The 124,027-nt window shown below is 55.6% G+C and overlaps 4 protein-coding genes and 1 long non-coding RNA gene across 10 annotated transcripts; 4 read left to right on the top strand and 1 right to left on the bottom strand.

Moving 5' to 3' along the window:
• The first annotated feature begins 13,389 nt into the window (after window positions 1–13,389).
• LOC125283478 (SLAM family member 9-like) lies at window positions 13,390–25,812 on the top strand. 6 transcript variants are annotated; one of them, XM_048225297.2, is made up of 6 exons: window positions 13,427–13,547; window positions 15,672–16,033; window positions 16,449–16,838; window positions 18,406–18,702; window positions 20,218–20,325; window positions 20,966–25,812. In XM_048225297.2, exons 3-5 carry the CDS (start codon window positions 16,529–16,531, stop codon window positions 20,310–20,312), a joined length of 702 nt encoding a protein of 233 aa, XP_048081254.1. In that variant the 5' UTR covers window positions 13,427–13,547; window positions 15,672–16,033; window positions 16,449–16,528; the 3' UTR covers window positions 20,313–20,325; window positions 20,966–25,812. The 6 variants fall into 6 exon arrangements, with proteins under 6 accessions (XP_048081251.1, XP_048081248.1, XP_048081250.1 ...); XM_048225294.2 differs by lacking the exon at window positions 15,672–16,033 and having other exon boundaries at window positions 13,390–13,547; window positions 21,256–25,812; XM_048225291.1 differs by lacking the exon at window positions 15,672–16,033 and having other exon boundaries at window positions 13,398–13,547.
• Window positions 25,813–34,085: 8,273 nt separating this feature from the next.
• On the top strand, window positions 34,086–43,198 carry LOC130544231 (uncharacterized). Its single transcript, XM_057315105.1, has 7 exons — window positions 34,086–34,363; window positions 36,753–36,829; window positions 37,283–37,675; window positions 39,228–39,563; window positions 41,071–41,211; window positions 41,299–41,498; window positions 43,010–43,198. The coding sequence occupies exons 1-7, from the start codon at window positions 34,086–34,088 to the stop codon at window positions 43,196–43,198; spliced, it is 1,614 nt and encodes a 537-aa protein (XP_057171088.1).
• Window positions 43,199–48,515: 5,317 nt separating this feature from the next.
• Window positions 48,516–69,617, top strand: LOC113245202 (CD48 antigen-like). Its single transcript, XM_048225408.2, has 6 exons — window positions 48,516–48,615; window positions 58,753–59,115; window positions 63,446–63,745; window positions 65,289–65,396; window positions 65,705–65,835; window positions 67,989–69,617. Exons 1-6 carry the CDS (start codon window positions 48,549–48,551, stop codon window positions 68,097–68,099), a joined length of 1,080 nt encoding a protein of 359 aa, XP_048081365.1. The 5' UTR covers window positions 48,516–48,548; the 3' UTR covers window positions 68,100–69,617.
• A 14,195-nt stretch (window positions 69,618–83,812) lies between these two features.
• LOC130544313 (uncharacterized) lies at window positions 83,813–97,622 on the top strand. The gene is made up of 5 exons (XR_008960500.1): window positions 83,813–85,035; window positions 87,345–90,174; window positions 90,726–90,838; window positions 91,046–91,086; window positions 93,379–97,622. It is a non-coding gene; the product is annotated as an uncharacterized LOC130544313 (long non-coding RNA).
• On the bottom strand, window positions 90,268–102,344 carry LOC125283465 (SLAM family member 9-like). Its single transcript, XM_057315488.1, has 6 exons — window positions 102,145–102,344; window positions 97,164–97,556; window positions 95,308–95,604; window positions 93,645–93,770; window positions 93,359–93,450; window positions 90,268–93,093 (listed from the first exon to the last, which is right to left on the bottom strand). The coding sequence occupies exons 1-6, from the start codon at window positions 102,215–102,217 to the stop codon at window positions 93,001–93,003; spliced, it is 1,074 nt and encodes a 357-aa protein (XP_057171471.1). The 5' UTR covers window positions 102,218–102,344; the 3' UTR covers window positions 90,268–93,000.
• Between the last annotated feature and the right edge of the window lie 21,683 nt (window positions 102,345–124,027).

Raw genomic sequence — 124,027 nt, 5'->3', positions numbered from 1 at the left:
GGTGGGGGGCAAAGGTCAGGAGATACGGAAATGCTGCAGAGCAGATCCCTTCTGAGATGTTCACGGCCCTGCTCCAGGGGCACATCACGTAAATGCTGTAATCTGATTGTCACAATATGTAGGACCACCGATTCACGCTCCTGCTTTCCTCTTTGGAGCAAAGGCTCTTTGGAGCTCCTGCTAAGTTAGGGTCTGAATCATCACCTGCTCTGGGAAATGTCCACCTAGAAGACGAAGCTGAACTCCGAGCCCAGCTCCCAGGACTGTGGGGTCCCTGCCAGCCTGCGGCGGGTTCTGGGCCTGGGCCTGCTTGGGCAGGGGTGAAGCAGGGGCTCACTGGGTTAGGTCAGGGGCGGTGGGAGCAGGCAGCCTTCTCTGGCAGGACCTCTGGGAACTGGGCGGGGGGAGGCCGAGGAGCAGAGTTCAAGCAGACAGGGCTCTGAGCTGGGGCTGGAGTCTAGAACACCGTCCAGGGAAAAGTCCGGGCAGAGCCTAAGGCTCTTTGTCCTTGGTGACGCCTGCGGAGGAATCCTACGTTGTTTCAGGCGCGGTGAGTTACCCACATCCGAGCTTAGTGTCCAGAGGAGAATTGCCCCAATTCCACCCCAAAGCTTCGGGAAGTAGAGTCGTCCTCACATCCAGCGAACGTGCGTTCTGCTCCCGCTACCTGAAGGGCCCGTGTGACGTCTGAGGACACGAGATGGAAGGTCTGTCCTTGGCCTCAGGGGCCTCGATTTCCTAGGGAGGCCCGGAGCGCCCCTCCCCCCCCCCCCCCCCCCCCCCCGGTCTGGGGCCCACAGTCGGGAGGAGGGAGGTGTTGGTCCTGGCTGCTCTGCATGTTCATGATGCTCTCGTGGCCTGGGACACGGATCTGCTCACGCTCCTGGCATCCCTTGGCCGAGCTCTCCTGCCCTAACCCCGTTCAGCGTGGCCTGGCTCTGTCTCCCTCATGTGGGCTGTGCTGGCTTCTCCCCTCCTGGCTCTGGGCTTGTTCTCGGTGGATGGCGGACCAGGACCTGGCTGCTGCCGAGTCCTGCTGTCATCCAGGTCTTCGGGCCCCTGTCCTCAGAGGACATCCTCTTAGGGCTTGGCCGTGTCACCCGCCATCCCTCCACGCACAGGGACCCTGTGGCTTGAATCAGAGAGCTGGACGGGGGCAAGAGGGACTGGGCTCTCCCCCCTCTGCCCTGTTTGTACCCCTCCCCCATGCCAAGGTCCCCCCCCTTCCCTGATCCCCTGGAGGCGTGTGAGGAGAGACCTGGACAGAACAACGACCGGTGGGCTCTCTCCCTCCCCTTCCGTCCTTCCCCCCAGGCTGTCACTACTGTAAACTTTCATGCACGAGGAGCCTGTTTTCTCACTGAAGCAAATGTCAAGGCCATTGCTGGCCAGCTGCTGACCCTGCTCAGAGCTCGCTCCTGCAGACTGCGGGCAGGACGCCCACAGCACCGGGAGCAGCGTCCTCTAGTTACAGCTGCGGGGCCTCCGTCAGGAGCAGAGACCCGGCCACGGGGCCTGAGCCACCTGTCTGCCCCTGCCTGCAGCTCCTTCCCTTCCTGGTGGCCGCGTGCCCCCAGCCGCCCCCCGATGGGCCGTCCTGCACGCCTGCTCCGAGCCCCATTCCTGGGGTCTTTCCCTGTCTCCTGTGCTGCTCTTGTTCCCTGGATGAAAGAAAATGCCCAGGAGCCTCTGCGTGGAGGCTCCTCCCCCTTCCCTGAAGGATCTGTGCTTCTGTCTTCGTCCAGCCTGTGGGCTCCCCTAGGACAACGACTTAGCTTCCTGTCTCTGCTTCCCCCTGCTGCACACTGTAGGTGCTCATGACCTGTGTGTGCAGGTGATCTGAGGTGGGAAGGCTTCTTGCCCCGGGTGTCTCCAGCATCCGTTTGGTCCTCGGCCACCAGGTGGCGCTGGTGCATGCGTTCGGGACCTGGAGGGAGGCTGCTCAGGGAGGCTTGGAGGCACAGGTGCTGCCCAGGGTGGGCGGGGCTACGGAACCTCTCCCTTTGCTCCCAGACCCACCATAGGGCAGGCAAACTGGGAGGGGCTGGCAAGTCGACATGGGGTGAAGGTACAGACGTGAAGGTGCAGCCGGGAGTCAGGGATTAGGAGCCCAGCCTGGAAGGTAAGAGCCCAGGTGAGTGATCTGGGGCAAGGTCCTGATGTAGGAGGGGTGCAGACTCGGGGTTAGGGAGGGGGATCTGGTGGTCCAGATTGTAACTGGGCCTGGGGCGGGATACCGTTGGGAATGGGGGAACCCTTGAGGGTCGTGAGTCTGAGATCCGAGCTTGTGATCCAGGTGTCTGGGGTAGAACAGCCTCAGGAGGAGAGAGGGACCCCGCCCCACCCCTTGAGACAGACCCTGAGACGTGAAGGCAGATTGCCCAGGGAGGTGAGATGGGACAGGGTTTCCTGGGGTGACAGGTCATCTGGGGGACACACCTGGCACTGAGAGAATGTTTCGATCCCTGGAAGTGGAGCCTGCCTCGAAGGACAGAGAAAAGTCAGAGCACACCAGCTCCCCAGTGAGGTGTCTGTCACCCTGTCACTGCCTCCTCACCTCTCTGGGCGGCGTTCTTTTCTCGGGAGTGGACGGTCACCGTGTGAGGCAGGTGGAGACACTCTGAGGGGAAGGTGGGGTGCAGGGGACCCTGAGGCACTTCCCGCCTGGTACCCACCTGGAGCGATCACAGCTGCGGCTCCTGCCTGATTCCCCCTCCAGGCTGTGTGACCCAGGCCAAGTCTCCCAGCCTCTCTGTGCCTCTGATTTCTCTTGAAGTCGGTGAGGATGCTGAGGGGACTGACCTCAGTAAGCTGTTCACAGGATTAAATGAAAAACCAATGAATCGGTGATTAGCGTTATGTACTCACAGATAATACCTAATATAAAAGGTAGTCTAGGGCCTGGCTGGCTCAGTCAGAAGAATGGGCAATTCTAGATCTGGGGGTGGTGAGTTCGAGCCCCCATTGGGCGTAGAGTCTACTTCAGAAAAAGTAGTCTGAAGTTTGTTAGCTTAAATATTAAAAAATTAATGACACAGAGGAAATAAATTGTTCCGTGTTCTCTCTGTCAGGGAGCTCCTCATGACGGAGCTCACATTTACACGTAGGATTGAAAATTGGAGCAGATGTTTCCAGAAAAAAAGTCTCCCTTCCACCTGTGTGTCCCACGGCCCCTCTGCTCCAGGGAAGCCCGTCCTACTTTCTCACGGTTCACAGTGGCTACTGGGTTTCATCGGAGCTACACTGTATGGGTGACGTTGATACATCAGTCCTTTATGGACCGCTAGGCAACGTCAGTGCAAACGTGTGTCCCGACCTCAGAAATGTCCACAGAGAGGACACCCGAGCCCAAGGAATCCTGACGAGCAGGAGCCAAGACTCCTCTCCCGTGAGGCCCCGCGGCAGCTGCTGGACCTCAGCCTCCTTCCCAGTCATGCCTGCGATCTCTCCAGGTCTCAGTTCAAGCGGCCCCCCACCTCACCCTCAGCCCTGTGGCCTTTGTCCCCCTCCCCCTCCTGCCCCTGGTTTAAGGTCTAACTTAAGTCCTTACTTGCCTCTCAGATTTCCCAGACTGCTCCCTTGTCCACTCCCTAGTTAACGGTGTCAGTCCCCGGAAGGTTCCCTGTCCCGTCATTCCCCCTGCTGGGAGATAGCCCCAGAGGGAAGAGCTCTGATTACCTCAGCAGTGACCCCCCATGGGGCCTCAGACCATAGCAGGGAGTAGGCACTGAGCTGCTCGTGACCTTGGGACTCCTGGCTGGCCTGGTTAGGGTCTTGACACCTCCCGTTGGGGCCATGGACGCTCTGGAGAATCTGAGGAAAGCTGGAGAACACCTTCCTAGAGAAAGACTCACAGTTGCCAACAACACAGGAAAGAAGCCCATGAAAATGAGGCCATTCCCTTAGAAAAGGGGGTAAGGACTCAAAGCAGTAATGACACATCGTGGACAGGCCATGCGGGATCAGACGGTCAAGGTCAACATCCATGGGGACAGGTGGTTCTCTGCCCGGGACAAGTGTCGGGTTCCTGTGAAGAGGCCCCTGAAGATGGGTCCCATCGGCTGCCTCCTCTCAGAGTTTTTTGATGTTGTTCCAGAAGCTGGGACATTGTCGGGGTGCAATGGTGGGTACCGACCAGCATCTTCTCCATGACCTGGGGACGTTGCACTTGAAACAAGCCTCCTGGGACGCGGTCGGCCCTCTCGTCTGGGGACCTCCGAGGTCTGCTAGGTGGGGCACCAACATTGTCCGGATTTTCCCAGTTTTCACAGGCTGGTGACACTTTCCAGGTCATGAGAGCCAAGCCCCTTCCTTAGGCACGAGGCCCACAGACAGGCGCCGGGGGAGATGGCAGGAAAACGCCGAGCCTCCGGGACGGCCCCGCAACACGCTGCCAATTCCCTAAGATCACCCGGAAGGGTCGCCTTGCAGAAACTGAGACGACCAGAGCCACAGATGGATCTGGACTCCGGGGGTCCCCGGATTGCCGAGCAGGAGCTGACCTGCAGCTTGGGGTGCTCCTTGGGGAGCACAGGGCACAGGCTTGGTTTTTTTAATTTTGGTTTTTGTGGCAAAAATGCCACAGAGGCCCAACACCATGTCCTTGCCAAACTGCGGTGCCCATCGTCCATCATGAGCTCGCTAGACGCGGCCCGGAAGGGACCTGGTTTCTTCTGACAGTGGGGTCAGTGGGGCCCATGGCCTCCTCCTGCCTGTCAGGTTCTCAGCGTTTGCCTGCTCCGGGGTTTGGAACAAGCTCCCAGTTCTCTATAAAGATCCAGCTTCTTCCTGAGAGCGTGTGCTCCCGTCCAGGCTGCCCTGGCCCCGTGGGCTGCAGGCTGGGCTGGCTGGGACTGGCCTGGGGAGCGGTGTGCACGCAGGGGCGCCTGCGTTTGGGGAAGGCCTGACTCTGGCCGGAGCTGCGCGGCCATTGGAGGCTCCCGAGAGCTGTGTGGTCAGACCTGCGGTGCCAGACTATGGAGCCACCTCTTCTGGAAGTCGCCACGGAGCCCTCTCCCTGTGGGCCTGCAGACCCCCTGCCTCACCTGCACGGATTCCCTCCCCACCACTCCCTGCAGAGCCAGGCCTTCCCCGAAGTCACGGCTCCCCTCCCGACCTTTCTTCTGCACAGTGGAGCACCCCAGAAACCACACGGACCACTAGTAACCTGGGGCTGCTTGAAACGGTGACTCTCTCCTACCAGGTGGACATCCTTCCTGGAAACCCTGACCCCGGATCCCTGTCCTCAACTCAGACGACTTGTGAGCCACGCAAGGCCCGGAGGGGTGACTGGGGAGGGAACAAACAAGGAAAAGGGACATATTGAAGAACTGTATTCGTACACGCGGAGTAGACGGACTGCTGATGTCCACAGTGCAGCTAGAGCTCTTCCACAAGTGAGCAAATGACCCGCAGCCCAATGGAAGATTCTAGAGAGAACAGGAGGCGTCAGGGAAGAGACACAAGAGGCCACTTAACAAATCAGAGGATTTCTAGATTTGCTAATATTACAGGCATGGAAATAAAACAGCCTGTTAGTGTCACACAGATTTGCCAAGTTTAAAGACGTTAATAACCCTGAGGGGCCACGAGGGTCTCAGAGACGGGCGCTCTCATACACGCTGACGAGCTTCGGTTCCTCCAATCCGGGGAAAACGTGACGGTCCCTGTGAAGATACAGAAGGACACGTCCTGTGCCCCCGCAACGTATCCTTCTGGAAAACACACAAAGGCAAACAGGGATATCTACACAAGTAAGTTCGGTGCGACAGGTTTTGAGGTCGGAAACCCTCCAAATGAGCACTGATTGGGAACTGGTTACAGGAGGAAGGACGTCATCTTCACACCGATGAGGAAACCTCGGTGTGTCCTCAGCTGAGCACGGGCAGCAGACACCCGCGGACCTCCGCGCTCTCTGAGCTCCGTGCTGCCAAAACATCACACGGACAGATGTGAGCGCGGGAACAATCTAGACTGCACTGCGTACGCGTCAGGGCTTGCTGTCTGCATGTGGATCGGGAACCGTCCGCATCGGACGGTTCTACGTCACGTAAATCTCCCACAGGCCCAGGTCCTTCCTTTACGGAACAGGCTTTATTTTCGAGGAGCAGTTTTCATTCTCAGCAGCACGAGACAGAAGGTACAGGGATCGCCCACACGGCCAGTGCCGCACGCACGCGCGGCCTCCCAGTGACGAACGTCCGCAGCGGCCTGGTGCTTTTGTCACGGGGGACGCACCTCCATCCGCGTCGTCACACCAGAGCCTGGAGTTCACCTCAGGGCTCCCTCTAGGACCGACGTCTACCCTATGGAAGCAGGCAGAATATTTCCTCTGCCCTCACATCCCGCCATCCACCTACACTGGACTGGCTCCCACCCCTGCAAACAAGGCGGTTTTTACTGTTTCCATCATGTTGCCTTTTCCAGAAGGTGATGTAGTTGGCATCACACTGCGCGTAACCTTCTCAGGCTGGCTTCTTTCATGGGCTCACAGGCATTTAAGTTTCCTGTGGGTCTTTCCAGGTTTGCTTGCTCGTTTCCTTTTCGTACTGAGGGTTCGTCCGTCGTCTGCATGGACCTGTCTACTGATTTATTCTTCCAGTGCAGGACATCTTGGCTGCTTCCAGATTTTGGCGATTACGGATGAAGTCGCTAAAAACACCGGCATGTAGGTTTCAGAATGAGCTGAGTTTTCAGCCCTTTGGGTAATTAGCAAGGAGCACGACACTGGATCGTACGGCAGGAGTACGTGTAGTTGTGTAAGACGCCGCAGAACCGTCTTCCGAAGTGGCTGCCGCATCCCGCGTTCCCACAGCCGTGACTGGGAGCTCCCGGTGCTGCCCTTCCTCGTCAGCGTCCGGTGTTGTCAGGGTCCAGATTTCGGTCATTCTAACAGGTGTGCAGTGGAAGCTTGTTGCTTTCATTTGCATTTCCCTGATGACATGTGGTGGGGAGCATCTTTCCAGATGCTTAGTTCCCATGTGTGTGTCTTCGGGGAGGTGTCTGTGAGTGCCTTTGGCCTACTTATAATTGGGTTGTTTGTTTTCTTACTGTTGAATCTTCAGAGTTCTTTATATATGTTGAATAACAGTTTTTTATCAGACTGGTCTTTTGCACACATTTCCCCCCAGTCTGTGGCCTGTCTTTTTCTTCTTGTGACGTTGTCTTTTGCAGAACAGGTATTTCATTTTACTGAAGTCCAGCTCATCTCATCTTTCTTCCATGAATTGTGCCTTTGGTGTCTTTTCTGAACATCATCACCAAACCCAAGGAAACCTAGATTCTTCTATGTTATCTTGTGGGAGTTCCATAATTTTTCTGGGAGGTCATTGATCCATCAGTTAATTTTTGTGAAGGCTATAATGTCTCGGTTCCTTTTCCTTTCTTTCCATTCCATTCCTTCCCTTCCCTTTCTCTCTTTCTCTCTTTCTCTCTTTCTCTCTTTCTCTCTTTCTTTCTTTCTCATGTAGATGTCTGGTTGTCCCAGCACCATTTGTTGGAGAGATGGTCTTTCTTCCATGGTGATGCCTTTGCTCCTTTTCAAAGATCAGTTGACTGTCTCTATGTGGGTCCATGCCTGGGCTCCCATTCTGTTCCATTGCTCTATTTGGCTCTTCTCTCACCGATACCAGACTGTCTTGATTGCTGGAGGTTTAGAGTAGGTCTTGAAGTTCGGTGGTGTCAATCATCCATCTTTGTTCTTCTGCAATACGGTGTTGGCTACTCTGAGCCTTTTTCTCTCCATACATACTTTAGAATCACTTTATCCACATCTACAAAATAACTTGCTGGATTAAGATGGTGATTGCACTGAATCTCTGGATCAAGTTATGAAGAACTGATATCTGGACAATATTGAGTCTTATTATCCATGAACATGGACTATCTCTCAGTGTATTTAGCTCTCCTCTGGTTTTCTTTACCAGAGTCTTGCAGTTTTCCTCATAAAGTTCTTGTGCATATTTTGTTAGATTTATACTTACATAGTTCATTTTTGGTGTGTCAGTGTAAACAGTTTTGTTTTCATTTTGAAATTCCATTTCTTTCTTGCTGGTGTATAAGTGGGCAGATGGGTTTGGTGCAGTGACCTCCTGGGTTCTGAAACAGTGCTATCATCACTCATCAGATCTAAGACTTCTCCTTTGTCCTCGTCTTCCTCCTCCTCCTTCTTCTTCTTCCTCTTCCTCTTCCCCCACCTCCTCCTCCCCTTCTTCTTCTTCCTCTTTTTTTTTGTCGATTCTTTTGGATTTTCTAAATAGAAAACCAGGTTACCTGTGCTCAAAGATAGTTTTAATTCGGGGCACCTGGGTGGCTCAGTCATTAAGCATCTGCCTTCGGCTCAAGGCGTTATCCCGGAGTCCTGGGATCGAGCCCCACATCAGGCTCCTCTGCTGGGAGCCTGCTTCTTCCTCTCCCGCTCCCCCTGCCTGTGTTCCCTTTCTCTCTGGCTGTCTCTATCTCTGTCAAATAAATAAATAAAATCTTAAAAAAAATGGTAGTTTTAATTCTTCCTCCCCAGTCTGTATGCTTCTTATTTAATTGTCTTGTCTGACCTTATTAGCTGGGACTTCCAGTCCAACCCTGAAAGGAGGGTGATAGGGGCCATCCTGCCTCATTCCTTGTCTTAGAAGGAGCACTTCCCATCTCTCACCATTGAGTGTGCTGGTAGCCGAGGTGTTTTTGGAGATGATCGTTATCAAGTTGATGGAGTCGATAAACTAGTCCTAGTTTACTGCGAGTTTATGATCATGAGCAGGTCTTGGGGCTCAGTCACTTTTGGAGTCAAAGAAAACAGTGACGAAATGAATTTGGCAGAGGACACCCCTCAGGCAGGTACCACTCATCTGAGCAGGGGACCCAGTGTCCCCTGCTCCCTGGGACACACACTCTACTCCACCCGCACAAATACCGTATCTACCCTCCAAGCCGCCAAGAACAATTTAGAACAAATGAGCTTCAAGCAAATGCATTCGGATCTCTTTTCTACACATACGGGAGACAGAGCTGCTCCAGCGAAGACCATCTCTCACTACAGCACAGGCAGAGCTTCCTCTAGGACAAGCCACAGGGTTTCAGGGGGAAACGTGGTTGTTCAGCTGAAATGAGTGCTTGGCTTGTCCGAGAACACTGGCTAGTTACCCAGAGCCCAGCGTGAGCCACGGCTGAGCCCCAGGCACCTCTGTGAGGCCAGACAGCCGTGCTCTCCTTCTCCACCAGGCTGTCGGTGTTCGTGCTCTTGTTTCTGCTTGTCACCAATTCCTGGGGCTGCAGATGCTCTGGTTCCCTGTCAGGCCCCGACCCCTCCCAGCATCCCCCCCACCCCGACCCAGTCCCCAGCAGCAGGCACATCTCCAGCCTCAGGGAAAACTTCCTCTATGAGCCCAGGAACCTGTTGTCCACACGCCCCTCTGCACCTTGGTTCCACTGTACCCTGTTTCTGGAAAACACTCCCCCTTCTCTCCATTTTGAAATTAGGGGACAGTTAGATCATGTCATTTCTCCTAATAGACATCCGAAGAAGCTTTTGTGTCTTTTTTTCATTTTCAGCGTGTAATTGTTGCATGAAAAGAACGAGTAAAATGATGCAAAACAGTCATCCCCTGTCCCACCCTCCCCGTCATCCTGACCCCTCTGCAAAGACAGTCACTTCCAGTTCTGAGCGATTTCTTATGGCATTTACCTCTGTGTTTCTAAAAAACGTTCTTTTTAAAAAATAATGTTCTTGTAATATTATTCTCAGATCAATTTCAGGCCCCACGTACTTTCCATCATGAAAGATGAGGATTTTCCTCTCTTCCATGGCTTTCCCCCAATTTCCTCCCTCCAACTAACATATATATGGCATTTAACATATATATTGGTTAAATCAATTGTATTTATAATCTATAATTCTATAGATAGCTCAACTATTCAGCATTTATTATGAACTAGTCACCGTTCTTAGGTGTGAAGATATAACTACTAATTTATCCACTAGATACTATGTTTATCTCAATTTCACGGATGATGAAGGCAAATACCTCTTGCGAAGATTGTGAGACCATGAAGCCAGTAGGGGCAGAGCTGGGATTTGAGGCCCGATAGCAGGTCAGCCTCTAGACTCCGAGCTTTAACCACTAGGCGATCCCACCAACATAGCCTGTTTATGGATTGCTTACCATTGTGCTCAGTGCTGGGGGTACACAGTGAACAAAATTAATCCCCGGCCTTCGAGATCTTGTATTTTAGGGGGGACACTGGAAATAAGCCAGTGACTGAGTAGATAGGAGGTCAGTGGCCAGTGGAAGGAACACACGAAGCAGAGTCAGGCAGGGGAGCTGCTGTTCTAGATGGGTCGTCTGGGGAGGTGGCATGAGGCTGAGTAGGGGTGAGTGGGAACCGTGCAGGTCCGTCGAAGGACGTTGCAGGCAGAGGTGACGTGAGCCAAGGCCCCGAGCTGGGAGCCTGCCCACAGTGCTGGAGAAGCTGCCCTGGGTTCAGGGCTGCAGGGCAGTGAGGGGAGCAGCAGGGAGAGGGATGGGGGAGGCGGCCTGAGCCCCCGGGAGCACCGGGTTCATCTAGGAGGGATGGGGGTCCGCAGAGCATGCTGAGCGGGGCAGGGGCAGGGCGTGAGGCTGGCGGAGAGGCCCAGGTGGCCGTGTGTGGAGGACACAGGGCAGGGCTGGGCGGAGAGGGTGCAGCCTGGGAGAGGACCCGGCGGAGGGGCTGCTGGTGGCTCGGCCTCGACTCAGAAGCCTGCGATCTGGAGCCAAAGCGCTGGGCTTCGAATGCGGCCCTGCCCCCTCCTACCTCACGGGCCTGGACAGTGTAGCCAGAGGAGCTCCAGGTTCTCCATGGGCAGAATGGAGACATGGAGGAGGGGTTGGAACGAGGTGATCGTGAAATACCTTGGAGTCGATAGGCCTTGCTGATGGGTCAGATTTGGGTACGCGAGGAGGGGAGGTCGAGGTGGACTCTAGGACCTGGGCTTGGGACCCGGTCAGAGTAATGGTGTTACAAGTGTGTTCTGGAGCCAACAGAGGTCTCCTGGGGCTGGGTGACCTCACCGGCCCCGCACAGGCCCAGGACTCACCCAGCGACTCCTGCAGCAACTCCACATCCCCGCTCTGCTGAAAGCTCGGGTGCGGGGACGTCCAGCCCTGTGTCCAGGGACACACAGGGAAGGGGGGGAAGAGGAGAGTCAGCCTCACGGTGTCTGGTCCAAGAGCCCGCGCTCCCCTGGCTGCGGACTGAGTCCCTGAACCTCTAGGAGGGTTTCCAGCCTGAAGCCCGCTGTCCGCACAGAAGCCACGCTACCCAGCACGAGTCCTCGGGCTCAGAGTCATGAGCTCTCTGCCCACCAGGGAGCTGTGTGTAGGAGGGTTAGGAAGTTTTCAGAAGTACCCGAGTGTGGGAGAAGCCACCCCCACCCTGAGCTGGGCTGGAGGAGCTGGCCTGAGTGTGACTCAGCCAGTGCAGGGGGGTGGCTGTGGACCTCAGAGACTGCAGCGCTGTAACCATAGGCCTCGTGTCCTCTGCCTGGGGTGTGAGAAAGGAGAGAGGCTGTCCAGGGTCAGGCCTGGCCTCCCTCCCCCTCATGTGCTTCTCAAGGTCTGGGAGGACTTGGTTCTGGAAAGACCATTGGCCTAGGAGGCCTGAGACCTGGGCCTGGCTCTGTCCCATCCTGGTGTCCAGACTGTGGGGTCATCATATCACCTAAATGGCCCTGACTGTGGTCATCTGTAACATGGACGGTAATGCTGAGCCCCTGCTGGCCCTCACAGGGGCGGAGCTTGTGACCCACAGAGACCTAGACACACGGAGGCCCGGTGACCTTAGCTCTCTTGCTGCACAGGACGGCGGGAGGGGACAGAGAGTAGTATCAGCAGGTGTAACAAGTCCCAGGGGCTGCCCCAGCATGGAACGTGTGCTGGGTGACCCTCCGGGGTTCCCGGCCTGCAGCTGCTGGGGGCTCCCTCCTGGGCCCTGAGCCCCACCCCAAGCTGTGGTTTCCACAAGGAAATAGTCCTCACCCTGAGAGGACTCGCCCAGGGTTGTAGGGACGGGGACAGGGGCACAGTTGACGTGGTCCCCATCACCCTGAAGGGACCAGGGGAGGAGCTGCCCAGATCAGGACTCTGTCCGAGGACTTTGTACCGACAGGCTCTGGGATGGCCCGTGGAAGGGATCTCCCATCACTGGCTGGGAGCGGGGGAACAGGGCAGTGCTGAGTGCTCTCCGGTTCGAGGGGTGCAGAGCAGGTCGGGGGAGCCCAGACGAGATGTGGTGACTTGCTGGAGGGCGCACAGTGGGACGGGACAGCGGCGGTGAGGCGGGATTTCTCAGAGCTCCTTGTTAGGAGTCCAGACCCTGACTCTGACTCTGCTGTGTGACCTCTGCGGGTGGTCCAAACCCTTAGGACTCGGTCTCACATCCAGAAAGTGGGTTTAACGGCCACCAGGCTGGCCACCTTGAGTGCAGGGCCCCGTGCCAGTCCTGGGGTCCAGCCTTGGCATCTGAGGGTCTGAGCAGCTGAGGGGGAGCCCAGGGGGCGGGGAACGGGGCACCGGCCGGGGGTGAGTGATGGAGCTGCTCCCCTCGGGTCCCCAGGAGGACAGGGTTCTCAGAGGTTGTGGGAACCCATCTGGGAAGAAGAGGCTGGGCCTGAGCCTCTGTAGGCGGCCTTGAGTCTGAGGCCGCTGAGCCTGGGGCCAGAGGTGCGCGTCCCTCTCCACCCCTGCCTGTGTGTGAGCGCGGGCCCAGGGCTGGCAGAGCCTCACAGGGAAGGGGGGCTGTGGCGCTGGTCCGGTGGGGGTGGGCTCAGTCGTGAGTGTGAGGGCAGGGCCGGCCTAGGCCGCAGACAGAGCCCTGGGGCAATAGCACTAGGGACATGGCCTCATGTGCATTGGGGGGTGTGTGTGGGGGAGACACTTCCCAGGAGTGCTGTGTTCTCGAGTTCCTAGCTTCTCACATGGACACTGACAGGGAAGTTCCTAGAAAATCAGAAAGGAAACGTGACTCGTGAAATGGTGTAGGGACAGAGGACAGGCCCAAAGCAGGAGAGGCCTTGTGTCCTTGGCTCTAGGACGTGACTCTGTGCTGTCCATCGGCTGGCGCTGGTGAGCAGGGCGGCCTGGGCTGAGTGGGACCCAGGGACCCAGGTCAGGGGTCCTAGGGGTGCAGGCTGGGGAGGGGAGACCACCCAGCTGGTTGTGAGCACTGGGATGGGGTCTCTCCAGCTCCGGGCCTCCTAGAGGGGGGCTGTTCCTACATTTATTCTGCAATTATTTCCTGAGGCCTCTGCACGAGCGAGGTAACAGGAGAGATGGGAATGGCTTGCTCTAGACTGGACAGTGAGTCCAGGAACTAACAGTCAGCCCCCCCCCCCCCCGTGGGTGGAGCTAAGAGCTCTTCTGAGTGATGCTTTTCCTCTTTTCTAGATGTTTCCTGTGCAACCTCATAGGCCCAGGCAGAGCCAGCAGAGAGGCCGCCGGCCATGGGCGCCTGCTCAGAAGACCCCCACCTGGGTGGGGCCTCCTGGCTCCTGGGATTCACCAGCCTTCTCCTCAGTGAGTGGCCGGGCTCCCTGGGAGGGAGGGCTGCTGGGTGGGCGGGAGGCAGGAGCCGTTCGGCCATCTGAGCACTTTGCTGAAGAACCAGAGAACCAGCTCTGTGATGACCAAGCACACGCCGTGCATTTGGTTCAGAGCCCGGGGTGAACGGAGGGAACAAAGGGAGCTGGTGGCTGAGGCCGGACTGGGAACCCTGAGCCCTGGCTGCCTGGCTGCATGAAGGGAACCCCTACCAGGGGGGAGGGCAGGAGAGCCCGGAGCCTCCTGGGGAGAGGGATGGAGGAGACAAGTTAGCGGCTGGGGGGACTCAGGGGTGCGGATGGGCACCCTGCCGGCAGTGCGCAGGGGACCCGGCAGCCTCTGCAGCTGCTGTGTGCAGGAGGGGCCGGCCCAGAGCCCCTGTCTGAGCTGGAGGAAGCCGCTCTAGTCCGGCTCCTTGGGCAGGATGAGGGCCCTGAGTCCAATGACAATCTGTGCAAAGGAAGGGAAGGAGCCCCCAGAATTCAAGGGTCTGTGCCCACCCGCTGTGTGTAGGGCGAGCCCAGAACAGGAGACTGCTGACCTGGGCTCCGGGTGGGGGTGACCGGGGGGCGGGTAGGAGGGAAGCAGAGGGGGCCCCAGAAAGGGAACTGAAAGAAAGCCTGTCCTAACCAATGCCGGATTTCTGGTTTTTTACTTCATCAGGGTTGATCTGCTTTGTGTAAGAAATGGAATGAGAACTAAGGCGAAAGCTGTTTTTGTGTGTAACGTTTCGTGTGAGCGCAGCAGCCCCTCACTGAGCTGCCGGGATTCTAAGACATTTCCAGAATCCCAGGATCTATAAACAGGGCAATGAGTCATCACAAAATGAGCTTTGCAAGGCAGGAAGACCCTTTCAAGGAGGAAACTTCCTGTCAGCAACATGTGGCCTTTCTCTTCCTTTCTGTTTTATTGAAATTGAGACATAGGGGACATTACATAGTTTCCTCTATAAATGTCAGGGTTGGATGATTGAGAAAGAAAGCAAGGAAGGAAGAAAGAGAGAGAAATGGACAAAGCGTTATGTTGATGGTTGAATGTTAAATTTCTTCTTATTTAAATAACTCAGACTCTTGCTCACAGCCGCCCGCCCCTGCCCTTGTGTCCCTCTCTGGGTTCAGCACCTTCTGCAGACCTGAGCGCTCTCCTGCCTTCCCCCGTCTTGAGTGGCCTTCCCGCTTGCTCAGGCTGAGGCTCACCGTGCAGCTTCTGGGCAGCTCCTCCCTTGCAGCCTGAGGGCTGAGCCTCCTCTCTCCTGGGTTCCCCCCTTTCCAGCTAGTGCTGGTTGACCCTCAGCTCACCCCACGTCTCTGCCAAAGCCTGCTGAGTACTTGAGTCCCCTCTCCCGGGACAATAGCTGGAGGTGAGACCCCAGAACTGCTTGGACCCCGCTGACCAGACAGCGGTGCTGGGAGGGAGAAGCCCTGAGCAGGGCAGAGCAGAGCAGGGCAGGGCAGGAGGAGTGCAAGGGGAGAGCTGTAGGGCAGCTCCCTGCAGGGGAGGCACTGGGCTGGGGGAGAAGGAAGCTGGCTCCAGGTCTGGCTCTGCACGGTGTGACCCGGGACAAGTTCCCCCCTTAGGGACCCTCTCATCTTCGAAAGGTCCTTAGAAGTCCCTCCAGCTGTGACATCCTGGGATTGGGTGTCTCCTGTACTGCCCTGAACTTTGCATATTTCCACATGAGATGAGCCTTGGGTGTGTTGACCTAGGGTGGGAACCAGTTCGTACAGGACAGTGTTCTTCTGTCCATTAATTCATAAGGGAGCCACCAGGCTCATTTACAAGAGAAATGCTCATTCAAATATGATGTGATATAATTTTCCCTTATCAGTTTGGCAAAGGGCAACAAGTTCGGTCACCGTGTGCTGGTGGGAACTCAGCATTATTGGGAGGAGAGCAGCTGGGGTCACTGTCAGGGGGGCGGTGAGCGAGGTCTGTCGAAGCTGAGATGGACCTGCCTTTGGTCTGTTAGACCCACCCAGTGGGTGGTCCCAGTGTCTCCACACCCACGTGTGCTGTCCACAGAACCGTGTGTCACGCATGTACACGCACATCGGGCATGCATGCACTCACGTGTGACAGATGTCCGTGTGTGATGTCTAGGTGCCCACGGCAGTGAATATGAGCCCCATGTGACATATAGAGGTCCCTGTGTGCGGACGGTCCCTCCAACCTGCCCAGGGCAACAGTGTCTGCAGGGACAAGATCAACACAACTGTCACCCGAGGAGGGAACTAGAGCCCCATTCACTCCATGAGCAGCTGTTAAATGAGACGTCTCCACGAGTGTAGACCCTGCAGGCTGTTGGCCAGAGGCTGCTCCATCTGTCCCTCTCCATGGGGGCCTCTGCACAGGGCCACCCACAACACAGCCGCCGGAGTCGTCAGAGTGAGCAGGACACAGGGTGACAGCAGGATGGTGTTACCCTCGTGTAGGACCTGCTGTCCCTGAGGGCCGTCCATCCGGTAAGTGGCACTCTGCTCCTTAGAGGCCAGTCCCAGGAGCGGCCCCCACTCCAGGGGCAGAGCTTGCCCGGCCTGCAGGCAGGAGGGTCTCTGCAGCCCCGTGAGAGGCTGCCTCCTGCACTAATGCGCTCGGTATGGACCGAAAACATGCTCGTGCTTTGCTCCGACCTCTCCTGACATTCCTGCTCGCGCTGTCAGGGGTCAGGGCACCGAAGGTGAGCAAGGTCGCGGGACCTGTTCAAGGGGACACTCCCCTGGGATCAGGACGGATCCCAGCCTCGCCCCCCATTCACGGCTCTCTCCCACCTTCCAAGAGTCCGGGGAGCACACGGGACAGATCTCGTGAAGATGGTTCTAGGGTTTCCTGCTTTATTCCTAACGAAAACCTCTGACATTCCTGTGTCCTATGCCCTAGGTGTCTGCGGTGCTCTGACCCAGAGCTCTGGAGTCCGTGGTTCTGGAGTGGGGGATTCTGGAATCCCTGTTTCTCTGAAGATGAGAGGAAGTTCTGTTTCGTTTCATGTGATCAGAAAACCAGAATTACCCCCAGAAGGCGAGCTGGAGAAGATTTCATGGGGCATTGTATACGGGTCAAACTACAGAGTCATGCTGAATGTCCTTCCTGGGAGGAATGTTCCAGAATGGGTCAACTTCCAGGACAAGTTCAAGACGAGGGTCCATGTGCCCATCATAACGAATTTCACGATAGACAACCTGACCCTAGAGGACAGCGGGCTGTACCGGGCTCGAGTCTACTACACGAGAGGAAGACAGTATGACCAGGATTTCCACCTGACAGTCTATGGTACGTGGTGGCCCCTCCCCAGCCCCATAGCTGACCTCCGTCCTCTGTCCCTGGAGTGTCCAGGCACCCCGATGGCAGGATCCCTTCCAGACCGCAGCCTTCAGACTCGATCTTCTCCCCTGGAAGTAGATGCCGTGTGTTCAGCACAAACGCAGGCAGAGCTGAGGTTCACACCGGGGATGAATCACTTCTGTGCCTCAGGAGGGGAACACGGAACGGGGGGGAAATGGGGACTTGGCCATAACACTCACTGTCCCCATAGCACTCAGGGTGCTCAGTGTGACTGTCAGCTGTCTAGTGCTGCTGTAACGGGTGACTGACCCTCAGGGGCTGACCTCACCACCACCTGAGTGTCCTCCTGGGCTGCTGGGCAGGACTCGGACCCCAGAGGCTCGGCCATGAAGTCCAGGTGTCGGCAGGGCTGCTCCTCTCTGGAGGCTCCGGGGAAGATCCATTTCTGCTCCTGTCCCTCCTTCTAGTGGCGCCCGCATCCCCCGGCTCGTGGCCCTTCCTCCCCCTTCACAGCTGGCACTGGAGGGATGAGTCCCTCTGGCCCTGTGTCCCTCCCTCCTCCTCTCTTGCCTCCCTCCACTTGCAAGGACCTGTGATCACATGGGGCCCATCTGGGAATCCAGACCTTCTCTGGTTTAGGGTCAGCTGGTTAGCAGCCTCTGTTTCCCTTTGTCATGGAACCTAAGACATTTGCAGGTTCTGAGGGAAAGCTCGTGGCCAAGGTTGGGGGACACTCGTCACCTAGCAGGATGCGGAAGCCCACGTGTGGTTCTCCCCGCCCCATCCCCTCGTCCTTCTCAGCACCGGCCTGAGGCAGCTCACTCAGACTCACGGGTCCAGCTCTAACCCTCCACAGACGTAGGAGATGTTCACTGGTCAGCCCTTCCTCAGAAGCTCAGTGAGCAGCTCTCTTTCCCTGCACTCCCCCTGCTCAGGGAGACGTCCTGCTCCAGAGAGAGTGGCCTGTGCCGCTCAGGTCTGGGGGATTCCCAAGACTGACTGTCAGTCTGTCCCTTGTCTTTGTGGACCCCAAGTTCAGTGCATGTTCCTACAACACTCAGGGAGGCTATTCCTCGTGGCCACCACTCTGTCCCCCACCACCGTCTTTCCTGGTAGGAGTCTGGCGTGATCTGGGCTCCCAGAGCTGGCCAGTGGCCTTCTGTACCATGGGCTGTTGGGTTCCGGGTACCATCCGAGCTGGAGAAGCAGGCTGGGACCTGGACCAGGCAAATCCTCTCCCTACTTCTCCTTCTAGGGGACACTCCACTTTCTTAGAATTAATGGGTTTCAGGTAGGTGCCTCTAGCACTGATTTTCTTCAGGGAGATTTTTAAGACTTACTCAGTCTAGTAAATCACATAGAGCTGAACACAGTGTCTCCCACTCCTTTTTGGCACCTGCTGTATATTTGGGTCTGTTCTGAGTTATCTGTAAACTGCAGTCACCATCCTTCGGGGGAGGAAGCCAGAGCGTCAGGGAGAATCCGCAGGAGAAAGCAGGAGCTGTGATGTTCTCCACTCACGTGAGCCTCTGTCCTCTTGTCTCTCCCACCACAGAGCCCGTGCCCCTTCCCCAGATCCGGGGCATGGTTCCATCCCTCACACCAGGCTGGTGCAACGTCACCGTGGAGTGTGACACCACGGGAACCAGGGAGGGCCTGACCGTGTCCTGGGAGAGCGAGGGCCTCCCCAGGGAGCTGGAACAGAGACCGGCCCCAGGACCAGTCCCCAACCCCTGGACCCTGGCTGTGACCCTGCCCCTGAGCCAGCCCAACGCCAGCCTCACCTGTGTCGTCCGCAACCAGGTGGACCAGAAAACTGCCACCCGGGACCTTGGGGACGTCTGTGGCCACGGTGAGTGCATCCTGCCAGAGGGGAGGGGCTCTCCCTGAGCTCAGGCAGCCCTGGGTGAGGGTTCCCGGCTCCTGTCCCCCATGTTTATGTCACCACCTGCCACCTGGTCACCCCGTCGAGGACTCTGGGAGGCACATCCAACGTGCTTCTGCCCTTCAGTGTCCTTCCCCTGCTGCTCTCCTCTCCTCACCCCTGCTGGTCAGGCAACACCAGCAGGTACCTCTCCCCACCCTCATCCATCATCCCGTGTGTGTCTAGGCTCGTTTTTAGGAAGAACGAATTGGGGGTGTCAGTGGTCTGTGCCCTCTGAGGGGTCTGAGCCAGGAACTCCCTGCAGGATTGAGGGATCGGGGCTCCTCTGCCCGTTTCTAGCCTCACGAACACGCTTCACACCCACCTGCTTGCTTGCGTTCCTGGGTGTGTCCTGCTCTCCTCAGCTTCCAGCCTCCACTCAGGCCCCTCCCTCTGCCCTCAGCCCTTCCAAGTCAGGGGTCCTCCACTCCCCCACTTATTCCCATCCAGGGACCCCTTCACTGCACATGCTCCGGGGCCCGTGACCCCTGCATTCCCACAGGACGGCTGCTGGGTGCAGTTCCAGCATTCAGAGATTTTGCAGAGGGGCTCCTCAGCCTCGATGGCTCAGGGCCCTGCAGGAGCTGCTGCTGTCCTGCCCTCACGCCTCGTCTCCTCTACGGAGCGGTCAGGGCCCCACATGGAGAGTTGATGCCCTGGGCTGGGATTAGTCTCCTCTGCAGCCTGAACACTGGAGGGTAGGGGCCGTGTCTGCTTCTCCTTTGCATGCCTGTCCCACCCTCGGCCTCGGGTAGTCTGCTCACAGTCAGTGTGTCCCTGAACGAATGATGACCTGGGTCCCCGCGTGCCCCCTCGTCCCTCCACCCCCTCTTCCATCAGCTGCGGGGGAACCTGGTGCTTCAGCATCTCTGATCCCAGAGGAAGCTCAAGGCTCAGTGACCCACTGGACCCTCTGGAGAGAGGCTCTTGCCTCCCTCTCATCCTCCTACCCGGCTCCCCCTGCCTGGTCCCTCTCCCTTCTGCCCCAGTGGGTGCTGGCAGCTCCCAGGGCTGGAGAGTTGACACAGCCATTCCTGTTCATGGCTCTCCTTCCTGGAATGCCACACCCACCCTGAATATCGGGTAATCGTCCACTCCTCCCTCAAGACCAGGTTTCTCCATCACCTCCTCCGGGAGGCCCTCCCTGAAGACCTGGGTGCAAGCTGTAAAGCTCTCGTGCCCTGGGATGGCTCTGGCTGGCTGCCTCTGGCATGTTCTCAGCCTTCCCCCCGCTGAGGGGCTCCTCAAGGGCGGGCACCATGTCCTGTTCCTCTCAGCACCCCGGCCCGAAGCAGGAGCTTGGGAACTGGCTGAGGGAAAGCACCTGCCGTGGTCCTCCTTCTTCAGCTTCTGACCAGGTCCCTTCAGACGTCTACGTGTGCACGGTCACCGGCTTCTTCACTGCTGTCTTGTCTTAACCTTCCTCACTCTCTCTGTGGCCAGACACAGGTCCACGTGCACAAGCCCCCACTGCCCATGCAGGAGTCACCCAGTGCGTTGTTGTTCTTGCGCTGCTGATTCTCGGAGCTGGACTGTGACCTTGTGTGACAGGTAAGAAGAAGAAGAACTTGGAGCCCCAGAGAGGCAGGTTGCACTTCTCCACCCCTCCCCCCAGTGGACCCCGGGCCCCCTTTCTCCTGCCTTTTGCGGCTCAGGGAATGTCCCGCAGGAAGCTGGCTGCTGTGGCCATGGCCGTGGGGTCATGGAGGGGGAGGGTCCAGGTTTCCAGGCTCAGACTCCAGCTCCGTCTGTGCATGACTCAGGTGCAGGTTCGCAGGAGGAGCACAGGGACCCGGACACTGGCATCCACTATGCAGAGCTGGGCCAGCAGGAGTCTGGAGACAGGAGGGACAGGATGAAGCTGGGGGAGGGGGCAGCCTGGGTTCTCCCCAGTGCCTCTGTGCCTGGGTGTGTGTCTGTCAATCCCGTCATCTGCACAATCTGGCCTGGATGCCTCGGTAACCCTTTCCAGACAACGCTATATTCACTAAGAAAGTTCTCCTCAGGCCCCATGCAGTGCTGGACACTGGGGGAGGTCATGTCAGCAGCACTGGGTCTGTGCGGGTCCCTCTGGGGCGGCTCTGTCCCTCAGCTGTTCCAGGAACCCTATGTCTGCATTCCAGGGTTTGGATTTTAGAAATATGGGGGAGGTCCTTGAGAGATTTCAGACCGGGGTTGTAATTTTAAAAAGCAGGAGAATCTCACCCTCCCGTGACACCTGTCTCGTGAGCATGACGCCTGCAGCTCGGGTCCTGCCTCCTCCACCTCTGAGGCTCTGAGCAGGGACTGGATGGATCCACCGTCAGTTATTTCTGTGCTAAATCGTCCCACACAAGGTCACCGTGAGACACACGCAGGGGTAGATCAAGGGGGAAACTGAGTAAACAAACCTGTTCCAGGACCGCTCAGCCTCAGCTACGTGTCAACCCCAGACGGCCCCCGCTCTGCCCCTGATCTCTACGACATCCAACTGCCTTTCAGACCCACAGCCCTGGGGCCGAGCCCTGGTGAATTCCCAGTATCCCGCTTGGACCGTCTGAACACCACCCAGCGGTCAGTCCCGTGCTGAGAGCTATTCACGGACCCTGTGGATTCGTAACCGTGAGCGCTGGCTGAGTGCCGCTCTGTGACTCGCACTGTTCTGACCGTTCTGCTCCCTCCTAACTCACTGGGTCCTCGTGGACTCTCTGTGAGGCGGGGATCCTTGTGCCCACTTTACAGATCAGTAGAAGGAGCCAGAAAGCCTACTCTCCAGGCCACATAGCTGGGAGTCTAGGAGTCAGGGCTGAGCCCAGGGAACGGAGCTCCAGGGCTTCTCTCTCCAACCCTCGGCTGTCCTGCATCCCGGCAAACCTCCCTTCTGTCCTGTCCTGCTGGCCGATGGCCTAGCCTGCTATTGCTCAGGAAAAAGCAGAAGTTTTTACCTCCTGATAGTTAGCTTTACTGACTGCATTGACAGACACCTGCCTCCTCTCTCTCCTGTCCCCTTGGAGGACGCTGAGCTCTTCGGGGCTCAGTGAGGACTTTTCTCTACACTCCAAGGCCCTTCTCTGGGGACGTACTGTCTCCAGCATTCTTCTCTCTGGCTCCTCCCCCTGACCCTGCTGGCTCCTTCCCTGCAGCCCTCACCTGGTCTCTGTGCTACCCCTGCTCCACGCCTAAGCCCTCACCTTGGCCTCACTTCACGGGGCCCCCTAGAGCACCAGGAGGTGACCCCACCTGACACCATTGACCCCCTTTTCTGCTCCAACCCCCTCTGCCCTTGCGTTCCCTGACGGACACAGTCCTGGACCCTCCGGCCCACCTGTCGCCCTCCCAGACTCCTCAGCTGTCTCCCAGGGCTGCTCTTTACTCACAGGGTGGGGCTTCCAAGGGCTGGGCAGGACCCTTCCCATCTCCTGTGTCCTCCTTTCTCTGGGACCCCTGCCCCGTGGCCTTCAATGACCAGTGACACCACTGGTGCTCAGGGAAGCCTCCCCGCCCCATGCCTTCTGCTCAGCCCCATCCCTGCCCTCCAGCCCCACTGGCCACATCGCTGCCCCTATGTCTTCCTCTGCCCTCTCCCCCTGCGGTCTCAGTGCCCACTTCCCCTTCTGTAGTACCCGGGACCTGGTGAGAAAGAGCAGGAGCTCCTCTCCCACAGGAAGGAAAGCAGAAGCAAGTATCACCTGTGTACTCAGGAAATAAATGTGCATATTTTGTTTGTGGGAGTCGTGGGAGCCATTCACTGGAGCCCATGAAAAATACTGTAAGGTTACCTCTTGGTAACGGACACATTTTCTCTCCTTCCTTGCTGTACCCACAAATGCTGGGGCTCCTGACCTGGGTCCCAGAGCCTGTGGGGGAGGGATTGAGCCAGCAGGGAGCCCAGCTGGGGTTCTTCTTGGAGAAGCAGCTGCATCCAGGCCGCTCCTCTGTCCCCTGAGCTCTGCCCCTGTTGTGCCCGCACAGCGTCTGTCCCCAATCTCAGAGAACTGTGAGCATGGCAGCGTGAGGACGGCCCCGGCAGCCACCTGTGCCCCCAGCAGACCTGGGTGTGTGCTCTGGGCTGCCCACAACCACAGGGGCCAGACGTGCTCTGGAGAAGGTGACAGGTGTCCCTGCCTCGGCCACGGGGACGTCACATTACCTGCTCCTGCAACCAGGCTGCCCGGCGTCCCCCGTGCTGGGGAAGGACAGGGACGTGGCTGGGGCCAGGTGGCTCTCCCAGGGATGTCCTTTCTGTCCTTCAACGCTGACACATAAGACGCTTTCCTGGGAACACGACTTGAGTCCAGCAGATTTGGGCAGGGCCGGCTCGTGATGAACTCGTTTTTATCAAGAGTCAAAGTTGACAGAACTAACGGAGCTACTGCTGTCAATTATTTCAAAGGATAATTTCTAGGGCTTCCGGGGGCTCAGTTGGTAAAACTTCTGATTCTTGATCTCAGGTCTGGATTCCTGGGTTGTGAGTTCAAGCCTCACATTCGGTGGGGAGCACACTTGAAATAAATATGTAAATAAATAAAAGTATAATATTGAAAACAACCGAAGGACATGGCATCACATCCTCATATTTAAGTGCAGTTCTCTGTAAGTCTGTGAGGGGAAAGCTCGTGGACGTATATTTGCATGTGTCCTCGAGGCGGGACACAGGACTGTTGGCAGAAACCACCAGAATGCAGAGCCCTTCCCAGCCTTTCATGGGATCGGATTCGGTCCTTTTCCGTGTGTCCTGTGAGTTCCAGGAGGGCACTTGGAGCGTGAACGCCAGGAACACGGATCCTGTAAGGATTGTGGCACCAACGTCTCTCCAGTGGTTTTTCTCCATTTTCCTGTGACTGGAACTCCATCTCCTTCTCAGAGTAAAGAGTCTCTTCTGTAGTCTGTGAGATATCCCTTCCTAAATTGCTTCTATATGAGATAGACAGACAGACAGGAGTGGGGCGGCTGGCAGACCCACAGGTGCGCACGTCACCTGCCCCGCTGGGTGAGCTCCTGCCTCCGTCTACACTACACGGTTGGTCTCTGGAAATTCCCTCCCTCCCAGCTTTTCCTGAAGCCCGGCCACTTGTCTTCTCTTGGATCATGGAGCTCCCTGTTCAAGACCCAGCATCGCTGTGCGGAAACCTGCTGTCTCCTACCCTAAGGTGTTTTGTCTGAAAGATAAAATCCTGACTCAGTGGCACCTGGGCACACGCAGGATCTCGTCTCTGCAACCCTTCACCACCCGCTCCGAAAACCTAACTGCCTAAAAGATGAAGTTAAAAATCAGCAAATAAACATAATTACAAAGGAACCGAAACAAACAATGACTTTGCTGAACTTACACGAATGTATTGAAACCTTAGGAGAAATGGATCACTTTCTAGGCAGTGTCATCTGCCTCTAGGACTCTGGAGGAGGAAGAGCATCTGAGCGGGTAGGCGTCTGCTCTGTGAACAGCTCAGCGCTGCGTGCCTTCGTCACCCCCAGACCCGCCACACCGCAGCTGGCCCTGGGTGAGGTTCTTTTCCCCACACCAGGTGCCTTCGTGATTTCGGGTCCCCAGCTGGGTGTCCTAGAGTCTCAGGCAGTCCTGACGCTGCGTCCCTGCAGCTCAGGTCAGACCCCACCAGGTAGGGTTGAAGGGCACCTCACCTGTGCCTCCACTCGGACGCCAGACAAGCTGGGGTCTGTGCCTCTGAGCACCTGCTGTCCCTCGCAGGTTCCCACGAGCTGCTTGTCTGGTTGTTTATTCACTGGAGTAGCTCACATGACAATGGGGACGCAGTCCCTTCCTAGCTTAGTGGTTGGTTCTACAGGGTATAACTCAGACCAGCTGGGTGGCAGAGGGGCGGAGGACAAGGCATGTGGGGAGGGGAGCGGAGCTGCTCTCCCTCTAGGTGAGCCCCCCCCAACTGTGTGTTCTCCCACCGGGAAGCCCTCCTAATCCTGTCCTTCCGGGGTTTCAGGGAGACGTGATTACACGGGCACCCCTGATTAAATCCTTGATGACTGGAGACTGAGGAACTCACGCTGCAGCCCTTCTCCCTCCCAGATGGTCAGTGCGTGGGTCCTTAAGTTCCCACCTGCTAACACGGTTGACGCCCTGGCAGCCAGCCCCCTCCTTAGCAGTTTTCCCGAAGTATGTCACTGCCACAAGCTCAGGTGTGGTTGTAGGGGCTTGTTACGAACAACCAAACGCCCACTCCCCCTTCACTGTTCTGGCCCAATTTCAGGAACTGGGAACAATCCTAAACGTAACAATGCCCCCCGGGCTCTCATGGAGGAAGTCGCTAGATTCCAGGGGCTGAGGGCCAGGGATAGCGCATGAAGACTAGTAACTTCTTCTTACTATAAATCACAAGAGTGCATCACATTATGGTCAAGATGGGTGACATCGTCTAAGACCTACTGTGTGTCTTTAATTGTATTTGTAATTAATTGTTTTTTATACTCTGGCTTCTGTGACCGCGCACTCAGCAGGCGTCCCCCTGGCAGCTCTGTCTCCGTCTCTCTTAGTGGACCCCATCCTCTGCTGCTCAGCGCCAGGCCCCCTGTTCTCCCCTCGCCATACTGCCTCCCTAGTGATTTTTGGGACCCCCAGGGCTCTCAGTAGCCCAGCTGCGTTGAGGCCGCAGCTCCAGCCCTAATGGGACTCCCACCCCCTACTGCCTGATAACCTTCTGCTCTTCGAAGCCAAGGTGACCATGTGGAGCACTGAGTCCCCGTCTCCGGCCTCCCCTCCCCCGACAGCTGCTCCTCCTTATGCTTTCCTGATACTTACAGCTCGGGAAGGTCAGAGCATCCTCCCAGCTGCTTTAGCCAAACACCTGAAAGTCTCCTGGATTCTCTTTGCCTCCACTCTGGGGTCTAAGCCGCCAGCAAGTCCTAGTTCCCAAGTCCCTCCCCTTCTCTCGGGCCCCGTCCCTCTCTCCCTGCACCTGTTCCAGGACCTCCTCCCTGAGCTCCTTCCTCCTGGTCTTGCCTGTGTTATTTCATCTGCATTTTGAAATTTTTAATATATGTTTGTACATAGCGTTTCCCTATAATTTATAAAAGTTGTTGAAATTTCAATGCCTTGATTTTCATTCCTAAAGAATTAGGTAGAACGTCAACTTTTTCTTCATATCTCAGGATTTTGCTTTTGATTGATCATTTTAAAATCGACTTCTGATTTTGCTGATGAAATCCCCTTCTTCGTTGTCATCCGTGCGTAGAAGTCAGGACTACGTCTGCCTGCAGCGAGCGTCCAGCTCGGCTCTCAGCGCTGCGGCAGGTGGGTTACTGATCTCTGCAAAGGAACTCAGGCGATGGTAGTTGCTGGGGTCGGGTCGTCTGCTCAGCACGGTCCTTGGGCTCCCAGGCTCCCCATCTTTCTGCTCCACCATCCTGGACACGGGGTCTTGACCTCCTGCGTCTTCCTCATGGTCGCAGACGGCTGTGGCTGCAGACAGCAGCGCACAAGGGAGATCGCCAGCGAGAGAAGGACAAAGGGCGAAGTCTCTGTTGTCGTGAGGCTCTGTCTGCCAGGACTGAAGACCCACGGGTCTCCTACCTCAGTGCTGAGCCCCAGGGCAGCTCTAGGGAAGCCTGGACCCCATCCCTGAGGTGCCTGTGGGTGAAGTTGTGCCAGCAGCGCCCCCTGGTGGAAGGAGCTGCAGCGACAGCCGCCTGCACCCAGGTCTCTCAGCCCTGCCTTCTGGGCCATGGGGAGCCCGTCTGTCCTGGACACTTGCAGGGAGGACAACACAGCCCTCCCCGGGCCCAGGGCATCTCTGCTCCTGCCGGAGTCAGGTCTGAGAAAGGTGTCCAGGAGCCAAGTTCGATCCCAGTGACCCGGGGCGTGCCTCCCACCTGTCCCCTGGTGTTGTCGCCTGTCCAGCAGCAGTGGGTTATGGGACAGACTCTGAGGCCTGCTGGCTCTGGCATCCCGGGATTCTAGGTCAGGATGGACCTGATCGGGCTCCCTGTTACCTCGCTGACCTCCATGTCCTACCTGTCTTGCCTGGGCTCACGTAGGCTCTGGCCACACTGACCCCTTGCTCCTGGAACAGGCCAGGCAGGGTCCCACCTGAGGGTCATTCCACAGGCTGTTACCTGGGCCAGGAAAGCGATTCCCCCAGATGTCCACTGTGGCTCCTCACCTCCTTCCAGTCTTTTCTCAGGAGTCCCCTTCTTGAGGAAGCCTGTTCTGAGCTTCTGGGGTAACCCCGAAACCACACTCCCAGGTGCTGAGCCCCCAGCCTGCTCTTTCACCCCGAGCCCTGCTCACCTTGTTTGCTCTGGTTCCCGCGCACTGCCTTTCCCCTCCTAATATGGGAGGAAGGCAGGGGGTGTGCTGGGTGCGCTCGTGCACGTGCGTGAGCCCCCGGAGCAGGGCCGGCGCGCAGTGGGAGCTCATGCACTGTCTGTGGAAGGAGCGAGTCCACCATCGGGGAGGGTCTGGGTTGGGGGCTGATGGGTCCCCCCTAAGCAGCTCACACTCAGGGCGTGGATGAGGTGGTGTTACTGTGACCATATAGGGGTTCAGGGAAGGGAGCCCGGGGCCCATGAGCTGCCCTGCGGGGAGAGCGAGACGCGGTGGAGGGCTCGTGGGGAGGACAGAGCACAGCTTGGCCGCTGTCACTCACCGTGTCCTCACACTGGCACCCGACTTACCTGCATCAGACATTCTCAGTGGGATCCACGGAGCATCAGCTGTGAGAGATGCTGCTCGATAAAGGGGTGGGGGGCAAAGGTCAGGAGATATGGAAATGCTGCAGAGCAGATCCCTTCTGAGATGTTCACGGCCCTGCTCCAGGGGCACATCACGTAAATGCTGTAATCTGATTGTCACAATATGTAGGACCACAGATTCACGCTCCTGCTTTCCTCTTTGGAGCAAAGGCTCTTTGGAGCTCCTGCTAAGTTAGGGTCTGAATCATCACCTGCTCTGGGAAATGCCCACCTAGAAGACGAAGCTGAGCTCCGAGCCCAGCTCCCAGGACTGTGGGGTCCCTGCCAGCCTGCAGCGGGTTCTGGGCCTGGGCCTGCTTGGGCAGGGGTGAAGCAGGGGCTCACTGGGTTAGGTCAGGGGCGGTGGGAGCAGGCAGCCTTCTCTGGCAGGACCTCTGGGAACTGGGCGGGGGGAGGCCGAGGAGCAGAGTTCAAGCAGGCAGGGCTCTGAGCTGGGGCTGGAGTCTAGAACACCGTCCAGGGAAAAGTCCGGGCAGAGCCTAAGGCTCTTTGTCCTTGGTGACGCCTGTGGGAGGACTCCTACGTTGTTTCAGGCGCGATGAGTTACCCACATCTGAGCTTAGTGTCCAGAGGAGAATTGCCCCAATTCCACCCCAAAGCTTCTGGAAGCAGAGTCGTCCTCACATCCAGTGAACGTGCGTTCTGCTCCCACTACCTGAAGGGCCCGTGTGATGTCTGAGGACACGAGATGGAAGGTCTGTCCTTGGCCTCAGGGGCCTGGATTTCCTAGGGAGGCCCGGACCCCCCTGCCCCCCGCCCCGGTCTGGGGCCCACAGTCGGGAGGAGGGAGGTGTTGGTCCTGGCTGCTCTGCATGTTCATGACGCTCTCGTGGCCTGAGACACGTGCTCCATGAAGAGATGAGCCTCCGCGTCCAGCACACAGTAGGCGCTCAATAATGTCCACAGCCTGAAAGATGCCGGAAGCACCTGCTCTGGGAAACAGGGAGACCAGATGTCCCAGGCCCACAGGTGTATTCAGACCCCCCACAGAGATTTTGTTAGAACAGCAGAGTGTGGCCTTTGCGTTAGGATACGGGTCAAACTATTGCAAGGTCCACATTCAGCAACACCCGCACAGCCGTCTGCAGTCCATGTTCCCCCAGGTCGGGGTGGGGGCGCTGCTCTGTGGCTCAGATGCTGGTAAGCAGGTCCCCCGAGATCTGCCCACCCTGCAGAGAATGGGGACAGTGAGCTGCCTCCCCTCCTCACAGGATCCTAGGCAGCGGGCCCAGAAAGAGAAAAGGGGGCTGAGCAGTAGGGTCCGTACTGCTCTGGGATGGGCCAAGCAGCTCTCATGGGGTCTGGAGAACAGGGGCAGTTCTGAGCTCAAGGACGGGTTCTGCCCCTGGGACGGCATCTCAGGGAGGGAGGGCTTCCACCCCCATGAAGGAGGGCTTGAGGGTTTGGGCACAGATGGCAGCATCCCTTGTGGGGTCCCGGGGCTCTGAGGGTCACAGGGAGGAGGCCCCTGGGCCAGGACGGAGCTGCTGTCCCGAATGCTGATGGTGGGAAGGGCAGGGCTTGGCTTCCAGGCCAACCCCACGTGGGACGCCTCCTTCCCTCTCCGCTTGTTCTCGGCTTGCTGTGTCCAACGCCAGGCAGTGGGGAGCCCATGGGCCCTCTGACCCCCCCCACCGAGCAGCTGGAAGCTCGGGGCACACGTCCCCTAGTCGTCCCCTGTTTGTTCCAGAGCCCGTGGGAAGTGGTGCATGTCTTGTTCCTCACCAGTCCCTTTCCATCTGACGGCCACGCCAGGATCACTGACTCCCCGGGGGTCACGGTGTTGCTCTTCGGGGGGCGAGGAATCCAGTGTCCATGTCGGGAAGGATGTTCTGATTCCCACTGACGCGTCCTCACTGGATGGGTGCTTCGGGCTCCTGTGTGGAAATGCAGACAGGTGCTGGCTCACGGACGGAGCTTCTACCCTCAGGGGCTGCCTGTCCCCAAGTCAGTCCTGTTCCTCCGAAAGGACAGGAGGGCAATGGAGAGGCAGGAGGGGCTGCTCCTGGGAACCTGGTCCAGCAGGAGAGCCAGCATGTTCTCGTGCATGAGGTCTCTCGGACAAGGGCGTTCTGGAACCTACAGGGGTCTCCTGGGGCGGGGTGACCTCACCGGCCCCACACAGGCCCAGGGACTCACCCAGCGACTCTTGCAGCAGCTCCACATCCCCGCTGTGCTGAGAGCTCGGGCGCGGGGTCGTCCAGCCCTGTGTCCAGGGACACACAGGGAAGGGGGGGAAGAGGAGAGTCAGCCTCACGGTGTCTGGTCCAAGAGCCCGCGCTCCCCTGGCTGCGGACTGAGTCCCTGAACCTCTAGGAGGGTTTCCAGCCTGAAGCCTGCTGTCCACACAGAAGCCACGCTGCCCAGCGCGGGTTCCCCGGGCTCAGAGTCATGAGCTCTCTGCCCACTACAGAGCTGTGTCCAGATGGGATGGAAGTCTCTGGAAGAGCCTGAGTGTGGAAGAAGCCACCCCCACCCTGAGCTGGCCTGGAGGAGCCGGCCTGAGTGTGACTCAGCCAGTGCAGGGGGGTGGCTGTGGTCGGCAGAGCCTGCAGAGATGTAACCATAGGCTTCGTGTCCTCTGCCTGGGGTGTGAGAAAGGAGAGAGGCTGCCCTGAGTCAGGTCTGGCCTCCCTCCCCCTCAGTGTGGCTTTTCAAGGTCCTCCAGGGACTTGGTTCTGGAAAGATCAGTGGCCTAGGAGGCCTGAGACCTGGGCCTGGCTCTATCCCATCCTGGTGTCCAGACTGTGGGGTCATCATATCACCTAAATGGCCCTGACTGTGGTCATCTGCAACATGGATGGTAATGCTGAGCCCCCGCTGGCCTGCACAGGGACATAGCTTGTGACCCACAGAGACCTAGACACACAGAGGCCTGGTGACCTTAGCTTTCTTGCTGCACAGGACGGCGGGAGGGGACAGAGAGTAGTATCAGCAGGTGTAACGAGTCCCAGGGGCTGCCCCAACATGGAATGTGTGCTGAGTGACCCTCCGGGGTCCCTGGCCTGCAGCTGCTGGGGGCTCCCTCCTGGGCCCCGAGCCCCACCCCAAGCTGTGGTTTCCACAAGTAAACAGTCCTCACCCTGAAAGGGCTCGCCCAGGGCTGTAGGGACAGGGACAGGGGCACAGCTGACGTGGTCCCCATCACCCTGAAGGGACCAGGGGAGGAGCTGCCCAGATCAGGACTCTGTCCGAGGACTTTGTACCCACAGGCTCCGGGACGGCCCATGGAAGGGATCTCCCATCACTGGCTGGGAGCGGGGGAACAAGGCACTGCTGAGTGCTCTCTGGTCTGAGGGGTGCAGAGCAGGTCGGGTGAGCCCAGATGGGATGTGGTGACTTGCTGGAGCGTGCAGAGTGGGACGGGACAGCGGCGGTGAGGCGGGATTTCTCAGAGCTCCTTGTTAGGAGTCCAGACCCTGACTCTGGCTCTGCTGTGTGACCTCTGCGGGTGGTCCAAACCCTCAGGACTCTGGTCTCACATCCAGAAAGTGGGTTTAACATCCAACAGGCTGACCACCTTGAGTGCGGGGCCCCACGCCAGTCCTGGGGTCCAGCCTTGTCATCTGAGGGTCTGAGCAGCTGAGGGGGAGCCCAGGGGGCGGGGAACGGGGCACCGGCTGGGGTGAGTGATGGAGCTGCTCCCCCGGGTCCCCAGGAGGACAGGGTTCTCAGAGGTTGTGGGAACCCATCCTGGAAGAAGAGGCTGGGCCTGAGCCTCTGTAGGTGGCCTTGAGTCTGAGGCCGCTGAGCCTGGGGCCAGAGGCGCGCGTCCCTCTCTACCCCTGCCCGTGTGTGAGCGCGGGCCCAGGGCTGGCAGAGCCTCACAGGGAAGGGGAGCTGTGGTGCTGGTCCGGTGGGGGTGGGCTCAGTGCTGTGTGTGGGGGCAGGGCCGGCCTAGGCCGCAGACAGAGCCCTGGGGCAACAGCAGTAGGGACATGGCCTCATGTGCATTGGGGTGTGGGGGAGACACTTCCCAGGAGTGCTGTGTTCTCCTGCTCCTAGCTTCTCACTTAGACACTGACAGGGAAGTTCCTAGAAAATCAGAAAGGAAACGTGACTTGTGAAATGGTGTAAAGACAGAGGACAGGCCCAAAGCAGGAGAGGCCCTGCATCCTTGGCTCTAGGATGTGACTCTGTGCTGTCCGTCGGCTGTCGCTGGCGAGCAGGGCGGCCTGGTCTGAGTGGGACCCAGGGATGCAGGTCAGGGTTCCTAGGGGTGCAGGCTGGGGAGGGGAGACCACCCAGCTGGTTGTGAGCACAGGGACGGGGTCTCTCCTGCTCTGGGCCTCCTAGAGGGGAGCTGTTCCTACATTTATTCTGCAATTATCTCCCGAGGCCTCACTGCAGGAGCGAGGTAACAGGAGAGATGGGAATGGCTTGCTCTAGACTGGACAGTGAGTCCAGGAACTAATAGTCAGCCCCGCCCTTGGGGCGTGGAGGAGCTAAGGGCTCTTCTGGTTAAAGAATCTTTCCTCCCTTCTTACATCTGCATTCTGGATGTTTCCTGTGCAACCTCATAGGCCCAGGGTGAGCCAGCAGAGAGGCGGCCGGCCATGGACACCTGCTCAGAAGACCCCCACCTGGGCAGAGCCTCCTGGCTCCTGGGATTCACCAGCCTTCTCCTCAGTGAGTGGTCTGGGCTCCCTGGGAGGGAGGGCCGCTGGGTGGACGGGAGGCAGGAGCCATTCGGCCGTCTGAGCACTTTGCTGAAGAACCAGAGAACCAGCGGTATGATGACCGAGCACACGCCGTGCATTTGGTTCAGAGCCCGGGGTGAATGGAGGGAACAAAGGGAGCTGGTGGCTGAGGCCGGACTGGGAACCCTGAGCCCTGGCTGCCTGGCTGCATGAAGGGAACCCCTACCAGGGGGGAGGGCAGGAGAGCCCGGAGCATCCTGGGGAGAGGGATGGAGGAGACGAGGTAGCGGCTGCGGGGACCCAGAGGTGTGGATAGGCACCCCCGCCTGCGATGCCCAGAGGAGCCGGCAGCCCTGCAGCTGCTGTGTGCAGGAGGGGCCGGCCCAGAGCCCCTGTCTGAGCTGGAGGAAGCCGCTCTAGTCCGGCTCCTTGGGCAGGATGAGGGCCCTGAGTCCGATGAAGATTGTGTGCAAAGGAAGGAAAGGAACCCCCAGAATTCAAGGGTCTGGGTGCACCTGCTGTGTGTAAGGGTGAGCCCGGAATAGGAGACCGCTGACCTGGGCTCCGGGTGGGGATGACCCGGGGGGGGCAGGAGGGAAGCTGGGCCCCAGAAAGGGAACTGAAAAAAGCCCAGTCCTAATAGAAGGCCGAAATTCCAGTTATCCTACATCTGAGACCGTCTGCTTATATGTAATAAAGTAAATACGAACAAAGGAGAAAAAACTAAGCTCCCGAGGTATGTGAATTCTGGAGACACCTCGGAAAGCTTTTACGGTCTGTAATGTATGGTGTGAGGGCACCAGCCCCTCTGTGAGCTGCAGGGATTCTAGGAAATTTCTGGAAACACCGGGCATCTGTAAACAGGACGTTTACTCATTAGAAAATGAGCTTGCAAGGCTTGAGACCCTTTCAACAAGACAACTTTCTGTCAGCAACATGTGAGCTTTCTCTTCAATTTGGTTTACCTGGAGACATAAGGGAAATTACATGGAGTTTCCTCCATAAACCTCTCAGTTGTAAGATTAGAGAGATAGAAAAGGAAGAAGGAAGAAAGAAAAAGAAACAGAAAGGCAGGAAGGAAAGACGGATGCAAGGAAGGAGAAAGGAGGAGAAAGAGAGAGAGAAATGGACTAAATATTATGTTGATGTTGAATGTTGAATTTCATCTTATTTAAATAAACAATGACTCTTGGTCACAGCCACCCGCCCCTGCCCTTCTGTCCCTCTCTGGGTTCAGCACCTTCTGCAGACCTGAGCGCTCTCTTGCCTTCCCCCGTCTTGAGTGGGCTTCCAGCTTGCTCCAGCTTGCTCACCGTCCAGCTTCTGGGCAGCTCCTCCCCTGCAGCCTGAGAGCTAAGACTCCTCTCTCCCGGGTTCCCCCCTTTCCAGCAGGTGCTGGTTGACCCTTAGCTCGCCTCACGACCCTTCCCTGCCAAAGTCCGCTAAGTACATGAGTCCCTTCTCCTGGGACAATAGCTGGGGTGTGAGACCCCAGCACTGCTTGGACCCCTCTGACCAGACAGCAGGGCTGGGAGGGAGGACCTCTGTGCAGGGCAGGGCAGGGCAGGGCACGGGGAGGGCAGGGGGAGAGTTGTAGGGCAGCTCCCTGCAGGGGAGGCACTGGGCTGGGGGAGAGGGAAGCCGGCTCCAGATCTTGCTCTGCACTGTGTGACCCAGGACAAGTTTCCCCCCGAGTGACTCCCTTCTCTGTGAAAGGTCCCCTCGAAGACCTACAGCTGTGATATCCTGGGATTGGGGGTGTCCACCTGGAGGGGACTGACCTGTGGCTTCTCCCAGGCCTCTGCTCTGTGTCTCCCTCCTGTCCTGTCCTGTCCTCGTCCTGCATCCTGACAGGGACAGACAGTGGGGAGCCTGTTTGGAGCCCCTTCAGAACCCAGAGCCCAGGCCTATCGTTGTCACGTCCATGGTCCCCAAGGAGGGAGGAGATGCTCTCTCCAAGGCTCCCCTGCAATGCCCTGGCCCTCTGCGGTCTCCGTCTCTGCTGCCGAGCTGGGACTGCAGAGCCCCTGCTGCAGGACCCCGGCTCCTGCCCTGGTGTGTGGACCCCGGTCTGCACGGCCCGCTCAGGACCACGAGCTGCAGCGGGGAGCCGCCAAGAAGCCGCTGGCGAGCAGCCTGGTGGGGGCTGCGCAGCTGCTGACGGAGCGCCGCAGAAACGCCTGCTCCTGTCGCCCTGTTCCCCTGGGGCGGACGCCTCTGACCCACGCGGGGGCACTGAGGGGGACGGCGTGGGCTCAGAATTCCTGGGGAGCAGCCCGCGGGCAGGGGCCACCCTGGGGACGGATCTGCTGTCCCTCGGGAGCCCCAGGCACAGTTCCCACTGTTGGAACAAGGGCCGCTTCTCTGACTCGGGGTTAGCGTCCTGTGGGCATCAGACTCTGTGTATTTCCACCCGAGATGAGCCCTGGCTGTGAGTACTGCGGTGGGGACGCAGGTGTGACAGGACACTGTGGTTCTGTGCATTAATTCATGAGGAAGCCCAGTCACAGGAAGAGTCAAAGTCCACCCTTCACAGGCCACCAGGAACCCCAATCGACTTACGCGGATGTCCTGTGTGTGCACGGGTCTAGCGTGTCTGCGGCCGCACAGAGAGGACGCACATCTTCATGGCGCTGACTTTTGGGAGGGGGCGGCCCTCGAACTTCTGCTGGAATCAACCCCAGAATCCTTAGGATAGCTTTGGATGACACAGAACACTTCACAATCCCGAGACGACCCGCCGAGGGGAGCAGACATGCCCACACCGAGTCCCGGGCACGATAGACACCACTCTGCCCAGCATCTCGGGGGTCTCAGCCACCTGGTGACGGGGGACGTGACAGGGACCATGGAAGCCAGCTGCTGTGGACACGGCCAGGAGTGTCCTCTCGCTAAGGAAGGCCCTGGCCGGACTTTACTCCTGTGGCCACCTATGGGATCCCAGCATGGATGTCTGTGTCCCGGGGGCCCATCCCTGATCCCAGGAGGAGCCCCCAACAGGGGCAGCTGGGGAGAGACGTGGACTCCATCCTGGCACCTGGGAAGGCCGGCTGATCCCAGGTGTGCTCGGCCAAGAATCAGCATCGTGGCGGTGAGAGCAGCTCACACGATGGGAACGCCTTCCTCTCCTGACATCCTAGCACACATTCTGGGAGGGCTGCACGGCTAGTATGTCCCCGTCCCAGAGGAAGGCTGGAGGCAGGGAGGTCACTGCTCCCATCCACGGGCTCAAGGGAACAGAGGACCTGGTCTCACACCTCCCGGACCCTCCCGTCCAGGGTGCCGACCGCCCTGCTGCACTAGACCTCCCGGTCTGAGACCCAAGCACGTTCCCTGTGCGTCAGACTCACACAGGACGCTGAAGTCAAGAAGGTTCTAGAAGGAAACGAGAGAGAATTAGGAGCACACTTTGATGTTGGGGGGTGATCTTTTCATGCCAGAGATAAACCAGTAAGCCTTAAACGATCCGTACGTTTAGCTTCATGAGGACAGTAGCAGGGCCATCAGTCCAAGACAATGGTGAAACGCAAACTGGAAACTATTTCTATTATTTTGTTAGAAAACAGGCTAATCTTCTTAAAATAGGTCTAGCTCCTGAATGCTAATAAGAAAAACAGAATCATGGGGAGAGGACATGAGCAGACAGCTCACAGCGGCCAGAAAAGGAGACCAACAGTCCTAGGACATGATGACCGGGTTCATGTACAGGAGAAATGCTCCTTAGAAGATGACGTGATATAATTTTCTCTTATTCTTTGCAAAGAATGAAACCTTCGGTCACCATGTGCTGGTGGGAACCCTGAGCATTATTGGGAGGAGAGCAGCTGGGGTCACTGTCGGGACGGCAGTGAGCAAGGTCTGTCAGAATCTGAGACGGACCTGCCTTTGGTCTATTAGACCCACCCAGTGGGTTATCCCAGTGTCTACACAGCCATGTGTGCTGTCCACACAGGAAGCCCGTCTTGGTGGCAGGCACAGCAGAGCTCACCAGACCATCATCAGCTCCCCCACATTTTCTCGTCCCGGGCAGTTAGTCAGGCCGGGTGACAGTGTGGCCGACAAGACTGAGCAGAGACCCCACTACTTCTGGATTAGAGAGACACCCCCCGGGGTGACTGCACTGTCTGCGTCCCTGCTGTGGCCCCGAGGGGCACCTACCAGGGCGTGGAGCCTCCCCCAGTGTGACAGGCCCTCCCTCAGTCTGGAGGACTCCCCTGGTCAGACCCTGAGCTCCTGGATGTGTGAGTGACAGCAGCCCAGCCTCACCAAGCTGACTGTGGGCCTGCCCAGAAGGGGGGCAGGGAGCCACTTTCATCAGCGCCTCAGCGGTCACCTGTTGTGGGTAACCTGCCGTCCCCTCAGCCCCTGGACTCACACTGGGTGTGGGTTTCCAGCTCGTGCGGTTCAGGACACAGGGGGCTCGGCGGGGTCCTCAGGCCCAGCGTCTCTGGGACAGACATTAAGGTCTGGGCTGGGGCTGCAGGGAGCTCAGGGGTCACCCGGGAGGCTGTGCGTCCAGCTCCCGCCGGTGCTTGCTGACGGGGTGCGCTTCCTGTGGCTGCGGATGGAGGCCTCACCCCTCCCTGGCTGTTGGCCAGAGGCTGCCGTCCGTCCCTCCCCATGGGGGCCTCTCTACAGGGCCGCCCACAACACGGCCACCAGAGTTCTCACAGCGAGCAGGACACAGGATGACAGCAAGACGGTGTTACCCTCGTGTAGGACCTGCTGTCCTGAGGGCGGTCCATCATGTGAGCGACACTCTGCTCCTTAGAGGCCAGTCCCGGGGGTGGCCCCCACTCCAGGGGCAGAGCTTGCCCGGCCTGCGGGCTGGAGGGTCTCTGCAGGCCCGTGAGAGGCTGCCTCCTGCACTAATGCACTCGGTATGGACCGAAAACATGCTCATGCTTTGCTCCGACCTCTCCTGACATTCCTGCTCGCGCTGTCGGGGGTCAGGGCACCTCAGGTGAGCAAGTCCGCGGGACCTGTTCAAGGGGACGCTCCCCTGGGACCAGGAGGGATCCCAGCCTCGCCTCCCATTCACGGCTCTCTCCCGCCTTCCAAGAGTCCGGGGAGCACACAGGACGGATCTCGTGAAGAAGGTGGGTTCTAGGGTTTCCTCCTTTATTCCTAACGAAAACCTCTCACATTTCCCGTGTCCTCTGCCCTAGGCGTCTGCGGCGCTCTGACCCAGAGCTCTGGAGTCCGTGGTTCTGGAGTGGAGGATTCTGGAATCCCTGATTCTCTTAAGAGGATGCAAGGAGCTTCTGTGTTGTTTCATGTGATCAGAAATCGAGAATTACCCCCAGAAGTCGAGCTGGAGAAGATGTCTTGGGGCATTGCATTAGGGTCCAACTGGACAGCCATACTGCAGGTCATTCCTGGGTCAGATGTTCCAGAATGGCTCAACTTCCAGGACAAGTTTGAGAAGAGGGTCCATGTCCCCAACACAACGACCCTGAGGATTGACAACTTGACCCTTGAGGACAGCGGGCTGTACCGGGCTCGAGTCAGCTACAGTAACGGAACACAAACTGACCAGGATTTCCACCTGACGGTCTATGGTACGTGGTGGTCCCTCCCCCAGCCCCATAGCTGACCTCCGTCCTCTGTCCCTGGAGTGTCCACGCGCCCCGATGGCAGGATCCCTTCCAGACCGCAGCCTTCAGACTCGATCTTCTCCCCTGGAAGTAGATGCCGTGTGTTCAGCACAAACGCAGGCAGAGCTGAGGTTCTCACCGGGGATGAATCACTTCTGTGCCTCAGGAGGGGAACACGGAGCGGGGGGAAATGGGGACTTGGCCATAACACTCACTGTCCCCATAGCACTCAGGGTGCTCAGTGTGACTGTCAGCTGTCTAGTGCTGCTGTAACAGGTGACTGACCTTCAGGGGTTGACCACACCACCACCTGAGTGTCCTCCTGGGCTACGGGGCAGGACTCAGACCCCAGAGCCTCGGCCATGAGCTCAAGGTGTTGGCAAGGCTGTGCTCCTCTCTGGAGGCTCCGGAGAGAATCCATTTCTGTTCCTGTCCCTCCTTCTAGTCGCATCTGCATCCCCCGGCTCGTGACCCTTCCTCCCCCTTCACAGCCGGCACTGGAGGGATGAGTCCCTCTGGCCCTGCGTCCCTCCCTCCTCCTCCCCTGCCTCCCTCCACTTGCAAGGACCTGTGATCACTTGGGGCCCATCTGGGAATCCAGACCTTCTCTGGTTTAGGGTCAGCTGGTTTGCAGCCTCTGTTTCCCTTTGTCATGGAACCTAAGACACTTGCAGGTTCTGAGGGTCAGCACGTGGCCATGGTTGGGGACACTTGTCATCTAGCAGGATGGGGAAGCCCACGTGTGGTTCTCCCTGCCCCGTCCCCTGTCCTTCTCACCACCAGCCCAAGGGAGCTCACTCAGACTCACGGGTCTGGCTCTAACCCTCCACAGACGTAGGAGACGTTCACAGGTCAGCCCTTCTTCAGAAGCTCAGTGAGCAGCTCTCTCTCCCTGCGCAGGGAGATGTCTTGCTCCAGAGAGAGTGGCCTTTGCAGCCTGTAGTCCCAGAGATTTCCAGGAAGACAATCTGTCCCTTGTGTTCATGTGTGGACCCCAAGTTCAGTGCGTGTTCCTACAACACTCAGGGAGGCCATTCCTCGCGGCCACCACTGTGTCTGCCACCATAGTCTCTCCTGGTGAGAGCCTGACACTGATCTGGGCTCCCAGAGCTGGCAGTGGCCTCTGCACCACGGGCTGTGCAGTCCTGGGCACCATCTGAGCTGAAGTAGGGGTAGGGTCTGGACCAGGACATATCCTGTCCCTACTTCTCCTTCTTCTAGGGGACACCCCACTTTCTTAGAATTAACTGGCTATGGGTACGTGATTACAGTATATTCTCATGCGACATTTTTAAGACGCTCAGTGTAGTGAAATCACATAGAGCTGAACTCAGTGTCTCCCACTCCTTTTTGGCACCTGCTGTATATTTGGTTCTGTTCTGAGTTATCTGTAAACTGCAGGCATCATCCTTCGGGGGAGGAAACCAGAGCGTCAGGGAGAATCCGCAGGAGAAAGCAGGAGCTGTGATGTTCTCCACTCACGTGAGCCTCTGTCCTCTTGTCTCTCCCACCACAGAGCCCGTGCCCCTTCCCCAGATCCGGGCCACGGTTCCGTCCCTCACACCAGGCTGGTGCAACGTCACTGTGGAGTGTGACACCACGCGAAACAGGGAGGGCCTGACCATGGAGTGTGACACCACGGGAACCAGGGAGGGCCTGACCGTGTCCTGGGAGAGCGAGGGCCTCCTCAGGGAGCTGGAGCAGAGACCGGCCCCACGACCAGCGCCCAACCCCTGGACCCTGGCTGTGACCCTGCCCCTGAGCCAGCCCAACGCCAGCCTCACCTGTGTGGTCAGCAACCAGGTGGACCAGAAAACTGCCACCAGGGTCCTTGGGGACATCTGTGGCCATGGTGAGTGCATCCTGATAGAGGGGAGGGGCTCTCCCCGAGCTCAGGCAGCCCTGGGTGAGGGTTCCCGGCTCCTGTCCCCCATGTTTATGTCACCACCTGCCACCTGGTCACCCTGTCGAGGACTCTGGGAGGCACATCCAACCTGCTTCTGCCCTTCGGTGTCCCTCCCCTGCTGCTCTCCTCTCCTCACCCCTGCTGGTCAGGCAACACCAGCAGGTACCTCTCCCCACCCTCATCCATCATCCCGTGTGTGTCTAGGGTGGTTTTCAGAAAGAGCGAATTGGGGGGTGTCAGTGGTCTGTGCTCTCTGAGGGGTCTGAGCAAGGAACTCCCTGCAGGACTCAGGGCTCGGGGCTCCTATGCCCGTTTCTGGCCTCAAGAACTCGCTTCACACCCATCCGCTTGCCTGAATTCCTGGATGTGTCCTGCTCTCCTCAGCTTCCAGCCTCTGCTCAGGCCCCTCCCTCTGCCCTCAGCCCTTCCAAGTCAGGGGTCCTCCACTCCCCCACTTATTCCCATCCAGGGACCCCTTCACTGCACATGCTCCGGGGCCCGTGACCCCTGCAGTCCCACAGGACGGCTGCTGGGTGCAGTTCCAGCATTCAGAGAGTTTGCAGAGGGGCTCCTCAGCCTCGATGGCTCAGGGCCCTGCAGGAGCTGCCGCTGTCCTGCCCTCACACCTCGTCTCCTCTACGGAGCGGTCAGGGCCCCACACAGAGAGCTGATGCTCTGGGCTGGGATTAGTCTCCTCTGCAGCCTGAACACCTAGAGCGCAGGGGCCACGTCTGTTTCTCCTTTGCATGCCTGTCCCACCCTCGGTCTGCTCACAGTCAGTGTGTCCCTGAATGAATGATGTCCTGGGTCCCCGTGTGCCCCCTCGTCCCTCCACACCCTCCTCCACCAGCTGCTGGGGAACCTGGTGCTTCAGCATCTCTGATCCCAGAGGAAGCTCAAGGCTCAGTGACCCACTGGACCCTCTGGAGAGAGGCTCCTTCCTCCCTCTCATCCTCCTACCCGGCTCCCCGTGCCCGGTCCCTCTCCCTTGTGCTCCAGTGGGTGCTGGCTGCTCCCAGGGCTGGAGAGTTGACACAGACATTCTGTTCATGGCTCTCCTTCCTGGAATGCTGCACCCACCCTGAATATCGGGTAATCGTCTACTCCTCCCTCAAGACCAGGTTTCCCTATCACCTCCTCCAGGAGGCCCTCCATGAAGACCTGGGTGCAAGCTGTAAAGCTCTCGTGCCCTGGGATGGCTCTGGCTGGCTGCCTCTGGCATGTTCTCAGCCTTCCCCTCACTGAGGGGCTCCTCAAGGGCGGGCACCATGTCCCGTTCCTCTCAGCACCCCGGCCAGAAGCAGGAGCTTGGGAACTGGCTGAGGGAAAGCACCTGCCGTGCTCCTCCCTCTTCTTCTTCTGACCAGGTCCCTTCAGACGTCTCTGTGTGCGCGGCCACGGGCGTCTTCACTGCTCTCTTGCCTTAACCTTCCTCATTCTCTCTGTGCGACAGAAACAGGTCTACATGGACAGGTCACTGCTGCCCTATTACGAAACATCCTAGGATCTGTTGTGATCGTGTTGCTGATCCTGGGAGCTGGGCTGTATCTTTGGAAGACACGTGGGGAGAAGAAGAACGTGGACTCTGGGAGAGGCAGGTTGCACTTCTCCTTCCTGAGCCCAGACCCCTCCCTCCCCCACTCTTCCTGGAGCTCGCTCTCTCCTGCATTTTGCGGCTCAGGGAATGTCCCGCAGGAGGCTGGCTGCTGTGGCCATGGCCGTGAGGTCATGGAGGGGGAGGGTCCAGGTCTCCAGGCTCAGACTCCAGCTCCGTCTGTGCATGACTCAGGTGCAGGATCACAGGAGGACCACAGGGACCCGGATGCTGGCATCCACTACGCAGAGCTGAGCCAGCAAGAGTCTGGAGACAGGAGGGACAGGGTAAGGCTAGGAGAGGGGGCAGCCTGGGTTCTCCCAAGTCCCTCTGTGCCTGGGTGTGTGTCTGTCAATCCCAGTCATCTGCATGATCTGTCCTGGATGCCTCGGTAACCCTCTCCAGACAACGCGATATTCACTAAGAAAATTCTCCTCGGGCCCCATGCAGTGCTGGACACTGGGGGAGGTCATGTCAGCAGCACTGGGTCTGTGCGGGTCCCTCTGGGCTGCTCTGTCCCTCAGCTGCTCCAGGAGCCCTCTGTCTGCATTCCAGGGTAGGGGTGCCCCTGATCTAGAAGAGGAGAGCCCTCTCACCACTGTCTACAGTGAGGTCCGCAGGCCAGGCCAGGCCATGAGGAGGATTTAATGGGAAGAAGCAGGAGAATCTCGCCCTCCGGAGACACCTGTCTCGTGAGCATGACGCCTGCAGCTCGGGTCCTGCCTCCACCACCTCTGAGGCTCTGAGCAGGGACTGGATGGATCCACCGTCAGTTATTTCTGTGCTAAATCGTTCTGCACAAGGTCACCGTGAGGCACACACAGGGGTAGTTCAAGGGGGAAACTGAGTAAACAAACCTGTTCCAGAACCGCTCAGCCTCAGCTACGTGTCAACCCCAGACGGCCCCGCTCTGCCCCTGGTCTCTACGACATCCAACTGCCTTTCAGACCCGTAGCCCCTGGGACGAGCCCTGGTGAATTCCCAATATCCCGCCTGGACCGTCTTGAACACCACCCAGCGGTCAGTCCCGTGCTGAGAGCTATTCACGGACCCTGTGAATTCGTAACCGTGAGTGCTGGCTGAGTGCCGCTCTGTGACTCGCACTGTTCTGACAACTCTGCTCGCTGTTAACTCACTGGGTCCTCGGGGACTCTCTGTGAAGGGAATTTGAATGGCTCCATGATGCAGAAGACAAAATCTGGGTGGAGGGGACCTGAGATGTCCCTAAATCTCTCAGTGGATCTCATTCCTTCTACCGCGTCCCCATCCAGGTGGAGTGGAGAGGGACCCTCGTGTCTGGCACCTCTACTATCTCTGCCATCTCTCTCCCTTCTGAACTTCCAGTCGTGGGCGTTAGTGGGATAGACCAGACCCTGGGTCCTGCTCGACTCTCCTCCAGGGGAGCCTCTCCAAGCCTGTCGGGTTCCTGCTTTCCTGATTTCTTTGCCAAAGTGAGCAGATAGAGCTTGTGTGAGGAGGTCCCTCTCCTCTTCTCGCTTCCCTTTCTCAGCTGCTCCCTGCGCTGCTCACAAGTGCTGCCCGTGCTCTGGGGTGTCCTGCGTCTCAGGGTCATGTCTCCCTCACTAGCCTGCAGGCAGCCCGAGGCCAGAAGCTTCACCTTGTTCTCCGTCCCATCCCCTGTGTCGCGGACAGAGCTGCTTCCTGGTGGCTGTTCAGTAGCTGTTGCTGGAAGATGAGAGACGTTTGCTCAGAAATCATTTGTCCCTCATCTGGGCTGCAGGAGAGCCCACCCAAGCCCCCTGTGAGATCTCCTGAAGTGACATCACTGTCCTTGCAGACGACCTGCTCAGAGCTGCCCACTGGTCCTGCAAGACAAGCTGCCAGGGTCTCCTGTGATCGGACCCGCTCCGTGTGCATCCAGCCGCGGGAGCTCAGCTCGGTTGCGATCATAGCTGCCAGTGATGTGGGAAAGAAAGGCAGAAGAAAAATTATTAAATTTCCTTACTATCCACAGCCCATTGACTAGTCCTTGAAACAGGCAGAGTGACCTTCCTCTAGGGATACAACTCTTGATGTTAATACTTTGCTGAGGACAAAAGTCAGTCCTAGCCTGGGATCCTGTAAGTCTACTTTAACATACAGAAGTTCTTTTGGAAACTTCGTTTATCTCTACCCGTCCCGCCTAGAAACATGTTGGGAATCATCCTCAAGCGTATGACCCACCGATATGCATCTGAAGGGTCTCATGACTAAGGTTTTATCAGATGGTAATAAATGACCTTTTCCCAACAATAGCTCGCCCCCTCAATGCCCTCAAGGCCCTGGAAACCTTGCTTCCAAGTTCCTTAGAGACTTAGGCTCTCCCCAACCTCCTCCCAACTTGAGGGTATATAATGGGCCACTCCTCGTGACCCCAGGGCAGCTCTTTCTGCCCACAGATCCTGTCCATGTGCTTTAATAAAACCACCTTTTTGCACCAAAAACGTCTCAAGAATTCTTTCTTGGCTGTTGGCTTCGAACCCTAACGTTCTTTCTTACATCATATGGCCCCTGAATGTCTCATCTGGACTCTGAGCCATGGTACAAACTTGGTGAATACTTTCTCTTCTCTTCCTTTATTCTCATCCCAGGGACTCTTCAAGGAGTCCAGTCTTAGGAGAACACTTTGATGTCCGTTGCTCAGGCTGCAATCCTCTAGCCCTTTTCTGGTCTACGGGGAGGTGAAAGCCTGCATTTTGGGTGGAAATCAATACTCTGGCCGGGATAGTAATACGACCCAAAGGAAAGTTGTAGAAGTTTTGTGATGGGAAAACTTTGGAAAGGAATTTAAGGTGTGGTCAGGACAGACTAAGATTGAAATGGATGGATTTTAAAGTTCACTGGTATAAGATTGAAAGTCTGCTTTCTCTCTGTTCGAAAAGACAAGTTTTCTTGAATTGTTGGTCTGCTCTTGATAAGGAAATGTAATCAGTTTTCTCCTTGCCTGCCCAGAAAAACCAGTTTCTATGTTTTGCCTTTATCAGGTCTTAAACATCCTTAATCCTATACTAGGCATCCTATTAGGCAAGGTTTTAACACACTTCCCCAAGATTTATATTGTGAACAGAATCTCGTTGACTAATTGGGCTTGTTTGTTGATATGTTACATTCTGCAGTAAGTCTGCCTTGGGACGGGAAGTCGATATTCTGGCTATTGAAGTGTTACGTGTCACAGAATAACTGAGTTCCCCTGTCAGTTGCGTCATATGGAATTCTCATATCAGATCATTAGCAATGTCCATTTTGGAGTTTTTGTCATTTATAATCATTCTTATTGTCTTGCAAAATGAGTTTCATCTTCAAGGAAGTTCATAAAAAGGGCTTTTAGGACAAAGACAGGTATCCAATATCTTTAAGATCAAAACTGAAATGGGTAAGATGTCCAGAACTAACTAAAAACCTGCATTCAAATTAAACAAGAATTGGTAACATGGGACTAAGTGGACTAAAAGACGATTATGGTGTTGTGACTCTTATCTCAAAGATTGTTGGTTCTCTAATGTTTGCTTTTCCAGATTAAGGAAATGTTCTCTTAAGATATGACTTACAGAAACATGATAAAGTATTCATTTGTAAACATACTGAAGGATTTACCTTTTCTCTCTACCTGAACCCTCTGAAATTCAAAAGGTCTCAGTGAGTATTCTTTCTTCCATGGCAATCAGAGTTATTTGCATACGTTCAGTATGAATCTGTTCTCCTTGTAACAGGACACCATTGGAAACATTGGTTATTTTACCAAGGCTTTGACTGGAATGTCCTATTTGAGAGAGACATACAGACTCGGATATGACCAGACAGCTTTACGGAACTAGGGTTGACTTTATGAAACCTGGAGCCATAAAGCCCCTTGGGAATGTTGGCCTGACACCTTGCTTACCGAGTTCCCAGCAGCCTCACCAGGTGAGTAAAGAATGTCACTTCCCGGCTGGTGCAGGGAACTCAGATATATCGGGGACCTCAAGAAGAGAAATCCATCCAAATCTACAGGTATTGCAGGCATGTCTGATGTCAATTACCTGGTTTGGCTTTGGGCCTGGAGAGGCTACTGAGAGTTCAACCTAGAGATGCCTTATGAAAGTTCCAGCAAAGCAGATTCTAAAAGATCTATGTGATCAATCATTATTCTTGCTGAGCTTATGTAAGTAATTAGGCCAAGTTTGTGAAAATTGGACTTACAAATTAGTCCTGGCTTGGTTATCTCTGATTAAAAATGAGGGTTATTTTAGAGAGAGGAATTATGTTTCAATAACACACCTTTGTAGATGTTAATTCCTAGTTCTGGTTGTCTTTGAATGTTGTTTGCCTAAGCTAGACAGCTTGAGGTAAACGTCAGAGAAATTGCCACAATAGCTGATATAGACAATCTCCTTGCTGTTATTCTATGGGGATAATAACAGGACCTTATGAGCATATGATTATTTGAACAGCTGAAAAATGGGATTGATTCCCCAACAATTGTATAACTCAACTGTCTCCTTGACCAATTCTGTGTGGGTGGGATGACAGAATCACTCCTAAAAAGCCAGAACATACCCCACTCTACGGGGTTAACTATGGACTTGTGAAGATAATGGATGACCCCACTTTCTTTATGATTGGATTGCATGATGCACTTGGGGATGCCCTTATCTCTTGAGACAATCTTCTCCCACTTGCCAGTGATTCCTTGTAATTAGGATGTTGTTAACACTGGACCTCAAAGAGGTCTTCTTGATGGTATTACCCCTTAGTCACCTTTATCCTAGAAGCCACCGCTATTGATATAAAATTGCAAGTAAAGGCTTTAGCCAAGCAGACAGCAGCTCTCCTGGTAGAATGAGCCTCAAAGCTCACTTTGGGACAATCCCTGACTGTAATGACTTCACATCAGGTCCAGAATGTCTTAGAGACCAAAGGCCCCTTGTTGGGAGGCTGACTTATTAAACACCAAGCTGCACTTACAGATATGCCTGAAATAATACATGAAATCTGTCAGACTTTAAAACCAGCTACCCTTATACCTGGACCTGACCATCGTACTTCTATAGAGCATAACTGTGCAGAGGTTATTGATCCTGTTTATTTTAGCCAACCAGATTTAAAAGATTCCCCTATCCAAAGTGCAGATGACAGTTGGTTTGCTGATGGCAATAGTTTCATGGAAAAGGGAATAAGAAAAGCTGGGTATGCTGTAGTGCTCACTTGTGCTTTGCAATTGTCAGAGCCTTAAAAATTAATATTTGTACCGACTCCAAATATGCATTCCTAGTGCTACATGCCCATGGAGCAATTCGAAGAAAAGAGGATTATTATCAAGCCATAACTCCCCAGTCAAATAGGGCCTAAAATTATTACACCTTCAAAGAATGGCCCTCCAAAACTGAGTAGCCCTTGAAATCTGACTACACTTCACAGAGGCCCAGTATTATATGACTGGCTCCTGGTTGGGATCCAGTGGCTGTGTGGCTCTAACTTGTGTCCATGGCTTCCCCCAGGCTGGATAGGTCGCTGTGCTCCGGGTTTTGCCTGGACGCATGGATGCATTACTAAAACCATGACCAACCTGGCCAACCTTCCAAATTTAAAACAATGGTGGACACGTTCTGCTTCTCATTGGTATGACCACCCAACCTTCATCTTTGTTCCCTCTTTGAGACTGGATGATGTTGTTTGGCACATGGAAGCTCTTGATAAGTACATGGTCAAAGCCCCAAGTAATACTTTACAAAAGAGAATGGCATTAGATGTTTTAACTGCTACACAAGATGGAACTTGCACTATCATAAAAACAGAATGCTGTGTATACATTCCAGATGACCACAAACTATTTTTGGGTTTCTAACTGACAAGAATACTCAAATTGGTCCTTTAAACAATCCTTCTCTTTCCTGTAATGATTGATTAAACTTCTGGACGAGAAGAGGATTTTTGTCAACTATCAAAGGATTCTTATTCGAGCTTCTTTTCCTTTTTGTTACACAAATCATGTTTTTGCTGTTTTCTCCCATGTCTCTCTACTTGGTGCCAAGACTCCTTTGCTGCCATAACTTCAAGCCAACAGATGATCCTTTCCACTTGGGGAGATCCACACACGTAGTCTCCCCTGGGTTCAGCTGCCTCCCTGTTTTGTAACTCCGCTAGACATTCCCCAACTGACCAATATTGACCCATAGGTAGGGACATCTCTATGCCCCTATTCCGCAGGAAGACATTACAGAAGATGAGACCTTCCACCCTCAGCGACCTTAAAGATTTATGGGTCAAAATTGTTCAGGGGGGAATGATGTGGGGAACAAAGGCAGAGGAAAAATTATTAAATTTCCTTACTACCTACAGCCCGTTGACAAGTCCTTGAAACAGGCAGAGTGACATTCCTTTAGGGACTCAGCTGCATAGATGTTAATAATTTTCTAAGGGCAAAAGGCAATCCTAGCCCCCCCCCCCAGGATCCTATAAGCTACTTTAATATATAAAAATTCCTTTAGAAATTTCCTTTATCTCTAACCCCCCAAGATACGTGTTGGCAATCATCCCCAAGCATATGACCCACCGATATACATCTGAAGGATCTCATGACTAAGGTTTCATTAGACAGTAATAAATGACATTTTCCCAACAATAACTAGCCCCCTCAAGGCCCTGGAAACCTTGCTTCCAAAATTCCTTAGAGACTTACACTCTCCCTAACCCCCTCCCAACTTGAGGGTATATAATGGGCCACTCCTCGTGACCCCAGGGCAGCTCTTTCTCCACACAGATCCTGTCCGCGTGCTTAAATAAAACCACCTTTTTGCACCAAAGATGTCTCAAGAATTCTTTATTGGCTGTCGGCTTCGAACCCTAACATCTTTCCTACATAACTAGAATCATGCCTCACTCCCTCTGCCCTCATGCTGATTTCCTGTGGAGACTCCAACACATTGACGTGACCAAGTGAGAAGGAAGTAGCAGGTGCACTAGATGTCCCTGCACAGAGAAGCACCGGAAAATGGATTATAAATCCCATGAAAATCAAGGATCCTGACATCATTGCATAGTTTCTAGGGGGTCCAATCATTTGGGGAAACATTAGCATATCCCTTCAAAGTTATTTCAAGTTCAATGAGCCTTATTCTTCTGTATCATTTTCTGTTTTCCAAATTTTTGTATAATCAGCATGGATTATTTTCATCAGAAAAGCCCTTATTTTTCAAATCTATTTGCTGTTGCTGATCAAGCCGTCTGAGTCCAGACAGTTGGCTGATTATCAAAGAAGAGGAGGGGCCTGGGTGTTAAGGGGGCAGAGGGAGGGGGCGGAAGGAGGGGAGGAGCAGGACAGGAAGGGGAGGAGCCCGTGTGGTCTGGGTCCCACAGTTATGGTTTCCCTGTGGGACAGCCGGTTCTCTGGCCAGACCTTGATGCTCCAGGTCAGCCTCTTCCTGGGTGAGTGGCAGATCAGTTGGCGGGGGAGGCTCTGGGGTGGGTGAGGATGGGGGGTGGGGGGCCAAGAAGCAAGTGTGAGGGAGGCAGGTGGGCAGCAGTGGGCTTGCTGGTATCAACATCCTGATTTCTCCAGAGTCTTGAAGGGTTGAGGAGAGAAGGGGGACTAGGGTCTGTCTGGGACGCCCTCAAACTCCCCGGGATGGGGAAACCACCTCAAACCTCTCTAAGGAAAGGCAGGTATTCGCCCTGCTCCGGGGGCCGAGGCTGAGATCATCAGTGGCTCAGGGTCTCACTTTCCAGAGTCCGGCTTTGTCCCCGGAGCTGTGTCTGCAATCTCGGCCCCATGTGTGCACCCCCTCCCCACCCCCCAGCCTGCCTGTGTCCTGGCTCCCAGCTGAGGAGGGCGTGTAAGTGGGTGAGGGGGCCAGGACGGCCACCCATGGCCCCCGTATTCGGGACAGCTGGGCTGTGACACCATCTATGGGGAGGGCAGGATAAGGGGAACTTCCCTTCTTATCTGCCTGTGATCTTTCTGCGTGGTTAGAGCTGTTTTTAGTCTCTTGTGGGGGAGGGGGCCCCTGCAGGCGGCCTCATGTGAACCAGGCTTCCACTTGGTGGCCTGGACCCGCCCTTGTCCCCACAGCTCCTCACGGTGCAGAGAGGGCCTGGGCTCTGCAGTCAGACCCACTGGTCACTCATTCTGCTTCTGCCCCAAGTTGGCTCTAAGATTCTGGTCGTGGCAGCAGAGAGATCGCACACTCTCCTGTGCTCCCTCCCCCTCTCGCTCCACACAGGGGTGGACACCGAGGGAACCTTTACAAAAGCTCAGGTCCCCCCGCACATCAGTGAGAGAAGTAGGGCCACCATCGTTGCTACACAAGCAAAGAGCGTGAGCTCAGTTCATGCCGAGAAGAGTCAGATCAGGTGCACGAGCACCTGGTCACCGTATTTGCCTGTCAAATGATCACACTTGTGTGTGTTGTGTTGGAGTTCCGAGTGCAGTGACAGGGGTGGGACAGCCTCTCTCCTGTCTCCCTGGCAGCTGCTTAAGGAGGAGAAACTCCGGGCAGTCGTGTGACCTGTCAGAGACCATGAACCATTTTACACGCTGCCCCCTGAGCGTCCTCCCCCATCTGAATCTCTTTCCTCTTCTACCCATAAATGCTGGGGCTCCTGACCCGGGTCCCAGAGCCTGTAGGGGAGGAGTGAGCCAGCAGGGAGTCCAGCTGGGGTTCTTCTTGGAGAAGCAGCTGCATCCAGGCTGCTCTTCTGTCCCCAGAGCTCTGTCTCTGTTGTGCCCGCACAGCGTCTGTCCCTAATCTCAGAGATCTGTGAGCGTGGCAGCGTGAGGACGGCCCCGGAAGCCACCTGTGCCCCCAGCAGACCTGGGTGTGTGCTCTGGGCTGCCCAGCAACCACAGGGGCCGGACGTGCTCCGGAGAAGGTGACAGGTGTCCCTGCCTCGGCCACGGGGACATCACGTTACCTGTTCCTGCAGCCAGGCTGCCCGGCGTCCCCCGTGCTGGGGAAGGACAGGGGCGTGGCTGGGGCCAGGTGGGTCTCCCAGGGATGTCCTTTCTGTCCTTCAACTCTGACACATAAGACGCTTTCCTGGGAACACGACGTGAGTCCAGCAGACTTGGGCAGGGCCAGCTCGTGATGAACTAGTTTTTATCAAGAGTCAAAGTTGACTGAACAAATTTGCTACTGTCCTTTATTTCAAAGAATAATTTTTAGGGCTTCTGGGGGCTCAGTTGGGAGAACATCTGATTCTTGATATCAGGTCTTGGTCTCAGGACTGTGAGTTCAAGCCCTATGTGAGTGTGTAGCCTATTTTAAAAAAGAAATAAAAGGATCTGGGTGCCTTGGTGGCTCAGTTGGTTAAGTATCTAACCTTGGCTCAGGTCATGATCTTGGGGTCCTGGGATTAAGCCCACTTTGGGCTCCACACTCAGTGGGGAGTCCGCTTCTCCTTCTTGCTCTGTCCCTCCACCTCCTTTTGCACTCTCTCTCAAATAAGTTAATAAAATATTTAAAAAATAAAAGGATAATATTGAAAACAACCGAAGGACATGGCATCACATCCTCATATTTAAGTGTAGTTCTCTGTAAGTCTGTGAGGGGAAAGGTCTTGGACGTATATTTGCACGTTTCCTCAAGGCGGGACACAGGACTGTTGGCAGAAACCACCAGAATGCAGAGCCCTTCCCAGCCTTTCATGGGATCGGATTCGGTCCTTTTCCGTGTGTCCTGTGAGTTCCAGGAGGGCACTTGGAGCGTGAACGCCAGGAACACGGATCCTGTAAGGATTGTGGCACCAACGTCTCTCCAGTGGTTTTTCTCCGTCTTCCTGTGACTGGAACTCCATCTCCTTCTCAGAGTGAAGAGTCTCTTCTGTAGTCTGTGAGATGTCCCTTCCTAAATTGCTTAAGTATCAGTCAGACAGACAGAGAGACAGGAGTGGGGCAGCTGGCAGACCCACAGGTGCGCACGTCACCTGCCGCGCTGGGTGAGCTCCTGCCTCCGTCTACACTACACGGTTGGTCTCCGGAAATTCCCTCCCTCCCAGCTTTTCCTGAAGCCCGGCCACTTGTCTTCTCTTGGATCATGGAGCTCCCTGTTCAAGACCCAGCATCGCTGTGCGGAAACCTGCTGTCTCCTACCCTAAGGTGTTTTGTCTGAAAGATAAAATCCTGACTCAGTGGCACCTGGGCACACGCAAGATCTCGTCTCTGCAACCCTTCACCGCCTGCCCCCAAAACCTAACCGCCTAAAAGATGAAATTAAAAATCAGCAAATAACTGATGTGGGAAACAAAGGAAGAAGAAAAATTATTAAATTTCCTTTATTACCTACAGCCCATTGACAAGTCCTTGGAACAGGCCGAGGGACCTTCCTGTAGGGACTCAGCTGCCTCATGTTGAACTTTGCTAAGGGCAAAAGGCAACCTTAGCCCAACCCCCAGGACCCTGTGAAGCTATTTTAACATAATAGAGCTTCCTTTGGAAACTTCCTTTATCTCTACCCCCCAAGATGCATGTTGGCAATCATCCCCCAAGCATATGACCCATTGATATATATCTGAAGGGTCTCATGACTAAGGTTTTATTAGACGGTAATAAATGACCTTTTCCCAATAATAGCTCGCCCCCTCAGTGTCCTGGAAACCTTGCTTCCAAATTCCTTAGAGACATGTGCTATCCCTAGCCCCTCCCAAATTGAAAGTATATAATCAGCCCCAGTGCAGCTCTCTCTGCCCACAGGTCCTGTTCCTGAGCTTTAATAAAACCACTGTTCTGCACCAAAGACGTCTTAAGAATTCTTTCTTGGCCATTGGTTTTGAATCCTAATGCCTTTCCTAGATCATAACCACATACAAAGGAACTGGAACAAACAATGACTTTGCTGAACTTACACGAATGTATTGAAACCTTAGGAGAAATGGAGCACTTTCTAGGCAGTGTCATCTGCCGCTAGGACTCCGGAGGAGGAAGAGCGTCTGAGCGGGTAGGTGTCTGCTCTGTGAACAGCTCACCGCTGCGTGTCTTCGTCGCCCCCAGACCCGCCACACCACGGCTGGCCCTGGGTGGGGTTCTTTTTCCCACGCTAGGCAACTTTGTGACTTTCGAGTCCCCAGCTGGGTGTCCTAGAGTCTCAGGCAGTCCTGACGCTGTCTCCCTGCAGCTCAGGTCAGCCCCAAGGGGTAGGGTTCAAGGCCACCGCACCTGTGTCTCCACTCGGACGCCAGGCAAGCTGTGGTCTGTGCCTCTGAGCACCTGCTGTCCCTCACAGGTTCCCATTGATGTAGTTTTGGAATGTTGGTGGGGTCTGGGGCCCTACGGCCAATAAAGAATTCTTGAGAGATCTTTGGTACAAAAAGGTTGTTTTATTAAAGCACGGGGTCAGGAACCAGGGGCAGAAAGGGCTGCTGCCCCTGGATTTCGAGGAGCAACTATTTATATACTTTGGGGGTTGGAGGAAGTAAAGATAAGGGAAGTTCCAAAAGGACTGTCATTTGCTGAACAAGACTCACAGGGTCCAGGTGGCCTTTTTATCGTCAAACCCAGGTTAGTTTTCACCTAGCAAGACCTTAACATTAAAACAGTTGGGAGCTTCCTGCCTCCAGGATTGTCACTGGGCAGCAGGCTATAAGGACATTTACTTTTATTTACATTTCCCTCTGCCTTTGTTCCCCACATCATTCCCCCCTGAACAATTTTGACCCTTAAATCTTTAAGGATGCTGAGGTGGAGGAACTTATCTTCTGTAACTTCGTCCTGTTGAATAGAGGCATAGAGATGTCCCTACCTATGGGTCCACATTGGTCAGTTGGGGGAATTTATATATGAGTCACCAAAGTCAGAGGCAGCGAATCCAAGCTAGACAACGCATCCGAACCTCGCTGAGTCAAAGGGATCGTCTCTGGGCTGGAAGCTATGGTAGCGAAGGAGCCTCGGCACCAGGAAAAGACAACAAAATGAGGTTAATGCTATAATGAGAAAGAGAAGCCTGAATAAAAAGACCTTTGATAGCTAACTAAAATTTTCTTCCAGTCCTTTATTGTCATTTGAAGAGAAATTTGAGGTTTTCCGCAGGTTCGTGGGAATAATAAGAAGGCATGTTAATTTACTCATTGGTTTCCTGTGACGGGGATGCAGGTTTTATTCTGATCTATGAGCCCACGGAGAGCGCCCCTCTATTTTTACTGCCGCAGGACTGCATAATACGACCCGCTAGGGACCCTTCCATTTTGGAGTTAGATCCCTTGCTGTGTTAGACTTCCAAACCTTTAAATAAACGAATTATCTGGGGTTTATATGGAGTGGGTTGCTACTGACAGATCGGGTTTAGGGAGGATAAGTTTTGCCTATTTATTTAGAGGTTTATGAATTAACCTGGCCTTAAGTGAATAATTAAACAGAGTGTTATAGTCTCCATCTATTGATAGGTCTACAGTGAGAAAAAGTTTTTCATAAAGTAACTCAAAGAGACTTAACCTTATTGGTTGTTTTGGGGGCAACCCTTCTCATCCTGAGAAGCCCAGCTGTAAAATAGTAATCTGGTTTTCTTGAGTCTCCATTCCTGAAATCTAATATCTACAAAGATGTGTTACTGAAACATTTCTTTCTATAATAACCCTCATTTTTACTTTATTTTCTAAAGATTTTGTTTACTTATTAGAGAGAGAGAGAGAGAGAGAGCACACAAGCAGGGGGAGTGGAGAGGGGGAGAGAAAAGCAGGCTCCCTGCTGAGCAGAGAGCCCGACATGGGGACTCGATCTCAGGACCCTGGGAACATGACCTGAGCTGAATGTAGTTGCTTACGTGACTGAGCCACCCAGGCATTCCAGTAATGCTCATTTTAAATCAGAGATCACCAAATCGGGACTAATTCATTTGTAAAACAAGTCCAATTTTAACAAACGTGGCTTAATTATTTGTATAAGCTCAGCAAGAATAGCGATTGATCATATAGATCTTCTAGAATCTTCTTTGTTGGAACTTATTATAAGGAATCTCTAGGTAGAACTTTCAGTAGCCTCTCCAGACCAGAAGTCAGACCAAGTGTTTGCCGTCAGACGTGCCTGTGATACCTGTAGATGTGGGTGGATTCCTCTTCAGGAGGTCCCCAACATATTCTGAGGTTCCTGCACCTGCCACAGTGACATTCTTTACTCACCTGGTGAGGCTGCTGGGAGCTCTGTAAGAAAGGTTTCGATGGGGGAAACAATGGCAAAAGAAATGTAACTTAAAATCTTACAGCTTGCAGTCCACTGATAGATCCCTGAAACATATGGAGCGTGACCTTCCTCGATTAACTTGTGGCTTCCTCAGGGCCTTCATGTTTAAAGGAAACATTATCTTGGTAGCAGCCTGCCCCTCAAGGTTCTTTGAAAGCCTTGCTTCCAGATTCCTTGGAGACTTGCACTATCCCTAACCCCCACTGACTAAAGAGCATACAGTCAGTCACTCCTCACAATCCCAGTACAGCTCTTTCGCCCCACAGGTCTTGTCCTGGGAGCAAGGAAGGGGTGAGGGTACAGGCAGGAGAGATAGGAGGCTCCTGACTCCCCTGAAGAGGATCACACAGGGGGCTACATGACCAGGCTCACAGAAACTCCAGATGTGGAGAAATGCTGAGGTGTATGAAACCAGAGATAAGGGAACGTAAGGAGACCACCTCGTTATGTCTTAAATGTCAGAGATGAGATGGCCCTACGACAGTTACAGCTGGACCACAGAAAATGACCAAACTTCAAAGAACAAGTAAACATGTTTCTATCCATGCTTGAGATGTCAAATTTCAGTTTCCTGGTCTGTTCTCAATAAAAGACTGTGACAGTCCACAGTGGAAACCATTCCGAGACCCTTCTCACTTTAGAGAGCTTCTTCTTTCCTCTCTGCTCTCACCTTCACTTAACAAATGTTCACTTCCCTCACCTTTTTGTGTCCACGAGGTTCATCCTTTGACCTTGCGAGACAAGAATGCTGACATCCTGCAACAGTATCAGGCCAATGTTTCCAAGGGGCTCTATTGGCTTCATGCTTCATAACGTCAACCTTAGTTCCTTAAAGCTGTTTGGTCATATCTGAGTCTATGCATGTCTCTCAAATATGACATTCCAGCCAAAACGTTAGTAAAATAACCAGTGTTTCCAATGGTGTCCTGTTACAAGGAGGACAGATTCATACTGAACTTATGCAAATCACTATAATTGCCATGGAAGAAAGAATACTTATTGAGACCTTTTGAATTTCAGAGGGTTCAGGTAGAGAGAAAAGTTAAAGGCATCAATTTGTTCACAGAGGAATACTTTAGAATTATTTCTGTATATCATTGATGTCTAAGAGAAAGTTTCCTTAATCTGGAAGAGCAAACATTAGAGAACCAGCAACGTTTTAAACAAGAGTCACAAACTGTAGTCTTCCTCAGTTTATTTAGTCCCATGTCACTAATTCTTGTTCAGTTTGAATGCAGCTTTTTAAAGTTAGTTCTAGAAATTCTTACCCATTTTAGTTTTATGATTTTGAAGATACCAAAAACCTATATTTGTCAAAAGCTCTTTTTGTTAATTTTAGCCATTCTGACTGGTGTTAGGTGGGATCTCACTGTGGTTTTGATTTTTGTTTCCTTGATGTTGAGTGATATGGAGCATTTCTTCATGTGTCTGTTGGCCGTTTGTATGTCGTCTTTGGAGAGATGGCTGTTCATGTCTCTTGCCCATTTCTTGACTGGATTATTTGTTTTTTGGTGTTGGGTTTTTTAAGTTCTTTATAGATTTTGGATACTAGCCCATTATCTGATAAGACATTTGCAAATATCTTCTCCAATTCTGCAGGTTGTATTTTGGTTTTGTTGACTGTTTCCTTTGCTGTGCAAAAGCTTTTTATCTTGATGAAGCCCCGATAGATCATCTTCACTTCTGTTTCCTTTGTCTTTGAAGATGAGTCGAGCAGGAACTTGCTGCAGCCAGGGTCAAAGAGGTTGCTGCCTGTGTTCTCCTCTAGGATTTTGATGGAGTCCTGTCTCACATTTACATCTTTCACCCATTTTGAGTTTACATTTGTGTATGGTGTAAGAAAATGGTCCAGTTTCATTCTTCTACATGTGGCTTCAACAATTCACCATTTGTTGAAGAGACTGTCTTTTTTCCCATGGGATATTCTTTCTTGCTTTGTCAAAGATTACTTGACCATAGTGTTGAGGGTTCATTTCTGGGTTCCCTATTCTGTTTCATTGACCCACATGTCTGTTTTTGTGCCAGTACCATACTGCCTAGATGATTACAGCTGTGTAACACAGATTGAAGTCTGGAATTGTGATGCCCCCAGCTTTGGTTTTCTTTTTCAACATTCCTGTATTTGGGGTCTTTTCTGTCCATACAAATTTTAGGATTATTTATTCCAGCTCTGTGAAAAATGTAGATGGTATTTTGATAGGGATTGCATTGAATGTGTAGATTGTTCTGGGTAGCATAGACATTTTCACAATATTTGTTTTTCCAATCCATGAGCATGGAATGTTTTTCCATTTCTTTGTGTCTTTCTCAATTTCCTGCATCAGTGTTTTGTAGTTTTTGGAGTACAGATCCTTTACCTCTTTGGTTAGGTTTATTCCTAGGTATCTTATGGCTTTTGGTGAAATTGTAAATGGGATTCATTCCTTAGTTTCTCTTTCTTCTGTCTCATTGTTAGTGTATAGAAATGCAACTGATTTCTGTTTATTAATTTGATATCCTGCCATTTTTCTGGCTTCCTGTATGAGATCTAGCAATTTTGGAGTACAGTCTTTTGGATTTTCCACATAGAGTATCATGTCATCTGCAAAGAGTGAGAGTTTGACTTCTTTTCTGCTGATTTGGATGTCTTTTATTTCTTTTTGTTGTCTGATTGCTGAGGTTAGGACTTCTAGTACTATGTTGAACAGCAGTGGTGAGAGTGGATGTCTCTGTTGTATTCCTGACCTTAGGGGAAAAGTTCTCAGTTTTTCCTCATTGAGAATGATATTTCCGGTGGGCTTTTCATATATGGCTTTTATGATATTGAGGTATGTTCCCTCTATCCCTACACCGTAAAGAGTTTTAATCAAGAAAGGATGCTGTATTTTGTCAAATGCTTTCTCTGCATCCATTGAGAGGATCATATGGTTCTAATCCTTTCTTTTATTAATGTGGTGTAACACATTAATTGATTTGTGGATGTTGAACCACCATTGCATCCCAGGAATAAATCCCACTTGGTCGCGGTGAATAATCCTTTTAATGTACTGTTGGCTAGTACTACTGGCTAGTATCGTGTTGAGAATTTTGGCAACCATGTTCATCAGGGATATTGGTCTATAATTCTTTTTGGTGGGGTCTTTTTCTAGTTTTGGGATCAAGGTAATGCTGGTCTCATAGAATGAGTTTGGAAGTTTTCTTTCCATTTCTGTTTTCTGAAACAGCTTTAGAAGAATCAGTATTAGTTCTTTAGATGTTTGGTAGACTTCCCCTGGGAAGCCATCTGGCCTTGGACTCTTGTGTGTGGGGAGATTTTTGATTCCTGCTTCAATTTCCTTGCTGGTTATGGGTCTGTTCAGGTTTTCTGTGTCTTCCCATTTCAGTTTTGGTAGTTTATAAGTTTCTAGGAATGCATCCATTTCTTCCAGATTGCCTAATTTGTTGGAATATAGTTGCTCATAATATGTTCTTATAATTGTTTGTATTTCCTTGGTGTTGGTTGTGATCTCTCCTCTTTCGTTCATGATTTTATTTATTTGGGTCCTTTCTCTTTTCTTTTTGATAAGTCTGGCTAGGGGTTAATCAAACTTATTAATTCTTTCAAAGAAATGGCTCCTAGTTTCATTGATCTGTTCTGCTGTTATTTTGGTTTCTATTTCATTGATTTCTGCTCTAATCTTTATTATTTCTCTTCTCCTGCTGCATTTAGGCTTTACTTGCTGTTCTTTCTCCAGCTCCTTTAGGTGTAAGGTTAGGTTCTGTATTTGAGACCTTTCTTGTTTCTTGAGAAAGGCTTGTATTGCTATATACTTCCCTCTTAGGACCGCCTTTGCTGCATCCCAAAGGTTTTGAACTGTCACGTTTCCATTTTCATTTATTTCCATGAATTTTTATTTTATTTTATTTATTTTCTTAAAGATTTTTATTTATTTATTTGACAGAGAGAGAGAGACAGCGAGAGAGGGAACACAACCAGGGGGAGTGGGAGAGGAAGAAGCAGGCTCCCAGCAGAGGAGTCAGACACGGGGCTCGATCCCAGAATGCCGAGATCATGCCCTGAGTCTAAGGCAGACGCTTAACGACTGCGCCACCCAGGCGCCCCTCCATGAATTTTTAAAATTCTTCTTTAATTTTCTGGTTGATGCATTCATTCTTTAGTAGGATGCTCGTTAACCTCCATGTATTTGTGTTCCTTCCAAGTTTTCTCTTGTGATTGAGTTCAAGTTTTAAAGCACTGTGCGTGACCCAAGGCTGTGTGCTCTAGGCAAGGCCAACATCTAAGCAAGCAGCTCTGCAGCTTGGCCTCCTCTTCTGTGAAACGGAGCGGCTCCTCTGCTTACAAACACGCCTGTGATGTGATGGGACCGCAGGTCCTACAGCAGCATCATGCTTGTTCCCTTCTCTCTTCCCCATTGTAGCTATTCCCTCAACAAGCGTCCAGTCTGTGGACAACCTCAGCACCTCCTGCACCCTGGAAAGGATCGTGGGGGCGTCTGTCCAGCTGCAGCTGACCTCCTCCTTGTACCCGAACATCCGAGAGATAGAGTGGAGTTGGCATTCTGAGCCTGAAAAAGAAGAGATCCTGGTGTCCTGGAAACCCAATGCCACTGGTCCTGACTGGTATGAGCTGGAGGAAAAATTCAGGAGCAGCCTCTCCCTGACAGAGATGGCAGTTTTGAGCATCAGGAATCTCACTATGGAAATGAGTGGATGGTATACAGCAAAGGTCAAATTCCGCACAGGAAAATCCCAGAAGGAAGTCTTCAGACTCTGTGTGTATGGTAAGGTGAGCCCGTCAGGAACTCCAACAATCTCTTTATCTCAAGTATGTGGACTAAACAGATTTAAAAAAACCCTATCTTCTTTAGGAGTATTTGCAACTCTTTTGATGCCCTAACCCTAAAAGCTAAATTCTAAAGATGTCATCTTAGGAAAAAGTAGCTAAAATGTCTTAAAAAGTATAAAAAACACATGAAATGGGGGAAGGGCAGGAAGTCATCCAAAAGGATAACAAAAAACTATCTTCAATTGCAAATTATTTCAAAATTGATTATTAAACATACAAAATTATATCAGAAAGTTTCTTAACCAGTTGTTTCAAAAACTAATTTAAAAACTCGTACGTGACCCAAAAAGCTGGCAGAAACAAAACAAGAAACCAGACATCAGAACAGTGAGCAGCAACCCCAGGAGGGAGACCGAGGGTTAGAACTCCACATTGGGTAAAACCCTTTCCACCACTTGCCCTGCACTCCCGCCAGGAGGACCGTGGGACTCAGTCACGTCCTAGACCAAGTGGAGGACACAGAAGGAGACCCAGGCCTGGCTCCTGGAGCTCCCGGGCCAGCAAGGACCCCCCACCCCCAGGAGCAGACACCCGGGCAGACAGTGCAGGGGGAGCAGGACAAAGGGGAGAGGAGCAGAGCCTGGGGTGTCTGCCTGCCTGAGCTCTCTCCCATCCGTCCCCTGTTCCGGGCATCATGGCGGCCTCCTCACAGGCTTCCCTGTGCCCAGTCTTCCCCTCCAGATCCCCCTCTACCTTACTGCTCTGTGGAGCTTTCAGAAATGCAGGCCCCTCCTGTCCTTTCCCTACCTACAGCTAACCCGCTCCCACCCCCGCTCCCCACAGGATCCATGGCACTCAGGAGAGAAGTCTCACCCGCTCGGGATCTGGTCCCTGGCTATCTGTCCAGCCTCGTTTCCAACATTGTCCCCTCGTGCCCTGTTCCACCTGCACTGCCCTTCACTGCACCTGCTGCCCGCTCTTCCCTCCTTCCCGGATGCTGGGGCGGCCCGGGGGTACCCATCTCTCACCCTCTCCTGCATCGTGGACAAATGCTCCTGTTTCCAGTCCTTTCCTGGACCATCTTTCTCAGCCTTGCCCTGGAGTGAATGGGTGTGGTCTACTCTCCACCTGCCAGCCCCATTCCCGGCCCCGCCCTCTGTGGCACCTGCCGGCCGTTCTACACGGCTCCCAGCAGGCATTGAGCAGGTGTCCTTCAACTGGGTAGATGTCAGCAATACGTAAAGGAAACCTACAGAAACACCTAAAGTTTCTCAGAGTTTTGATTCTTCAAGCCTGACTCATTCATTCACCTGTTGAAAAGAGCCTATAACAAACATTCATATAAACCAACTGCTGAGCAAATTCATTCCCAAAAGCAGAAGCTTTCTAAATGCCTGCGTGTGCTTTCTAACACTTTGTAACACACATTCCGTTTGATTTTGTATTTAAATTATTACCTGTTAATTAATTCCATTATTTTAAAGAAGCTACTTAAAAGGATCATTTCCCCTAGTCACATGTGCAGTGAGTTTTGGGAAGGGTTGCAAGTTGGTGTTTTTATTAATCCCCTGATCAGGGGTTGGCAGACTATAGCTATTGGTCAAATATAGCACATGTGTGTTTTTGTAAGTAAAGTTTTATTGGAACACAGCCACATCTCTACATTTTTATGTGTATTTGGCTGCCTTCTCCCTATAGTGGCCAAGTTATGTATTTGTGACCAAGACCATATGGCCAGTTACACCATAAATATGTACTGTCTGACCCTTTCCAGTAAAGCTGTCCATCCCGCCCTGGATGACACTGCTGACACAGGGGATCGTGTGACTCTGTGGGTTCTCCTGGGGATTAGAGAAGGTGATGGAAAGCCCGTGCAGCTGTGCCTGGGAGTCCGCACCTGCTCCGTAAATGGGAACGACTTCTTCTTCCCTCTGCTGCTGGAGTAAATTCCACTAATGAATTTCCTGGTTACACGGTCCTTGTATTCCTACAATAAATGCAACGTGATCATGAGGTATCATGTGATTTTATTTGCTGATATTTACTTTAGGAAGTTAAGGTCTCTGCGTGTGACTGACTGTAACCCGTGGGTTAGCAGGTGTTGTCCTGTGTTGGGTGTGGGATTCTCCTTGTCTGACGTGAGTGGTAAAGCCGAGCTATGCTTTCATGACCTGACAAACCCTCCACATTTCCGAAGCTGGAACACTGTCCGTAACACAGGACTGTTGTTTTCCCTGGTCATGGACAGTGCTCACGCCCCGAACTGTGTGTCCTTCATGCTCTTGATGACATCCGACCTCTGGCCACCTTCCTAATTTTTTCAAAGTCGGTGCGTATATCCAGGTTTCTCGCATCTTCTTACTAGAATTTTGATCACTTCATGTTCCTAGAAAGGCATGATTTCACCCACGTTTTAAAATCTCTTACTGTGTTTCGTACATAGAGTTTCCCTGTAATTTGCAGTGTTGGTTCTTACCTGTATTTACGCCTTGATCCTCTTTCCTAATGACAATTGGTAGAACGTCAGCTTTTTGTTCAGACCTCAGGATTTTGCTTTTTGATTGGTCTATGTTTTTAATCGACTTCTGATTTTGCTGATGAAATCCCCTTCCTTGTTGTCATCCGTGCATAGAAGTCAGGACTACGTCTGCCTGCAGCGAGCGTCCAGCTCGGCTCTCAGCGCTGCGGCAGGTGGGTTAGTGATCTCTGCAAAGGAACTCAGGCGATGGCAGTTGCTGGGGTCGGGTCGTCTGCTCAGAACGGTCCCCGGGCTCCCAGGCTCCCCATCTTTCTGCTCCACCATCCTGGACACGGGGTCTTGACCTCCTGCGTCTTCCTCATGGTCGCAGACGGCTGTGGCTGCAGACAGCAGTGCACAAGGGAGATCGCCAGCGAGAGAAGGACGAAGGGCGAAGTCTGTTGTCGTGAGGCTCTGTCTGCCAGGACTGAAGACCCTTCCTCCCGTCCCGCACGGGTCCCCTACCTCAGTGCTCAGCCCCAGGGCAGCTGTAGGAAAGCCTGGACCCCACCCCTGAGCTCTCCAGGGTGCGAGCAGGTGCGGCCAGGACAGACGGCCGTGCAGCTGGGTGTGCAGGGAGCTGCCTACCAGGCTGGCCAGTGGCTGTCCGTGTCATGGGTGACCCGGGCTCCTGCCTCCCCTCTCGTCTGTGTGGGCCTGTCCCCAGAGGGAAAGACTCCTCTGCAGGAAGCCTGCATTGGGTCATTGACCCCGGGATTCCCAGCAGAGTTTTCGTTTGGATTTTCTGGTTTGCTTTCTGACATTTCCCCATCTCCAGTCTCTGTTGTTAGGTCTGTAGGAATTTAAACTCTCTCTGTGGCTGCTTAGTGTTTTCTAGGTGAACCTGGATTCGCTCTGCAGTGACTGTTGTCACACCTGCCATCACGTAGTTGACATGTACCTTTGGATGGTTTTCCTTCTCTGTCTCTTCAGTCTCTCTGTGTCATTAGGTGATGGGACGAGCACGCGGTGGCAGGACCAGAATCCGAGTCCTGGGTTGTAACAGGGGGACGTCATGCCCGCAGGTGATGTTCAGGTCTACACAGACGCGCCTGCTCCTGACGTTTCCTGTTCTCGACTCACCCTTGTTCGTATCTTCTTGCCTTGGGCTGGATTGGTAGAGTTTTCATCAATCTAAACATCTCTAGCATGTTGGAAGTTTTAACCCCTTGTACTTTCATCTTATTGGATACTAAACTTAAATATTTATTTCAACATTTAAAGATAATCAGTATTTCTCTTTAAATAAAATGTGAACGTCTAATATGTTTTCCCACTGTATTCTCAACTCCTTTCATGTTGTGTTTATTGTATCTGTGAGAATAGATACAATTATTATCATATGTATAATCATCATGTGTATATATAATTATAGAATTACTGGGGCACCAGGGTGGCTCAGTGGTTAAGCATCCGACTCTTGGTTTCTGCTCAGGTCATGATCTCATGCATGAGACTGAGCCCTGCCTTGGTCTCTGCACTCAGCATGGAGTCTGCTGGAGATCCTTCTCCTCGCTTGTGCTCACCTGCTTTCTCTCTCAAATAAGTAAATAAAATAAATCTTTTTAAAAAAGGAATTATCATATCGATCATGATTACTGGGTTTTGTAGACATAACTGAGCATGGAAGGGCCTCAGCCCTCTGCCCTGGGCTGGGAGTCAGAACCCCTGGGCCAGGGGCAGTAGGTCCCTTCCCAGGCCCATAGTTAGGAACCCCCACAGCTGGGTCACTTGGCAAACGTGCTGATCCCCTTGTGTGTCCTCCAATGCTGAATCTCAGTTTCTCTTTTGTCTCCTCCTCCCCCAGAGCCCATCCCCCACCCCCAGATTGTGATTCATTCATCCTCCAACCATGCAGGCTGGTGCAATGTCAGCCTGGAGTGTGGGATCCCAGGAGCCACAGAGAACCTGACAGTGACCTGGCTGAGTGAGGGGCTCCCCAGGGAGCTGGAGCAGAGAGGGGCTCTTGGGCCAGCCCCCAGCTCCAGGAATCTAAGCCTGAGCCTTCCCCTGAGCCAGCTGAATGGCTCCCTCACCTGTTGTGTCAGCAACCCGGTGGACGAGAAGAATGCAACCTTACTCCTGCAGAGCGTCTGTCTGTGGAGGGGTGAGTGGGACCTCTGGGAAGGGCTGGCCGAGAACAGGGCAGGGCACGACTGGGGGACTCAGGGAAATCACTGGGACAGAGGAGTACTGGAAGGGGGTCACTATGGGCACCCCAGAGGCAGGTGCATGGCCGCACCCTCATTATGGAAGCTGAACGGGTATGAGGAACAGCTGCGTCTCCCAGGGCATCCCCGTGGGGCTCATCGGGGAGCCGCGGAGGCCGACCTAGTCAGCAGGATGCAGGCAGGGGAGGGGAAGAACTTGAAGACGACAGACTGAGGACCCTGAGGGCACCCCCTCCCCAGCCCTGGAATCTCAAGTCCCAGGACCCCGGATGGTCTGGACGCTCATAGCCCTTTCAGGCTGATAAATGCTGGTTTTTTGCTGTGTGCCAGACACGACCTTTCTTAGGATGGTTACCACCTGTGAGTGCATAAACCACAGTTCAAGCCTCCCCTGAGCCGTGTGAGCCCCTGCGGTCACCACAGCCAGCCACCATCCTTCCGCGTCAGCTGCGGGGTCCCCTTGGCCATGCAGCAAGGGAGTACATACAGTAGTGTGTGGTAGGTAAGGGGGTACTCTACCTTCCCTGGAACCACAGAGCAGGAACAATGCATATAAAGAAGGAGGTTAGTAATCGGTGTGGCTGTCCTGTCTCACCAGGTTCTTCCTGGGCTCTGACGTCCCCCGCAGCTTCTCCTTGCCACGTCCTTACTCAGCCACCCGGCTTTCAACCCTTAACACCGGGCCGAGTGCTCACCACATACGGGGCGGAGGAAAGACGCAGGGAACAGTATGACGAGCCCCCACTGAAGGAACCTCCGGGGCCGTGGGGGCATCTCCACTTCCTGGCTGTGTGACTCCGGACAAGTTACTCAGTCTCTGGGGCCTGTCTTTGAGATGGGTGTTAGTGACACCCACTTCATAGGGTGGTTTAAGCTATCAGCACAGCCTGTGACACACGGCTTATCAATACGTAGCCGGTAATGGTTCACGGACGAGGAGGGGTACGTTTGTCGACATGTACGAATTTCTGCATGACGGTGGCGGAAATCGAGGCAAATACAAACTATATGGTTCCTGTACGAAAGGAAGAAAAACAGTGCTTAGTTGCTGCAGGACTCGGGAAAGGCATTGCAGAGAAGGGACCCCCTGAGTTGAGCCTTGAAGTGGGAGCCGTGTTCGTGTGGCAGGCAAACCGAGGGCAGGACGTGCACTGACGTCAGGGGGCCCTGGAACCTTCCGTCCCCTCCCCCTCCTAGACTGGTTCTCTCCCGGGAGTCTGCCAGGGGAGAACAGGGCCAGACTGCAGGGATGGGGGCACCTGCGGCTGCTGGGAGCCTCTGAGGTCTCTGGGCAGAAGCGGCACAGAAAGCCTGGTACAAGGGCCGCTGAGGGGGCCTGGCCAGCAGACAGGAGCCTGTCGGGGCTGCAGCAAGGGTGCGCACTTGGGACACAGGCCCCGAGTCGGGGGCGGGAGGGTCCCGCCTTCTCCCCCGCACCCTCCCCCCAAGGGTGCACCTAACAGCAGCTTTTGATGGCAGGTTCTCAGAGCAAGCGGGTTTGGACAGGTGTCCTGCTCACGGTGCTGACGCTGAGCCTGGCCGGTGGAGTGGTCATCTGGAAAAGGAAGAAAATGCGGTCCAGGAGGGGTAGGTGCTAGCCAGGGCCTGAGCGGTGCTCTCGGGGAAGGCAGTGGACGGGGGACCCGGGAGGGGGCCGGGCTGGCACATGGGGCTCACTGACCTCTCCTGTGAGTCATCCGGGTGGGAGGCTGGGACCACGTGGTACCGAGGGCAAGGGCTGTGTGCACGCCCAGACGGGAGGACTGGTGGGCGGCAAGGATGGGCAGGCGTCTGGGACCTGACCTTTTAGCCCATGGAGTGATGGCTGCCCTACCCTGGGGCTGACGAGGGGTCACCTCAGTTCCATACGCTCTCACTGTGCGTGCTGTGTGCAGGCCAGTCCACTCTGCTGCCCACAGAGCTGGGCTCCGCCGCTCTTCCCCAGGCCCCGCCCACAGAGGAACCTGCTGGGGCCACAAGCCACTGCCCTCCCGATGTGGAGCTCAGTCTCCTAAGACACGCCAAGGTGGGTCCACGGAAATCAAACCAGGTCAACTGACTTGTGCTCGGAGGTCGTGAGCGCTGGCCGGTCCAGGGCACTCAGCTGCCTGTCGGGCTCTGGTCTGGTCCTTGCTGCGGACAGTATGGTTGTTGTGTCTGGAACTGGGCGTGAAGGGTGGAAGCCACCGACAGGGACACCGCGCTCACATGTTCACAATCTCGTCCTCGCCACAACCCAGGGAGAGGTGGATGGCGGAGCAGGAGAGGGAAGGAGGCAGGCTCAGTGAGGTGTGTGGCTGACCCGAGGGCACACAGCTTGGCAGGGGAAGGAGCAGGAGAGAAGCCAGGCTGCTCCGGAGGGGCTCACCACCCAGCAGCTCAATGTCAAGCCCTGGGGAGAGGCAGGAGTGTAAGCGACTGCTTGTCATGTGGGACCTGTCATCCATAAAAGACCCAAAGCCGGTAGGAGAGGGGCCCACTAGTGGGGCCGGGAGGCAGGGCAGACCCAAGGTTCTGAGGATCATCAGGAAAGCCCCATCCTCTCCGCCCCCCCGCAATACCCACCCCACCTGCCTGAGATCCTGTCATTAATGCCTCCTTTTGGGGCAAAGACTTTATCGCCCCAGTGTGAGTTGCCCCTGAAAGAACATCTCAGTTGCTCGGCCCCCAGTGAGAAATGGTCACAGATGGCATGACTACACAAGGGGAAGGCCCGGACACGGGAGCAGCCAAGGTGAGGGTGCCTAGAGCGCCACCGGGAAGCAGTGGTTCTCAAACTGAACTCACATCCGAAACACCTGGAGGGCTTGCTGGACCCCCTCCCAGGACTTGTTTCAGTGGGTTCAGGGCAGACCTGAGACCTTGCATTTCGAACACGTTCCCAAGTACGGCCCCACCTTTGGGAACCACTGGACTAAAGTCGAGCAGAAGGAAAGCAAACAGAGCCACTGTCTGCACTCCCAGGAGCAGCCAGTGGCCGGGTCCTCTCCTCTCCTGCCCTTTGACTTTGCCAAAGGGAGACACCTCTTGGTCATTGACCCACAGACCATCAGGACCTTAGAAATCCCCTGGTCCTGTCCCCGCAGTTTATGGTGGTGAAAAGTGGGATCCAGAAGGAGCACTAAGAAGGACTCGGGCAGGAAACCACGGCGGCACCGGGTAGAACGGGGTCTGCTTGCTCTCAGCTGAGTGTGCTGTGCACTGTCCCCAACTGTCTCAGCACCTGGCTCGCTGGAACTTTCCATCTCAGCCCCTCTGAGTTATGTTCCCATCTGACCCAGGCCACAGGGAGCTCCGGACCCAAATCCCGATACCGTCACTGGAGAAGCACAGGATGGGAGCAATGTGTGGCTTTGGGATAAAGAAACAAATCAGGCGACCTCTGACGCAGACCCCCAGCCTTACCCCCTCAGTCTCTCTGCCCCTGGGGAGCTTCCTAGCTGATGAAGAAAATTATTTCCCTCCCAGGACACAGGGAGGCAAGCACAGAAGAGAGATGGGGGTGGCGTGAAGGAGCGAAGGGGCAGAGGCGGGAGAAGTGAGTGTGAGGCTCTCATGCTGACTTCTCCGTCAACCTTACAAAACTACTGTCCGGCGTTCAGTTTCTTCTTTCATAAAATGCAGATTGCAAGAGTAATACCTTTATCTGCTGCTTTGCAGTTTTTCAAAGCACTTTTGCAATGAGAGTAGCCAAGGTGAGTTACAAATTTGTCCAACTAATATTTAACGAGTGTCTACTATATCCCAGAGCCATTCTGATCTGGGACACAGAGGTCAACACAACAACAAAAAATCCTCGGCCTCGGAAAATACACATTCTAGGCTGGGGGAGGGGAGAATAGCAAATAAAATAAATAAGCAAAATGTGAAGTGTTAGGTGATGATACGTGCTCAGGGGAAAATATGGCAGGAAGGGGGCGGGGTGTGGTATTATCAACTAAGGCAGTCAGGGAAGGGAGAGAGTGAGTACAGTGGTGGCCCAGCGGGGGCGGGGGAGGGGGGCCCAGGGGAGAGGACGAAGACTCCGCAGTGTTCAAGAGGGAGGTCTGCACCGAAGCTATGTTTTGGGGTTACTGGGGTTGAGACCCGAAGCGCGTGAAGAGCCGTAGCTTGACTGACCTCTGTGCCTGAGTCTTTGAAGTTGACCACGGGCACCCCTAAACTCTGCTTGAATTGCAGAATGACATGGAGAGGGGCAGCTGTCATCCCCCTAGCCCTGAGTGCCCCCCAACAGTCTGCACCGTCTACGACAAGATTCGGATGAGCCGAGAGCCCCAGGAGGACGCCTAGGTTAACGAAGACATCGGGGCAGTGAAGGGCCTTGGCAAGATCTGGCCCACCCTGCCTTCCACCCAGGGCCCCAGAAATCCCTCCTCAGGTAGACCTAGTACAAGACCCCAGGTCTTCCTGACGTGCCGCCCCCCTCCCATCCAAGGTGGCAGAGCAGCACCACGTGTCCCTGGGCTCCTCACCAAGCTCTTGTCACTTCACAGGTGGTAAGCATCGACTATGCCACCTGAGCACCCAGGATGAGAGGCTGGTCCTTGGGCGGGCAGTCAGATTTCTGACCTGTGACCCACTCACCCCTGGGAGGGGTCACCCGTAGTCAGGCAGGACCTGCAGACGCATGTCTGGGAGCAGAGATGCTGTCCCAGAATCGGGCGGGCTTTGGATGGAGGACCTCTAGGCTGTCACTGCCCAGCCCGGCCCCATGAACAGAAGAGGGAGGGCCCTGGACTATGGGAAAACAAGAGCTGCAGAGAGGAAGTTCAGGGTCAGCTTCAGCACGGAGGGAGGGGCGGAAGGGAAGGAAGTAGTTTTTGAGCTCCATCACCTGCAGGCTTACTGTAAACACCAGAAATGCACTATCTCAAGATCTCTCAAAATTCAAGCAATTTATCAACCTTTTTAAAAATTACCTAATGGGGGTGCCTGGGTGGCTCAGTCGCTGAGCGTCTGCCTTCGGCTCAGGGCGTGGTCCCGGAGTTCTGGGATCGAGCCCCACGTCAGGCTCTTCCGCTGGGAGCCTGCTTCTTCCTCTCGCACTCCCCCTGCTTGTGTTCCCTCTCTCGCTGGCTGTCTCTCTCTCTGTCAGATGAATTAAAAAAAAATTACCTAATGTACATAAATTGCAAGAAAGCCAAAGGCACATCTCCTTGACATTATATTTCATCAGTTGCAAATGGGATCCTGTTGCAAATGGGATCCCGTTCCCGTTGTATCTTCTCATGAGTTGTTACAGTAACACATACATAACACGTATTGTCACATCGCTTAATTTCTCTACCGTTTGAAATAGTTTTTCATTCGACCCCTTTGAATTTCTGGGCAAAGAACCATATTATTGACAAATAATTAGATTTTTTTCCTTCTTTCTTTCAATTTTTATGCTTCATTCTTGCCCTGCGTCTTGGTGCTGAAGGCTGGCGAACACCTCGCAGACCGTGTTTAGTAAGAGTGATTCTGAACCACGTCTTGTTTAGTTCCTTACCGGGAGTGCTCCTAGGGTGCCCTGTTCAGCATGATGTTTACGGTTAAGGCATAGGAGGCAAGTCCACAAAGTATGTTCTTATTGCTATTTTATCAAGAATTTTACCATGAATAAAATGTTAAACTTTATTCTTTTCCTTTTATCATCTGTGATGATGACATCTGTTTTTCCTGTTTTTCCTCTATGAATAATGCACTAATACATTTCCTCCTATTGAATAAATCCCAGTTGATGTATTATTCTCTTAATGTGCTACTGTATGATAACGTTTTGAGTTGGGATTTTGCATCATTATTCATAAATGAAATTCTCCTGTTTTTTTTTGTGCTTTACTTTGTCACTTTGGTATTTGTATTATGCTTATTAGAGGTTCCTTCTGTCTCCACTTCTTGTAATAATCCAAGAAAAATTTGCTTTCTAGTCCAAAAAAACGTTCCTTAAAAAAAAAAAAAAGAAGAATTCCCGGGGCGCCTGGGTGGCTCAGTCAGTTGAGCATCTGCCTTCGGCTCAGGTCATGATCTCAGGGTCCTGGGATCGAGTCCTGCATGGGGGGGGGCTCCCTGCTCCACGGGGAGTCTGCTTCTCCCTCTGCCTCGGCTTCTCCCCCCACTCATGCGCTTTCGCGCTCTCTCTCTCAAATAAATACATTAAATCTCACAAAAAAATTAAAAAAGAATTCCCATTACCTCGTGTCGACTTAAATTACTTTTATTGTAAATTACTTAAAGATCTATAAATATGCAACTATGCAAAAACGTCTTGTGCTTTTAGCTTTTATACTATAAACTCAAAAATATGTATAAAGTAGATAAAAACAGAGTGACAAAACAACAAGCAATGGTTTTTCCAGCTAGTATTCAAACCCACAACTTTAACGTAACATGATGGGTGTTTTCATTTTGCTAAAATGAAATCACTGATGTTAGGATTATAGGAAAATACTGTAGCTCTGCATCTGACTCTATATTTAATTTTTAACACTTTAATACAAACAGTGCTAGTTCATATACATTTGTTGTACAACACTTGATTAAAGTCTTTGTTTACCAGTTCAAGCTGGTCATTCTCATCCTTAACCAAAACTCTGCCAGGTGGCAATGGATAGATCTGTAAAACTGTTCATTCACCTTAAAAAAAATTAGCACCACAGCGTTGTTAAAATCCCCACTGCCTACATACCTATCTCCTTACTCCTGGAATCGTAGAACAAAAAAGTTCTTCATTGAGTAATTGCTGCCGTGGTGGGTGTTTGTTACGTTCCCGCTAATGAACTTCTGTAAGGTGGTGACGCGAAGACAGGCTCCCATCCATCCGCTTGCACATCAGACGCGCCCCGGACGGCCACAGAGCAGGAACTTTGGAAGCTGACCTGCCTTTTGGAGAGGTGTGGGGCAAAAGTAGGCCAATCTGACAGGTGCCGGTTTAGTGCGTGATCAAGTCGCCAAAATGATCAAATCTATCTTTTTACCAGAAGCTCCTTTCTTTTAGCTATGTATAAAGCTTAATGCAATTTACGGTGGATAGACGAGTTTAAACAGCTTTTGAAGGTTTCTGTAGTTCTAGTCGACAGGTTTCATGATTTCTCCCTACGAGCTCCCTGAGCAAGGGTGGAAGTTTCCCTATGGGCTCCCTGTAGAAGAAGAAGTCAGCACACCAGACGGCCTGGATTGGTGTGCCTTGAACTGGGGGAGGCTGGGGGACACAGGGGGACCCTGAGGGCCGGGGAGGACGTCTGAAGCCAGAACTCTGGAGTCCGCTCCCCAAAGTTCTCACTGGCTCTCTTAATCCATCGATTCAAGTTGCCATAGACTTTATCAGTAATTGATGGAAATGAATATATTTTTTTAAGATTTTATTTATTTATTTGACAGAGAGAGAGACACAGCGAGAGGGGGAATGCAAGCAGGGGGAGTGGGAGAGGGAGAAGCAGACTCCCAGGGAGCAAGGAGCCTGATGCTGGGCTTGATCCCAGGACTCCGGGACCACGCCCTGAGCCGAAGGCAGACGCTTAGCTTCTGAACCACCCAGGCATCCTGGAAATGAATATTTTGTAAATTTAGTAAATTCAGCAAATAGTGCGCTCAGTGATTTGCTCATTTAGGATATACAATGGTTCTAGATGAATTGACCTTGGGGCAAGTTGATGTGAAGCTTACAGCTTAACGGGGAAGACGTGAGGTTTCGGGCCGCGCTGCCTGTGTGGAAACCTCATGCACTTCCTGGCTGTCTACTCCTGAGCAGGGACTTGGCTTCCGTGTGCCTCGGTCTCCTCGTGCAGAGAAGCGGAGTCATCAAAGGCCTTCCTGCACAGACTTGGGGTAAGAGTCACTTGTGAGCACCCTCGTGGAGCTCAGAGAGTGCTGGCTTGGGGAGGGCTCAGTCTAGGCTCCTGCTGCCCCCCTGCCCTGCGCCGGCTGCCGACTCTTCCCCCACCCGTCTGTCTAAGTGAACCACAAAGGCCCTTCGGGACCACGCTTTGCACACGTCCTCATCCGGTCCTCCTGTGAGATGCTTGAACATTAAAGCAAACCCGGCCCCCGAAGGGACCTTTGCTATAAGGCGACCACCTACAGCATCCAGAATATGGACAGATTCGAGTGCAGATTATTATCTGAGTGCGAGCATGACATATGCATGTTCTAACAGCCCTCGCTGGCCCCTGAGACTACAGAGCACAGCGGCTTGAGGTATAGCGTATTAGGGGCAGCAGAGCCACGCAGGAAAGAGCAACGGTGGGGGGAGTGAAGCCCATGAACCACAAGGACGTCATGCCATGTGGGTGGCCCAGGCCGATGGGGAGGAAGGCGGGGAGGAGGGAGAAGGAACAGACGCCCAAAGCGCCTTCCTCGTGGGACCTCCTGGGCGGGGATGCCCTGCTCAGTGGAGACTGCTTCTCTGTGGCTTTCACAGAGCTGGGCAGCTGGAGCGCACAGGGTCCTGCCTGCCAGGCAGCTGTGAGATGGACGCAGAGCACACGCCATCCTGTCTGGTTCTCTAACTCCCGTGCTAAGAGCTCAGTGTCCAGAAAGCAATGCCACAAGGAATCCAAGTACACATGTTTGCTAAGCAAAATGAACAGAAAGTCCCCCAAAGCTAGCAAAGCAGAAAAAAAGAAAAAAAGAAAACCCTAACAGGAGCCCTATACACATATGGGGACTTCCCAAATATAGGAAAGACACAACCTTTTGCAAAAGACTAACTCAAGCCAGAGATGAAAGGTGAACAAAGGCATTGGAGTGTGATGGGGGAGGGGGAGGGCTAAGAAAATAACTGGGGAGAAAGTGATTCTTTGGCAGAATTTTAAAAAATGCGAAGAACAGAATCCATGCTACAAGAAAGCCTATGGTGACGTGGAAGACGGCCGAGAAGGAGAGGAAAGCACTTAGAACGAAGAGGAGGAGTATGGGTTGGCAGTGGAGACGAAACATAGAAAACTCGGTCCCCAGAGAAGAGAGAGAACGACTGTGCTCCCTGCCATCCATCCCCTCCCCCAGAGCCACTGTTCTCGCTAACAGAACCCGCCCGGCTCAGTGGCACAGCGGCTGCCCCGACGCCACGGTGGGCCCGTGGCCCTATTCTGGCCGGCGATGAGGAAGAGAAGCTCACTGGGAGTTTCTGAGAATGACTTCCACCCCGACAGGAGTAGGAGGGAGGGGAGACGCCCCTGCTCCTGCTGCCCACTGGCTCTTACCTCTGAATGGCCGCGTGACAATGTGAGCCTGGAAACCCATGGAGCCCCGGCCGAGCAGAGGGGAGGGCAGGAGGGGCCGAGGCTGAGCCGGAGCCTGGCACTGCCGAGCGCTGACCCACGCCCAGCGCAGTTTCTCTCCGGGCTTAGGAATTACCTGGGAGCCGCGAGGGTGGCGTTATTGCCCCGGGAAGGAGCAGTGTGTCCACAGGGGAAGTGAGGGGCAGTGGTCACGGAGTAGTCTGCGGACTTGGTTGGCTGGTTTGTTTCTTTGTGCTGAATGACAGCCTGCAAAGGAGTGGTTGGAAATTAAGTCGCACGTGGGCAATGAGAGCAGGTTTGGGACTTTGTGTGAAGATGTTCATAAACCATGTAAATGCATGTCTCCTCCCCTCCCCAGAACCTGCAAACGACAGCAAGTTTAGGTGTCTAAATCACAACGTCACAGAGGACGGGCGGTAACTGACAGCCGACCAGAGATGCCTTGGAATCTCAGAGAGAAGGAAGAGGGCTGCCTGGGTCGGCAGAGCCCGAGCCCGAGCCCGGACCAGTTCCATGAAAGTCTCTGGGGTAGCGCCCAGGGAACTGTTAATGACCCCTCATGGTGAGTCTATTATGCAGCCATGTTCGAGAACACCCTCCTGGAATACCCACGTGGGGCTCAGCAGAGGCTGGAGCTGTCTGCCTATAGGACTGGGGGACGCTCTGAGCTCAGAGAGGCCACGGAGGAATGGGAGGGCTTCTTGGGGCTGACACAGGGGAGATGCTAGAGGTGTGTCCATGAAGCAGCTCCCAGACCACCGTCCAGTGGCAGGCACAGAGTGTCCTGGAGCCGGGCACTGCCTTTTCAGCCGTCAACAGAGGAGCACTCTTCTAAAAAATCCCAAAATACCCTACAGAGAAATCGGGCGGCTCGTGTGCTCACCGGAGCCTTGGGGAAGCCTCCTCATTCTGCCGCAGACGGCTTCCGGCATGACAGCCAGCTCCCTGCCCCGCCCTACGTGGAGCCTGATTGCCCACATGGCTGCTGGGCTCTTCCTGAAATGTAAGCGGAAAACCGAGGTCACCACACAGGCGAGACAGGCCAGCAGCACCAGGATCCATTGCAACCGCTGGCAGTGGCCGAAGGGGAAGCGTCAGGGTGTTAGAGGGAGTCATTCAGTGATGTCTCAGCTGGAAAATGCCAGAAATAACCTCAGAAGCATTACCTAGAGGCCCAGAAGTAACCACAAGACAATTGAAACCAGGAACAACAGACGCCCTTGTCTCTGGGAGACGCAGGGCTTTTAGCCCATGTTTCATGTGTGCCTGTGGGGTTTGTATGATTCGATGCACTGTACGTTCGTGCTGTCACACGGTGCGTGTGTTTGTGCACGTGTGCCTGTGCTCTCACACGGCGTGTGTGTTTGTGCACTTGTGCCCGTGCTCTCACACGGCGTGTGTGTTTGTGCACGTGTGCCCGTGCTCTCACACAGCGCGTGTGTTCGGTTACACACATCCTACAGAGAAGAAGCCAGACCGTAAGGCAGAACTTGTGCAGCCCGACTGTGCTCGCCACGTGCGGGGCAATCTTACTCAGAAGCGGATTCTGGTTCACAGGTTCTGCAGGCTGGGGTCAGAGTTCGTGGGTAGGGAGTTGTGGCTACAGCAGGATCCCTGGCAGAGGGTGGGATGTGAGGGCTGAGGGCCGGGACCCGGGCTATGGACCCGGGCTATGCAGCGGAGAGGGGGCTGGCCTTTGGAGACCTGGATAGGAAGGCGAGCCCCTGCCTGTGAGGGCCTGCGGGACCACCAGTGTTTGGCCATCGTGAGAAAATATTTGTATCTGTCTCTGCCCTGGGTTCTGAAGACAGAGCTCCTAAGCCCCTCAGAACTTCCTGGGTGACAGGGGTGTGTTTTGTTCTAATGAGGCAACTCCAGGTGGGGTCCTGGGGGAGGCTGGTCATCAGAAAGACGGAGCCCCGACGAGAGGCTCTGAATTCTCAGCCCCCACTCCCCTATTTCTCCAGAGTGGGGAGGGGGCTGGAAATGGAGTTCATGACCCATCATGCCTACGTGAGGAAGCCTCCATGACATCCTGAAAGTATGGGGTTCTGGAGCTGCCAGGCTGGTGGACAGTTGGGGGTGTGGGGAGAGGGGTGCGCCTGGTCAGGGCACAGAAGCGCCACGCCCCTTCCCACGTGGCTCACCCTGCACATGTCTTCCACCTGCGTGATCCCCTGTACCCTTTCCCATTTCCTTTAATGAGCTGGTGAACAGTAACTGGTTTCTTAGTGAGCTGTTCTAGCCAATTAATCGAACCCAGGGAAAGGGTCATGGGAACCTCTGATTTTCAGGCGATCAGTCACAAGCACAGGAAAGGCTCTAGACTTTTGGTGGCCTCCGGAGTGGGGAGGTCTGGTGGGGCTGAGCCCCTACCCTGCAGGGTCTGACAGTGTCCCCAGGAAGAGAGCGTCAGAACTGAATTGAACGGTTGCAGACCGTGCTGGGTGCCGGCGAGAACGCCCCACGCCAGTGTCCGAGCGCTGAGTGGCGCAGCAGGGAGGTGAGGATCGGGTCAGGACACGACAGGAAGAGAGAGACTCTGCTATGCAGCCATGCAGGGCCCCAGCTCCGAGAAGCAGAAATTGATGAGGAAGTGACACAAAGGCGGGAAGCTTCTGTCCCTCATGAGCCCCACAGGATGTCCTGTGCCGGGCCGCACCCTGGGCCTGCCGCCGACTCTGGTTCCGGCTGTTGGAATCACAATGCAGCCACTCGGGCGGCCTCTGGCCTGTAGCCCTTGCACGCCCGGCCTCCGTTCTGTGGTCCCAGCCGCCCACCTGTGAGCCCAGGGCCTGAGGCCTAGCAGAAAGGCCCCAGGACCCCAGGACACACCTCATTCTCAGGACATGTGCTCTCCGTCTGGGGCCCGGGCTCAGAGCTGCCCCTTCCCGTGTGCCCGGGGCTCGAGGGAGGCAGCGCAGCTGGAGGCCGGGGACAGACCGGGGACAGGCCGGGGTGGCTGCCATCCCTTGCCCTCCACAGATGGCTACTGAGCACGCAGAGAATGCTGATTTCGTGCCCGGTACCAGGACAGTCACTGAGGGGTCCTCATACGTGGCACTTCTGTGCAACTTTTTAAGTCTCTTCCTCATAGCGAACTTTTGAAAAAATCTGTAATATAATTTGCTGTGGGTTTACAAGGAAAATAAAACAGCTGCACAGCTCTCTGTAAGACACCTGAGAACGGCCTCCATTCCGACAGGCTGAGGGCCCTGCCCAGGGCAAAGACACGCACACTCGCCTGGGCTGAGTTCTAAGCAGTTAAAGACGGGAGAGGTCTGACCTGTGGACAAACGGGGCACCGCTTCATCAGTTCCTGTTGCTGTCCCGTCACAGGCGCTTGCCGGGGCCTCCAGGCTGCCAGGGTGACCAGGGAGCTCAGTCATCACCAACCCCCACCCCCGCTCCAGTATTCTCCGGTTCACAGGCTCGGTGCCTGTGCGGGCCAGCGGGGGCTCAGCATTACCATCCGTGTTCCAGATGACCACAATCAGGACCATTAGGTGATGATGAGCCCACGATCTGGACGCCGGGACAGGGCAGAGCCAGGCCCAGGTCTCAGGCCTCCTAGGCCCCTGGTCTTTCCAGACCCGAGTCCCCGGCAGATCTTGAGAAGCCACACTGAGGTGGAGGGAGGCCAGGCCTGACCCAGGGCAGCCTCTCTCCTGTCTCACACCCCAGGCAGAGGGCATAAGCCTGTGGTGGCATCTCTGCAGCCTCTGAAGTCCACAGCGGCCCTCCGCCGACCACAGCCGCCCCCCTGCACTGGCTGAGTCACACTCAGGTCAGCTCTTCCCGTGCGGCTCAGACCCGGAAGGCTGCTGACCTGAGAAGCCCAGGCTGTCTCCCAGGATGGATCGGGGACCTCAGAGACTGTGAGCCAGGAGAGGCTGGTGAAAACCGTCCCCCTTACCTGGGGCATGAATGCTGTCCTCCTGGGGGGTCTGGTGGTCTGGCTTCATGGGGACCTTCCTCTTGCTCTTAACCTCCCCATCAGTCATTCCAACACCATCCTCCCTGTCAGTCATTCCAACGCCATCTCCTCAGAGCCTAGAGAAGCCCACAGGTGCAGAGAAGGCTCCTGCCCAGATGGGGCCCAGCACCCCTGCAGGGTTCCCGCCAGCTCAGCTTGCTAGGGACACCCACCCAGTTGACCAGTCTGTCCCTCCTGCTGGGCTTCCTTTATCCCCAGTCTCCCTGCAGGGGTGGGGGGAGAGTCTGGGCTGGACAGTCCTTGGTATCTCTCTTATCCTTCTCCCCGCAGGGCAGCTCATGGGCCCCGGGCTCCCTTCCCTGAACCCCTATATGGTCACAGTAACACCACCTCATCCACGCCCTGAGTGCAAGCTGCTTAGGGGGGACCCATCAGCCCCCAACCCAGGCCCTCCCCGATGGTGGACTCGCTCCTTCCACAGACAGTGCATGAGCTCCCACTGCACGCCGGCCCTGCTCCGGGGGCTCACGCACGTGCACGAGCGCACCCAGCACACCCCCTGCCTTCCTCCTGTATTAGGAGGGGAAAGGCAGTGCGCGGGAACCAGAGCAAACAAGGTGAGCAGGGCTCCAGGTGAAAGAGCAGGCTGGGGGCTCAGCACCTGGGAGTGTGGTTTCAGGGTTACCCCAGGAGCTCAGAACAGGCTTCCTCAAGAAGCCTTCCTCCTGAGAAAAGACTGGAAGGAGGTGAGGAGCGACAGTGGACATCTGGGTGAAACCCTTTCCTGGCCCAGGTGACAGCCCGTGGAATGACCCTCAGGTGGGACCCTGCCTGGCCTGTTCCAGGAGCAAGAGGTCAGTGTGGCCAGAGCCTACGTGAGCCCAGGCAAGACAGGTAGGACATGGAGGTCAGCGAGGTAACAGGGAGCCCGATCAGGTCCATCCTGACCTAGAATCCCGGGATGCCAGAGCCAGCAGGCCTCAGAGTCTGTTGGAGAGGCGAGAACACCGCCTGCTGGAGAGGCGAGAACACCAGGGGACAGGTGGGAGGCCCGCCCTGGGTCACTGGGATCGAACTTGGCTCCTGGACACCTTTCTCAGACCTGACTCCGGCAGGAGCAGAGATGCCCTGGGCCCGGGGAGGGCTGTGCTGTCCTCCCTGCAAGTGTCCAGGACAGACCTGCTCCCCATGGCCCAGAAGACAGGGCTGGGAGACCTGGGTGCAGGCGGCTGTCTCTGCAGCGCCTTCCACCAGGGGGCGCTGCTGACACAGCTTTGCCCTCAGTCCCTGCACCTGCCTGGGCTGTGTCTCCTGGGCTTCCCTGGCCCAGAGCAGTGACTGAAGCCCAGGCTGTGGGCGCAGCCCTTCCCAGCCCCGCTGCCCTGGTCTCAGGGTCTCTCTCTGGCTTGGGTTTCAGGAAGACCCCTGAAGGCAGCCAGCCTGGGTTGCAGCGGTGGTGGGGCGAGGAGGAAGGGCAGAGGAGGGTGGCCCAGGCAGGTGCAATGTGCACAGTCATTGTGTTGTCTGTCGCCTTCCCTGGGGCTGGCTCCTGCCTGTCCTTCTTGCATTTGCTGCTGTGGGTCCCCAGGGGCTCATTTGGAGCCAGAGAACTGTGCAGGGAGGTGGGGGTGAGGGCAGAGCAGAGAGCATGGAGGAGTGGCGGTGACTGGCTGCCCTCATCCCACCAGAGCCACTGGGAAAGGAGGCCATGCCCAACCTCATCCCAGGGTCTGTCCTTCTCCAACATCAACAGCCCCAGGGAGGAGAAACTGAGCCACCAGTCAAAGGGGCCAGCCACCAGTTACCCTCCTTTCGTGCCCCTATCGTCTCATGATGAGACCCCAGTGCAGGATGCCCACCTACCCGCTATGGTCTAGGGACACACCGGGGTTCCCATGAAGATGGACCATCTAGTCTTGCTTACAGCTGCCCCGGGGCTGAGCACTGAGGTAGGGGACATTGGCCGATAAGACAGGAGAGAGGCTGTCCCACCCCTGTCACTGCACTCAGGACTCCCAACACAACACACACAAGTGTGATCATTTGACAGGCAAATACGGTGACCAGGTGCTCGTGCACCTGATCTGACTCTTCTCGGCATGAACTGAGCTCACGCCCTTTGCTTGTGTAGCGACGATGGTGGCCCTACTTCTCTCACTGATGTGCGGGGGGACCTGAGCTTTTGTAAAGTTCCCTCGGTGTCCACCCCTGTGTGGAGTGAGAGGGGGAGGGAGCACAGGAGAGTGCGTGATTTGTCTGCTGCCACGACCAGAATCTTAGAGCCAACACGTGGCAGAAGCAGAATGAGTGACCAGTGGGTCTGACGGCAGAGCCCAGGCCCTCTCTGCACCGTGAGGAGCTGTGGGGACAAGGGCGGGTCCAGGCCACCAAGTGGGAGCCTGGTTCACACGAGGCCGCCTGCAGGGGCCCCCTCCCCCACAAGAGCCTGGAAACAACTGTCACCACATGGAAAGGTCACAGGCAGATAAGAAGGGAAAGTCCCCTTTGCCCTGCCCCACTCCCCCCTGCAGACGGTGTCACAGCCCAGCTGTCCCGAATGTGGGGGTCATGGGCGGCCGTCCTGGCCCCTCACCCACTCACACGCCCTCCTCAGCTGGGAGCCAGGACACAGGCAGGCTGGGGGGTGGGGAGGGGGTGCACACATGGGGCTGAGATTGCAGACACAGCTCCGGGGACAAAGCCGGACTCTGGAAAGTGAGACCCTGAGCCACTCGGGGGGGGGGGTGGTGATCTCAGCCTCGGCCCCCGGAGCATGGCGGATACCTGCCTTTCCTTAGAGAGGTTTGAGGTGGTTTCCCCATCCCGGGGAGTTTGAGGGCGTCCCAGACAGACCCTAGTCCCCCCTTCTCTCCTCAACCCTTCAAGACTCTGGAGAAACCAGGATGTTGATGCCAGCAAGCCCCCTGCTGCCCACCTGCCTCCCTCACACCTGCCTCCTGCACGCCCGGCCACAGCCACCCCGGAGCTGCCCTCTGACCTGCCCCCCACCCAGGAGAGGGCAACCTGGAGCCTCAGGGTCTGGCCGGGGAACTGGCTGCCCCCCAGGGAGTCCATTACTGTGGGACCCAGACCACACCCTCTCCTCCCTGCTCTGCCCCGCTCCCACCCTGTTCCTGGGACCGGTCTCTCCCTCTGCCCCACCGCACCCACCCTCCCCCTCCACTCCTCCCTCCGCACCCCACCTTCCTGCCTTTGAGTCCTTGGCCGCCTGCACTGGTCTCTCCCAGCCTGAGAAGCCACAGGCATGCAGATTTGAAAATGAAGGTTTTTTTCCGATGAGAATAATCCATGTTGAGTATATAAAATTCAGAACACACAGGAAACGATACAGAAGAATGAGGGTTGGTGTTACACACGTCACAAAGCTCATCGCAGCTTTACTGAGGGACAAGTGACAGGGACACAGGGGGTTGATGGGGAGCAGCAGGATGACTGGATGAGCGTGTGTAGGTCCTGTGGTCACCGCAGGAGTGCAGGGAGCAGCTCCAGCCCTCAGGAGCTTGTCCCCACTTGCGGTGGGAGCGCATCTGTCCCCCGCGGAGTCCGGTCCAGAACACTGTCGAGGAGCTGCAGTCAGCAGGCCGTGCGCTAGCCGCAGGGCTGACTCCCCTGGGCCCTGCACGTGAGTGTCCCCGCAGCTTGTCCCCACTCGCCGCCACCCCCGCTCCACGCTGGAGATCAGCTTCGTCACTCTCCTCTATTCCAGTTGGTTAACGCACGCGATACTGGTTTCAGGCATGTGGTTAGTGGTTCCCCACGTCCACACAGCCCCCGGGCCGTCACCAGTGACTCCGGCTTTTCCAGGTTGCTCGTCTCAGCGAGAACGTAGCGCATCTGTTCTTCTCCATCCGACTTTGCTGGCCCAGCGTGTGGCGCTCCACGTCCCTCCGCATCGTCATGGAAGGGCCGCTTCCTTCCTTTCATGGTGGAGAGTGTCCCGGGGGCTGCATGACCTCATCTCGGTCTGTCCGCCCGTCTGTGGACACCGAGGCGTCCCGGGTCTTGGTTCTTGTGAGCCCGTGGTGACGAGCACGGGGAGGGGCAGGCTCCTCGTCACTCGCGTCCACTGCCCTCCGAGAGACACCCACACGCAGCGAGCGGTAGCACGGCTCTTGTACTTCAGTGTGTTGAGGGCGCCCCGCACGGGTTCCCACAGTGGCCGCTCCAGGTGCTTCCCCACGAACACTCCGTCCCTGGCCTTGTTGATGGCAGCACCCCCGCCCCCGGCCTTCGGCTTTGGTTTGCATTTCCCCGTCGATCCGCCACATCGAGCATCTCGCAAGCACCTGTCCGCGCTCGAGTGGCTTCTTTAGGAAAACGTCTACTCGGGTCCTCTGGCCAAGCTGTAGGCGCCACGAGCGTTTGTGTGCAGTTCCTCTGTGTATGTCTTTCTGGCCATTTTAAAATAACTTCCAGGAAAGTTATCTTTTTCGATAAAGTACTGGTCCCCAACGTGTGCCAGTAGGAGCTGGTCCACTGAGGCACACAAAGAAAACACAAGAATGTCTGTTTATATTTTTATTTCAATCAGGAAAAAACCCACTTCGGTGTACTAGAATGTCCCTGGCTCGCTGGTCAGATGGTCACGTGTGGGTGAACTGCCCCTTGAGGGCCCTGCCCCTCCCTGGGTCAAGTCCAGAGTCCTGCTGTCTGGGAGCGTGGATGTCATGGCGCCGGGCAGGCTGAGCTGTTGGAGGAGATGCCCTCCCAACACTCACAGATTGAGGACAGCACATGGAAGATGAGGAACAAGGGAACGATGGAGCTGGCCCTACTCTGGCGCCTGGCAGACTTCTTCATCTGCATATTCATGAGGCCGCGCCGATGACCCGATGATGACCCGAATAAATCGGACCAGAAGCTCGGCACACGTTCCGGAGGGTTTAGGTCACCAGGATGAGCTCTCTCTGACTAGCCCCCAAATGTGTTCCTAACAGGTACGGATGTTTGTTTTAACGTGGCTTTAAAATAGAGCAATAATGTAAACCATCTAAATTTCCCTAGTTTCGAGATGTCCCTGCCCTGAATTTTTTAATTCAAAAATGCAAACTTACAAAATAGTCACGAAGACCGAATGAGACATGGCTTGGCCTCTCCTACTGTGATAGAGCCTTTAGTCTAAACGCATTTGGAGCCTTGCGGGATGAGCTAATGTATGACGTCACCACAAACTGCAAGATATTAAAGTATTGCTTGCTTCATGGGCACGGAGATCTCGTATTTCTATAGGTTTTAATTTTTGGCATCTGCTTTAAAATGCACAATCCACAAATTAACAAATATTCTCTTGTGAGATTGCCTGCTTAAAATCTTTTAACTTATATTTTGCATCCGGCCATACAATCGATGGACCACTAACATAGACTTTCTTTGCGTCTCTACCTCCCAGTGATTCTGAAAGTAAACATCCTATTTTCAATTTTGCTAGCACTTTCCTGTAAATAATAAGGAAGGGCCTAAACCTATTTGTCTCTAGTCAATGCCAGGAGCAGAGAGCTATTTCCGTTTCTAGGTCAGTGAGAATGGAGCACATTTGCCCTCTCCCCTGCTTCTCGGTTTCTGTTTATATTATCTGGGGTTTTATACACAGCTTATAAATCTTGACTCTTGGAGACTCCATGTCTTCCTTTCCAGGAATTTAGGAATATTTGAATTACACGCTTGTTCTCTGGCAGGATGGGAGGGAGGCGTTCAAGCAGAGCCCAGCTCAAGGTTCGCTATGAGAAAGAGGTTGAGTGTCGGGGTCTTACCTCCTGAGGCTGGGATCAGAGCTGTAAAACCTCAGGAAAGGGGAAGCTGGGGAGGTTCAGAACGCCTACATTACTCCTCTATTTTAAAGCAATATCTGTGTCCGTGAGGAATACAGTGGTGCCCCCTTATCCCCAGGGGACACGTTCCTAGACCCCCAGTGATGTCTGAAAGCACAGAGAGTACCGAACCCTATATAGACCATGTGTTTTCCTGTACACAAGTGCCTGTGGTAACAATTAATTTACAAATAAGCCTCAGTTAAAGATTAACAATAGCAACCTATAAAAATAGTACAATCTTAACAATGTGCCTCAATAAAAGTGATGTGAATGTGGTCTCTCTCCCAAAATATCTTCCTGTCCTGCACCCACCCTCCTCCCTCATAGGATAATGTGAGATGATAAAACACTCATGTGACGAGAAGAAGAGAGGGAAGTGCTGTTAGCACCGTGACATAGCGTTGGCTGCCACTGACCTTCTGAGCATGTGTCAGAAGGAGGATCATCTCCTTCCTGACTGTGGTTGACCACAGAATATGAAACCATGGATAAGGGGGGGCTCCTGTACACTTGGCTGCCAGGAACAGAGATCTAATCATGGTGACCTAAACAAACCATGGGCTTGTTTTACTCTTGTGTTCAGAAAAACCTGCAGACAAACAGTTCAGGGCAGGGATGGTAACTCTATGAGGCACTGAGGTCCCAGGCTTCCTGTATTTTTCTGTTCCTTAGTGTGTGGCTTCCGTCCTCAAGGTCACAAAATGGCTGCTGTGACTCTAGCCATCATGTGTCAGGTCCGGACACCACAAAAAAGAAAAGAGGGGAAGGGTGAGAGGGCTTTCCTCAAGTTCCACCTCAAGAATTCTTGCTTGCATTTTAGTAGCCCTCCTTGTCTTACAAAGGACTGGGAAATGTCACTTTCATAACTGACATAATTAACACTAAATATATAGTTAGAAATGGAAAGAATAGACAGCAGATAGGCCACTAGCAATTCCAGCCATAGGCTCCTCAACCATGTGTCTTTGAGCACCGATAAGGCTTTGCTCCTGTTGAAATATATTCCTGCAGGTAGAATTTCAAGGTCAACGTGCATCGTACATTTAGGACATCGGTATACTGTCGCCTCGCTCCTGGGACAGGCTGTGCGTGCTTACACACCCACCAGAGGAGTACGCGAGTCCCCATTGTCCACAGCTGTGCCAGGGCGGGACCTCCTTCTCCTGGTCTCAGTTTGATATATGAACACGGCATCCTGCTTCGTTTCTTATTTCCCTGATCACTAGTGAACTCGAACACCTCACAAGTCAGCTTGCTGGCTTTGAGGAGAAGAAATTTGTCCAGGGAAAAGACTTCCCTTCTCTCCCATCCCAACCGTCCACACTAGACGTGGCTTGTGCACAGTATCCAGGACCGGAGACGGGTGAAGCGTTGAGTGAGCCGATGCAGACGCTCCCGTGACAGGCGTCTGAGGGAGGAACCGAGTTTTCTTCCGGACTGCGTAAATTCGAACTAAGAGGAAAAGTCCAAGGGAGATGCTTGCTGGTCACGAGGGCGGCGTGAGGGGAGAGACAGAGAGGTGCTTGTTCAGAATGTTCTGGGAAGTTTCCGGGTCAACTCCCATCCGGGGTTCACAGTGAGGGGCTCTGTCTGGGGCCGTGTCCTCAGGGGGAGGGGCGGTCATGGCTCAGAGGAGGAAGACGGTCAGCTCAGTCCCTGCTGAAGGCGGGGCTGATTCCTGCTGCTGCGGACTCACCAGCCTGAACGGGGAGATGCCTTTTGGGCACCCACCCTACATAATACCCCACGTGCCACCGATGGGTGACACGCGTCCCTGAAAACCCAGTGGCCGGGAGCTCATCTGCTCCAGCGGCTCTGGGGATGCGATCTGCATGTAACTCACATGGGAACGTCTCTAAACTTCACCTGAACCTCACTTTCACAGCCCACGGTGACCAAGCCGACCTCAGGCTTCAGTGACGTTTGAGACCTGCATCCTCATAGTCCCCGGTCTGCCTTCTCCATTGGGAACCCGACAGGGTTTCACACCTGCCCCGTTGGCATCCCGCCGAAACCCTCCACTTGAATGACTCGCCCGGCTGGCCTGGTGACTCCATCCAGCCTCTGGAGGCCTCCCTCGGGGGCGGCTCACACCTCTTTGGCACCCCTCCCTGTGCACATCCAGGCAAGACAGTCTCTCCCAACGAGTGACTTCCCCAAAAGGGGAGTCCAGCCTCTCCACTCCGTGTCCCGTGTCCTCCGCTGGCCGGCCTCCCCTCTTCAGCCTCTGGAACCTGGTGAGTACAATTTTCTGTGTCTCATCAAATCTTCTTGGAGGGGTCGTTGTAGCTCGCTGCACATTCCGTCCCACGTGGTGGGAAAGGAGGAGACAAACCACAGTGGTTAGCTGTGACACAGGGCTGTCCTGTCCTGTGGGATCTCACACTCCATCCTTTTTCTAATGGTGGGGGTAGAACTCCTCTCTGGGGCACTTGCAACGGTCCCGTCCCTGTAACTTTGTGGTCCCTTACGGCTCTGGCCCTCTCCACAGGGGCACCAGCTCACCGAACACGGCTTTACCTGTCCCGCCCAACCAGGCACGGTCCCCCTGTACCAGCCGGAGGTGCTAGGGTTCGAGCGGGGATGTGTGCCGCTGTGGTTGGATCAAAGCTGTCCGCGTTCAGGCTTTAGAGCTGGTCTGCTCACACGGCCTGCCTGCCGCGGGTCAGGGCCCACCCTGGAATCGCTCCCCGCCCCCCGGAAGAGAGCATCCTTTCCTAGGCGTCCTCCCTCTTTCAAGGGGAGCAGAAACGTTTATCTACTAAAGTCTTTTACATCTCCGTCTGAAACTACCCATCACTCTGACGCCCCCTCATGTCCGGGCTTTACTTCCTGACTCCAGGTGGGTGTTGCTTCTGGTGCTGGCGCTAATAATAGCCTTTCTTGCCTTAACTTGAAACAAGCCAGTAGGACTGCCTGCCTTCCAGGATCCGGGCAGCACTTTGACGTGCCTGAAACTACTCCACACACACCAGGTCCGCCAGGTACTGAGCGCAGGTGTTCGTGACTGTGACAACTCCTTGCCCCATCCCACCTGCGCGAGGATTAATTAGTGGCCAGAGCATCTGACAGTGCTCCCTACCCATCTGGGCTGAGGCCCCTTCCGTGGCTGGAGGTGGACGCTGTTTGCCCCCCAACCCAGTGGCTGCTTTGCACAAATCTAGCTTTTGGGGCTCAGCACCCCTGCACTGCCTCCTGATCCCTGATCCTGACTTACGTCCCCCCACCCCCAGTCGCTGGTGTACAGCCACCATCTCTGTGCTGCATCAAACGTGCTGTACCAAAAACAATAATTTGGGGGCCCATCTGGTGGAGTCTAGGCCTCCCCGTAAGACTTCCTTGAAGATTCTCCCACAATGCTATGCAACTTTTGGTCACTCCAATCCCAACACGTCTGCGGGGGTCTCTCCCTCCCCATGGCTGATGTGTGCTCAGAAGCCTCACGGGCAGGTCTCACCGTACCCAAGAGCTGTGAGAATCCTGCCAGGCACTGACTTCACAGAGAAAGCAGCATCGGCAGTGGTGGACTCAGACACGGTCTGTAACAGCAGACCTTGCAGACCTTCTCCACCTGTCCCTTGTCTGCCTCCAACCACAGTGTGGCCTGCCTTCAGGTGTCCGCCCCGTGCTTCTGCAAAGGCTCCCGGATCGGTGTCCTCCAGCAGGGGCGCCACAGTCGGGCTGGTGGCAGGTCCCCCGGGGCCCCGAGCTGGCTTCTGGATGCTCTGTGCATCAAGTGGGGGGAGGGGGGGGTGAGGAGGCCGTCCTCAGCCCGGGTGGGCCACAGGCCTCCTTTCCTTCCCAGGAAAGTTTCTGATTTCTTTTTTTTTTTAATTTTTAATTTTTAAAAATTTTATTTGTCAGAGAGAGAGAGAGAGAGTGAGCCAGCACAAGCGGGGGGGAGTGACAGGCAGAGGGAGAAGCAGACTGCCAGCTGAGCAGGGAGCCTGGTGTGGGGCTCGATCCCAGGACCCCAGGGATGTCGTGGATCAGACAGTGCAGGGCGGAGGAGTCGGCCGTGGAGCCTGGTCATTCGGTGAGTCCCATGCTCGGCTATGCTAAGCGCCTGCTGGAGTCCAAGGTCAAGCCGAAAACTATAGGAGGTAAGAGCTACTTTCCAAAGAAGATGTGGTTCTGCTTAGTATCAGAGGCTCTATCAGGGCCCTGCGAGCAGTTAAATAGCTCAATTTCCACTTCAAACGCTGTGCGGCTCCAGGCCCATGAGAATCACGAGCAGAGCTACTTACACTGTTACCTGCACCAGCGAGCACTCGTCTTTCGCTCTTCCGAGGTGGCTGTCGAGGGCGCTACTGGTGAACAGAGTGATACAGCACACCCAGTCTTCATAAATTTGCTTACGTGCTTACGAAGCATGGAGTCCCTTTCCTCGTGATGGGGCTTACAGGAGAGACAAATTTGTTTTTAGATTTGAAGGGATATGCTGCTGTTTCCCCAAATGATTGCACCCCCTAAGCACTACACTATCATGTCCGGACCCTTGATTTTCATGGATTTACAATCCACTTTCTGGGGTTTTTCTGTGCAGGGACATCTAGTGCACCTGCTACTTCCTTCTCACTTGGTCACATCGCCGTGGTGGAATTGCCACGGGAGATCAGCGTGAGCACAGACGGACGGAGACACGATCCTAGCAGCTATGATCACAGCACAGCTGAGCTCCCGCGGCTGGATGCACACGGAGCGGGTCGGATCACAGGAGACCCTGGCAGCTTGTCTTGCAGAACCAGCGGGCAACTCTGAGCAGGTCGTCTGCAGGGACAGTGATGTTCAACTTCAGGAGATCTGACAGGGGGCTTGGGTGGGCTCTCCTGCAGCCCAGATGAGGGACAAATGATTTCTGAGCAAATGTCTCTCATCTTCCAGCAACAGTTACTGAACAGCCACCAGGAAGCAGCTCTGTCCGCGACACAGGGGATGGGATGGAGAACAAGGCAAAGCTTCTGGCCTCGGGCTGCCTGCAGGCTAGTGAGGGAGACGTGACCCTGAAACGCAGGACGCCCCAGAGCACGGGCAGCACTTGTGAGCAGCGCAGGGAGCAGCTGAGAAAGGGAAGCGAGAAGAGGAGAGGGAGTTCCTCACACAAGCTCTATCTGCTCACTTTTGCAGAGAAATCGGGAAAAGCAGGACCAACAGGCTTGGAAAGGCTCCCCTGGAGGAGCGTCGAGCAGGATCCAGGGTCTGGTCTATCCCACTAACGCCCACGACTGTGGAAGTTCAGAAGGGAGCGAGATGGCAGAGGGAGTAGAGGTGCCAGAGACATGAGGGTCCCTCTCCACTCCACCTGGATGGGGACGCGGTAGAAGGAATGAGATCCACTGAGAGAGTTAGGGACATCTCAGGTCCCCTCCACCCGGATTTTGTCTTCTGCGTCATGGAGCCATTCAGTTTCCCTTCCTGCAACCCTCTAACGTGGAGGGTCAGGGCTGGACCGCTCGGAGACCACGTGTCCACTGCCTTTTCAGGGACGTGGCCCCTCTGGTGTCCTCAGGCCTTCCTCCTCTGCCTCTGGCTGTGCAGCAAATGAAGCGTCACGCTGCAGCTGGACCAGGGCTAGTGGGCACATGCATGTCTGTGTCTGTCAACCTTCATCTCCTTTCCAGCTGGCCTTTTACTGTCGTAAACAGTATTTTACTAAAAACTTCTACAAGGAAAACCTGCTCTGATGAGCCACACTGATGTCATGTGTTACCTTCTTCTTGTCCCGAGAAGCTCAGCAGGAGCTAGACGGATGAGACCTGTCCAGGCATCAGGGCTTGGTTCCTTCCCCACACCTGTCCTCCCTCTGCATCCGGTCTGGGTGTGACGTTCATGCACCTGGGGAGGTCCCCCTGGGACAAAACGTCCCCTGCAAATCCCCTCATGCTCATCATACCTCTATGACAAGAAGGGAAGCATGACACTCACTGGGATAGTCAGTGAGGCTGGGAGAAAAAGTAGGAAGGAAAGAGGGTGAGAGAGAGGGTCTCAGGAAAATCAGCCAATGGGAAAACCAAAGCCCAGTGTGGAGAGCGGGATGATGCGATTTTTGTGGGGCTGTTTGGTGTGGGTGCTGAGATTGGGTAGGAACAGGAACAGGCAGAGGAAGGTCAAGGGGCACCTCAGATGGGGAAGCAGACAGGCAAGTGGACACAGGACGGAAGGGCCCCCGGTCACTCTGGAAGCACAGTTCCCAGTCTGGCCTGTAGAGCTGGGTTCGCAGGAAAAAGATTGGAAAAGATGTGCTATGGATAGTAGTCAGGATTCCCCAGGAAACAGAATTACAGGATGCTTATAACATAGGGAGATGTATTGGAAGGAATGGCTCACATTGTTATAGAGGCTGGCGAGTCTAGAGTCTGCAGGGTGGGTGAGCCAGGCTGAGATGCAGGGCAGATCTGCTGCTGGGGTGCAAGTCCAAGGTCATCAGGAGGAGGCACTAGGAAGAGCCGATGCGGCTGTCCCAGGCCGATGGCAGTCTCCTGTAGAAATCTTTCTTGCTCAGGGGAGGTCAGTCTTTGCTCAGCCTTCCATGGATTGGATGCCCACCCACACTGGGGAGGGCAGTCGACTTTACTCAAAGTTCATCCATTGAAGTGTATCTCATCCCAGATCTCCTCCTAGAAAAGTCTAGAGTCTAGAGTCTGCAGGGTGGGTGAGCCAGGCTGAGATGCAGGGCAGATCTGCTGCTGGGGTGCAAGTCCAAGGTCATCAGGAGGAGGCACTAGGAAGAGCCGATGCGGCTGTCCCAGGCCGATGGCAGTCTCCTGTAGAAATCTTTCTTGCTCAGGGGAGGTCAGTCTTTGCTCAGCCTTCCATGGATTGGATGCCCACCCACACTGGGGAGGGCAGTCGACTTTACTCAAAGTTCATCCATTGAAGTGTATCTCATCCCAGATCTCTTCCTAGAAAAGTCCAGAATAATGCTTGACCACAACTCTTGGCACCGCGCCCAAGATGACATGGATGATGACATCACACAATCGCTAATCCAAAGATAGCTCGAAGGGCCAGTTAAGGTCAGAGAGTAGACTTCAGAGCAAGGAGCATTTCCAGGGATGAAGAGGAACAGTACAGAGTCACGAAAGGTCAACTCGGCGGGAAGTAGAAGAATCCGAGGTGTGTGTTTACGTAACGGCAGAGCGCCGAGCACACGGAGCAGAAACTGACCGAATTGGACGAGAGACACACGAATCCACTGTCACAGTCAGAGAGCAGAGATCCTGCCCCCGGGGTGGAGCTAGCAGATGGAAAATCCGCAAGAGTACAGACAGCAAACACCACCATGAACGCACTGGACCTCACTGACACTTACAGAACATTCGACCCCAACAGCAGGCTACACGTTCCTGTCGAGTGCACACGGGAACCTCCCCAAGGTAACGTCCTGTCCTGGGTCGTAACACAAACCTGACAACATTAAAGATTTGAAATAACATATTTCCCTGATCATAGTAGAATTAGAGTAGCACTTTTTTTTTTTAAAGATCTTATTTATTTATTAGAGAGAGAGAGAGAGCGAGAGCATGAGCACTGGGGAGGGAGAAGCAGAGAATGTGCTGAGCAGGGAGCCTGACCCAAGGCTCACTCCCAGGACTCTGGTTTCAGCACTGGAGCCGAAGGCAGACGTTGAGCCCACTTAGCCACGCAGGAGCCCCTGGAGTAGAATTTATAAACAGGAAAAAAAACCAGGAAAATTTGTAAATAGGGAGAAATTAATCCACTTCTTAATAGCCCTTGAGTTAAAGATGAAGTCTCGAGGGAAATTTTAAATATTTGAAGTGAATGGAAATGAAAAATACAAGATATCAGAATGTGTGAAAAAAATCACACACAGTCTTTACAGGGAAATATATACGATACGAGGCATTTATTACAAAAGAAGAAAAGCTTCAAATTAATAATTTAAGCATTTACCTTACGAATCTAGCAGAATAAGAGCAAAATAAAACTGGGCGATTCGAAGAAAGGAAACCAGAAAGACAAGAGCAGAGAAAACGACACTGATGAATCTAAGGAAGCGAAGTCACCAACGCCCTACAGGTAATGCCATCGTCAGCGGTGCAACCTGGAGCTTCCCTCAATACTGGGAAGGAGGCGAGGCTGCTCTCAGCACCGCTCTTCGCCTTCTCCAGGAAGTCTGCTCAGTGCAATAAGACAAGAAAAGGAAATGAGATAATGTATAGATCGGAAAGGGGAAAGAGAAAACCTGTGTTTATTACAGACATTGTTCATATGTTTGTCTGACAGGAGATCCCCGGTGTTCTACAGAAAATTCCTAGGACTAACAGGTGAGTTCACCAAGACTGCAGGACGTAAGGCCAATGGGAGGGAAGGGACCCGTCATTCCACCTGTCAGGATCCAGCGCGGACGGAGTCTGTGCGTCATGCGCGCTCCCGGGCAGACACTGAGGTTCTAGGGATGAGAAGCTTTTCTGATTGCCTCTGATCTCAGGGATCTACGTGCTTCTACTGGAACCCCAGGCTCAGCGGGGAGCTGGAGAGGAAGGGACATTTCAGACCCACTTTTTCTAGCTTGAATTACTAACTCGGGCAAACAGCAGGCTGCTTTGTCACCTGGGGAAATGGTGATAGATCAAGGAAGGAGAGAAAATGTGTCCCTTACCAAGAGGTGACCTGACAGTATTTTTCATGGACTCAGGTGAAAGGCTCCCACGACTCCCGCAAACAAAAGGTGCACATTTATTGCCTGAGTACACAGGTGATAATTGCTTCTGCTTTCCTTCCTGTGGGAGAGGAGCTCCTGCTCTTTCTCACCAGGTCCCGGGTATTACAGAAGGGGAAGTGGGCACTGAGACCGCAGGGGAAGAGGGCGGAGGAGGACACAGGGGCAGGGATATGGCCGGTGGGGCTGGAGGGCAGGGATGGGGCTGAGCAGAAGGCATGGGGCGGGGAGGCTTCCCTGGGCATCAGCGGTGTCACTGGTCATTGAAGGCCACGGGGCAGGGGCCCCAGAGAGAGGAGGACACGAGAGATGGGAAGGGTCCTGCCCAAACCCTCAGAAGCCCCACCCTGTGAGTGAAGACCAGACCTGGGGGGATAGCTGAGGAGTCTGAGGGGGGAGGAAGGTGGGCCGGAGAGTCCATGAGAGTGGCCGTCAGGGAATACAAGGGCAGAGAGGGTTGGAGCAGGAAAGGGGCATCAATGGTGACAGGTGGGATCACTTTCTGGAGCTCTAGGGGTCCCCGTGAAGTGAGGCCAAGGTGGGGACACAGGTGTGGAGCAGGGGCAGCATGGAGACCGAGCGAGGGCTTCAGGGAAGGAGCAGAGGGGTCAGGGGGAGGAGCCAGAGAGAGGAATGAAGGAGACAAGTCCCCAGAGAAGGGACTGAAGTGTAGGGAAAAGTCCTCACTGAGTCCCGACGAGTTCAGTGTCCTCCGAGGGGACAGGAGAGAGAGGGAGGCAGGTGTCTGTCAATGCAGTCAGTAAAGCTAACTGTCAGGAACAAGGAACTTCTGCTTTTTCCTGAGCAATAGGAGGCTGGGCCACTTGCCACCAGGACAGGACAGAAGGGACGTCGGGATGCCAGACAGCTGAGGGTTGGAGAGGCGGGCCTTGGAGTTCCGTTCCCTGGGCTCAGTCCCGCCTCCTGGGCTCCCAGCTGTGTGGCCTGGAGAATAGGCTTTCTGGCTCCTTCTATTGATCTGTAAAGTGGGCACAAAGATCCCCACCTCACAGAGAGTCCACGAGGACCCAGTGAGTTAGGAGGGAGCAGAACGGTCAGAACAGTGCAAGTCACAGAGCGGCACTCAGCCAGCGCTCACGGTTACGAATCCACAGGGTCCGTGAATAGCTCTCAGCACGGGACTGGCCGCTGGGTGGTGTTCAGACGGTCCTGGCGGGATACTGGGAATTCACCAGGGCTCGTCCCAGGGGCTGCGGGTCTGAAAGGCAGTTGGATGTCGTAGAGACCAGGGGCAGAGCGGGGGCCGTCTGGGGTTGACACGTAGCTGAGGCTGAGCGGTCCTGGAACAGATTTGTTTACTCAGTTTCCCCCTTGAACTACCCCTGTGTGTGTCTCACGGTGACCTTGTGCGGAACGATTTAGCACAGAAATAACTGACGGTGGATCCATCCAGTCCCTGCTCAGAGCGTCAGAGGTGGAGGAGGCAGGACCCGAGCTGCAGGCGTCATGCTCAAGAGACAGGTGTCCCCGGAGGGCGAGATTCTCCTGCTTCTTCCCATTAAATCGTAACTGTGGCCTGGCCTGGCCTGCGGACCTCACTGTAGACAGTGGTGAGAGGCTTCTCCTCTTCTAGATCAGGGGCACCCCTACCCTGGAATGCAGAGAGAGGGCTCCAGAAACAGCTGAGGGACAGAGCAGCCCAGAGGGACCCGCACAGACCCAGTGCTGCTGACATGACCTCCCCAGCGCCCAGCACTGCACGGGCCTGACTAGAATTTTCTTAGTGAATATTGCGTTGTCTGGAAAGGGTTACCGAGGCATCCAGGCCAGATCGTGCAGATGACTGGGATTGACAGACACACACCCAGCACAGAGGGACTTGGGAGAACCCAGGCTGCCCCCTCTCCCAGCCTCACCTTGTCCCTCCTGTCTCCAGACTCCCGCTGGCTCCGCTCTGCATAGACGATGTCACCATCCGGGTCCCTGTGCTTCTTCTGCGATCCCGCACCTGAGTCATGCACAGATGGAGCTGGAGTCTGAGCCTGGAAACCTGGACCCTCCCCCTCCATGACCCCACGGCCATGGCCACACCAGCCAGCCTCCTGTGGGACATTCCCTGCAGCAAAATGCAGGAGAAAGGGAGCCTGGGGTCCACTGGGGGGAGGAAGGGGTCTGGGCTCAGGAAAGAGAAGTGCAACCTGCCTCTCCCAGAGTCCACGTTCTTCTTCTCCCCACGTCTCTTCCAAAGGTACAGCCCAGCTCCCAGGATCAGCAGCACGATCGCAGCAGCCACCAGGATGCCTGGCAGGGGGTCAGCAGTGGTCTGTCCTGTTAGAAATGTTTCCATGACACAGAGAGAGTGAGGAAGTTTAAGGCAAGAGAGCAGTGAAGACGCCCGTGGCCGCGCACACAGAGACGTCTGAAGGGACCTGGTCAGAAGCTGAAGAAGGAGGACCACGGCAGGTGCTTTCCCTCAGCCAGTCCCGGAGCTCCTGCTTGGGGCCGGGGTGCTGAGAGGAACGGGACATGGTGCCCGCCCTTGAGGAGCCCCTCAGCGGGGGGAGGGCTGAGAACAGGCCAGAGGCAGCCAGCCAGAGCCATCCCAGGGCACGAGAGCTTTACAGCTTGTACCCAGGTCTTGAGGGAGGGCCTCCTGGAGGAGGTGATGGAGAAACCTGGTCTTCAGGGAGGAGTAGGAGATTACCCATTATTCAAGGTGGGTGCGGCATTCCAGGAAGGAGAGCCATGAACAGGAATGGCTGTGTCAACTCTCCAGCCCTGGGAGCTGCCAGCACCCACTGGGGCAGAAGGGAGAGGGACCAGGCAGGGGGAGCTGGGTAGGAGGATGAGAGGGAGGCAGGAGCCTCTCTCCAGAAGGTCCAGTGGGACACTGAGCCTTGAGCTTCCTCTGGGATCAGAGATGCTGAGGCACCAGGTTCCCCCGCAGCTGGTAGAGGAGGGGGTGGAGGGACGAGGGGGCACGCGGGGACCCAGGTCATCATTTGTTCAGGGCCACACTGACTGTGAGCAGACTGCCCAAGGCCGAGGGTGGGACAGGCATGCAAAGGAGAAGCAGACACGGCCCCTACCCTCCAGTGTTCAGGCTGCATAGGAGACTAATCTCGGCCCAGAGCATCAGCTCTCCGTGTGGGGCCACTGACCCACGGGGCTCCGTAGAGGAGACGAGGTGTGAGGGCAGGACAGCGGCAGCTCCTGTAGGGCCCTGAGCCATCGAGGCTGAGGAGCCCCTCTGCAAACTCTCTTAATGCTGGAACTGCACCCAGCATGCCGCCCTGTGGGACTGCAGGGGTCACAGGCCCCGGAGCAGCTGCAGCAAAGGGGTCCCTGGACGGGAATAAGTGGGGGAGTGGAGGACCCCTGACTTGGAGGGGCTGAGGGCAGAGGGAGGGGCCTGAGCAGGGGCTGGAAAATGAGGAGAGCGGGACACATCCAGGAACGCAGGCAAGCAGGTGGGTGTGAAGCATGTTCGTGAGGCCGGAATCGGGCAGAGGAGCGCCGATCCCTGCGTCCTTCAAGGAGTCGCTGGCTCGGACCCGTCAGAGAGAACAGACTGCTGACACCTCCCACCTCGCTCTTCCTGAAACCCAACCTAGCAGCACGGGATGATGGATGAGGGTGGGAGAGGTACCTGCTGGTGTTGCCGGGACCAGCAGGGGTAAGGGGAGGAGAGCAGCAGGGGAGGGACACCGAAGGGCAGAAGCAGGTTGGATGTGACTGCCAGAGTCCTGGACGGGTGACCAGGTGACAGGTGGTGACATAAACATGAGGGAGAGAAGCCAGGAACCCTCACCCAGGGCTGCCTGAGCCCGGGGAGAGCCCCTCCCCTCTGGCAGGATGCACTCACCGTGGCCACAGACGTCCCCAAGGTACCAAGTGGCAGTTTTCTGGTCTACCTGGTTTCTGACGACACAGGTGAGGCTGGCACTGGGCTGGCTAAGGGGCAGGGTCAAAGCCAGCGTCCAGGGGTTGGGGGCTGGTCGTGGGGCCGGTCTCTGCTCCAGCTCTCTGGGGAGGCCCTGGCTCTCCCAGGACACGGTCAGGTTCTCCCTGGTTCGCGTGGTGTCACACTCCACGGTGACGTTGCACGAGCCTGGTGTGAGGGACGGAACCGTGGCCCGGATCTGGGGAAGGGGCACAGGCTCTGTGGCAGGAGAGACAAGAGGACAGAGGCTCACGTGAGTGGAGAACATCACAGCTCCTGCTTTCTCCTGCGGATTCTCCCTGACGCTCTGGCTTCCTACCACGAAGGATGGTGCCTGCAGTTTACTGATAACTCAGAACAGACCCAAATATACAGCAGGTGCCAAAAAGGACTGGTAGTTGAGCTCTGTGTGATTTCACTACACTGAGTGTCTTAAAAATGTTGCATGAGAATATACTGTAATCACGTACCCATAGCCAATTAATTCTAAGAAAGTGGGGTGTCCCCTAGAAGAAGGAGAATTTGGGACAGGATATGTCCTGGTCCAGACCCTGCCCCTACTTCAGCTCAGATGGTGCCCGGAACTGCACAGCCCATGGTACAGAGGCCACTGCCAGTGTTGGGAGCCCAGACATCAGCGCCAGTTTCCCACCAGGAAAGAGCGCGGGCGTGGGGGTACACACTGGTGACCCCTAGGATGGCCTCCCTGAGTGTTGTAGGAACATGCACTGAACTTGGGGTCTACAGAGGAAGACAGGGACAGACTGACAGTCAGTCTAGGGAATCTCGCAGACCTGTGCTGCACAGGCCACTCTCTCTGGAGCAGGATGTCTCCCTGCGCAGGGGGGAGTGCGGGGAGAGAGAGCTGCTCGTTGAGTTTCTGAGGAAGGGCTGACTGTGAAGGTCTCCTACGTCTGTGGAGGTTTAGAGGCGGACCTGTGAGTCTGAGTGAGCTGCCTCGGGCTGGTGCTGAGGACAGGGGACGGGGCAGGGAGAACCACACGTGGGCTTCCGCATCCTGCTAGGTGACGAGTGTCCCCCAACCGTGGCCACGTGCTGACCCTCAGAACCTGCAAGTGTCTTAGGTTCCATGACAAAGGGAAACTGAGGCTGCTAACCAGCTGACCCTAAACCAGAGAAGGTCTGGATTCCCAGATGGGCCCCAAGTGATCACAGGTCCTTGCAAGTGGAAGGAGGCAGGAGAGGAGGAGGGAGGGACGCAGGGCCAGAGGGACTCATCCCTCCAGTGCCGGCTGTGAAGGGGGAGGAAGGGCCACGAGCCAGGGGATGCGGGCGCCACTAGAAGGAGGGACAGGAACAGAAATGGATTCTCCCCGGAGCCTCCAGAGAGGAGCAGCCCTGCTGACACCTGGAGTTCATGGCCGAGCCTCTGGGGTCTGAGTCCTGCCCCGCAGCCCAGGAGGACACTCAGGTGGTGGTGTGGTCAGCCCCTGAGGGTCAGTCACCTGTTACAGCAGCACTAGACAGCTGACAGTCACACTGAGCACCCTGAGTGCTATGGGGACAGTGAGTGTTATGGCCAAGTCCCCATTTCCCCCCGCTCCGTGTTCCCCTCCTGAGGCACAGAAGTGATTCATCCCCGGTGTGAACCTCAGCTCTGCCTGCGTTTGTGCTGAACACACGGCATCTACTTCCAGGGGAGAAGATCGAGTCTGAAGGCTGTGGTCTGGAAGGGATCCTGCCATCGGGGCGCGTGGACACTCCAGGGACAGAGGACGGAAGTCAACTATGGGGCTGGGGGAGGGGCCACCACGTACCATAGACTGTCAGGTGGAAATCCTGGTCATACTGTCTTCCTCTCGTGTAGGACTCTCGAGCCCGGTACAGCCCACTGTCCTCAAGGGTCAGGTTGTCCACCAACAGGGTTGTTATGTTGGGCATATGGACCCTTGTCTTGAATTTGTCTTGGAAGTTGAGCCATTCTGGAACATTCCTCCCAGGAAGGACATTCAGCATGACTCTGTAGTTTGACCCGTATACAATGCCCCATGAAATCTTCTCCAGCTCGCCTTCTGGGGGTAATTCTGGTTTTCTGATCACATGAAACGACACAGAAGTTCCTTGCATCCCCTTCAGAGAAACAGGGATTCCAGAATCCTCCACTCCAGAAGCATGGACTCCAGAGCTCTGGGTCAGAGCGCCGCAGACGCCTAGGGCACAGGACACAGGAAAAGTGAGAGGTTTTCGTTAGGAATAAAGGAGGAACCCCTAGAACCATCTTCTTCATGAGATCCGTCCCGTGTGCTCCCCGGACTCTTGGAAGGTGGGAGAGAGCCGTGAATGGGGGGCGAGGCTGGGATCCGTCCTGGTCCCAGGGGAGTGTCCCCTTGAACAGGTCCTGCGTCTACACTCGTGGAGACGTCTCATTTAACAGCTGCTCATGGAGTGAATGGGGCTCTAGTTCCCTCCTCGGGTGACAGTTGTATTGATCTTGTCCCTGCAGACACTGCTGCCCTGGGCAGGTTGGGGGGACTGTCCGCACACAGGGACCTCCATATGTCACATGGGGCTCATATTCACTGCTGTGGGCATCTAGACATCACACACGGACATCTGTCACACGTGAGTGCATGCATGCCCGATGTGCGTGTACATGCGTGACACACGGTTCTGTGGACAGCACACGTGGGTGTGGAGACACTGGGACAACCCACTGGGTGGGTCTAACAGACCAAAGGCAGGTCCTTCTCAGCTTCGACAGACCTCGCTCACTGCCCCCCTGACAGTGACCCCAGCTGTTCTCCTCCCAATAATGCTGAGTTCCCACCAGCACACGGTGACCGAACTTGTTGCCCTTTGCCAAATTGATAAGGGAAAATTATATCACATCATATTCTTTTGTTTTTTTTTTAAATTTTATTTATTTATTTGACAGAGAGAGAGACACAGCCAGAGAGAGAGGGAACACAAGCAGGGGGAGTGGGAGAGGAAGAAGCAGGCTCCCAAAGGAGAAGCGTGATGTGGGGCTCGATCCCAGGACCCTGGGATCAGGCCCTAGGCGAAGGCAGAACCTTAATGACTGAGCCACCCAGGCGCCCCTATCACGTCATCTTCTAAGTAGCATTTCTCCTGTACATGAGCCCGGTCATCATGTCCTAGGACTGTTGATCCCCTTTTCTGGCCGCTGTGAGCTGTCTGCTCATGTCCTCTGCCCATGATTCTGGTTTTCTTTTTAACATTCAGGAGCTAGACCTATTTTAAGAAAATTAGCCTGTTTTCTATCGCAGTTTATATAAGTAGTTTCCAGTTTGCGTTTCACCATTGTCTTGTACTGATGGCCCTGCTACTGTCCTCATGAAGCTAAACGTACGTATCGTTTAAGGCTTACTGGTTTATCTCTGGCATGAAAAGATCAACCCCCAACATCAAAGCGTGCTCCCAAAACTCTCTCGTTTTCTTCTAGAACCTTCTTGACTTCAGCGTCCTGTGTGAGTCTGACGCACGGGGAACATGCTTGGGTCTCAGACCGGGAGGTCTAGTGCAGCAGGGCGGTCGGCACCCTGGACGGGAGGGTCCGGAGGCGTGAGACCAGGTCCTCTGTTCCCTTGAGCCCGTGGATGGGAGCAGTGACCTCCCTGCCTCCAGCCTTCCTCTGGGACGGGGACACAGTAGCCGTGCAGCCCTCCCAGAATGTGTGCTAGGATGTCAGGAGAGGAAGGCGTTCCCATCCGTGTGAGCTGCTCTCAAAACCACGATGGTGATTCTTGACCGAGCACACCTGGGACCAGCTGGCCTTCCCAGGTGCCAGGATGGAGTCCACATCTCTCCCCAGCTGCCCCTGTCGGGGGCTCCCCCTGGGATCAGGGATGGGCCCCCGGGACACAGACACCCAGGGCGCTATCCCATAGGTGGCCACAGGAGTAAAGTCCGGCTGGGGCCGTCCTGAACGAGAGGACACTCCTGGCCGTGTCCACAGAGCTGGCTTCCGTGGTCCCTGTCACGTCCCCCGTCACCAGGTGGCTGAGCCCCCCAAGCTTCTGGGCAGAGTGGTGTCTATCGTGCCCGGGACTCGGTGTGGGCATGTCTGTTCCCCTCGGCGGGTCGTCTCTGGATTGTGAAGTGTTCTGTGTCATCCAAAGCTATCCTACGGATTCTGGGGTTGATTCCAGCAGAAGTTCGAGGGGCGCCCCCTCCCAAAAGTCAGCGCCATGAAGATGTGCGACCTCTCTATGTGGCCGCAGACACGCTAGACCCGTGCACACACAGGTCATCCGCGTAAGTCGATCGGGGTTCCTGGTGGACTTTGAAGGGTGGACTTCGACTCTTCCTGCGACTGGGCTTCCTCATGAATTAATGCACAGAACCACAGTGTCCGTCACACCTGCGTCCCCACCCCAGTCCTCACAGCCAGGGCTCGTCTCGTGCTGAAATACGCAGAGTCTGGAGCCCACAGGACGCTAACCCCGAGTCAGAGAAGCGGCCCTTGTTCCAACAGTGGGAACTGTGCCTGGGGCTCCCGAGGGACAGCAGATCCGGCCCCAGGGCGGCCCCTGCCCGCGGGCTGCTCCCCAGTAATTCTGAGCTCATGCCATTCCTCTCAGTGCCCCCGCGAGGGTCAGAGGCGTCCGCCCCAGGGGAACAGGGCGACAGGAGAAGGCGTTTCTTCGGAGCTCCGGCAGCAGCTGCACGGCCCCGGCCAGGCTGCCTGCCAGCGGCTTCTTGGCGGCTCCCCGCTGCAGCTCGTGGTCCTGAGTGGGCCGTGCAGACCGGGGTCCACACACCGGGGCAGGAGCCGGGGTCCTGCAGCAGGGGCTCTGCAGTCCCAGCTTGGCAGCAGAGTCGGAGACTGCAGAGGGCCAGGGCATTGCAGGGGAGCCTTGGAGAGAGCATCTCCTCCCTCCTTGGGGGCCATGGACGTGACAACGATAGGCCTGGGCTCTGGGTTCTGAAGGGGCTCCAAACAGGCTCCCCACTGTCTGTCCCTGTCAGGACACAGGACGAGGACAGGACAGGAGGGAGACACAGAGCAGAGGCCTGGGAGAAGCCACAGGTCAGTCCTCTCTAGGTGGACACCCCCAATCCCAGGATGTCACAGTGGAGGGCTTCGAGGGGACCTTTCACAGAGAAGGGAGTCACTCAGGGGGGAACTTGTCCTGGGTCACACAGTGCAGAGCAAGATCTGGAGCCGGCTTCCCTCTCCCCCAGCCCAGTCCCTCCCCTGCAGGGACATGTTGTACAGCTCTCCCCCTACCCTCCCTCTGCCGTGCCCTGTCCTGCCTTGTCCTGCACAGAGCTCCTCCCTCCCAGCACCGCTGTCTGTTCAGAGGGGTCCAAGCAGTTCTGGGGTCTCACCCTCCAGCTCTTGTCCTGGGAGAGGGGACTCAAGTACTCGGTGGGCTTTGGCAGGACAGAGACATAGGGCGAGCTGAGGGTCAACCAGCAACTGCTGGGAAGGGGGGAGCCCGGGAGAGAGGAGGCTCAGCCCTCAGGCTGCAGGGGAGGAGCTGCCCAGAAGCTGGACGGTGAGCCTCAGCCTGAGCAAGCGGGAAGCCCACTCAAGGCGGGGGAAGGCAGGAGAGCGCTCAGGTCTGCAGAAGGTGCTGAACCCAGAGAGGGACACAAGGGCAGGGGCGGGTGGCTGTGAGCAAGAGGGTCATTGTTTATTTAAATGATATGAAATTTAACATTCAACCATTAACATAAAATGTTGTGTGTTTCCGTCCCTCTTAGCCTTTCTTCCTTCCTTTCTTTCTTACATAATCTTCCAACCCTGACATTTATGGGAAAAACTCTGTAATTTCCCATTATGTCTCCAGGTAAATCAAATTAAAAGAAAAGGAAGCCTACATTTACTAAGAGGAAGTGATTTTTTTTAAAAAAAGGATCTCAGTGCGTAGCAAAGCTCATTTTCTAATGAGTAATGTCCCTGTTTATTAATGTCTGGTGATTACAGAAATTTCCTAGAATCCCTGCAGCTCATGGAGGGGCTGGTGCGCTCACACCATACATTACAGACAATAAAACCTTTCCAAGCTGTTCCCAGAATTCACGGTTCTGGAGATCTTACTATTTTCTCATTTGTTCTTATCTAACTTGTTACACATAAGCAGATGGTCCCAAATGAAGTAAGCACCGGAAATGGGGCTCTTGTTAAAACAGTCATTCAGTTCCCTTTTTGGGGCCCCTTCTGTTTGCCTCCTGTCCCCCCCGGTCACCCCCACATACAGCCCAGGTCGGCAGTCTCCTGTTCCGGGCTTGCCCTCCCCACAGCAGGTGGGCGCAGACCCTGGAATTCTGGGGACTCCTTTCCTTCCTTTGCACACAGATTGTCATTGGACTCCGGGCCCTCATCCTGCCCAAGGAGCCGGACTAGAGAGGCTTCCTCCAGCTCAGACAGGGGCTCTGGGCCGGCCCCTCCTGCACACAGCAGCTGCAGAGGCTGCCAGGTCCCCTGGGCATCGCAGATGGGGTGCCTATCCCCACCTCTGGGTCCCCAGCCGCTCCCTTATCTCCTCCATCTCTCTCCCCAGGAGGCTCCGGGCTCTCCTGGCCTCCCCCCTGGTAGGGGTTCCCTTCATGCAGCCTGGCAGGCAGGGCTCAGGGTTCCCAGTCTGGCCTCAGCCACCAGCTCCCTTTGTTCCCTCCGTTCACCCCGGGCTCTGAACCAAACGCACGGTGTGTGCTCGGTCATCACAGAGCTGGTTCTCTGGTTCTTCAGCAAAGACCTGAGACGGCCCAGGGGCTCCTGCCTCCCGCCCACCCAGTGGCCCTCCCTCCCAGGGAGCCCAGGCCACTCACTGAGGAGAAGTCTGGTGAATCCCAGGAGCCAGGAGGCTCTGCCCAGGAGGGGGTCTTCTGAGCAGGTGTCCATGGCCGGCCGCCTCCCTGATAGCTCTGTCTGGGGCAACGGAGCTGCAGAGGAAACATCTAGAATGCCCAGGCAAGAGAGGAGGAAAGGCTTGTCACCCAGATGAGCTCTAGGCTATTCCGCACCCCAAGGGCGGGGCTGACTGTTAGTTCCTGGACTCACTGTCTGGTCTAGAGCAAGCCATTCCCATCTCTCCTGTTATCTCTGCACCTGCTCTGAGGCCTCAGGAGATAATTGCAGAATAAATGTACGAACAGCCCCCCTCTAGGAGGCCCGGAGCTGGAGAGACCCCGTCCCTGTGCTCACAACCAGCTGGGTGGTCTCCCCTCCCCAGCCTGCACCCCTAGGACCCCTGACCTGCGTCCCTGGGTCCCACTCAGCCCAGGCTGCCCTGCTCACCAGCGCCAGCCGATGGACAGCACAGAGTCACGTCCTAGAGCCAAGGATGCAGGGCCTCTCCTGCTTTGGGCCTGTCCTCTGTCTTTACACCATTTCACGAGTCACGTTTCCTTTCTGTTTTTCTAGTAACTTCCCTGTCAGTGTCTAAGTGAGAAGCTAAGAGCAGGAGAACACAGCACTCCTGGGAAGTGTCCCCCCCACACCCCAATGCACATGAGACCATGTCCCTACTGCTGTTGCCCCAGGGCCCTGCCCCCCCCCCCCCCACAGCACCGAGCCCACCCCCACCGGACCAGCGCCACAGCCCCCCTTCCCTGTGAGGCTTTGCCAGCCCTGGGCCCGTGCTCACACACAGGTAGGGGTGGAGAGGGACATGCGCCTCTGGCCCCAGGCTCAGCGGCCTCAGACTCACGGCCGCCTACGTAGGCTCAGGCCTGGCCTCTTCTTCCCAAATGGGTTCCCACAACCTCTGAGAACCCTGTCCTCCCGGGGACCCGAGGGGAGCAGCTCCATCACTCACCCCTGGTCTGTGCCCCGTTCCCTGCCCCCTGGGCTCCCCCTCATCTGCTCAGACCCTCAGATGCCAAGGCTGGACCCCAGGACTGGCCCAGGGGCCCTGCCCTCAAGGTGGTCAGCCTGGTGGCCGTTAAATCCATTTTCTGGTTGTGAGACCCGAGTCTTGAAGGTTTGGACCACCCGCAGAGGTCACACAGCAGAGCCAGAGTCAGGGCCTGGACTCCTAACAAGGAGCTCTGAGAAATCCTGCCTCACCGCCACTGTCCCATCCCACTGTGCGGTCTCTAGCAAGTCACCGCGTCCCGTCTGGGCTCCCCTGACCTGCTCTGCGCCCCTCAGACCAGAGAGCACTCAGCATTGCCTTGTTCCCCTGCTCCCAGCCAGTGATGGGAGATCCCTTCCATGGGCCGTCCCGGAGCCTGTGGGTAAAAAGTCCTCGGATGGAGTCCTGATCTGGGCAGCTCCTCCCCAGGTCCCTTCAGGGTGATGGGGACCACGTCAGCTGTGCCCCTGTCCCCGTCCCTACAGCCCTGGGAGAGTCCTCTCAGGGTGAGGACTGTTTGCTTGTGGAAACCACAGCTTGGGGTTGGGCCCAGGGCCCAGGAGGGAGCCCCCAGCAGCTGCCGGCCGGGGACCCTGGAGGGTCACCCAGCTCACGTTCCATGCTGGGGCAGCCCCTGGGACTCGTTACAGCTCTAGGGCTCCGGTAATTCCAGACCCGAGTCCCTCCCACCTGGAGAAGCCACACTGAGGGGAGGGAGCCCGGCCTGACCCAGGCTCTGTGGATTCCCATTCACAGCCCCTGGATTGTGCCGTGGACTTTTGAGCCCCTCCGCGGGGACACAGAGGGGAGGAGGAGCCCCGGCAGGAGAGTTAACTGGGAAATAGCTCCCCATTCAGAGGAGGCCAGCTCCAACCCTTACAGACCTGAGAGAGGTCGCCCCAGCCCCAGCCTGTGCACCTGCTTCTGCTCCCTGGGGTAAGACCCTTCTGTCCTGTTGTCCCCATCACGTGTGCTGATCCCTCCAGAGGCAGCTCATAGGGCCCAGCCGCCTACGCTGTCCTGCCCCAGTCTGGCTCTTGACCTCCCCCTTCTGATGGGGGCCTGGGATCCTGTGCTCAGGGGAGGCAGGTGGCCCCACCGTCAGGCTAGTGCAGGTGCAGGGTGGGCAGCTGAGAGGGGAGTGTTTTGCCTCCCCCTGTCCCAACCCTGCCTGTGAGGACAGTGTGGAGTCATATATGTGTTGGTAAGACCAGCAGCTTTCCCCTAATCTGGGCGTGGCAGCCATCACTGGTGTCCGTTCAGCAGTGTTTACTGAGGACAGGTGTGCCTCGGGCGGCCCCAGTGACCATCTGCTGCCACCTCTGAACCCGCAGTGGCTTCCCAGGCAACCAGACCTGCCCAGCTCCTGCCCTGGGACAGACACTCCACCCGAGGGCTCTGCCCAGCTTCTGGGGAAGGGAGGGAGAGCTGCTCTCTGCGGGTTCCCTTGGGGCCCTGAGAAGTCAGGGGTATGCTGTCACCAAGTAAGGGCACAGCCTATCCCATCCTGGGCAGTGCCCCACGTCTTCAGGACCATGCACAGCCCATCAGGTCTCAGAGCAAAGACACGTCTGTGCCAGCCATCTTGCTGTCTGGCGGAGACACAGCGTAGACACATTGTAGGACTGAGGTTCAGGTAATGACCTCAAACACAAGAAGAGAGTGGACACGAGCACTTGAACCTGAGAAGCATCTGTGCTCTGTTCGAAGACTGCGGCCCTGGAGTGAGCTGGAGGTGGACGCTGGGAGCTGTGGGTTCCTGGGGCCCTGGCCCATCGCCCTGCTCTGCCCGTGCCCCCAGCCCACGGGGTGCTGCTAAGCGCTCCCGGGGGCTCTTTAGCAGCAGGAGCCCCGTCTCCAGTGTTGCCGGTCCCCATGGGGCAGACACCCACCTGTGGCTCAGTTCACAGGACCCCCTGCACCCCAGGCCACGGAGCTGGGAAGGAGGCGTGACACCAGCGCCCAGCGGCCAGGGCCACCTCCAGCTCGCCCCTGTCTGCGGGGAGCCTGATGGGTCCTCGGGCAGGACGCGGTTTTCCCTCAGCCTGGCCCCCCAACACCAGCCCACCTCCTCATCAGCCAGGAAAGGAGGCTCTCTGGAAGCAGCAGGAAAGCTCGCTGTCCGTGGCGTGTCCGTCTGCAATGTGGCCATGTCCAGAGGACTCCCAAGAGCAGTTGTGACTGTACTTCTTTCCCACCTTGAATCTGAACTCTCCCCTTCAATAAGCAGAGCGGGGGCTCCTTGCTCTCACCAGCCCTCCCCCTGGACCGGCCTGCAGGGCTCAGGTTGGGTGGCTCCCCGTCTCCCTCCCAGCAGCCTGGCCGGGCTGAGGGCACACAGTGGGTCTGTCTCCAGGAGCCCAGTGTGCTGGCGGCCGGGTTCTGGGAAGAGAGACGGAGCTGCCCCTCCTGCTGCCACCGCGAGCGGTGCTGGGCAGGTCTACGGCAGCCTCATCTGCACGCAGGATGGGCCGGCTCGGCAGGTGCGCTGAGAGGACAGAATAAACGTGGTGCCAAAGCCCCCCTCCACAGTCAGCTCCTGCAGACATAGCGCTGCTCCCTCTGCACCCTCGGGGAGAGGGGCTGAGCCAGAGCTGAACAACGTGGCCGAGGGGGGCTGCACTCAGCACTGCCCCAGGGCTGCAGGGGTCCTGGGTTTGATGGGAGGGAGACTTTGGGAGAAGAGGAGGGAGCCCGTGTCTGTGAGAACCCAGACCACAGGGTCCGCGAGGCCATGTGTTGTCTGGTTGGAGACTGGGAGTGGGCATCAGGGCATGGGTGTCATGATGAGCTGTGTGACCTTGGACGAGTCACTAATCCTAAGGAACCCAGCGCCCTCATCTGTAACCTGGTGATCAAGATCTCTGAGCCTTCAGATCAACCTTCCGTGAGTGCTGGTTGCCCTCCTCCTGTCTCTTGACCCCCCTTCCCATCCCCATTCCCACACCCTGATACTTACCCTTCTCTGGCCTGGAGTAACCCGTGGGTCCTCCGTGGCTCCTCTTTCTCTCCCCGAGTTCAGGGATGACACCCAAGTCCCCACAGGGTCCTGCAGCCCCAGGGGAGACTCTCAATCCTGACTTGTGCTCAGGACTCCTTGTCCGCATGCTGGAAATTACTACAATATTCACTAACGTGCAGCAGGTGGTGACGCCCGTGCTGACACAGTGATGTCAGGAATGGCACACAAACTAATATGTTGGGTTATTCGTCTGTAATAAGGCTGCCCTGTCTGGGGACGGGTGTCAACCCAGGAGCCCAAGCACACCCCCTTGCCATTCACAGGGTCTCCTCCCACAAAGGGGGCTTGCTGGGTAGACCTGGAGCGCTCAGGGTGGGGTGGCTTCTCTTACACTAGGGCTCTTCCAGAGACTTCCATCCCACCTGGACTCAGCTCCCTGGTGGGCAGAGAGCTCATGACCCTGAGCCCGAGGACTCGTGCTGGGTAGCGTGGCTTCTGTGCGGACAGCGGGCTTCGGGCTGGAAACCCTCCTGGAGGTGCAGGGACTCAGTCTGTGGCCGGGGGTGTGTGCTCTCGGACCAGACACCGTGAGGCTGACTTTCCTCTTCCCTCCCTTCCCTGCATGTCCCTGGACACAGGCCCGGACGTCCCCGCGTCCAAGCTCTCAGCACAGTGGGGATGTGGGGCTGCTGCAGGAGTCGCTGGGGGAGTCCCTGGGCCTGTGCGGGGCCGGTGAGGTCACCCCGCCCCAGGAGACCCCTGTAAGCTCCAGAACGCCCTTGTAGGCACCATTACTCTGCCCGGTTCCCAGGCTCGGATCCTGGGGGCCACGTCCGACCTCCCCTCCTCCCATACCCACATCTCACCCATCAGCAAGGCCTGTCGATTCCAAAGTATTTCACAATCCCCCTGTCACACCCCCTCCTCCGTGTCTCCATTCTACCCATCGAGAACCTGGAGCCCCTCTGGCTACACTGTCCAGGCCCGTGAGGTAGGAGGGGGCAGGGCCGCATTCGAAGCCCAGCTCTTTGGCTCCAGATCGCCTGCTTCTGAATGGAGGCCGAGCCACCAGCAGCCCCTCCGCCGGGTCCTCTCCCAGGCTGCACCCTCCACGCCCAGCCCTGCCCCGTGTCCTCCACACATGGCCACCTGGGCCTCTCCGCCAGCCTCGCGCCCTGCCCCTGCCCCGCTCAGGATGCTTTGCTGACCCCCCATCCCTCCTAGATGAACCCGGTGCTCCCGGGGGCTCAGGCCGCCTCCCCAACCCCTCTCCCTGCTGCTCCCCTCACTGCCCTGCAGCCCTGAGCCCGGGACAGCTCCTCCAGCACTGTGGGCAGGCTCCCAGCTCGGGGCCTTGGTTCACGTCACCTTTGCCTGCAACGTCCTTCCACGGACCTGCACGGTTCCCACTCACCTCTACTCAGCCTCTGCCACCTCCCCAGAGTGACCCATCTAGAACAGCAGCTTCCCTGCCTGACTCTGCTTCGTGTGTTCCTCCCACTGGCCACTGATCTTATATCTACTTGGTCACTGGCTTATTTCCAGTGTCCTCCCCAAAATACAAGCCTGGGGATTGATTTTGTTCACTGTGTACCCCCAGCACCGAGCACAATGGTAAGCAATCCATAAACAGGCTATGTTGGTGGGATCGCCTAGTGGATAAAGCTCGGATTCTAGAGGCAGACCTGCTATCGGGCCTCAAATCCCAGCTCTGGGCCTGTCTTTTTTTTTTTTTTTAAATTCATTTATTTGACAGAGAGAGTGAGAGAGCACAAGCAGGGGGAGCTATAGAGGGAGAGGGAGAAGCAGGCTCCCCACTGAGCAGGAAGCCCGATGGCGGGCTTGATCCCAGGACCCTGAGATCATGACCTGAGCTAAAGGCAGATTCTTAACCATGTGAGCCACCCCGGCGCCCCTAGGCCTTACTGTCTTTGCACAGGACTGATGGCTCCTGCTTGTCAGGATCCCTTGGGCTCGGGTGTCCTCACTGTGGACATTTCTGAGGTCAGGACACACGTTTGCACTGACGTTGCCTAGCGGTCCATAATGGACTGATGTATCGACGTCACCCATACAGTGTAGCTCTGAGGACACCCAGTAGCCACTGTGAACAGTGAGAAAGTAGGACGGGCTCCCCTGGAGCAGAGGGGCCGTGGGACACACAGGTGGAAGGGAGACTTTGAATCTGGAAACATCTGCTCCAATTTTCAATCCTACATGTACAACATGAGCTCCGTCATCAGGAGGTCCCTGCCAGAGAGAACACGGAACAATTTATTTCCTCTGTGTGGTTAATTTTTAAAAATTTAAGCTAAAGAAAACTTCTGACTGCTTTTTCTTGAAGTAGACTCTACGCCCAATGGGGGCTCGAACTCACCACCCCCAGATCTAGAATCACGGTTCCACCAGCTGAGTGAGCCAGGTGCCCCAGACTACCTTTGAAATTAGGTATTACTGGTTGAGTACGTAATGTTAGGCTCCAATTCATGTGGTTTTTTATTTAATCCTGTGAACAGCTTGCTGAGGTCAGTCCCATCAGCTTCCTCACAGGGCTCAGCACAAATCAGGGGCACAGAGAGGCTGGGTGACTTGCCCAGGGTCACACAGCCTGGAGGGGGAATCAGGCAGGAGCCACAGCTGTGAGTGCTCCAGGTGGGGACCAGGCGGGAAGTGCCTCAGGGTTCCCTGCACCCCACCCATCCTCTCAGAGTGTCTCCACCTGCCTGAAACGGTAACCATCCACTCCGGAGAAAAGAACGCCGCCCAGAGAGGTGAGGAGGCAGTGACAGGGTGACAGACACCTCACTGGGGAGCTGGTGTGCTCTGACTTTTCCCTGTCCTTCGAGGCAGGCTCCACTTCCAGGGATCGAAACATTCTCTCGGTGCCAGGTGTGTCCCCCAGATGACCTGTCACCCCAGGAAACCCTGTCCCATCTCACCTCCCTGGGCAATCTGCCTTCACGTCTCAGGCTCCGTCTCAAGGGCTGGGGTGGGGGCCCCTCTCTCCTCCTGAGGCTGTTCCACCCCAGACACCTGGATCACGAGCTCGGATCTCAGACATAGGACCCTCAAGGGTTCCCCCATTCCTTACGGTATCTCACCCCAGGCCCAGCCCCAAGGAACGCTGACCCACCCCAGTTACAATCTGGACCACCAGATCCCCCGCCCTAACCCGAGTCTGCACCCCTCCTACATCAGGACCTCATCCGGGATTGCTCACCTGGGCTCCTACCTTCCAGGCTGGGCTCCTAATCCCTGACTCCTGGCTGCACCATTAGGTCTGTATCTCTGCCCCTGTTGACCTGCCAGCCACTCCCAGGTTCTCTGGCGCTGACCACCCCGACCTGCCCCTGTGGTGGGTCTGGGAGCAAAGGGAGAGGTTCCATAGCCCCGCCCCCCTGGGCAGCACCTGTGCCTCCCAAGCATCCTCCTTCCAGGCCCTGAGCGCAGACACCAGCGCCACCTGGTGGCCGAGGACCAAACTGCCGCTAGAGACTTCCTGCAAGAAGCCTTCTCATCTCAGCTCACCTGCACACACAGGTCATGAGCACCTACTGTGTGCAGCAGGGGGAAGCAGAGACAGGAAGCTAAGTCGTTGTCCTAGGGAAGCCCACAGGCTGGACGGAGACAGAAGCACAGATCCTTCAGGGAAGGGGAAGCCACGCAGAGGCTCCTGGGCATTTTCTTTCATCCGGGGAACAAGAGCAGCACAGGGGACAGGGAAACAGCAGGAAGGGGAACAGAAAGAGACTGAACACCATCCACAGGGGACATGACCACATAGGCGATGTGTGTACCTGTGGGTCTGCCAGCCGCCCCACTCCTGTCTGTCTATCTGTCTGTCTGTCTGACTGATACTTAAGCAATTTAGGAAGGGATATCTCACAGACTACAGAAGAGACTCTTTACTCTGAGAAGGAGATGGAGTTCCAGTCACAGGAAAATGGAGAAAAACCACTGGAGAGACGTTGGTGCCACAATCCTTACAGGATCCGTGTTCCTGGCGTTCACGCTCCAAGTGTCCTCCTGGAACTCACAGGACACACGGAAAAGGACCGAATCCGATCCCATGAAAGGCTGGGAAGGCCTTGCATTCTGGTGGTTTCTGCCAACAGTCCTGTGTCCTGCCTCTAGGAAACGTGCAAATATACGTCCAAGACCTTTCCCCTCGCAGACTTACAGAGAACTACACTTAAATATGAGGATGTGATGTCATGTCCTTCGATTGTTTTAAATATTATACCTTTATTTATTGATGTATTTATTTCAAGTGTGCTCCCCACCGAACGTGAGGCTTGAACTCACAACCGAGGAATCCAGACCTGAGATCAAGAATCGGATGTTCTATCAACTGAGCCCCCAGAAGCCCTAAAAATTATTCTTTGAAATAATCGACAGTAGTAGCTCCCTTATTTCCGTCAACTTTGACTCTTGATAAAAACGAGTTCATCACGAGCCGGCCCTGCCCAAGTCTGCTGGACTCACGTCGTGTTCCCAGGAAAGCGTCTTATGTGTCAGAGTTGAAGGACAGAAAGGACATCCCTGGGAGACCCACCTGGCCCCAGCCATGCCCCTGTCCTTCCCCAGCACGGGGGACACCGTGCAGCCTGGTTGCAGGGGCAGGTAAGGTGACGTCCCCGTGGCCGAGGCAGGGACACCTGCCCCCTTTCTCTGGGGCACGTCTGGCCCCCGTGGTTGTGGGCAGCCCAAAGCACACACCCGGATCTGCTGGGGGCACAGGTGGCTGCCGGGGCTGTCCTCATGCTGCCATGCTCACAGTTCTCTGAGATTGGGGACAGACGCTGTGCGGGCACAACAGGGGCAGAGCTCTGGGGACAGAGGAACAGCCTGGATGCAGCTGCTTCTCCAAGAAAAACCCCAGCTGGGCTCCCTGTGGGCTAACCCTCCCTCCCCCACAGGCTCCGGGACCCGAGTCTGGAGCCCCAGCATTTGTGGGTAGAAGAGGAAAGAGATTCGGACGGGGGAGGACACTCAGGGGGCAGCGTGTGAAATGGTTCACGGTCTCTGACAGGTCACACGACCGCCAGGAGTTTCTCCTCCTTAAGCAGCTGCCTGCGAGACAGGAGAGAGGGTGTCCCACCCCTGTCACTGCACTCGGAACTCCAACACAACACACACAAGTGTGATCATTTGACAGCAAATACGGTGACCAGAGTTTCCAATTTGCATGTGTGTGTTTCCCAGTGAGGACGAGCCTCGCTCGAGTCGTGCACCGGATCTGACTCTTCTCGGCATGAACTGAGCTCACGCCCTTTGCTTGTGTAGCGACGATGGTGGCCCTACTTCTCTCACTGACGTGCGGGGGGACCTGAGCTTTTGTAAAGGTTCCCTCGGTGTCCACCCCTGTGTGGAGTGAGAGGGGGAGGGAGCACAGGAGAGTGCGCGATCTCTCTGCTGCCACAACCAGAATCTTAGAGCCAACTCGGGGCAGAAGCAGAATGAGTGACCAGTGGGTCTGACTGCAGAGCCCAGGCCCTCTCTGCACCATGAGGAGCTGTGGGGACAAGGGTGGGTCCAGGTGACCAAGTGGGAGCCTGGTTCACATGAGGCCGCCTGCAGGGGCCCCCACCCCACAAGAGACTAAAAACAGCTCTAACCACGCGGAAAGGTCACAGGCAGATAAGAAGGGAAAGTCCCCTTATCCTGCCCGCCTCCCCCCCATAGATGGTGTCACAGCCCAGCTGTCCCGAATGCGGGGGCCACGGGAGGCTGTCCTGGCCCCTCACCCACTCACACGCCCTCCTCAGCTGGGAGCCAGGACACAGGCAGGCTGGGGGGTGGGGAGGGGGTGCACACATGGGGCTGAGATTGCAGATACAGCTCCGGGAACAAAGCCGGACTCTGGAAAGTGAGACCCTGAGCCACTGATGATCTCAGCCTCGGCCCCCGGAGCAGGGCAAATACCTGCCTTTCCTTAGAGAGATTTGAGGTGGTTTCCCCATCCCGGGGAGTTTGAGGGCGTCCCAGACAGACCCTAGTCTCCCTTCTCTCCTCAGCCCTTCGAGACTCTGGAGACACCAGGATGTTGATACCAGCAAGTCCCCTGCTGCCCACCTGCCTCCCTCACACCTGCCTCCTGCGCGCCCGGCCGCAGCCACCCCGGAGCTGCCCTCTGACCTGCCCCTCCACCCAGGAGTGGGCGACCTGGAGCCTCAGGATCTGGGAGGGGAACCAGCTGCTGCTCAGGGAGTCCATCACTGTGGGACCCACATCCTGGTCACACCTGCTCTTTCCTGTTTCCTACCAGGCAGTGTGACCTGGTCAACCTGTGTTCCCCGCAGGGCACCTCCTTCCTTTGAATCCTTGGACACCCCACTGGATTCACCCCGCCTGCTGAGACATACAGATTTGAAAAATAAGAGTTTTTCTAATATGAGAATCATCCAAGTTCATTATGTAAAATGTGGAAAACAGACAGTTATACAGGAGAATAAATATCTAAACCTAGCATGTCAGATAACCAGAAACTGAAGTAACTTTGAAGGGATATGCTGATGTTCCCTCAAATGATTGGACCCCTAGGAGCTAAACCATGATGTCAGGACCCTTGATTTTCATGGATTTACAATCCACTTTCTGGGGTTTTTCTGTGCGGGGACATCTAGTACACCTGCTACTTCCTTCTCACTTGGTCACATCGCCATGATGGAATCCCCACGGGAGATCAGCGTGAGCACAGACGGACGGAGACACGATCCTAGCAGCTATGATCACAGCACAGCTGAGCTCCCGCGGCTGGATGCACACGGAGCAGGTCGGATCACAGGAGACCCTGGCAGCTTGTCTTGCAGAACCAGCAGGCAGCTCTGAGCAGGTCGTCTGCAGGGACAGTGATGTTCAACTTCAGGAGATCTGACAGGGGGCTTGGGCGGGCTCTCCTGCAGCCCAGATGAGGGACAAATGATTTCTGAGCAAACGTCTCTCATCTTCCAGCAACAGCTACTGAACAGCCACCAGGAAGCAGCTCTGTCTGCGACACAGGGGATGAGACGGAGAACAAGGCGAAGCTTCTGGCCTCGGGCTGCCTGCAGGCTAGTGAGGGAGACATGACCCTGAGACGCAGGACACCCCAGAGCACGGGCAGCACTTGTGAGCAGCGCAGGGAGCAGCTGAGAAAGGGAAGTGAGAAGAGGAGAGGGAGTTCCTCACACAAGCTCTATCTGCTCACTTTTGCAAAGAAATCGGGAAAGCAGGAACCCGACAGGCTTGGAGAGGCTCCCCTGGAGGAGAGTCAAGCAGGACCCAGGGTCTGGTCTATCCCACTAACGCCCACGACTGTGGAAGTTTGGAAGGGAGCGAGATGGCAGAGGGAGTGGAGGTGCCAGAGACACGAGGGTCCCTCTCCACTCCACCTGGATGGGGACGCGGTAGAAGGAATGAGATCCACTGAGAGATTTAGGGACATCTCAGGTCCCCTCCACCCAGTTTTGTCTTCTGCGTCATGGAGCCATTCAGATTCCCTTCACAGAGAGTCCCCGAGAACCCAGTGAGTTAGCAGCGAGCAGAGTGGTCAGAACAGTGCGAGTCACAGAGCGGCACTCAGCCAGCGCTCACGGTTACGAATTCACAGGGTCCGTGAATAGCTCTCAGCACGGGACTGACCGCTGGGTGGTGTTCAGACGGTCCAGGCGGGATACTGGGAATTCACCAGGGCTCGTCCCAGGGGCTGCGGGTCTGAAAGGCAGTTGGATGTCGTAGATACGAGGGGCAGAGTGGGGGCCGTCTGGGGTTGACATGTAGCTGAGGCTGAGCGGTCCTGGAACAGGTTTGTTTACTCAGTTTCCCCCTTGATCTACCCCTGTGTGTGTCTCACGGTGACTTTGTGCGGAACGATTTAGCACAGAAATAACTGACGGTGGATCCATCCAGTCCCTGCTCAGAGCGTCAGAGGTGGAGGAGGCAGGACCCGAGCTGCAGGCGTCATGCTCACGAGACAGGTGTCCCCGGAGGGCGGGATTCTCCTGCTTCTTCCCATTAAATCGTAACTGTGGCCTGGCCTGGCCTGCGGACCTCACTGTAGACAGTGGTGAGAGGCTTCTCCTCTTCTAGATCAGGGGCACCCCTACCCTGGAATGCAGACAGAGGGCTCCAGAAACAGCTGAGGGACAGAGCTGCCCAGAGGGACCCACACAGACCCAGTGCTGCTGACATGACCTCCCCCAGCACCCAGCACTGCATGGGGCCCAAGGAGAACTTTCTTAGTGAATATCGCGTTGTCTGGAAAGGGTTACCGAGGCATCCAGGCCAGATCATGCAGATGACTGGGATTGACAGACACACACCCAGGCACAGAGGGACTTGGGAGAACCCAGGTGCCCCCTCCCCCAGCCTTACCCTGTCCCTCCTGTCTCCAGACTCCCGCTGGCTCAGCTCTGCATAGTGGATGTCACCATCCGGGTCCTTGTGGTCCTCCTGCGATCCTGCACCTGAGTCATGCACAGACGGAGCTGGAGTCTGAGCCTGGAAACCTGGACCCTCCCCCTCCATGACCCCACGGCCATGGCCACACCAGCCAGCCTCCTGCGGGACATTCCCTGAGCCGCAAAATGCAGGAGAGAGCTAGCTCCAGGAAGAGTGGGGGATGGAGGGGTTTGGGCTCAGGAAGAAGTGCAACCTGCCTCTCCCAGAGTCCACGTTCTTCTTCTCCCCACGTCTCTTCCAAAGGTACAGCCCAGCTCCCAGGATCAGTAGCACGATTGCAACAGCCACCAGGATGCCTGGCAGGGGGTCAGCAGTGGTCTGTCCTGTTAGAAATGTTTCCATGACACAGAGAGAGTGAGGAAGTTTAAGGCAAGAGAGCAGTGAAGACGCCCGTGGCCGCGCACACAGAGACGTCTGAAGGGACCTGGTCAGAAGCTGAAGAGGGAGGAGCATGGCAGGTGCTTTCCCTTAGCCAGTGCGCGAGCTCCTGCTTGGGGCCAGGGTGCTGAGAGGAACGGGACATGGTGCCTGCCCTTGAAGAGCCCCTCAGCAGGGGGAGGGCTGAGAACATGCCAGAGGCAGCCAGCCAGAGCCATCCCAGGGCACAAGAGCTTTACAGCTTGCATCCAGGTCTTCAGGGAGGGCCTCCTGGAGGAGGTGATGGAGAAACCTGGTCTTCAGGGAGGAGTAGGAGATTCTCCGATATTCAGGGTTGGGGGACATTCCAGGAAGGAGAGCCATGAACAGGAATGTCTGTGTCATCTCTCCAGCATTGGGAGCTGCCAGCACCCACTGGGGCAGAAGGGAGAGGGACCAGGCAGGGGGATCCAGGAAGGAGGATGAGAGGGAGGAAGGAGCCTCTCTCCAGAGGGCCCAGTGGGTCACTGAGCCATGAGCTTCCTCTGGGATCAGAGATGCTGAGGCACCAGGTTCCCCCGCAGCTGGTGTAGGAGGGGGTGGAAGGACGAGGGGGCAGGCGGGGACCCAGGTCATCGTTCATCCAGGGACACACTGACAGGAGCAGACTGCCCGAGGTCGAGGGTGGGACAGGCATGCAAAGGAGAAGCAGACATGGCCCCTACCCTCCAGTGTTCAGGCTGCAGAGGAGACTAATTCTGGCCCAGAGCATCACTCTCCGTGTGGGGCCCTGACTGCTCCTTAGAGGAGAGGAGGTGTGAGGGCAGGACAGCGGCAGCTCCTGCAGGGCCCTGAGCCATTGAGGCCGAGGATCCCCTGTGCAAACTCTCTTAATGCTGGAACTGTACCCAGCAGCCGTTCTGTGGGACTGCAGGGGTCACGGGCCCCGAAGCAGCTGCAGTGAAGTGGTCCCTGGACGGGAATAAGTGGGGGAGTGGAGGACCCCTGACTTGGAAGGGCTGAGGGTAGAGGGAGGGGCCTGAGCAGAGGCTGGAAGGTGAGAGCAGGACACACTCGGGAACGCAAGCAAGCAGGTGGGTGTGAAGCGTATTCCTGAGGCCAGAGTTGGGCAGAGGAGCCCTGAGCCCTGCGTCCTACAGGAGTTCCTGGCTAAGACCCCTCAGAGGGCACAGAACGCTGACACCTCCCAAATCACTTTTCCTGAAAACTACCCTAGACACTCACGGGATGATGGATGAAGGTGGGAGAGGTACCTGCTGGTGTTGACTGGACCAGCAGGGGTGAAGGGAGGAGAGCAGCAGGGGAGGGACAAGAAAGGGCAGAAGCACGTAAGATGTGCCTGCCGGCGTCATGGATGGGGTGACCCGGTGGCAGGTGATAACTAAAATATGGTGGGACAGGAGCCGGGAACCCTCACCTATGGCTGCATGAGCTCAGGGAGAGCCCCTTCCCTCTGGCAGGATGCACTCACCGTGGCCACAGACGTCCCCAAGGACCCTGGTGGCAGTTTTCTGGTCCACCTGGTTGCGGACGACACAGGTGAGGCTGGCACTGGGCTGGCTCAGGGGCAGGGTCACAGCCAGGGTCCAGGGGTTGGGGACTGGTCCCGGGGCCGGTCTCTGCTCCAGCTCCTTGGGGAGGCCCTCGCTCTCCCAGGACACGGTCAGGTTCTCCCTGGTTCCCGTGGTGTCACACTCCATGGTGACGTTGCACCAGCCTGGTGTGAGGGACGGAACCGTGGCCCGGATCTGGGGAAGGGGCACGGGCTCTGTGGTGGGAGAGACAAGAGGACAGAGGCTCACGTGAGTGGAGAACATCACTGCTCCTGCTTTCTCCTGCGGATTCTCCCTGACGCTCTGGCTTCCTCCCCCGAAGGATGGTGCCTGCAGTTTACAGATAACTCAGAACAGACCCAAATATACAGCAGGTGCCAAAAAGGAGTGGGAGACGCTGAGTTCAGCTCTATGTGATTTCACTAGACGGAGCAATTCTTTTTTTTTTTTTTTTAATTTATTTATTTGACAGAGATAGAGACAGCCAGCGACAGAGGGAACACAAGCAGGGGGTGTGGGAGAGGAAGAAGCAGGCTCATAGCAGAGGAGCCTGATGTGGGGCTCGATCCCATAACGCCGGGATCACACCCTGAGCCGAAGGCAGACGCTTAACCGCTGTGCCACCCAGGCGCCCCAGACGGAGCAATTCTTAAAAATCTCCCCTGAAAAAATAAATGCTAGCACCCCATCCCAAACCCAATTAATTGTAAGAAATGGGCGTCCACTAGAAGCACGAGAATTTGGGACTGGATTTGTCCTTGTCCAGGCCCCAGTCCTGCTTCTCCTGCTCGGATGGTGCCTGGGACTGTGCAGCCCATGGAGCAGATGGTCATTGGGCAGCTCTGGGTGCCCGGATGTGGACCGTGGGCTCCCACCGGGAGAGACTCTGCTGCAGGACACATTGGTGCCCCTACGATTGGCCACCACCAGTGTGGCTGGAACGCGCACTGAACTTGGGGTCTACACAGGAACACAAGGGACAGACCGACAGTCAGTCTGGGGAATCTCTCAGACCTGAGCTGCACAGGCCACTCTCTCTGGAGCAGGACGTCTCCCTGAGCAGGGGGGAGTGTGGGGAGAGAGAGCTGCTCACTGAGCTTCTGAGGAAGGGCTGACCTGTGAACGTCTCCTACGTCTGTGGAGGTTTAGAGCCGGACCCGTGAGTCTGAGTGAGCTGCCTCGGGCCGGTGCTGAGAAGGACAGGGGACGGGGCGGGGAGAACCACACGTGGGCTTCCGCATCCTGCTAGGTGACGAGTGTCCCCAACCATGGCCACGTGCTGACCCTCAGAACCTGCAAGTGTCTTAGGTTCCATGACAAAGCGAAGCTGAGGCTGCTAACCAGCTGACGCTAAACCAGAGAAGGTCTGGATTCCCAGATGGGCCCCATGTGATCACAGGTCCTTGCAAGTGGAGGGAGGGAGGAGAGGAGGAGGGAGGGACGCAGGGCCAGAGGCACTCATCCCTCCAGTGCCGGCTGTGAAGAGGGAGGAAGGGCCACGAGCCAGGGAATGCGAGCGCCACTAGAAGGAGGGACAGGAACAGAAATGGATTCTCCCCAGAACCTCCAGAGAGGAGCAGGCCTGCCAATACCTGGACCTCATGGCTGAGCCTCTGGGGTCTAAGTCCTACCCCACAGCCCAGGAGGACACTCAGGTGGTGGTGAGGTCAGCCCCTGAAGGTCAGTCACCTGTTACAGCAGCACTAGACAGCTGACAGTCACACTGAGCACCCTGAGTCCTATGGGGACAGTGAGTGTTATGGCCAACTCCCCATTTCCCCCCGCTCCGTGTTCCCCTCCTGAGGCACAGAAGTGGTTCATCCCCGGTGTGAACCTCAGCTCTGCCTGTGTTTGTGCTGAACACACGGCATCTACTTCCAGGGGAGAAGATTGAGTCTGAAGGCTGCGGTCTGGAAGGGATCCTGCCATCGGGGTGCCTGGACACTCCAGGGACAGAGGACGGAGGTCAGCTATGGGGCTGGGGGAGGGGCCACCACGTACCATAGACCGTCAGGGGAAAGTCCTGGTCAGTTTGTATTCCGTTACTGTAGCTGACTCGAGCCCGGTACAGCCCGCTGTCCTCAAGGGTCAGGTTGTCAATCCTCAGGGTCGTTGTGTTGGGGACATGGACCCTCTTCTCAAACTTGTCCTGGAAGTTGAACCATTCTGGATCATCTGACCCAGGAACGACCTGCAGTATGGCTGTCCAGTTGGACCCTAATGCAATGCCCCAAGACATCTTCTCCAGCTCGACTTCTGGGGGTAAGTCTTCATTTCTGATCACATGAAACAACACAGAATCTCCCTGCGTCCTCTTCAGAGAAACAGGGATTCCAGAATCCTCCACTCTGGAACCACGGACTCCAGAGCTCTGGGTCAGAGCGCCGCAGACGCCTAGGGCACAGGACACAGGAAATGTGAGAGGTTTTCGTTAGGAATAAAGGAGGAACCCCTAGAACCCACCTTCTTCATGAGATCCGTCCCGTGTGCTCCCGAGACTCTTGGAAGGCGGGAGAGAGCCGTGAATGGGAGGCGAGGCTGGGATCCCTCCTGGTCCCAGGGGAGTGTCCCCTTGAACAGGTCCTGCGACCTTGCTCACCTTTGGTGCCCTGACCCCCGGCAGCGCGAGCAGGAACGTCAGGAGAGGTCGGAGCAAAGCACAAGCATGTTTTCGGTCCATACCAAGTGCATTAGTGCAGGAGGCAGCCTCTCATGGAGCTGCAGAGACCCTCCTGCCTGCAGGCCGGGCAAGCTCTGCCCCTGGAGTAGGGGCCGCCCCCGGGACTGGCCTCTAAGGAGCAGAGTGCCGCTCACATGATGGACGGCCCTCAGGGACAGCAGGTCCTACACGAGGGTGACACCGTCTTGCTGTCACCCTGTGTCCTGCTCGCTGTGACGACGCCGTCGGCTGTGTTATGGGAGGCCCTGTGGAGAGGCCCCCATGGGGAGGGATGGACGGCAGTCTCTGGCCAACAGCCAGGGAGGGATGAGGCCCCAACTGGGCCCACACAAGCTGTACAGGGCTGGGCTGGACAACACTGTTACCAGGTCCCTCCTAGCACGTCAGGACACAAATGCCATGGGTCCCCCTGGCACGGCGCTCCATGCCTCTCATCAGAAATTAAATTGGCCAAAACCTTGATTTTGGTCTCTCAGCCTCCAAAACCGTGAGACAGTAAGATTCTGTTGTTTAAGGTGCCAGGTACACTGTCTTGTTTCGGCCCTAGGAAACTGAGGCAGGAGCCCAGGGAGTGCAGCCCCCACCCCTTGTGGACCCGGTGAGGGGTCCTGGGGACCCAGGCCTGGGCTCTTGGCCAGCATGTCCACAAGGTGTGAGCTCTGGGGTGACACAGACCCTGGTTCAAGGTCCAGATCCACTCTTTACCGGCTGAACAGCCTTGGGTGACTTCCTAAACTGCCTAAGCCTGGAGCTCCCATGTGGGAACCCCGGGGACGAGGGGTGAGCGTGTCTACGGGGCTCCTGCCGGGATTCAGTGTGACGACACATGAGAAAGCGCCCACAGGAAGTGTCTCCTTGTCGTTGTCCCTACTGTGTCAGGGCCAGCGGTGGGTTTTACAGGTAGCGGGACCCACCTGCTGCTCGCTCATCTGAGACCACACGTTCCCATGAACGGGATCCCCATTCCCCATGTGTCAGTGGCTCTGTCAGATTCTGAGCGTCTAATGATCGCAGGATAACCCACCGAATCCGGCAGGTGGCAGAGCGTTGTCCCCGTTCCGAGGATGAGAAGCTCTCATTTCAGCCACACTCAGCAGCTTTTAAACACTCGAATTTTAAGCACATTGTGCTTTCCAGTAACGGCAGGATGCTGGAGGTGGAAACGCAGCTTCTCCCCAACCTCTGAGCCCCACTGCCCAGTTGCCCTTCCCACAGGCAGGGGCTCTTCCAGGTTCCTGTGTGTCCCTCCAGAGGGGGTCTCTGCACTGACAGGGGCCTATGTGTGTCTCCTCGTGCACGACCCCACACCGCCCGCTGCTCTGCTCTGCCCTCGTCTCTGCGCGGCTCGGGCAGGGCTGCACCTGAGACTGCTTGTGGGGCAGAGCCTCATGGACAGCTGCCCACGGCCCCACGTGGCTCTGGTCCCTCCACGTGTGACGGGCAGTCACGTTGCTCTTGTCGCTGCAAACACGGTCCCGCTTAGCAGCCTGGGGTTGGACGCTCTGAATACACGGATGGATGTCAGTCACACGCGGGGCACATATGTCACACTCGTGCACAGAAGTCACAAGGTGCACATGCATCACACGTGGGGGCACACATGTTATAGGCGGGGACACATAGTCACACGTGGGGCACACACATCACACTCGGGTGTATATCGGTCACATGTGAGTGTGTGTGCATCACACACGGGGGCGTAGATGTCGCACACCGGAGTATATACAACACAGACAGGTGCATATGTACCAGGAGTGCGTGTACATGTGTCACACACGGTTCTGTGGACAGCACACGTGGGTGTGGAGACACTGGGACAACCCACTGGGTGGGTCTAACAGACCAAAGGCAGGTCCCTTTCAGCTTCGACGGACCTCGCTCACCGCCGTCCTGACAGTGACCCCAGCTGCTCTCCTCCCAATAATGCTGAGTTCCCACCAGCAACAGTGACCGAACTCTCTGATCTTTGCCAAATTGATAAGGAAAATTATATCACGTCATCTTCTAAGTAGCATTTCTCCTGTACATGAGCCCGGTCATCATGTCCTAGGACTGTTGATCCCCTTTTCTGGCCGCTGTGAGCTGTCTGCTCATGTCCTCTGCCCATGATTCTGGTTTTCTTTTTAACATTCAGGAGCTAGACCTATTTTAAGAAAATTAGCCTGTTTTCTATCGCAGTTTATATAAGTAGTTTCCAGTTTGCGTTTCACCATTGTCTTGTACTGATGGCCCTGCTACTGTCCTCATGAAGCTAAACGTACGGATCGTTTAAGGCTTACTGGTTTATCTCTGGCATGAAAAGATCACCCCCCAACATCAAAGTGTGCTCCCAATTCTCTCTCGTTTTCTTCTAGAACCTTCTTGACTTCAGCGTCCTGTGTGAGTCTGACGCACAGGGAACGTGCTTGGGTCTCAGACCGGGAGGTCTAGTGCAGCAGGGCAGTCGGCACCCTGGACGGGAGGGTCCGGGAGGCGTGAGACCAGGTCCTCTGTTCCCTTGAGCCCGTGGATGGGAGCAGTGACCTCCCTGCCTCCAGCCTTCCTCTGGGACGGGGACACAGTAGCCGTGCAGCCCTCCCAGAATGTGTGCTAGGATGTCAGGAGAGGAAGGCGTTCCCATCCGTGTGAGCTGCTCTCAAAACCACGATGGTGATTCTTGACCGAGCACACCTGTGACCAGCTGGCCTTCCCAGGTGCCAGGATGGAGTCCACATCTCTCCCCAGCTGCCCCTGTCGGGGGCTCCCCCTGGGATCAGGGATGGGCCCCCGGGACACAGACACCCATGGCGTGATCCCATAGATGTCCACGGGAGTAAAGTCCGGCTGGGGCCTTCCTGAGCGAGAGGACACTCCTGGCCGTGTCCACAGAGCTGGCTTCCGTGGTCCCTGCCACGTCTCCCGTCACCAGGTGGCTGAGACCCCCGAGCTTCTGGGCAGAGTGGTGTCTATCGTGCCCGGGACTCGGTGTGGGCATGTCTGTTCCCCTCGGCGGGTCGTCTCTGGATTGTGAAGTGTTTGTGTCATCCAAAGCTATCCTACGGATTCTGGGGTTGATTCCAGCAGAAGTTCGAGGGGCGCCCCCTCCCAAAAGTCAGCGCCATGAAGATGTGCGTCCTCTCTATGCAGCCGCAGACACGCTAGACCCGTGCACACACAGGACATTTGCGTAAGTCGATCGGGGTTCCTGGTGGCCTGTGAAGGGTGGACTTCGACTCTTCCTGTGACTGGGCTTCCTCATGAATTAATGCACAGAACCACAGTGTCCCATCACACCCAAGTCCCCACCCCAGTCCCCACAGCCAGGGCTCGTCTCGTGTGGAAATACACAGAGTCTGGTGCCCACAGGATGCTAACCCCGAGTCAGAGAAGCGGGCCTTGTTCCAACAGGGGGGGGGACTGTGCCTGAGGCTCTGGAGGGACAACAGATCCGTCCCCAGGGCAGCCCCTGCCCGCGGGCTTCTCCCCAGGAATTCTGAGCCCACGCTGTCCCTCTCAGTGCCCCCGCGTGTGTCAGAGGCGTCCGCCCCAGGGGAACAGGGCGACAGGAGCGGGCGTTTTTGCGGAACTCCAGCAGCAGCTGCGTGGCCCCGGCCAGGCTGCTCGCCAGCGGCTTCTCGGCGGCTCCCCGCTGCAGCTCGCGGTCCTGAGCGGCCTGGGCAGACCGGGGTCCACACACCAGGGCAGGAGCCGGGGTCTGCAGCAGGGGCTCTGCAGTCCCAGCTCAGCAGCAGAGACGGAGACCGCAGAGGGCCAGGGCATTGCAGGGGAGCCTTGGAGAGAGCATCTCCTCCCTCCTTGGGGGCCGTGGACATGACAATGAGAGGCCTGGGCTCTGGTTTCTGAAGGGCCCCAAACAGGCTCCCCACTGTCAGTCCTTGTCAGGACGCAGGACGAGGACAGGACAGGAGGGAGACACAGAGTAGAGACCTCGGAGTAGACACAAGTCTGTCCCTTCTAGGTGGAGACCCCCAATCCCAGGATGTCACAGCTGGAGGGCTTCGAGGGGGCCTTTCACAGAGGAGGGGTCACTCAGGGGGGAAATTGTCCTAGGTCACACAGTGCAGAGTCAGACCTGGAGCCAACTTCCTTCTCCCCCAGCCCAGTGCCTCCCCTGCAGGGACCTGCCCTACAGCTTTCCCCCTGCCGTGCCCTGCCCTGCACAGAGCTCCTCCCTCCCAGCCCTGCTGTCTGGTCAGATGGGAAGCGGTTCTGGGGTCTCACCCCCCAGCTATTGTCCTGGGAGAGGGGACTCAAGTACTTGGTGGGCTTTGGCAAGGCTGGGACGTGGGGCGAGCTGAGGGTCAACCAGCACCTGCTGGATAGGGGGGAACCCGGGAGAGAGGAGGCTCAGCCCTCAGGCTGCAGGGGAGGAGCTGCCCAGAAGCTGGACGGTGAGCCTCAGCCTGAGCAAGCGGGAAGCCCACTCAAGACGGGGGGAGGCAGGAGAGCGCTCAGGTCTGCAGAAGGTGCTGAACCCAGAGAGGGACACAAGGGCAGGGGCAGGTGGCTGTGAGTAAGAGAGTCAGAGCTTATTTAAGTGGGATGAAAGTTAACTTTCACCCTTCAACATACTGTTTTGTCCATTTCTCTCTCTTTTCTTCCCTCCCTTCTGTACCTCCCTCCTTTCCTTTTTCTTTCCTTTGTTTCCTTCTTCCTTTTCATCGTTCTCACTCTTACAACCGAGATGCTTATGGAAGAAATTCAATGTCATTCCTCATATTTCTTCAGTTCAATAAAATTGAAAAAAGAAAGCGATATGTTGCTGACAGGAAGTTGTATCGTTAAAAGGGTCTAGCAAAGCTCTTTTCTAATGATTTATCTCCCTGTTAACAAATGTCCT

The sequence above is a fragment of the Ursus arctos genome, unplaced genomic scaffold (assembly GCF_023065955.2).
Source record: "Ursus arctos isolate Adak ecotype North America unplaced genomic scaffold, UrsArc2.0 scaffold_2, whole genome shotgun sequence".
In the NCBI taxonomy this organism is placed as follows: domain Eukaryota; kingdom Metazoa; phylum Chordata; class Mammalia; order Carnivora; family Ursidae; genus Ursus; species Ursus arctos.
This window is presented reverse-complemented; position numbering and strand designations above follow the sequence as displayed.

Excerpts from the sequence above, each read along its gene's own strand:
- LOC125283478 (XM_048225294.2), top strand. The coding sequence starts at position 13,475 with ATGGGCGCCTGCTCAGAAGACCCCCACCTGGGTGGGGCCTCCTGGCTC. Across the intron at positions 13,548-16,448 it reads ATTCACCAGCCTTCTCCTCA|GTGTCTGCGGTGCTCTGACC; the intron begins GTGAGTGGCCGG and ends CCTATGCCCTAG. Across the intron at positions 18,703-20,217 it reads TGGGGACGTCTGTGGCCACG|ACACAGGTCCACGTGCACAA; the intron begins GTGAGTGCATCC and ends CTCTGTGGCCAG.
- LOC125283465 (XM_057315488.1), bottom strand. The coding sequence starts at position 102,217 with ATGGACACCTGCTCAGAAGACCCCCTCCTGGGCAGAGCCTCCTGGCTC. Across the intron at positions 95,605-97,163 it reads TTTCCACCTGACAGTCTATG|AGCCTGTGCCCCTTCCCCAG; the intron begins GTACGTGGTGGC and ends CTCCTGCCACAG. Across the intron at positions 93,771-95,307 it reads TGGGGACGTCTGTGGCCACG|GACAGACCACTGCTGACCCC; the intron begins GTGAGTGCATCC and ends CATTTCTAACAG.
- LOC113245202 (XM_048225408.2), top strand. The coding sequence starts at position 48,549 with ATGGTTTCCCTGTGGGACAGCCGGTTCTCTGGCCAGACCTTGATGCTC. Across the intron at positions 59,116-63,445 it reads CTTCAGACTCTGTGTGTATG|AGCCCATCCCCCACCCCCAG; the intron begins GTAAGGTGAGCC and ends CTCCTCCCCCAG. Across the intron at positions 65,836-67,988 it reads GTCTCCTAAGACACGCCAAG|AATGACATGGAGAGGGGCAG; the intron begins GTGGGTCCACGG and ends CTTGAATTGCAG.
- LOC130544231 (XM_057315105.1), top strand. The coding sequence starts at position 34,086 with ATGCCCTGGCCCTCTGCGGTCTCCGTCTCTGCTGCCGAGCTGGGACTG. Across the intron at positions 34,364-36,752 it reads GGGGCACTGAGGGGGACGGC|GGCCGCCCACAACACGGCCA; the intron begins GTGGGCTCAGAA and ends GCCTCTCTACAG. Across the intron at positions 41,212-41,298 it reads GAACGTGGACTCTGGGAGAG|GGAATGTCCCGCAGGAGGCT; the intron begins GCAGGTTGCACT and ends TTTGCGGCTCAG.